The sequence below is a fragment of the Telmatherina bonti genome, assembly GCF_933228915.1.
Source record: "Telmatherina bonti genome assembly, chromosome: 6".
NCBI lineage: Eukaryota > Metazoa > Chordata > Actinopteri > Atheriniformes > Telmatherinidae > Telmatherina > Telmatherina bonti.
The window spans coordinates 7,261,214-7,405,392 of NC_136624.1; the positions used below are offsets into that span (position 1 = coordinate 7,261,214).

General features: G+C 41.5%; 4 protein-coding genes across 4 annotated transcripts; 3 read left to right on the forward strand and 1 right to left on the reverse strand.

The window, feature by feature from the left end:
• Window positions 1-7,945: 7,945 nt before the first annotated feature.
• LOC306757401 (metabotropic glutamate receptor 6-like) lies at window positions 7,946-23,269 on the forward strand (the record flags this gene model as incomplete). Its single annotated transcript, XM_079242443.1, has 9 exons — window positions 7,946-8,171; window positions 9,872-10,007; window positions 10,112-10,266; window positions 10,578-10,718; window positions 10,805-11,005; window positions 11,562-11,701; window positions 16,336-16,959; window positions 17,025-17,336; window positions 23,030-23,269. The coding sequence occupies 9 exons, from the start codon at window positions 7,946-7,948 to the stop codon at window positions 23,267-23,269; spliced, it is 2,175 nt and encodes a 724-aa protein (XP_079098569.1).
• Window positions 23,270-24,537: 1,268 nt separating this feature from the next.
• traip (TRAF-interacting protein) lies at window positions 24,538-31,334 on the reverse strand (the record flags this gene model as incomplete). Its single annotated transcript, XM_079242564.1, has 16 exons — window positions 31,201-31,334; window positions 28,666-28,784; window positions 28,515-28,572; window positions 28,359-28,439; window positions 28,236-28,275; window positions 28,030-28,157; window positions 27,861-27,955; window positions 27,657-27,770; window positions 26,085-26,172; window positions 25,924-26,013; window positions 25,764-25,852; window positions 25,533-25,688; window positions 25,372-25,417; window positions 25,196-25,294; window positions 25,050-25,100; window positions 24,538-24,645 (listed from the first exon to the last, which is right to left on the reverse strand). The coding sequence occupies exons 2-16, from the start codon at window positions 28,761-28,763 to the stop codon at window positions 24,538-24,540; spliced, it is 1,341 nt and encodes a 446-aa protein (XP_079098690.1). The 5' UTR covers window positions 28,764-28,784; window positions 31,201-31,334.
• Window positions 31,207-40,926, forward strand: mon1a (MON1 secretory trafficking family member A). The gene is made up of 5 exons (XM_079242563.1): window positions 31,207-31,431; window positions 34,684-35,070; window positions 35,150-35,915; window positions 37,182-37,329; window positions 40,333-40,926. The coding sequence occupies exons 1-5, from the start codon at window positions 31,308-31,310 to the stop codon at window positions 40,471-40,473; spliced, it is 1,566 nt and encodes a 521-aa protein (XP_079098689.1). The 5' UTR covers window positions 31,207-31,307; the 3' UTR covers window positions 40,474-40,926.
• A 6,491-nt stretch (window positions 40,927-47,417) lies between these two features.
• Window positions 47,418-68,437, forward strand: mst1rb (macrophage stimulating 1 receptor b; the record flags this gene model as incomplete). The annotated part of the gene is made up of 20 exons (XM_079242848.1): window positions 47,418-48,623; window positions 52,049-52,225; window positions 52,304-52,426; window positions 53,830-54,000; window positions 54,105-54,265; window positions 55,927-56,062; window positions 57,415-57,551; window positions 59,807-59,986; window positions 62,476-62,575; window positions 62,713-62,931; window positions 63,014-63,160; window positions 65,466-65,619; window positions 65,751-65,840; window positions 65,929-66,144; window positions 66,229-66,309; window positions 66,388-66,569; window positions 66,665-66,774; window positions 66,854-67,019; window positions 67,113-67,249; window positions 68,206-68,437. 20 exons carry the CDS (start codon window positions 47,418-47,420, stop codon window positions 68,435-68,437), a joined length of 4,125 nt encoding a protein of 1,374 aa, XP_079098974.1.
• Window positions 68,438-144,179: the final 75,742 nt, after the last annotated feature.

A 144,179-nucleotide genomic window follows, 5' to 3' on the forward strand; every position in this document is an offset into this window, starting at 1 on the left:
TTTGATTCTCGAATGTTTGGTTTCATTTCTGACACAAACCTTTCATGGGCGGGCTCTTTTCAGGGGCACATTCTGATTGGCTGGTAAGTTTTGAGTGACACAGCTGTAGCCCAGTGAGATGTACAAACACTTTCTTAAGAAGTTTAAAGGTGGAGTATGTAAGATTTTCAATATTTTCAAAATAAATTAACTAAGAAAATAACTACAAACATAATTAGATCGTTTTTTGAACATGTAGGATCCAGTCTGTCCATATTTGATGCATTATTAAATTACAAGTTTAATTAATGACAAATAACAAAAAGTACTTTTTTTTTTACTGGTAGGCAGACATTTAAGAAGGGTCTTTGTCATTAATTAAACTTGTAATTTAATCATCAAATATGGACAGAATGGAACCTACATGTTTTAAAAAAATATCTAATTATGATTGCAGTTTTTTTTTTTTTTTAGTTAATTTGTTTTGGAAAATATTGAAAATCTTACGTACTCCACCTTTAAGGAGTTGAAAATCAAAACTACTTCTGATTCTCTGACCAAGAATTTGAAACTGTGAAATTGTTATTGTTTAATGGTCATTTCTTTAATAATCAGCATTTATCTGTGCTGCTTAACCATAACAATGTAAACATCCTTAAAACCATTAAAAGATGAGTTAACTGTTTACTTCTGAATCCTCATGAACTCAGCCACTTTCACTTTTCAGCACACAGTAGTTAAAACACTTCCCCATAAAAGTATACTCTAGACTTGTATCTAGAAACTGATGCAAACTGCACACTTAGTGATAAAACAGACATGGGTGCAAACATAACTCAAAGCTGAATTTCATTGGAACACTGGTTTAAACAACGTCCGGGCTACAGCTGTGTCACTCCAAAACTCACCAGCCAATCAGAATGTGCCCCTGAAAAGAGCCCGCCCATGAAAGGTTTGTGTCAGAAATGAAACCAAACATTCGAGAATCAAAACCAAAGACTGTGAAGCGCAACCACAATAGAGAGAAGAGAGAAAGAGGAAACTACAAACAAAACTATTCAATTTAACCAAATAAAAGCCTAATAGTTTTCATGATGATTGAGATCATTCATTTTACTTAAGTTTTAGAAAGTTTTGGTATTAATTGTTGTTTTTTGCTCAAGTTTGAAAAAGTTTTGCTTGGGGATTTTGAAACAAATCTGATTCCATAGACCTCCAGCTGCAGCCAAAGCGGGACGTAATCAAGATATTTTTTTAAATGCATCATCCAGTGGTGTAGTCTAGTGTATACGCAGGTATACAGAGTGTACCCACTTATTGTTCAGTCAGGTTAGAGTATACACACTTCTAAACCACCTGTGATGCTGATTTTACTATTGCAAAGGTCTCCATACATGTACCTACATCAGCTAAGGTTACCAGTATGCTACACTGGTGTAGTTAGTCATCAGCTGCTTTAACTTCAGCCTGAACATAGACATAATAAAGATAAATGTATATATGTCTATGAGCCTACCTCTCACTAGTGTGTGTGCCAGTCTTTTCATAACTCTCCCTCCCTAAAACCAAAGAGCAGAAATAATGTGACAAATATACAGATCAATTTTTGGGGTGAATGTAATAGAGGGGTCTTACATGTCATTTTTTCTGAAACCGTGTTTTTTAGGGCTACTTTTCTGTTTATTAAAAAAAAGGGGTGAAAAATTGAGACGATACCGACTTCTGGAGGGACCACGACACCACTGGCATCATGGTTTTTAAGCCTGAAACTTGTCGAACATTTGAAAAGGTCTTCAAACTTTTTGTGTGCACTGTAATCATCAAAGATGCATGCTGTATTTAAATATTTACCATTTTTAAGGACACATTTGCGTGCATGTGGAAGATTCAGAGAAAACATAAAAACCAAGCGGAAGCTGCTTCGTTTGAGCCTTAAAACTCTGTTTCCATCATGCAAACTGACTATGACGTCATAATAACCACGGTTTTGTGATTGTCCTCAGGTGTGGAAGGTAGAGGGCGTGGCCTGTCAGTACCGCTGCTGGTCATCATCATGACATCAGAAGCCGGTTCATCACATCCGTTCTGCTTCATCAACATATTATTAAGCTTCCAGACATGGATTCACCTGCTCTGGGTTCTGCTGGCCGGTATCGGTCCGGTCTCACGAGCCCAGCAGGGCACGCAACCTCAGTCCATCAAAATCGAGGGAGACATCACCCTGGGGGGGCTGTTTCCAGTACACTCCCGGGGCCCTGTTGGGGTCCCCTGTGGCGAGATCAAGAGAGAAAAGGGGATCCACCGACTGGAAGCCATGCTGTACGCCTTAGACCAGATCAACAGTGACCCCGACCTGCTGCCGAACATCACCCTCGGCGCCCGGATCCTGGACACCTGTTCCAGAGACACCTACGCCCTGGAGCAGTCGCTCACCTTTGTCCAGGCCCTCATCCAGAAGGACAACTCAGATGTGCGCTGCTCGAACGGAGAGCCCCCCATAATTCCCAAACCAGAGCGGGTGGTCGGGGTGATCGGGGCGTCAGGCAGCTCGGTGTCCATCATGGTGGCCAACGTCCTCAGACTCTTCGCTGTAAGTTGTCTTTGCTTCCTCTAACCAGGGACAGGGCAGAGTACCTGGACCAGTTCTGGGATGCTGCTGGGAGACAGTAACTGTCCACACGAGGGACACAGATGCTCCTGTTGGAGATAACCGGGGTGCGTTACAGATGTTAACCGCGGTGCGTTACAGATGTTAACCGGGGTGCGTTACAGATGTGAACTGCGGTGCGTTACAGATGTTAACCGGGGTGCGTTACAGATGTTAACCGCGGTGCGTTACAGATTTTAAACGGGGTGCGTTACAGATGTTAACCGCGGTGCGTTACAGATGTTAACCGGGGTGCGTTACAGATGTTAACCGCGGTGCGTTACAGATTTTAAACGGGGTGCGTTACAGATGTGAACTGCGGTGTGTTACAGATGTTAACCGGGGTGCGTTACAGATGTTAACCGCGGTGCGTTACAGATTTTAAACGGGGTGCGTTACAGATGTTAACCGCGGTGCGTTACAGATGTTAACCGGGGTGCGTTACAGATGTTAACCGCGGTGCGTTACAGATTTTAAACGGGGTGCGTTACAGATGTTAACCGCGGTGCGTTACAGATGTTAACCGGGGTGCGTTACAGATGTTAACCGCGGTGCGTTACAGATTTTAAACGGGGTGCGTTACAGATGTTAACCGGGGTGTGTTACAGATGTTAACCGCGGTGCGTTACAGATGTTAACCGGGGTGCGTTACAGATGTTAACCGCGGTGCGTTACAGATGTTAACCGCGGTGCGTTACAGATTTTAAACGGGGTGCGTTACAGATGTTAACCGCGGTGCGTTACAGATGTTAACCGGGGTGCGTTACAGATGTTAACCGGGGTGCGTTACAGATGTTAACCGCGGTGTGTTACAGATGTTAACCGGGGTGCGTTACAGATGTTAACCGCGGTGCGTTACAGATGTTAACCGGGGTGCGTTACAGATGTTAACCGCGGTGTGTTACAGATGTTAACCGCGGTGTGTTACAGATGTTAACCGCGGTGCGTTACAGATGTTAACCGCGGTGCGTTACAGATGTTAACCAGGGTGCGTTACAGATGTTAACCGTGGTACGTTACAGATGTTAACCGGGGTGCGTTACAGATGTTAACCGGGCTGCGTTACAGATGTTAACTGCGGTGCGTTACAGATGTTAACTGGGATGCGTTACAGATGTTAACCGGGGTGCGTTACAGATGTTAACTGTGGTGCGTTACAGATGTTAACTGGGGTGCGTTACAGATGTTAACCGCAGTGCGTTACAGATGTTAACCGGGGTGCGTTACAGATGTCAACTGGGGTGCCTTACAGATGTTAACCACGGTGCGTTACAGATGTTAACCGGGGTGCGTTACAGATGTTAACCGGGGTGCGTTACAGATGTTAACTGCGGTGCGTTACAGATGTTAACTGGGGTGCGTTACAGATGTTAACCGCGGTGCGTTACAGATGTCAACCGGGGTGCGTTACAGATGTTAACCGGGGTGCGTTACAGATGTTAACCCCTTCAAATGATGTGAAGTCAGTGGTTTAGACGCGTCTCCCGAACAGCAACCTCACGGTGAACACAGAAAGTCCTCTTCAAGCCTCGCAAATGTATTATTAAAGGAAATATGTTAGATTAAAAACGCTGCTTCAGTTTGCATGACAGGCAGAGGAGCAACGTATTTAACCCTCGAGGCACCTTCAAACACCAAATATGTACTTTCTGCTTATTACATGTTTTTTATTCTTAATATCTGCTTCAGCTTAATGATTGATTGTATGAAACTTTTATTATAATGTCTAAAATTCCATAATGCACTTTACTGATGTTTTTATGAAACTTAGTAAAGTTTTATTAACATAATATTCATTACCTGCTATCTATCTATCTATCTATCTATCTATCTATCTTTCTATCTATCTATCTATCTATCTATCTATCTATCTATCTATCTATCTATCTATCTATCTATCTATCTATCAGGTTATATCTATGATCAGGTCTGAAGTTATTTCTATGGGACGTACCTTTTAAGGGTAAAATTCTAAGTTTATTTTAAAGGTTCCTTCTTATTTATATATGAAATGTATTTACTGAAGCAGAGTTCACGATAAAAGTTTGTTAACGGCTCTGGCAGCTGAAGATCTGCCCATGTCTCCTAGTTCACCTCAGGTCTGGTTAAAAAAACGTGCAGATATGCTTTTTTTTTTTTTTTTTTTTTTTTTTTTTTTATTGTGAACATAACTTTGCTCAGCCGTGTTAGTCATCTCTAAGAATCATCTGTTTTGCACAGAATAATGAGAACATTCAAGTTAAATAAATCTCTGTGGGACCCTTCATGCTACACAATTACCAAATCCGAGCTGACATGATGACAGCGGCGTAACAAGGTGTGTAATCTGAATCTCTGTTTCACGAGGCTTTGAGTTGTCGTCAGTGTCCTTTCTGGGCTAATCCATGTTATGTGTGCAGTGTTTATTATTTCTTTTTCCAGATGACCAACCTGCACAATGAATTTGATATTACACTGATTACACACGGCCTATAAACAGGGCCGGATTAAAAATGCACAGGCTCCTGGGCCCAGAGTGTTCCAGGGCCGCCTTCCCTATCGCAACCATAGACCGTAAATAAAAGATGGGCGGAGCCTTCCACGGTAAAAAGTGAAGCCTATGCAGAAGTGCATGAAACTGCAGTTCCGCCTTCATCCACTAGGGGGCTGCAAAACAGACAGAATCCCCATAGACTCCCATGTTCAAAAGACCAACTTCACAGCAGGAATAAACATGTTTACAGCAGAAATAAACATGTTTACAGCCTGGTTCAAAAATCCATTTTAGGTTTAATAGGTCAGGTTTACCTTCATGACAACACTGGGGGAGTGAATTCTCGCTCGTTAATTTGAAACTTGCCCGTTTCAAATTAATTTAATCTCGAAATTTGGTATATTTAGGGGCGTTTTCTTTTGATTGACAGGTACCCGATCTCCCGCTTCAAGTAAGAACGTAGAACAACTGCGGTTTTTAGCTGGTTAATGACGTGACATAGCTTTAGCCCGCTTACCTCCGTTAGCCAGTTAGCTCCTGTTATCTCCAGGTTAGCTCAGGAAGCTCTTAGCTACAGGCAGCTCAGAGTTCGCTCGATGTCAGTCATCCACCATGACACTCACAGCCCCCCTCTCAACTCCACCTCTTTGCCTATATTTGTATTTTCCGGGTGAGATGTCTTGCATGCCCCTGCCAAGATGGTGATGGTAGGAGCCTCCCACCGAGCTTCAATTCAGCTCTTCAGAAACCTACGGGTGATGTCACGGAGGCTCCGTCCATCTTTTTATATACAGTCTATGATCGCAACATTGTGAAAATTGTGAACGATACGCTGTGAAATGACATTTCTAACATCTCTCAGCCAATGGTACCAATAGCAACACACTGGAGACAGTGGTGTAACTATCTGGCTTTCATGTACATTTTGTTAGCCTCAAGTAGGCCTGTGCCCATAATGCCCATTGGATAAACCAGCCTATAAAGCAACAGTCCAGAAACTGTTTTTATTTTCGTGCAACTTGTTGCAGCACTCCTGATCCGAGAGCCAAGGAGCGGCAGCTTGCATACAAGGCAGATGTTAACTACAGAATTATAGATCCCAACCTCCACTAAGCCCCTCTCAGCAGCTCTGGACCCTGGGCTGAAAATAGAGCATCAGGGTAGCAGGATGACGTTGCTTCTCGGATAACAGAAACTTGTGACCTAGGCCGGGCAGATTTAGCTAAATGGTGCGTTTCCTCCCTGCATCCATATGCGCCGCTCTCTGAACCGCGGATGCTTCCAGGCTGATGTTGGCTATAGACTGAGCGTCAGCTCCTAGCCAGAGTGATGTTTCAACTTTTAATATGGATTTATTTTATAGCTAAGCACTGTAAACCCAGGTAAGGTATTTTAGACACTCACAATTGAACTAATCTCCCAAAACACATGCATCTTTTTACATAAAGCTTTCATAAAGACTCCAGGAATTATTTGGTCGTACAAGGTCATGACTGACAGACAAATGAAATGTTTGGATTTGCTTTTTGTCCCGCATCAACGCTGCCGCACTATCACCGGGTTTGGGTAAATAAAATAAGCAAATCTAAAATCCACTTTGTGTCTCGGAAACCACAACAGACCCGTTAGTCCGGTTCAGATTAAATGAGTGGGTTTTGAAATAGTCTAAAAAAAAGCACTAAGTGAATGAACTGAGGCTGAAAATAATCGGTTGTGACCTTTTCCCCAATAACACCAATGTCCTGCATGTAATCACAGAAAACCTAACAACTCAAGACTGATGTTGGGCCGCAATTCCCCCCTTCTCAAGCCCATCTTTTTGTGGATTTTAATGCATGCAGCCATGTTTGCTGCAGGCGCTTCATCTTCTGAAAGCTTTAAGTCCAGACTAGATTACAAAAGCATATTTATGTTACACATACAGCCAATTGATTTTAGCAAGTGAATGGGAACAGATGCCTCTGTGGGATTAATTTACAGAGGATTATGTGTTGTCTTGTTCATTATTAATTTGTGTGCAAACATGTGAGTCCGTTCTGGTTCTGAGAAAGACTCCTATAAGATGCTACGGGACGCTTCGCTCCATGGACCGAGCGCTCTCACTGTTTGGCCGAAATCACCCCCGGTTGGGGATGTGGACTGGAATATGGAGGCTGAGTAGGAAAACTCAGCATGATGGGGTTGAAACAGAGAAGCATTTTTAAGCTGCGTGTCGCCATCAGAATTAAATATATTGTATGGCTTACAGCTGAGAAATGCTAACCTTTTTCTAGTCTCTTGATCTCTGTCTCTCCCGCTGTGCTTAACATAATTTGCCTAAAACCCCTATAATCCACACAGATAATCTGTGAAATGGTTCTCGCTCCTCTCTCCTTTCCCTTCACCACCCCTTGTGTCTACCTTTTTTCTCTTCGTCCCCACCAGAGAGCCCGACGTTAAGCCATGCTGGGCACCAGCTTTAGCAGGTTCAGGGTTGACACTGTGTCATAAAAGAAGCAGCACACTCGTAAATTAATCTCCTCAGCATTTTTACCTCCTAAACAAATGCTTTTACAGATGCGGCTTGCTGCGCTTTTTCACTTCACTGTGTCCTCTTCCCTGTTTCAGTTCAAGAGTTGAGCACAGTCCAAGTTTGCCAGTTTAATGCACAAGGCAGCGTAAATGTGGAAAGCCTCCATTTAGACTGTTAAGGGTTTGTCTGAGTAAGTGGTGCATCATCCTCTGACATGCTTCATTGCCTCCTCCTGTCATGCCTTTTACCTTTTCATTCTCATATTGGCCTAATAATCAGAGCTGCTCATGTTTTCCACTTGACCCGATCCTTTCGTCACCACTGACCCATCCGCATGTCTCAGATCCCCCAGATCAGCTATGCCTCCACTGCCCCAGAGCTGAGCGACAAGAGCCGCTATGAGTTCTTCTCCCGTGTGGTGCCTCCTGACTCCTACCAGGCCCAGGCCATGGTGGACATAGTCAAAGCCATGGGCTGGAACTACGTCTCCACGCTGGCCTCTGAGGGAAACTATGGCGAGAGCGGCGTGGACGCCTTCCTACAGATATCCAGAGAAGCAGGTTGGATCTCCAGCTGTATGAATGTAAATTCGCTGCTGCGACAATGAGGGATTACTCATCAAGCTGCACTGTTCTCGCTCATTAAAAGACTAAAATAGCAAAGAGCAATCCTTTAATACTTAAAGACTAACGAGGCAGCCCATCATATAGGTTTAAAAGCACAAATGCTGCAACTATAATTTAGATTTAATATCATCAAAACTCATCAATGATTGGCGATACAGGACGTCACATTGAATCACTTGCAAAGGCCATTCCTCTGCTTTCGTATAGATTCATTTAAATCAAATTCAAAGAACTTTATTTATTCCTGATGGGCAGTTTTCTTTGCAATCGCTCCATACAAAAGATGAAATGATAAAAATATTCAGGATGTGTTCGCAGCTAAAAAAAAAAAAAAAAGGAGACAATCAGGGAGTTTTTCATCTCATCAATGCACTGAATAAAAATAAACACATAGATTAAAAGCTAAATGGATCATTTGGATGATAATATATTATTTACAGACATTTGTCATCTCAAGTTAATCAATCTGAAAACGTCACCATGAGGTTTACTTTTGTATTTTTTTAAAAAAAGGAAACATCTTTGATTAAATGGTTGAAAAAAGTAATTAAACTGGGCGCAGCTTCAGTCGTACTGGGTTTAAATCTGTTGGATCCAAAGCATTGTACTTACAGAACAGTAGCATGTTAGCAAAGCCATAGTGAGCGTGTTAGCATGAGTCTCAAAGCTCCTTCTGTGACTATTTTCTCTTTGTCTTGAATTTTTAATTCACACTACACAGTGTAAGATCTTGTTATGCACAGTTTAACAGCCATGCTTTTCACTCAGTGACTGTAGATAGACACTTTACATGAAATATGTCCATGCCGTGTCATTTACCATCTGCATCGTCATAGCTAGCACATTAGCATTCTGAAATTAAGCTAATAATCCTGAAGAAGAACATGCTTTCACGATGACACTGTAAAAGTATGTCATAAGAATGATTTTATCCTTGTTTTAAACAGTTTTTAAGGTTTCTATAACATAAAAAATAAGTGTTTTTATGCAGTGGTGAATGATAATTGAAATGTGCTTTACTACCAATATATGTAGATGGGTGCTTCAATACTCTGGACTTGACACTTTGATATCTGCTAGTCAAAATATCGGATTTGATACTTTTTGAAAGAATAAATACCGTTCTGATGATACAAAACATGACACTTGTTTTCTGTGAGTTTAAGGCAAATCCCAGAAATCCCAGTAACTCTGGTTCCTTTGAGTTATATGATCATTTTAGCCACTCAGATGATACTGGTGCTTTTGTTTTGATATTCAATTGGTTTAAAACGTATTACATTTGATTAAATTAATCATATTACTACTGTATATCCTAAATTGTTATTTTCCATTAAATGAATGTAATAATTTTAAACAGAAGTTTGGTTATTTTAACATTTTAAAAAGATTTATTTTAGCTTATTTTTGTTTAATGTACTCATCAGTATAATTTACTATTGTTTTAAAAGTTTCTTTCAAGTATTGATTTGTTTTTATATTCCACATTTCTCTTGCATTAACGATATTAATGCACACTGTCAGGGACACAAAGTATCAACATCTGTGTCGATATGAACTAAAAAGTATCACAAACTCATGGTATCGACAGAAAACTTTTGGCATCTGTCCCTGACATGATGTGTTTCTCACAGGAGGACTGTGCATTGCGCAGTCCATTAGGATCCCCAGAGAGCCCAGACCAGGAGAGTTTGACAAAGTAATCAAGAGACTGATGGAGACCTCTAATGCTCGGGGGGTCATTATCTTTGCCAACGAGGACGATATAAAGTGAGTTCAGCTCTACAGCATGACACATATGAAAATAAAGAAAAGCAAACACTGCACAAAGATTTGGTTTATATTCAAAAGTTTTGTTTCATGTGTTGTTTCAGACGGGTGTTGCAGGCTGCAAAAAAAGCCAACCTGACAGGGCACTTCCTGTTTGTTGGATCTGACAGTTGGGGGGCTAAAAACTCCCCCATTGAAGACCAGGAAGACGTGGCTGAGGGTGCTGTGACTATCCTTCCCAAAAGAGCCTCCATCGATGGTAGAACATTGTTTTAAATCTCTTTATTACATCTCGGAGTGCAGCAGGAATGTTTTTAAAAAGCATGCAACACACAATGACAGACCAGTCAAATAATAAATCAATAAAAATTAATGATTAATATGTCTGATAAACCTCTGATTTGATGTATAAATTAAGCCATCACTGTATTTTCTTGTGTAAAAAATATGTTTTTTTACATTTTAGTACATGGCTACTCCCAATATGTCGAACCCTCATGTTTTATCAGATATGCATCATGACTATCGTCCACATTGTCAGCCTGACGTGAATGTGAAATGTTTATTTAGGGTTCGATCAGTACTTCACTTCGAGGTCTCTAGAAAACAACAGAAGAAACATCTGGTTTGCAGAATTCTGGGAGGACGACTTCAAGTGCAAACTGACTCGACCCGGCATCAAATACGAGCCCGGTAGAAGGAAATGTACAGGTGGGGGAACTTCGCCATAACCGATTGGTTTGCTCTGAGTTTGTCTTCCTCCCCATCAGCTTGTATGGCATTTCTCCCTTTTCCAGGTGAGGAGAGGATTAGTCGGGACTCTCAGTACGAGCAGGAGGGCAAGGTGCAGTTTGTGATCGATGCAGTGTATGCCATGGCCCACGCCTTGCACAGCATGCACATAGACCTCTGTCCCGGTTCCATGGGAGTCTGTGAGAAAATGGACCCTGTGGAAGGACGGATGCTCCTCAAGTACATTCACTCTGTGAACTTCAACGGTGAGATTAAACTGCTCTACCTTCCTCATCTAACACACGATAACGTGGCTAAAATAAGGGACTTTCATATTGTTTGAGAAAAGCTTATTTAAAAGAGAAAAAGGCAGAAAAGGGAGGGCAGCTTGAAGATCTTTCTGGTAATGTACCGAACTGGAGAAAACAGCACATCCTCTCCCTAGGGCTGCCTCCTCGTTCTTCTCTGTAAAGAAAGTTCCTGCTTTTCAACCTTGCCTTTCATAAAAAGGTTTGAAAAAGGGTTTTATGAAAGCATCCTATTTACTGCTCTCCTCCTGCTGGATGACCTTGGCTTGTATGGAAGATTTTCTGATTGAGCGCCTGCAGGGACCTGAGAGGAACATTCAATCATGTTAGGGCAGCAGAGCAGAGTGCACATGTGCAGGAGAGCCCTGACTAAAGAGCATCCTGCACTCAGCTTTCACATGATTGCACAAGACTGAAGTAAGCAAGGGGCAGTCAACAGCGTAGGCGAACACGGTCTCGTCTGTCTCGCTTTCTGTTGGGTGCAGACTGTTTTAATATGGTTTCCATTAAACAGGAAGCGCAGGCACTGGGGTGATGTTTAATGAGAACGGAGATGCACCTGGCCGGTACGACATCTTCCAGTACCAAATGTCCAACGTCAGCAACCCCGGCTACAGGGTCATCGGTCAATGGACAAATCACCTGCGACTCAATGTAAATATCTGCATGTGAAAAAAAAAATCACTTTATTTGGTCTTTTAAACTCTAAACCTGAATTTTTCTGCACATAGACCAACAAAGTTTTTGTTTTTTTTTGTTTTTTTTTTAAATAAAAGCACCGACTTCAAGGCTTTTCTCCTCACCCACTCAGCAATTCAGTTGCAAAGTTGTGACAAAACAACTTAACTGGAATCTGGATTTAGTGTAAAGACTGAAGGTTAAAAGCTGCTTTTACAGCTGCAGCTTCTATCAACAAACATCTTATCTATGTGGAAGTTTTGTGTGTTAAGAAAAGGTCTTTCTAGACGACAACTGGCAAAATAATGCAACATATTCAGCGTCTTCAAAAAAGACATGTTTAATGTTTCTGGTTAAATCGTGTTCTCTATAAAAATTTAATGTAAAATAGCCGGACAAGCTTCTTTGACAGTCTTTTGTCAGAGGTTTCCTTCCTTTGTTTCAACGTATTAGCTAGCATCCTGCTAAATTAGCCTTCTTCTAAGGCTGAAAGGACGATGCGCAGATATTGTTCACGACTTCATGAGAAAAACAAATGCTCACAAATTGTTTTACAATTATTATTTAACAAAAGACAAATAAATTCTTAATGCAGATGACAGTAATATCAAGTGTCACAAAGTGAATATTAATTCAAATGCTCACAAATGTAATAATCTTTATTTTTCAAAAAGAAAAAACATTTCTCTATTTTAGTCAGTGTGTTTTTTCAAGGCTTTGCTTGGAAGGTAGCTGAAGACGAGTCTGATGGATTGATTATGAACCTGTAAGTGTTTTGGGGATAAAGACGTCTTTTTTTGTAGAGAGCGTAACAGGACAACCAAACAGCATTGTGGGAAAGTGAATCAGGATTAGTCCACCATAAAACACAATTTAGTGTCACAATATTTCTTCTAGTTTCCCAACTGATTTATCAAAAGTTTGCCATGTTTACTCCTGATACAAGCAGCACCTATAAAAGTTCAAACGCGATGTTCTGTGACAGAACAAAAGAAATGAGTTCTATCCATCTTTTTCAAGTGAACTGAAAGTATTTGTACATGTTTTTTTATTTATTTATTATAATCAATATGTAAACATATTTCATATTTCTATATTAGTAAACCCTCCCGTGGGCTCACCATCTGCGGGAGGAGCCGTAGGGGTCGGGTGCAATGTGAGCTGGGCGGCAGCAAGGGGCGGGGACCCTGGCGGTCCGATCCCCGGCTGCAGAAGCTGGCTCTAGGGACGTGGAACGTCACCTCTCTGGTGGGGAAGGAGCCTGAGCTGGTGCGCGAGGTTGAGCGGTTCCGACTAGATATAGTTGGACTCACCTCGACGCATGGCTTGGGCTCTGGAACCAGTACCCTCGAGAGGGGCTGGACCTTCTTCCACTCTGGAGTTGCTCATGGTGAGAGGCGCCGAGCAGGTGTGGGCATTCTCATCAGCCCCCAGCTTGGTGCCTGCACGTTGGGGTTTACCCCGGTGGATGAAAGGGTAGTTTCCCTCCGCCTCCGGGTGGGGGGACGGGTCCTGACTGTTGTCTGTGCTTATGCACCGAACAGCAGTTCAGAGTACCCACCCTTTCTGGGGTCCTTGGAGGGAGTGCTGGAGGGTGCTCCTTCTGGAGACTCCATTGTTCTGCTGGGGGACTTCAATGCTCACGTGGGCAATGACAGTGAGACCTGGAGGGGAGTGATTGGGAGGCATGGTCCCCCCCCTCTGAACCCAAATGGTGTTTTGTTATTGGACTTCTGTGCTCGTCATGGATTGTCTATAACGAACACCATGTTCCAGCATAAGAGTGTCCATATGTACACCTGGCATCAGGATTCCCTGGGCCGCAGTTCAATGATCGACTTTGTAGTCGTATCGTCGGACCTGCGGCCACATGCCTTGGACACTCGGGTGAAGAGGGGGGCGGAGCTGTCAACTGATCACCACCTGGTGGTGAGTTGGCTCAGATGGTGGGGGAGGAAGCCGGTCAGAGCTGGCAGGCCCAAACGTGTTGTGAGGGTCTGCTGGGAACGTCTGGCTGAGTCCCCTGTCAGAGCGAGCTTCAACTCCCACCTTCAGCAGAGCTTCGAACATGTCCCGGGTGAGGCGGGGGACATTGAGTCCGAATGGGCTGTGTTCCGTGCCTCTATTGCTGAGGCGGCCAGCCGGAGCTGTGGCTGCAAGGTCGTTGGTGCCTGTCGTGGCGGTAATCCCAGGACTCGTTGGTGGACACCAGCAGTGAGGGATGCCGTCAAGCTGAAGAAGGAGTCCTATCGGGCCTTCTTGGCCTGTGGGACTCTGGAGGCAGCTGATGGGTACCGGCGGGCTAAGCGGCATGCGGCTTCGGCCGTTGCCGAGGCAAAAACTCGGGCATGGGAGGAGTTCGGCGAGGCCATGGAGAAAGACTTCCGGACGGCTTCGAGGCGGTTCTGGTCCACCATCCGGCGGCTCAGGGGGGGGAAGCAGTGCTCCATCAATACTGTGTACAGTGGAGATGGGGTGCTGCTGACCTCAACTTGGGACGTTGTGGGTCGGTGGAGGGAATACTTCGAAGACCTCCTCAATCCTACCAACACGTCTTCCCATGAGGGAGCAGAGCTGGTGGACTCTCCTATCTCTGGGGCTGAAGTCGCTGAGGTGGTCAAAAAGCTCCTTGGCGGCAAGGCCCCAGGGGTGGATGAGATCCGCCCGGAGTTCCTTAAGGCTCTGGATGCTATGGGGCTGTCCTGGCTGACACGCCTCTGCGGCATCGCGTGGACATCGGGGGCAGTACCGCTGGATTGGCAGACTGGGGTGGTGGTCCCCCTTTTTAAGAAGGGGGACCGGAGGGTGTGTTCCAATTACAGGGGAATCACACTCCTCAGCCTCCCTGGTAAGGTCTATTCAGGGGTCCTGGAGAGGAGGGTCCGCCGGATAGTCGAATCCCGGATTGAGGAGGAGCAGTGTGGTTTTCGTCCTGGTCGCGGAACAGTGGACCAGCTCTATACCCTCTCTGGGGTCCTGGGGGGGGCATGGGAGTTTGCCCAACCAGTCTACATGTGCTTTGTGGACCTGGAGAAGGCATTCGACCGTGTCCCCCGGGGGCTCCTGTGGGGGGTACTCCGGGAGTATGGGGTACCGGACCCCCTTGTACGAGCTGTCCGGTCCCTGTACGACAGGTGTCAGAGCTTGGTCCGCATTGCCGGTAGTAAGTCGGATTCGTTTCCGGTGAGGGTTGGACTCCGCCAAGGCTGCCCTTTATCACCGATTCTGTTCATAACTTATATGGACAGAATTTCTAGGCGCAGCCGAGGGGTTGAGGGGATCCGACTTGGTGGCCTCAGGATTGGGTCCCTGCTTTTTGCGGATGATGTGGTCCTGTTGGCTTCATCTGGTCGTGATCTCCAGCTCTCGCTTGAGCGATTCGCGGCCGAGTGTGAAGCGGCTGGGATGAGAATCAGCACCTCAAAATCTGAGACCATGGTCCTCAGCCGGAATAGGGTGGATTGCCCTCTCCAGGTCGGGAGTCAGGTCCTGCCTCAAGTGGAGGAGTTTAAATATCTCGGGGTCTTGTTCACGAGTGAGGGAAGGATGGAGCGTGAGATCGACAGACGGATCGGTGCGGCGTCTGCAGTAATGCGGGCTCTGCGCCGGTCTGTCGTGGTGAAGAAGGAGCTGAGCCAGAAGGCGAAGCTCTCGATTTATCAGTCGATCTACGTTCCTACCCTCACCTATGGTCATGAGCTGTGGGTCGTGACCGAAAGAACGAGATCTCGTATACAGGCAGCTGAAATGAGTTTCCTCCGCAGGGTGGCCGGGCTCTCCCTTAGAGATAGGGTGAGGAGCTCGGTCATCCGGGAGGGGCTCAGAGTAGAGCCGCTGCTCCTTCGCATCGAGAGGAACCAGTTGAGGTGGCTCGGGCATCTGGTCAGGATGCCTCCTGGACGCCTCCCTGGTGAGGTGTTCCAGGCACGTCCCTCGGGGAGGAGTCCCGGGGAAGACCCAGGACACGCTGGAGGGATTACATCTCTCGGCTGGCCTGGGAACGCCTCGGGATCCCCCCCGCAGAGTTGGCAAATGTGGCTGGGGAGAGGGAAGTCTGGGGTTCCCTGCTTAGGCTGCTGCCCCCGCGACCCGACCCCGGATAAGCGGCAGAAGATGGATGGATGGATGGATATATTAGTAAACTAACATTTTTTGGCTATAAATATAGATTTTTATAAAATAACTGAGCAGTTTTCTGTTTTTCTTTTAAGGCTGTGAGCATTTGTTGTGTGAACAAATATAGAAGCGAAAAGGATACATCTAGCTAGCGTACATTATCATGCTAATGTAAGCTAGTAATGTCATTACAAATTTAAAAATGATTGAACGAATGAAAGAATGAATGAATGTTGTAACTTTTAAAAGTTAAATATATTGTTTTAAAAGTTATCCCAATTTTAAAAGTTAGCCCAGATGTTTTTTCCCATCCTCTTTATACTAAGTTAACTAATTTTAGCAAAGTTGTTAGCATTCATGTTGGTATAACTTTCCAAAAAAGTGACCTTATTGCATATAAATTCACATTTGTGTCATGCTTTCATTAGAGCCATTTTTTTAAAGATATTTGTCAACTAGCAATCGCATGCTAAGCTAATGTGTGTCAATCCCAGGTGGAAGAGATGCAGTGGTCAGGAGGTGACCGCATGATCCCAGAGTCGGTGTGCAGCTTCCCCTGTGAGCCTGGCGAGAGAAAGAAGATGGTGAAAGGTGTTCCCTGCTGCTGGCACTGTGAGCTTTGTGATGGTTACCAGTACCAGCTGGATGAATTCACTTGTGACATGTGCCCTTTCGACATGAGGCCCTTTAAGAACCGAACGGGCTGTCGGCCCACACCCATCATCAAGCTGGAGTGGAGCTCTCCTTGGGCCATCATCCCCGTCTTCCTGGCTATACTGGGCATCCTGGCCACCACCGGAGTCATTGCCACATTCATCCGATTCAATGACACACCCATTGTTCGGGCCTCTGGCAGAGAGCTCAGCTATGTCTTACTGACGGGCATCTTCCTCATCTACCTCATCACCTTCCTCATGATTGCAGAGCCCAGTGTGGCCGTGTGCGCCTTCCGCAGATTGCTGTTGGGGCTTGGCATGTGCATCAGCTACGCCGCCATGCTCACCAAGACTAACCGCATCTACCGCATCTTCGAACAGGGCAAAAAGTCCGTCACACCTCCCAAGTTCATCAGCCCCACTTCCCAGCTGATTATTACCTTCATTCTCATCTCAGTGCAGGTAGGCTTGTGAATGCATCACTTCGAAGGTTACTCTTTAGTGGCCTAAAGCTCTTTCCTCTACAGGTACTAGCGGTGTTCATCTGGTTTGCCGTGGTGCCCCCTCACACCATCATCGACTATGAGGAGCAGAAGCCTCCAAACCCAGAGTTCGCTCGAGGAATCCTCAAGTGCGACATGTCCGACCTGTCCCTCATATTGTGTCTGAGCTACAGTATTGTGTTGATGATCACATGCACGGTGTACGCAATAAAAAGCAGAGGAGTTCCTGAGAACTTCAACGAGGCCAAGCCGATCGGCTTCACCATGTACACCACCTGCATCATCTGGCTGGCCTTCGTGCCCATCTTCTTTGGGACGGCGCAGTCTACGGAGAAGGTAGGAAATCCAACGGTTACACAGGTTTTACTCGTCACCAGAGCCAAAGTGGCCACAGATATGGCCTGTACCAAGAGCTGGCTCTGTTGGTCACCACCAAGCTTCCGATTAGCCGATTTACAACAGAACTTATTATTTTAACTTCAATATTGAGATTGCTTTCAGGCTTACATGAAGAACACATATAGACCTCGACAATGGAAGGTTTTATACCTTTTGGGTCTATTTGGGATGTATTTTTTATACTTTGGGGTTTTGATTTGATTTAGCAAAACACTTAAATCAACAACTGTTACAGAAATGAAGAAATAGGCCGATGCTAATATACTAGCATCTGAAATACTCGCGAAATCCTGTCAAAAGGAAAGGCATCGGGATTATTCTCAGATATTTCTGTCTAAACACGGAGCCTCTGTGACCTGTAGGTTTCTGAAGAGCTGATTCCCATCCCATCGTTCCCATCGTCGCCCACTTGGCGGCGTCACGCAGGCCGTCTCTCTCGGAAAATACAAAAACGGACAAAGAGGTCGAGCTGAGAGGGGGGCTTTGAGCGTGGGGGTGGATGATTGCCGTTTATTGAACTTTGACCTGTTTGCAGAGAGCTAACCAGCTAGCGGAAGTAGATAGAAGAGATAGAAGTAGATTTGTCATTTTCAAAATGCACAAAAAAAAGTTTATGATTAAAAACAAAAAGTCAAATAAAAATTCAGGAGCAACAAACAGACAACCCATATTTACTAAATTAGACTAAAATAGAAGTTCTATGTGAAATTAAGAATCAACTCTTCTAAAGAAGCAAAGTGAAAATAACCAAATGTTTAAAAAGAGCTGAATTTCCATCAATACATATGATGCATTTCAGCTGTCTTTGGAACTCAGAAGTCTTACGTGACCCCAAAATTCCAGATTTCAACATGGTGCTCCCAGTTCCACCCTGGAGTCCATCGCTGTCCCTATTTCAGACTCATTTTCATCGTTTTGTGTGTGTTAAGTTTCTGGTGTGAACAGCAGTGAGTTGTTATTGATAAGAAGGCTGTTCATGAAAAAACAACTCATGCTGTGGTCTATTAATCATAATCAACTAAATTGTTTGGAGTTGTCATGGTGCACATTATAACTACGGGTTTGATTTTCTTCTTTTAAACTCTGATTTGGTGCAACTGGAGCACAAACTGCCTCAAAATGTTGTCAGAAAATCTCAACTGTTATAAGACAATTCAGCGCACCATTACAACTTCAAAAATAAAAGTTAAAAGTCTGCCCTACAGCATCTGGTTTGTCCCTTCTGAGCTACTATAGTAACACAGGGGAGAGGAGGTGACCGTGATAAATTCCTCTGAGTTTTTATGGCATTCTTTGCAGTTTATTACAATAGATTAGCTTAAATGTTGCACTGTTGTACAGTAAAACAAACTACTACATTTCAGTAGAAAATTATCTGTTTTGTGTTTTACTCCACAACAGGATGGTGTTAAGTCTGGTTAGTATAAAGCAAATATTTCATTTGCACAACAGTACAGAGTAATAATAATAATAATTCACTGTGGTACTTAAGTCTAGCTTTTATATCATTCTTGTAAAACCTGATGCAAAATAAGAGCAATAAATGGAAAACACTGTTAAAACAGAAAGAAATTGTGCAAGATATCTTTATTAATTTCTGACTTAGTTTGCAGATTATAATGAAAACTTGATCATATTACTAAAATGGAAAGAAACCACGTCAAAGAACCACAAAGCTTTGCATTTCTACGGTGGCCCTGAAGTGCAAACTACATCTACGAATTAAAAAAAGAAATTACAAATTTTTTTTTTTTTTAATTTAATGTTAAAATTACCTTAAAAAAATAAATTATTTAAAATAAAAATAATCTAAAAATAAACATAACATAAAAAATAAACATAAAAAAAGGAAAGCCAGACTAATTAAATAAAATAATAATAAATTAAAGCCGCAAGCGGCATCCATCGGGTCCTCACCTCATGCCGAACCCTCCACCCGAACTCGTCACAAAGCTTCCGGGTGGATGTGAAGTCAAAGGTACAAATCCCACACTAGTTTGTTAAAAAATAATGCACACACAGTGCTAAATGGGCGTACACGCCAAGATGGCGGACACCCCGTTGCCATGGTAACAGGTGGTCAATGCACTTTTTTACCCGCCTTGGGTTGTTACACATGTGTGTCGAATTTCGTAGCCCTACGTTAAAGTAGACGATCGGGCCCCAAGGGCCCCCCCCCGAAAATGTGCCACCCTCACAATACATATTAAAATATGTGAAGGACCTACCAAATATGAATGCTTTCCACTTTGGTGCAGATCGGATGCATTTCTGCGAAGATATGAGTAAACCGTGTTTCATGGCGAGGAGGATTTTTTTTCAAGATGGCGGACACACCGTAGCCATAACAGGTGCTTAATTGAGTTTTATACTTGTCTAGGGTTTATACACGTGTGCCGAATTTTGTAGCCCTAGCTCAAAGTAGACGATCGGGCCCCTAGGAGCCCCCCCAAAATGTGCCCCCCCCCCCAATACATATTACAATGCGTGAAGGACCTACCAAATATAAATTATTTTAATTTTGGTTCCGATCGGATGTATTTCTGCAAAGATATGAGTGAACCATGTTTCATGGCGAGAACGCATTTTTCCATGGGTTGCCACGGTAACACGCTTTCGCCTATCAGAAAGATTTGAATAACTTTTTGTCCCCATCTTGTCACGAAGCTCCATGGCGAATGTGGAGCCAATAGCATGAATCCCCTCAGACTAGTTCGTTCAAATGCGATGCGCCCAAATTGAAAAAACGGGTAAAAAAATGGCTGCAAACGTCAAGAAGGCGGACAGCCCGCTGAATTTCGTCGACCTACGTCAAACTAAACTTTTTTGACCCCATTCTAGGTGCCATTTTTGGCGTTTCTAGGGGGCGCTGTCGAGGAATTTTTGCATTGGCGTGCATACAAACGCCAGATTATTGCAATTTTCGCCGGACGTGAGATGTGTGCCAAGTTTCGCAACTTTTCACGGGGTCTAAGGAGGTCAAAATTGAGTGAGTTGTGCTTAGAACACGAATAATATAGAAGAATAAACATTACAATAACAATAGGGCCCTGCCATACTTCGGACCCTAAAAAAGACACCCTGCAGTCCAATCAGCAGCTCCTCGTATCGGTAGCAACATCTTCTGTTTTAAACTGCTGCGTCCTTCAGTTCTTCGTTGTTTTGCAGTTCAGCCCCACTGATCATATCAGAGACAGATCAGTACTTTTCAGCTCTGAAATAGATTTGATCAGGGAGTAAATCAAAAATAATAAATAAATCCATCAACACAACATTTCTATCAGTCGTTGAGTAATAAGAGCTGCTGCTGCTCTGTCCGTGTGCAGGAGGGCAGTAAAACCGAGACGACTCGCATGACGCAGACACGAAAACACGCGAGTAAAAGCAACCCTGCAGATGTTATAAGTGAAATCTGTCATGTCATATTTGCTTCCTGCTGTACTCGCCGGACATCCTGTTTCCACTGTTTTTCTCTGTGTTTCCACGGAGACTTTCATGTAGCTTGTGGGCGACTTTCTGCTGTCACAAAGTACGAGACCGTATGGGGGGGGGGGTGAAGAATACAGATAGGCTTTGACTAATAGAGTGTTGCATTATGACTCAGTCAGGCTGAAACAATTAAAGCCCGAGGTGCTTTTAGAGTCTTTTAACCTCTGAATGGAAATGAAGTGAATTAAAGGTCAGAAGAGCTGAGGGGGCGAAAAAGGACCCCCCCACAGAACAATTTGACTATCCCATTCAATTAATCATCACTTAGGAATTCAGCTAAAAATAGACGGGAACTTTTGTCTGGCTGGTGAAAGCCGAGGCTGTTTGTGCAGAGTGTGTGTGAGGAGGTGGTCTACCTGTAAGGAGGCAGCTGCTGCTTGGGACGCTCACACTCAGCCCCCCCTTCACCCCCCCCTTCACCCCCACATCATCACAGAGAAATCAGACAGCATGTGGCTTTCTGTTTTACAGGTTCTGTGTTCAATGTTGGATCTGGATCTTTTTTGGGAGATTTAGTTGTTGCGATAAGAGCAGCGAGCTGGAGATGTGGTCAAAAGCCATAAATAGAAGCTTCTCTTCTGACTACATAAACCAAGGGATAAATCATTCATGGGGGGAAAAACACTGCCGTCTGTGCTTTTATGAAAAGTGTGACAGCCTATTTTCTCCCACCTTGATCACCAGCTGCCTGCTGATTTGCTCCCAGTGCATCAGCGGGTAAATTATAGCAAAGAGTAAAGTAATTTTAGCAAAGACTACAGTAACTTTAGCAAAGAGTAAAGTAATTTTAGCAAAGACTACAGTAATTTTAGCAAAGACTATAGTAATTTTACCAAGTACTAAAGTAATTTTAGCAAAAAGTAATACTAGCAAAGACTACAGTAATTTTAGCAAAAACTACAGTAACTTTAGCAAAGAGTAAAGTAATTTTAGCAAAGATTACAGTAATTTTAGCAAAAACTACAGTAATTTTAGCAAAAACTACAGTAATTTTAGCAAAAACTACAGTAACTTTAGCAGAGTAAAGTAATTTTAGCAAAAACTACAGTAACTTTAGCAAAGAGTAAAGTAATTTTAGCAAAGAGTAAAGTAATACTAGCAAAGACTACAGTAATTTTAGCAAAAACTACAGTAATTTTAGCAAAAACTACAGTAACTTTAGCAAAGAGTAAAGTAATTCTAGCAAAGATTACAGTAATTTTAGCAAAGATTACAGTAATTTTAGCAAAAACTACAGTAACTTTAGCAAAGAGTAAAGTAATTTTAGCAAGTACTAAAGTAATTTTAGCAGAGCGTAAAGTTATACTAGCAAAGACTAAAGTAATTTTAGCAAAGCGTGAAGTAATACTAGAAAAGAGTAAAGTAATTTTAGCAAAGCGTAAAGTAATACTAAAAAAGACTACAGTAATTTTAGCAAGGAGTAAAATAATTTTAGCAAAGAGTAATACTAGCAAAAACTACAGTAATTTTAGCAAAGAGTAAAACAATTATAGCAAAGACTAAAGTAATTTTAGCAAAGCGTAAAGTAATACTAGAAAAGAGTAAAGTAATTTTAGCAAAGCGTAAAGTAATACTAAAAAAGACTACAGTAATTTTAGCAAGGAGTAAAGTAATTTTAGCAAAGAGTAATACTAGCAAAAACTACAGTAATTTTAGCAAAGAGTAAAACAATTATAGCAAAGACTAAAGTAATTTTAGCAAAGCGTAAAGTAATACTAGAAAAGAGTAAAGTAATTTTAGCAAAGCGTAAAGTAATACTAAAAAAGACTACAGTAATTTTAGCAAGGAGTAAAATAATTTTAGCAAAGAGTAATACTAGCAAAAACTACAGTAATTTTAGCAAAGAGTAAAACAATTATAGCAAAGACTAAAGTAATTTTAGCAAAGCGTAAAGTAATACTAGAAAAGAGTAAAGTAATTTTAGCAAAGCGTAAAGTAATACTAAAAAAGACTACAGTAATTTTAGCAAGGAGTAAAGTAATTTTAGCAAAGAGTAATACTAGCAAAAACTACAGTAATTTTAGCAAGGAGTAAAGTAATCCTAGCAAAGAGTAAAGCAATCATAGCAAAGAGTAAAGTAGTACTAGCAAAGACTAAAGTAATTTTTAGCAAAGCTCTGACTCTCCGCGTCTCTCTTGCAGATGTTCATCCAGACCACCACCCTGACGGTGTCCATGAGCCTGAGCGCCACCGTCTCCTTGGGGATGCTCTACATCCCCAAGGTCTACATCATCATCTTCCACCCGGAGCAGAATGTCCAGAAGAGGAAGCGCAGCTTCAAAGCCGTGGCGCAGGCGGCCACCGTGTCCACACACCTGTCCCAGAAGTCCAACGACAAGCAGAACGGCGAGTCCAAGATGGAGCCCGACAGGTCTCAGTGAAGCAGGCTGAAAAATGAGCCACAAATCTGCTTTTAGGTCGTTTCTCACTGGAATCTGCTTCTGAACTGGAACCATGGACCGAAACACCAGCAACAGAGACACTTTAGATAACTCTACACAAAGGAATGACAACTTTGTAGCACACACACACACACACACACACACACGGACTGAGGATGCTGAGCTGACCTCAGGTTGAGTTTTTTTCTTCGTGTAAACGTCCACATAAACACCTCAAACTGACAGAGGTATTGTTAGAGCCAGCAGGGAAACGGTAAAATGCAAACGGCGACCTCTGACCTCCAGGAAAATCAACCAATCACAGGCTCCACAGGCACTGCATGGATTATGTGTTCAATGTAAACATGAATGTTATGAGTTATGGTGTGTAAAGAGGTTGTTGCTACAGTTTGTTTTCATTGCACCGACAGGAGAAACGCACCATGGGGGGGGGGGGGGGTTAGTGATGCATCACAGATCTATAATCTGTCAGGGATCCAACGCTGAATTTAATGGCTGCGAACAGGAAGCAGGCGATTGCGAACAGGATGTTTATTCTCTACCTGGTACTTTTATTCCTCCTCGGTGGAAAACAATGTTTGGCATTTCCCCATATTGTTTGTCAAATTCTCCAAGCGGTCAGATTTATGGGCAACACGTCAGAAATAAAAGCTTTTATCCTCTCGCACGGGAACCTGAGCTCCACGTCTCAGGGTGCTTTTCATTTGGTGCCAGAAAAAAGAAAAGATTAGAGACAAATTCTCCTTTTAGGAAGCATTAAAATTCACTGTAGTGATGCTAGAAAAGGTGACTGGATGAGCAGCGCTGTGCTCTTTGTTATCTGGTCTCAGGTTTAACAGTTTCAACAGGATTTTCGAGGATTTCCTCCAGTTTGTCATTAGGAATGCACTCAGCCTGCAGTGCACGTTTCCCGTCTGCCAGACAGCCGTCCAGGCGATGCTGCCCTCTGCTGGACACTCCGCCTCACACGTCCTCGTAAATAATAAAAACATGAATGAATCGTCTCACAGACCTTATAAAAATACCTTTTTTTTATTATAGTTAGCTCACATCTGAATACCTGCGTTAGGTTACCATGGAGATGTGGGGAAAAAAATCATTACAGGAGGAAATCTGCTGAAACAAATGTTCATGTCGAGATAAAAATAAAAAGCACGTCTGGTTTGTCCAAAGCAAAGTCCGATACTGGTTTTAAATAAAAGTCCTGTGGCTGAACTGGCCAGTTCAGCACCAACCAACTGGAAACGTTACTCCAGGAAGCTGTCCAGAGTCAGGCAGTGGGAAACCTTGGAGGGGGGACGGCTCACTTTTTTTCTTTTAGCCTTCATCAGCGGGCGAATCTCTGACAGAGGAGACTGGAGGCGAGCGTGTGGTTAAGGAGCGATGCAACCCGTTTAACTCACACAGTTCTTGGCTTTAATAACTGATTAAATGCTCACTTTGCTGCTGGACTCTCAGACACACGGGAACGGTAAATGATGCATTTTTAGGTTTTTAGCTTAATGTTTGGATTTGCAAAAGTCCTGTAACGAGTATCCGACGTGAAACTACGCATGAGAGAAATCCTGCGAGTCTGCAGCGACAATCCGAGCTGAGAAAACACACAGATTTTCTAATGTAAAACTGGATTTTAAATCAACTGAGCAGCAGCTTTAAGCAGCTTGTTTGGGTTTACGTTTCTCTGAAAAGTTTTCATGAACGAGTTAAAAACATGTAGCTCTGAAAGACTCGCTCCGATGGGAAGCGTCAGGAAGGATACGGGCTGGATGAACTTAGTTCGTCCTCCTAATCCGTCATAACCGCTTCGGACCTGAAAAACAAAACATTTCCAACTCATAATTTGAATCAAAAAGCATTTAAAAAGGTAAAAAAAAAAAAAAAAATCAGGATAAAAGCTGTAATTACAGCTCCGGGCTTCTGCTGAGGGTCCAACATGCTGCCCAGCGTCTTCTTCCTGAAGAGCAGCGAGTTCCTCAGAAACGGGACCGGATCTTCACCCTGAGGCTGAAATAAACAGATGAGTGAAAAACATTCCCTAAACACCAGAATGTGAAGCCGCTGGCAGGTAGAGGCGAGCCCACCTTGTGAAAAAACGAGGCTTTTTCACCCCGTTTGGACGCAGAAGTCCTGGAAAAGAGCGATAAAACCATCAGAAACGATAGCAGGAAGATTATTTATACTTTAAAAGCACAAAAACCAGCTTCCACGGAGTGTTCACGTTCCGCTTCAACGTGTGACTCACGCAGGAGCGTCGAGACGCATCTTCTTAGCCGCGAGCGGCGGCGGTCTCTTGGCCACGTCGTCGGGGGTTTGGACGTCGTAGGTCATGTTCAGATCTATGTCGTCCAGATCTGCGGGCTGGTGGAGGCGAGGCTGCTGCAGCTCCAGTGGAGCGGGGCTGAAACGCAGAGCAGCCGTTTTCACCGACGTCGTGTGTGTGTGTGTGTGTGTGTGTGTGCGGGACGGGACGCACCTTTCAAAGACGAGCCTGCTGAGGGCTTCGTTGGTGCGTGTTGGCGTGCTCAGAGTCTTCTGGAGGAACTCCACCTTCTTCTTTAGACTCTGTGAGGAGGTTCAGACATCAGCGCCGCCTGCGGCGAGGAGAGAAAACGTTTTGGCGTGCGGGGACTTACAGAGATCTCCTTGTCGGCGTTGGCGAGGTCGTTCTGCAGGGACTTCATGTCCTCTCTGGCCTGGTTCGCCTCCATGGCAGCTTTCTGCAGCTGGAAGGACAGGAGAGACGTTTACTGCGGGAGCTGGAGACGAGACCCTGCGGTCTGCGACGCGAAGCTACCTTGTTGTTGGAGGAGAGAACTTCCCTTCTCAGTTTCTCACACATCTCGTTTGAAGACTTCAGGCTCCCTTTCAGGTTGTCGTACTCTCTGTGAGAGAAGAAGCAGCAACACGCGTGATGAGAAAAGAAACAACGAAGGATATTCATCATCATCTGCAAGTTTCTGCGTTGCATCGCCGCTCTACATAGATCTGCCATCCTAACGGCCACCTGAGGAGGTCGGGTTTCTGCCTCTCGCAGGGAAAGTACACCTAAAATACACGTCTGTATGTATAATCCTGGTCTCCACAGTAAGCTGAGACACATTACTGCAGGCGTGTCAGAATATACATACATGTTCCCATGTCAGAGCTAAGTCACCTGGATGGAACACGGTAGGACGTGGAAGTGTTTCTTCTCATAAAGGAAATACTTCTTTACTGTCAGTAAACACTGAGACTGCAACCAAATTCATGTAAGAGAGAGTACTTTTCTTCCAGCAGCAAGTACAGTAATACTAGCAGAGAGTACAGTAATTTTAACAAAAGGTAATACTAGCAAAGCGTAAAGTAATAGTATCAAAGACTACAGTAATTTTAGCAAAGTGTAAAGTAATACTAGAAAAGAGTAAAGTAATCCAAGCAAATACCAAAGTAATTTTGGCAAAGCGTAAAGTAATCCTAGCAAAGAGTAATACTAGCAAAGTGTAAAGTAATACTAGCAAAGCATAAAGTAATACTAGCGAAGCGTAAAGTAATACTAGCGAAGCGTAAAGTAATACTAGCGAAGACTGCAGTAATTTTAGCAAAGAGTAAAGTCATTATAGCAAAGAGTAAAATAATTTTAGTAAAGAGTGAAGTAATACTAGCAAATACTACAGCAATTTTAGCAAAGCTAAAGTAATTTTTGCAAGTACTATAGTATATTTAGCAAAGAGTAAAGTAATCCTAGCAAAGAGTAACACGAGCAAAGTGTAAAGTAATACGAGCAAATACCAAAGTAATTTTAGCAAAGCGTAATCATAGCAAAAAGTAAAGTAATCATAGCTAAGAGTCAAATCATTTTTAGCAAAATTAATACTAGCAAAGACTAGTACTTTTAGCAAAGCGTAAAGTAATCCTAGCAAAGAGTAATTAAGTAAAAGCGTAAAGTAATCCTAGCAAAGAGTAAAATAATATTTAGCAGAGAGTAAAGTATTCCCAGGAGCGAGTACAGTAACGTGGTGAGGAAGTGTCTACAGATAAAAAGTGAAACTGAGTGGTTTTGCAGGATCTAATTGAGCCGATATGCAGGTAAATATTTCAGGAAGCCATGAGCCGATGATGATGATGATGATGATGATGGACACCTTCATCAATGGACCATATTCTCTCTCCAGATTTTATGATTTATGCTGCATAAACACTTGTGTGTGTGTGTAAGTGTGTCTGTCACCACTAGAACCAGTAAAAACTTAAAGACCCAGTTCTCAGCGATGGCTGTCGGCTAATTCTGCTCCCAGCACGTGGCGACCCCCCCCCCAGCACGGAGCTGGACGCCGCATCAGACCCGGCGTGCAGGACGTCACACACCCAGTGTGTGGAAGCGACTTACTTCTTCAGAGAGACGCAGTAGATGGAGAGCTGCTCCACCGCCGCGTGGCTGACACCCATGTCCGTCATCATGGACTCCACCTCTGCTCTCTGTCCCTGCAGCAACACATCCAGGCTGGGGGGGCAAAACAGGAGTCTGCATCACTGTTTCATCACCAGAACCCCCCCTCCCCCCGATCAGGTGTCCTCCTACGCCTGAAGTCACCTCTCAAACGTTTTCAGCCTGGTCTTCAGTCTCCGAAGCTCCTCTTTCGCAGCGTGGACGTCGTTCTGCTGCGTCTCCAGATACGTCATCTGTTTCTGGGAGGTCGTATCGTTCTGTCAGCGCAGTCTGGAAAGTTAATGTGTTAAAAGAACCGCGAAGAGAGCCTTACTCTGAGAGCGGAACACAGCATCTCTTTATCCATCACTTCCTTCCGCACGCCGTCCAGCTCTCTCCTCTGCTTGTCCAGCGTCTCCTTCAAGTTATCCATCGTCTTCTGTTTGTCCCGCCAGTCTCGCTCTGCAAATCCACGAGACAGAAGATTCAGTCATCACCTCCACACAGCCACAAAACTCACGGCTTGGTTTGCTCGCTCACCTTTGGAGCTCATAAGCACCTTCATCCGATCGAGCTCATTCTGAGGGAAAAATAAAATAAATATAGGTACACAAAAACACCTCAAATGTCCAAAACTGGGACATGTTTCTGCAGGTTTAGTACCTGCAGGCTCTCTGGATCTGCTTCGCTCTTCTCTCCATCAACATCAAAGAAGAGCTTGTTGATGATGTGCCTCGTGCTGACCTGCAGACAAGAGGAAAAGTCACTCATCTGTAATCATTCCAGCTGAAAAGCAGCTTCCGGGTGGAGTCAACCAACCTGTTTGCGACACTGCGGGCAGGTTTTTGTTGGGGCCGTCTGGAACCACTGAAGAAGACTGAATAATGAGGAACAGAAGAGCAATCACACGTGAAAAGTTGGCATGAAACCGACACGGACACTCTGGATTTGCTGTGTGAAGTGACGTTACCATTCGTAGTGAAAAGTGTGCCCGCAGTGAATGGCAGCAACATCTCTGGCGTGATCGAAGAAATCCGAGCAAATGGTGCAGTACGCTCGGATAGGCATCGTTCTGCCACAAGGTTAATCCTGTTATTAAATAAGGAGATGCATTAAGGTATAAAAAGTATATTTATAGGTCCTTTCTCATATTGATTAGTCAGTCAGATGTTTGTGAGCAATAATAACAGAGCATTTCAGGAGATCTTTTATTTAGAGTACATAATAAAACCTCCTGAATTGTACCCCCACATGTACATGCATCTACTAGGGAGAGTGGCACATTGAGAGTGACGTATGTTGTTTTTATTGTGATTTTAACCATGTCTGTCTGATCAATTATTTATTTTTAATATGCACTTGAAGATTGAGTGTTTTTATTGAGTTGCCGGACAATTTGAATTTCCCTTTTAGGGATGAATAAAGTCCTATCTCTCTCTCTCTCTCTATATCTCTATTTATACCTATCTCTCTATAGTCCTATCTATCTCTCTATCTCTCTATAGTCCTATCTATCTCTCTATCTCTCTATAGTCCTATCTATCTCTCTATCTATAGTCCTATCTATCTCTCTATCTATAGTCCTATCTATCTCTCTATCTATAGTCCTATCTATCTCTCTATCTATAGTCCTATCTATCTCTCTATCTATAGTCCTATCTATCTCTCTATCTATAGTCCTATCTATCTCTCTATCTATAGTCCTATCTATCTCTCTATCTATAGTCCTATCTATCTCTCTATCTATCTATAGTCCTATCTATCTCTCTATCTATCTATAGTCCTATCTATCCATCTATCTATCTAAAGTCCTATCTATCTACGGTATCTATCTATATTGTCAGATCTTGTGCTGCTGTTGTCAGACATTGTACTGATGCAAAGTACTTGTGCTTAGGTATATACTACTTATTTTCATCTGCAGAGGTCTAAAACTGTGGAGTGATATAGTACAAGCTCAGGTGTGTCCTAGGATCAGCTCTGTCAGGTTCACATCTAATAATATCTGGAAAAACTGACGCTCCTGTCTATATTTGTTCATTTCTTCTTGCATTGCACTTCTTCTTTTGTTGTATCTACCATTATTTTTTATTTTTCTATTTCTATGGACCTGGATTCTGTGTCCTGAACAAAGCTTGAACTGAACTGAATTGAATGAACTCTACATATTTGCAACACCGAAGTAGCTAAAACAGCTACTTGGCTAAGCTTGAGCTAGCTCTCTGCCGAATAATCGATGTTCAGACTTACCATACAAAGACGTTAAGTGAATGTTTGTCCCTCGTAGCGACATCAAAAATTCTTAATCTTATCTATAACGTTTATTTTATCCATGTTAACGTGAAACCATTAGCGAGAGTTTGACTTGCAAATACAAACACGATGCTGTGTTTCCGCGCTGCACGTTCAAACGCAAGCCCCGCCCCTATATGGTGCGTCCAGGGCCGCTCGTTTTTCTGCTTCCCAGTTTTCACACATTAGCGCATCTTAAACGTCTAAAACACAGGTGTCAAACTCCAGTCCTCGAGGGCGGGCATCCTACAGGTTTTAGTTGTCTCCATGCTCCAATACACCTGACCGACATTCATAAATAGGTTGACAAGAATCTGCTGTATCCATTTGATTTGTAACAACTGTGTTGGTAGAGGGAAACAACATAAACCTGCCGGATACTGGCCCTCGAGGACAGGAGTTTGACACCCCTGACCTAAAATATATCACATCCTATTTTACAAATAAACAAATATTTAAGAGCCCTATAAATGTTTAATATCTAATCTAGCAAATAATTTAAACTCGAGAATCATCGATGTAGCAATTAATTTTTTGATGCCCGAAGTTCTATGAATGCACCACGAACATTTATATAAATAGCTCTAGCTAAATACGATAAATAAAACGTACTCTAGGTCTACTAAATTGTACACTTTTTTCTATATATGTTGTTTGGTTTTTTTTCCAAATAAATATTTAATTACATTTTATGCTTTTCAATGTGTCCTGATGTATTTTCCATGTTTCTGTCTTTTCCCCTAAATAAAAACTACATATCCCAGAATTCCTACTTCCGCCATATAGCTCGGCAACATCTGTTTAGCTTAACCTAGCTGGTGCATCTGTCACACGCGAGTTGTGGAGTGTATTTATCCCACGCAGACAAATGTGGAGATGAAAGGTAACAGTTTGGGGGGAATATATAACTTTGGACTGATTTAAGCTAATGCAAGCGGGTCTAGATAGCTTTAGATTCAGTTTATGTTAGGTTGAAGCCAGGAATCAAAGTGGCCTTTGAAGTTCAGCTTTAGCTTCTTTAAGATCGACTGGAGGAAATCAAAGATCATTTGGTTGTTTAAAAGATTAGTAAATACTCTGACAAAACCCACATTTCTGCTCTAGTTTAGTTTTATTTTAACCTGGCCCCAACTTTAGCTCTTTAGAAACCAGAAGTGTCACTATCAGGCCGTTACATTCCTACCAAAGAAGCGATTAAATCCAGTTTGTTCACCATTAACAGCTTGATCAGCTGTTCTAGCCTCAGTCACGAGCTCCCGACCTTTGGTCCAGCCTGAGCTGTTTGTCCTTCCAGGTGTGTTGGTGCCATAAGCAGCCGTGATGGATGGAGAAGCCCAAAGGGCCACTGTGTCCGTGGAAAATGGGACACTTGCTCCTGCAGATCGCCTCCGCTCGGAGAGAGCTGACAGCCCGACACCTGGTCTGGTGGAGGGAACCGAACCAGGTGAGCTCAGGTCTGATGGCCAGAGGCCTCATATGGGGGGTAAAATAAGCTGAAATTGACTAAAGTAATAATAAATAAAAATTTTATGAAAATCATTACATTATTTTCTAATTCTGTTTCAATAGAAATATTTTTTTAAAGCAAACAAATAAGATAATTTAGTACATATTAAATGAGTCATAAAGTAATATTTAGTTGAACAATCCTTTAATGTTTCCGCTCCAGTCAGGTGTTTTCTGTTCCTCTCAGTCAGACTTCTGCACCTGTTGACAGGTATTTTGTCCCACTGTTCAACAGAAAAGGGCTCTAATTTGTCCAGGACCAATTTGTTTGGTTTTTTTTCTTTCTTCAACTCAATTAAATGAAATTATATATTATATATTACTAAGTTATATTTTTGCTAATTTTTAGTTTTTGTTCCTTTTTTAACCCCTTAACAGTCACCCCCCAAAATGCCAAATGCGCCTGAAAAGACATACCCAAATTAAAGTAGCTGCTGTTCTCGAACCCTTTGGAGTGCAATCAAAAGCATGGTCTCTTTTTAAAGAAAACACTCTAAAGTTTTACCCTGAGCTTTCAAATTTATTGTAACTGTAACCAGCTTGAAGTTATTGAAGTTGGAACACAAGGAAATTTCTGTTTTTTTCCCTCGTCTGAATTTCTCTTCTACTTTGTCAACATGCTGCACATGGAGAGATGGAGATATGGACTGGAAAATGAGCTGGAGCCGTAGCATGAAGCCTTTCCTATGACAAGTTAAAATTTGGTGACAATAGCAGCCACAATTATTATTCTATGAGGACTTCACTGTAAGTATGTTCATGCGCTCCCCAAAGTGGCCATTTGGAGTCTCCAAATGGCCACTTTGGATGCTCCAACTTCAATAAGCTATAACTCCAGAACACTTCAACATACAGTCATCAATGAGACTCTAATGAAAGGTGGAATCAAGAGGAATCTTGTTGTATATCCATATTTACTATCAGTATTATTGAAATTCACCAGGTGATGCATAAACACACTAAAAGGTTATTTTTTCTATTGTGCATTATAATAAAAGAGTCAGAATAAGTTTTACAGTCATCATGTTTATATATGTAAACAATATCATGCCATGTTATGTAATGGAAACAAAATGTAATAATAAAAACACCATAACACAATACAATTGACATATTTACATTAGATTTGAACTATTATCTGATAAAGAGCGTTTGTAAAAGTAAAGTAAAAAAGCAGGAGAGCAGAATATGTAGCTGTTATGATGAGCAGGGGTCCTGGTGGTCTGAAGGGCAGGAATGTAGTCTTCCTCTGGAAGGAGCTGGTCCTTCTTCATCTGAAGAGCTGCTGGGTTTCCATCACAATCAGATGACAGACTAATAAAGACAAGAAGTTTTTATCCCACATTAGTCCTGCGACTGTAATGAGTTTATGTTCTAACACACACACATCGCTGCACGCACACAGAGTATGGAAGCGGTCCACACACACGCAGATAAATCAGCAGCAGCTCATTTTTTTCTTTCTATGATTTTGTATCTATGAACAAATGTTTACAACTGGAGGGAAATAGAGGTGTTGAACCGCTGCGTCTCTTTCATCGCTGCTCTTTTTGCTTCACGCACACTCGGACTGAACGACACCCGCATGAACGGTTCCCCCGATCCGGGGTCTGACTTCCCCCCGATCCGGGGTCTGACTTCCCCCGATCCGGGGTCTGACTTCCCCCGATCCGGGGTCTGACTTCCCCCCGATCCGGGGTCTGACTTACCCCGGTCCGGGGTCTGACGTTTTAGAGCCGAGACCCGAAAGTTTTCTAACAAACCAGGTCCCACGTCTTTACAAACAGAACCACTGGAAATACGGCAACAGTAAGAAAACAATGCAGGCGCCCCCACCCCTCCTCCCCCATCCCGACGCACAAAGTAAACAAGCCCGTTCCCAGACTGCAGGCTTACTTGTGGTTCCGAGAGTCTCAAAGAGCCGAGCAGGAGGCAGAGCCTTTGGTTATCAGGCCCCTCTCTTATGGAATAAGCTCCCAGTTAGTGTTAGGGAAGCAGACACCCTCCCCACCTTTAAGACTAGGCTGAAGACTTATCTTTTTGATAAGTCCTATAGCTAGGGATGGTTAGCATCCCTTAGTTATGCTGCTATAGGTTTAGACTGCTGAGGGACATTTCCTGATACACTGAGCTTCTTTCTTTTTCTCTTTATTTCTCTCTTTTATCCCCCCCCCATAACAGTGTTGCATCATTAACATGTCTCCCGTCTCAGCAGGTCTCCCTGGCCGGGAGTAGCAGTTCCTGTTGTCTGTTGTCTTTCTGTCCTCTTCCCCCCACACAGCAGAGGCAGATGGCTGCCTGTCCTGAGCCGGGTTCTGCCGGAGGTTTCCTTCCTGTTAAAAGGGAGTTTTTTCCTTCCCACTGTCGCCGTGTGCTTGCTCAGGGTGGGGGATTGAGTTGGACTCAACTCAATCTGTTGGTTTCCTTATATAGGCTGTTATGAATTGGCTTTCATTATGTTTTCCCCTCTGTCTGTAAAGCGTCTTGAGATGGCATTGCCGTGATTTGACGCTATATAAATAAAGTTGAATTGAATTGAATTGAACTGATTTACAAACAAAACTTTACAACTTGTAACCAAATGTTTTTAACTGTAAAGAGAAGAGGACTCAATTTTATGCGCAATGGTTGTAGTTTCTGACGTACAAACATTGGTTTTGATTGAAGTTGGAGAAGTATGCTTTCTATATTTTCTTTTCATTGGAACCTAGTTTATTTCTATCTCTACAAAAATAATTTAAATCCTCACTTTTTTTTTTTTTGCTCTCAAAAATAATTTTTTGTTTCAAATTGAACTTATTTGATTGGATAATAAAGAAACAATTTTCTTTCCATACATAAATGTGATTCGCACATTAGATGTAGCTGTGTTTAAAAAAGAACTTAATATTTTCCATTTTCACATGTGAACACAGAAGAATATGCAAAGGTCTTGTTTAGAGATAATTACTAAAGGCATTTTGTCATTTAAAAGAATAATAATGCAGCTTGTGCACGTTTTATATAGTTAATTTTAATCCATTGATTTAAGCAAAACTGCTTTTTAAGCCCTTGTATTTTTGTTTTGTGGTTTTAAGATTCACCTCTGACTCAAAACATTGTGTACGAGACACAATCCAGTTGGTTTGCATTGTTATCAAGCTGCAAATGAGACTCACTGTCCTCATTTCTCCTCTCCAAACGACTGCAGGTGCTGGTCAGAAGAGTGCCATGTTTGTTCACGCACAGTCCTTCGAAGATCTGACCGCTGAGGCGGCGGCAGAGACGCAGACGGAGGCCGAGCTGGATAAGTCGGGAGGCGACAACGAGGAGGAGTTTAAGGTCCTCGTTGGGGAGAAAACCATGGAGAAGCAGCAAAACAGGGAGTTTTCATCAGATAGCAGGACTAAAGAGGAAGACGTTTGTAGCGAAGCGTGGCGGAGCCATAAAAAACACGTCTTTGTATTGAGCGAGGCGGGAAAGCCGATCTACACCCGCTACGGCACCGAGGAGGCTTTGTCCAGCACCATGGGGGTGATGATGGCACTCGTATCCTTCGTGGAGGCTGAGAAGAACATCATCCGCTCCATCCATGCAGGTCAGCGTCTCTGTGATGTTTGGTCAGATGAAATGTGTTTATCGTTTATTCACCGCGGTGAAACCTCTGTTTGCATCAGATGGCTGTAAAGTGGTCTTCCTCACCAAGAGTCCGCTGGTCCTGGTGGGCGTGTCCCGGACCTGTCAGTCAGACAAAGAGCTCCTGAGGGAGCTGCAGTACATCTACTACCAGATCGTCAGTCTCCTCACGCTCACCCAGCTCAACCACATCTTCAAGCACAAGCAGAACTATGACCTGCGGCGCTTGCTAGCCGGCTCCGAGTACCTCACCGACAACCTGCTGCAGCGCCTGGAGCGAGACCCCGGCCTGCTGCTCAGCGCCGTCACCTGCCTGCCTCTGGCCAGCTCGGCCCGGGATGTCGTCTCGTCCAGCCTGCAGGCCGCCAAAGCCAAAAACCTGGTGTTCTCCATCCTGCTGGCCGGGGACCGCCTGGTCACGCTGGTCAGGAAAAAGGACCAGTTCCTGCACCACATAGACTTGCACTTGGTCTTCAACCTCGTCGGCTCTTCTTCGTCCTTCCGAGAAGGCGAGGGTTGGACGCCTATCTGTCTGCCAAAGTTCAACACAGCCGGATTCTTCCACGCTCACATTTCCTACCTGGAGCCTGGATCCGAGCTCTGCCTGATCCTGGTCTCCACCGACCGAGAGGACTTCTTTAACATGTCCGACTGCAAGCAGCGTTTCATGGAGAGGCTGAGTAAGCGCAGCGCCTACCAGGTTCTGAAGGAGGCGCTGAAATGTCCCAACTACGCGGTGGCGCAGGTGGGCATCCCGGAGCTCAGGCACTTCCTGTACAAGTCAAAGAGCTCGGGGTTGTACACCAGGTGAGAAGATCAAACACGTCACATTTACTTGTTTTTGAGTTTAAATCATAGATTGTAAATGACAGATGGACAGAGCCTCTGGTGGTTAAAAGTGCGGAAATGCATAAATATGCAGTTCCCTCTTCATCCACTAGGGGTTGTAAAACAGAGCAAATCCCCATAGACTCCCATGTTAAAAAGACCAACTTCACAGCAGAAATAAACATGTTTAAAGCCTGATACATGAACATTTTCGGTTTAATAGGTAAGATTTACCTTCATGACAACTGTGGAGGGAGTTGTTCTCCATGGCTTCGCCAAAATTCTCCCATGCCTAAATTTTTGCCTTGGCAGCAGCCAAGGCTGCATCCTGCTTAGCCTGTTGGTACCATAGACTGTATGTAGAAAGATGGACAGAGCCTCCAGTGGTCAAAAGTGAAGCCTATGCGGAAGTGCATAAAACTGCAGTTCCCCCTTCATCCACTAGGGGCTCCAAACAGAGCAAATCCCCATAGACTCCCATGTTAAAAAGACCAACTTCACAGCAGAAATAAACATGTTTACAGCCTGGTACAAAAATCCATTTTAGGTTTAATAGGTCAGGTTTACCTTCATGACAACTATGGGGGAGTGAATTTTTTTCTAACTTGCCCATTTAAGTAATCTCAAAGTTCGGCATATTTAGTGGCATGTCCTTTTGATTGACAGGTGCCCGATCTCCTGCTTAAAGCAAGAAGAACATAGAACAACCGCGGTTTTTAGCCAGTTAACAACGTGACTTAGTTTTAGCCTGCTTACCTCCGTTAGCCGGTTAGCTCCTGTTATCTCCGGGTTAGCTCGGTTAGCTCTTAGCTACAGAAAGTTCGGAGTTCGCTCGACGTCAATCATCCACCATGACGCTCACAGCCCCCCTCTCAGCTCCACCTCTTTGCCCATATTTGTATTTTCCGGGCGAGACGACACGCATGGCCCTGCCAAGATCTGGATGGTAGGAACCGCCCACCGAGCTTCAATTCAGCTCTTTAGAAACCTACAGGTGACGTCACGGAGGCTCCGTCCATCTTTTTATATACAGTCTATGGTTTAAATCCTTAAATGGGTGACTCTAAATTGTCCCGAGAAATGAGTGAATGGTTGTCTCTCTGCATGGACTGTCCAGGTGTACCTTGCCTCTCACCCAGGGATTACTGGGAAAGGCTCCAGCTTCCCCTTGACCCTTAATCTGAACAAGCGGTTAAGAAAACAGCTGGATGAATTCCTTATTTGTGCGATTTTTGCCTTTTTCAGCCCAGAGTTTCCAGCAGTATACCAGTCTGATGAGGAACAGGAGCGACTGATGGGCCTGTACCAGGACCTTCACAGCTGTTTACACCACCCGACCAGACCTCTCCGCTCCTTCTACCGCTGCAGTGAAACAGAAAACCTGCTGGCTTGGGTAAGCCGTTTCTAGACTGATGATTTTATCTTACGACGGTCTCCAAAACTCGCTCTGAACTTAAAGGCCTTAAAGTCCTCGGCAGCTGCAGCCTGGAACAGCTTCCAGACTGACTTAAAACTGCAGCAGCTGTTGAAAATGACCATTGCTTTTCCAGCTAGTTGTGCTTTCTCTGGTCTTTTTCCATCTTAGATTTATATTTTACATGTTTATACTCCATGTTTAAGGTCGTTTTAACCATTATCATTGCTTGTAATAGAAATTGGGTGGCTGCTGTCTTGATCAGGGCTTCCTTGAAAAATAAATTTTGTCATCTCAACAGGACTCAACAGGTAAAATAAAGGTTAAATAAAATCAAATAAAATAATCCCTTGTGGTGTCTAGGTTACTCAACAAAAATAGGGGGAAAAAGCAGATTTTTTACTTTATGTCTTTCAGGTCTGGTTTGAAATTAGAAAATAAAAAAAAAAAAAACGGAGGGAAAATTTAGAAAATACGAAATTACTCAGATTTAAAAATGGTTTTAAGTGTGTCAGTTTTTTATGTTTGTTATTGTGATGCAAAATAACAAAACAGTCTGTTAAACAACTTTACATGAATTGCCTTGTAGACCATCCTCAGTTACATGACGTCACATGCAAAAACTAAATATCGCAATAAAATAAAACGTTAATTTTTAAAAAGTTTTTACGTTCTCATGAGGTGGTTTTTCAGAAGTTTTGATATCAAAAGATATCGCAAAAGTGTCATGGAAACACTTTTTTCACATTTATGTGTCCTCGGATGTGACGTAGCGGGTCATGTGACCATTTCTGGTAAATATGGCGCGGTGTGGAACAAACAACAGTGAATTTCAGAGTTTTAGGAAATAAAATGAGGGAGAAAAGCTTACAAAAGCTATAGCAAATTCTCCGCAGCGAGTAGAAAACCCTAAAATAATGCTATGACGCGACCGTAAGCTGCACTTATGGTCACCCAAAACAAGATTTTACGAGAACTGAGGCTAATGCACGAAACACTGTTCAATGGAAACACATGCAAATCATAATAGTTGTTTGTCAAATCTCAAATATCGTTTTTTTGCTAAAAAAAAAAAAAAAAATTTAATGGAAACACAGCTATTGTCTTTTACGCCACCATGTTGGGTGGCTAAAAGCTAGCTGCTAAGTTGCTATTAACTGTTTCATAACAAGAATGGTGCGAGCAAACATCACTCTTTCCAAACCAGTTCAGGTCAGATGGTGATATTTAACAAAGAGTGTACTTCCTGATTTACAAACTTCTAAAACCTCCAGCTAACGGAGATTTAGCTACCAGATGTAGCTTCCCACCACATTTACGACGACCTGGTCAGTTTCACAGGAGCAGAATTAAAAGCTTACAAGTCGTTAGAGGTTTATTCGTGTTTGGTGGCAGGATGGGTATCAGAAACAAAGTATTTCCTCTTCATGTCAAAGTAAAAACCAGCAGACACAGAAAATGTTAGCATGATGTAAACATGAGGGATGTCTCCGTGTCGTATGTAGGAGTTAACCTTACTCTGAGAAAACGTTGATATTTTACAACTGTTTGACATCATGAAAGAAAAACGAAGCCCATAATGTTTTCTGTTTTTCTGTGTCAAATGATGGATAGTTAAACTTCGTGAAAATGGACCAAATTATGTGTCTAACCGATGCAGGAGATGGACAAAACTGTCCGTCCGTCTGTCTGCGTACCCATCTTCTGCATCCAGCATAAACGCGCCTTTAGATATCCGTCACTTTTCGCAGAAAACGGAGCAATATCACTGAAAATTACAGGGGCAGTGTTGAGTTGTAGAGCTCACATACAACTAGAGAAAGAAACAAACCAGAGAAGAAGAAGCTGACGCAGAAACCGCTAAATAAAAAGCCCCCAAAGAAGAAAATAACGGCAAACAGCTTTGTGGGTTTCTTCTTCTGGTGTTTTTGAATGGTTATAAACAACTTTATATGTCACCGCTAGCAACCGGTGTCAGAACCATAGACTGTATATAGAAAGATGGACGGAGCCTCCGTGACGTCAGCCGTAGGTTTCTGAAGAGCTGAATTGAAGCTCGGTAGGCGGTTCCTACCATCACCATCTTGGCAGGGGCATCTCGCCCGGAAAATACAAATATGGGCAAAGAGGTGGAGCTGAGCGGGGGGCTGTGAGCGTCATGGTGGATGATTGACATCGAGCGAACTCCGAGCTTTCTGTAGCTAAGAGCTAACCGAGCTAACCCGGAGATAACAGGAGTTAACCAGCTAACGGAGGTAAGCGGGCTAAAGCTAAGTAACATTGTTAACCAGCTAAAAACCGCGGTTGTTCTATGTTCTTCTTACTTTAAGCAGGAGATCGGGTACCTGTCAATCAAAAGGACACGCCCCTAAATATGCCGAACTTCGAGATTAAATTACTTTTAAACTGGCGAGTTAGAAAAAAATTCACTCCCCCCACAGTTGTCATGAAGGTAAACCTGACCTATGGAACCTAAAATGGATTTTTGAACCAGGCTGTAAACATGTTTATTTCTGCCGTGAAGTTGGTCTTTTTAACATGGGAGTCTATGGGGATTTGCTCTGTTTTGCAGCCCCTAATGGATGAAGGGGGAGCTGTAGTTTTATGCACTTCCGCATAGGCTTCACCTTTAACCGCCTGAGCATATACGGTCTATGGTCAGAACGTGGAGGTGAACTCTGAACTCGGCACTGCCCACTAGTGGATGAACTGTTTAACAATCGCGGCAACATGGAAGTCTGAATGTGGTGACGTATGACAACAGACGTCCTCCTTTACGTACGTAAGGGAGCAGAAATGGACCTTTACAGTCCTCTGAAAGTGGAATTTTCCTTCGTCATCAGCGTTGTATTAATGATGCCTATGGAAGAGGCTTCATGTATCGTGCGTTAATAAACGCGCAGCATCGTGTTTATCGGTCAGTTTGCACGTTGAAACCAGACCAAAGCTGCTTCCCTTCATGCTCTGCTTTCCTTCCCGCAGGTGACGAGCGGCTTCGAGCTCTACCTCTGCTTCAGCCCGCTGGCGACCAAGGCCTTGGCTGTCTCCGCTGTCAACAAACTGCTGAAGTGGATCAGGAAGGAGGAAGATCGCCTCTTCATCCTGAGTCCTCTCACATACTGAGCCATCGCTGCTTACCGCCTGGATTCCAGTCAGGAAGCAGCAACCATCTCAGAGGAGACCAATGATTGTCAGAGCTATGCATATCTTCATCCTGGGATCTGATTTAGAGCTAAAGGACTGATGAAGTGTTTTATCTGGCTAGCTTTTTATCATTTTAACCTGAATCGCTGGAGATGGACGCATCATCAGCACCGCTGTAGTTTCACCGCCGCCACGTCTCGCTGTTGCTCTTTTTAACTCCATGTTCTTTGCTAGAAACGTAAAATAAAAACTGGAAACTCCGCAGCTGCACTAGAATGTATTCAGTCGTACAACATGCTGGCAAAACGTGCTCTCCACATTCCCAGTGTGTTTTTAGGATTCCCAGAAACATTCCTGTTTTACCTCTTTCTGAAAGAGACACTCCATGACGGCGACGGGAAGTTGCTCGTGTTAACGTGTTATTCTAAGTGACTCCAGATGTAATCCCAGCTCTCTGAAGGACATTTGTTTTGTTTTTCTTGGTCTTTAACCATTAAATGATGTGTTTAATCATGGAGAATTTCTTTTACTTTAGCAATACAGCCTTCTGCCTCTGCTAATCATGCCTTAACTAACAGCTATTGTGACAAGCGACAGGAAGCATTTATGGCAGAGATCTTATATTGAAATAAAGGACAAGCTAAGAGACCAGTTTCTGTGTCGTCCTTTAATCATACAGGACACACCAGCATCGCTCTGTTGCATAAACAGTAAGTAAACTGCAAGCTGTGGAAGAATCTATGGGGACAACACCCGTCAAGGGACTATTTTCATTTAACTTTTCCTTTTTTTGAGAATAAACAAAATGCAGATAAATATTCTAAAGTGCAAATTATTTTGTTACTCATATAGTTGGCACTTGATTACAGGAAAAGTTTCCATTTTTCTCTGAAATACAGACAGACTGGAACATTTTCTGACTGGCGGAGGTAAAGTTTTCCGTAACAAGCCGGCGTGTGTTCTCTGAACACCTTCCTAGTTGTTTAGCAAATGGTAAGGATGATGGTTAATAACTCACTTAATTTTCACATTTCACACCCAAACCACGTCTTAGTGATGGCTCTGGTTTATTTTCACAATTAAAAAAAAAGAAAATAAATTTTATATATATATATATATATATATATATATATATATAATATATATATATATATATATATATATAAAGTATATGTGGGATGGGACCAGTACGGGTTTCGGGCCCACCAGTGTGAGAAATGCTGCTGTAAAATAGAGCTTGTTAGTTTCTACTGAAAGAGACTTTTTAAGTTTTCACAAGAGGCTTTTGACATCAGTGATATGTCGTTCATGAATGAGCTGGCTCAAAAAGACAATTCTTTATCATGAACCAGAAGAACTGTGTAAAAGAATGACTTTTTTATTATTATTATTATTATTTTTTTTTTTGCAAGGCGCAGGGTTAATTTGATGGGCTCACCATGCGGGGAATGACATGGACCATACGGGTGGCCAGATGTCACACTTTGTGTGGGCTAGTCCCGCATTACTATTACTTTTCACACGTCCCACAAAACGGGGCGCTGTCCCGCATTTTTACGACCAGTCTTCACTTTTATGAAGAAAAAAAACAAAAAAACAAAACTGGCTTTTACTAATTGTGTGTGGCTGTCACATCCCACCGCCTGCTTATTTGAGTTACACTTATGTCAATCAAACTAGGAGGCGGGACTTAATGCACATCTAGGATGCACCGGTGCACCCACTGACAAAAATAAATAAATAAATACACCAATCGATCATGGAAGACAGGGAGATGACTGCTGCGAAGAAGAAAATAAAGTGTTGTTACAACAAAGACTGAGAAAGCATATATTCCCGGGTTAAACCTGTTCGAGGAGACTTTGAGAGGGTTTGTCAAAGTAATTTTTCCGTGTCACACGGTGGGGAATATGACTTGAAACGGCACAAAAAATCTGAGTCACGAAAAACGCGCTACTCAGAGGGAGGCTTTATAATAACAGATTTGTTATGTTTGGATAGTAATAATAATATCAAAGAGCAGAATATAAAGTTTCCTTTTTTTAAAGCTTTGTCATGGCAGAGTGGAATCTCACATTGTCCTATGTTTTCAGTCTTTGTGAGAGAAGATCTGGTCACCCTAACCTTACTACTATATAGAGAAGAAAGGACCTCTTAGAGGACTAGGGGTGTAGTTGTACAGAACCGGTAGTCAGGTTTGAATGTTTTGAGTGTTGCAGGGGAAAAAAAAGAAACAAGCAAATTGAAAGTTTCATAATGTTCAGACTTTGAACTGTATTCAGTTAATTTGCTCAGTATAGTTCTACATTCAGTTGTATCACATGATTTAGTTTTTTTTTTTTTCTAATTAAAGAAAATCATGGTGGAAAAGAGGATTAAATTAAAATATCAAACATAAAAAAATTGTCTAAAACAAAAAAAACAATGTTATTATGATGAAAATGAATAAAAATCCTGACTAACAAATAAACCACTAAATTAAATTAAAACAGAAGCCTGGAATTAGACTAAAAGAAGAACCCTTTGGGAACCGAAAGAGCCGACTCTTTAAAAAAAAAAAAAAAAACCGATTCTTTGAAATGAGCCGAACTTCCTACCACTATTACACATGTATTAATAAGAAGCGTGCAGGCTGGAAGCGGCTCCTTCTCGGTTGAAACTGCGGGGAGGAGCGACCTGGAGCCCAGCGGAGGCGCAGCTGATTCATACCCAAACCTTCAGATTCCAGCTGGACGTCCAGGCAGATGACAATAACATCTTATCATCAAACTAAACCAGGATCAGACCCATCACAGCGAACTTCTCTGCGTCAGGAGGACAGGACCCAACCTGCTCAGGTAAGTTTTAATACCCGTCAGAGAGACTCAGCGAACACGCAGCCATTATTTACCAGCAGTGCAGTCAGAAGAAGAAGACCCCAGAAACAGCTGGACACTTACAAGTCGTTGTGTTTGTAACGTAACTTTACTTTTCCACCTGCGTGTGTGGAGCTGTGGAACATGTTTAACACGCATCACTGTAAGCTGTTGTCCCCGGCCAACCTTTCAGGTTTGTGCTCATGCATGCATCTTTCTGGTGGCCTGAAGCCAGCTCGTGTTGGCACGTTTCACTGCACTAAAATGAGGAACAGCAGCGTTAATATGAAGCAGAAAATCAGACCTGCACAAACCTTCAAGATGAACATTAAACCTAAGTAATAAGTAGAATCTTCATGAAATAATGTAAAAGCACATGTAATTTTCATTATTTGTGTTTCTGTACTGGTTTGGAAGTAATTTGCTACCAGTAAATGTCTCCTCTGGGTACATTATGTGCTGCATATTGACTGTTGCCCAGCAGCTTCCCTTTGCAAATCCCTCTGGAAAGCTCTGTATTGATAAATGAAAGAGTCCTTCTCCCTTTCTGCTCTGATCTGACGTAAAGGAGCTGTGGTACATTTAAACTTGCGTACCACAGGATGGTGGTGTCATGACGGGATCTGAGAGCCTTCAGCTAAAATCTGCAAATAGCACAACGAGTGGAAACTCTCTTTTTCAGCCATTTGCTTTACTAACCATGAAGAAGAAGAAAGTCAATCAGTGTCATTACTATGTACAGCCATGTCCTGAGACCTTAACCTCAGCTCCACTCAGAGCTGAAGATGTTAAAATGTAACACAGCATCGGTGGCATCCAATGAATAATTGATGATTTATTTTTTACTTTAGATTTTCCCTGCAAGTTTTCCTTAAATATGCTACGTCTGCTCCGAATGAAACTTTAAAACTAAACAATCAGAGTTTGTTTAAGTCATTGGCATGAGCAGGAAAGTGTTTTCCTCTTCATCAAGGTCTTTTTAAAGGTACATGTTGTCTTATGACCATCAGTCCGTGCACATCTTTTCCTCCTGAAAGGCACGTAGTGGTTGTGACAGGAATCCAAAGCAGAGAGGCCGGTTTCTTGAATGCAGCCTTACTGTAATGTGTTTAGTTAATGATCCACCCAATGACTTCTGTTTGGGAGGAAGAGGAGACTTCAGAGTCTCTTTTGTTCGCACAAATATTGATTAGGATGAACCATAGAAACATTTAGACTCGTTTAAACTAAAATTGTGGGAATGAACTTCATTGTTAGCTTCTCTCATGGAGAAAACAAGACTTGATCTCCTCTTTTGTTCAGCCATTATTGTTCAGCCAGAGCAATAATGGCTAGACAGATATTAATGACCTTAGTCACAGGAAAAACACTGTTATCCTCGTCTACTATCTCCTGCAGCTGTCTAAATGAATGTGGTGAGTCTTCATCAGGAAAGCTTTATCAGGCTTTTATAATCTGTCTCAACCATGTTGATGTTTGTTGCATCAGATCTGCTTGGAATCAGTCCAGAATATTATTAATGAGGTTCATACGAGAACTATTTTATCTTAACATTAAAAGAGAAGTTGCTTCTTTATCTGTACAGAAATGATGATCATATGTATATGTCAGGGTTATTTCCCAGGTGTTTCTTTTGGCCTGAAGCAGCAGCTTCTTGGATTTGTTGCTGGTTTCCTGGGATCCTCACGTTGATGGCACTGGTTGTCAGAAGTTACTGGCTCAGGATCTGAAGGGTAGATTTTTGTATACTGGGAAAAGCCTATGCTAAGCATCTGGGTTTTCCACTCTTGTTTCAAGTCTGTTGCCAAGATCTCCTGGCTCAGGCATCATAAACAGACATGTTGTTATCTAACTTTTAATCAGCCCATACATGCATGTTAAAATATCTTTTACGTGAGGTTAGAAATGTTTTAATTATTGAGTCAAAGTTGGACAAATACACAAAGACAATACTGAAAGATTAAAGTAGGTCTTGTATGGTATATGCTAAACCGTCTGTAGCTTTGACCTGTAGTAAAAGAAGGAGCCGGTAACCAGATGGCACAGTGTTCACATTATTTGTGCAGCACTTGTATGAAAAGTACAAAGGTGTAAAACTGTCCCGTTCACCACTTGACATGGTGCCAGTTTGCTGCTAGCTTTAAAGCTAAAAAGCTTGCCAGTTGATTTTGTGTCTGAGGTCATCAGTTAGCTAGAATAAGCACAACACCAGTTAGCGGAGCTAAAAGGTGTCAGCAGAACGACAGGAATATTCAGTTTACAGATCATTTACTAATCAATTCAGCAGTTCACAATGGTTCAGTTACATAGCCTTGTTGTGCTACTGAAAAACCACAGCAGTTCTTACTCTGAAACTACGTCTGCACATGTGAACCACGTTTTTCACATGTGGATGCATATGTGTAACACACATTCACATGTGCTTCATATATTTTTCACATGTACATGAATGTGGGCTTCACATGTTTGTCCACATGTACATGGACATAATCTTCACATGTGGACCACTTAAATGTTCAAAAACCATGTTTGGCCATGTGAACGACATGTTCACATGAACATGTCATTTACACGTACATCACATGTTTCTTACATATACATTAATATATGAATGACATGCAGTTCAAATGTTGCTTAGTCTTCTTCACATCTGAATCAAATGATAACTTTCCAAAACCACAAGAGATTCACATGTACACATACACGTACAACAGAAATGGGAGTCAAAGACAAAGATCGTCCACACAATCCACCTTTGTAAGATATGAGAAATGCTAAAGTAAATCGTCTTTGGTGGTTACATATCTTGTTCCTCATTTGAGTTTTATTTTTAAATTTTAATGTGGTTTAATCTCATATCAGCTGAGATCCACATTTTCAAATTTCCTGTTTCCGTAACTGATCACACTCGTTGACTGAATGCTGTGAATCAATAAGGAACTTCGGTCACTTCTAATCCAGGATCTGGTTACAATTCCACTCATACTGGATTTAAAAGCGATCATAGTCCATGAAAAGTCTTGAATGAATAAAATATGTTAAAATGTAGAATACTGTATTTCTGAAGAATAAGCAATGAATAATGGGAAACAGTTTCTTTTTTTTATTACTTATCTTTAAATGAGGTTGCACATTGGCGTAGTGGTTAGCATGATGGCATAGTGGTTAGCACTGTGGCATAGTCATTAGCATTTTGGAGTAGTGGTTAGCACGTTGGCATGGTGCTTAGCACGTTGGCATAGTACTTAGCACGGTGCGTAGTGGTTAGTATGTTGGCGTAGTGGTTAGCACGTTGGCGTAGTGGTTAGTACATTGGCATAGTGGTTAGCATGTTGGCATAGTGGTTAGCACTGTGGCTGACAGCAAGATTGCAGATTCAAGCCTTGGCTGAAGGAGGTGTAAAAAGTGGCCTTTCTGAGTGGGGTTTCCATGTTCTCCCCACTGGTGTAGTGGTCCTTCAAGAAGTGGGTATGCTCTCAATTTTTCTCCCTTGTTTTAAAAATCAAAAAAAGTAAAAAACCCAAAAAAATGCTGTTTCAGGAAAAATGACATGCCATTTTACGTGCGTATATTTATATACCCACATATACCTTGGACTACACCAGTGTTTCTCCCCATGTATACATTGGTTTACTCTGGGGACTCCGGCTTCCTCCCACCATCCACAGACATCCATGTTATGGTTAGGTATCTTATGTTAGGTATCTTATTCCAACCATGCTGGAGCAGTATGGTTGTTTGTCTCTCTCTCTGGCCAGGGTGTACCCTGCTTCTTGCTCAATGAGTGCTGTGATAGGCTCCAACTTCCTTATGACCCTTAATTGGAATGGTTAGGAAAATGGATGGATGGATTTGTAGACATATCCATATGTATTTGAATGTTTCAGGTGTAAATGTGGGTGTATGTGCTTCTAACTGATGAATGATGTAATTATTTAATATACATCATGTTTACACAGGTATCATCAGCAGGAGCTCAGGATGCTTTTGTTGCAACATCAGACCTGGAGGTAATCCTCCCCACCTCATCGCCTGTACTGCTGCTTCTCCTTGCACCCTGGAGAGGAGATGGTCTTCTGGACCACACAGTGGGGGACATGCATTTGGCTCCAGCCTCTGCTAGCCTTTGCCCTGGCCAACTGTCCCTCACTGGCCCCCAGCCCACTGAACTTCTCCGTGGTCTACACCATGCCCTTCTTCCAAGCACGGGGGCCAATCCAGAACATAGTAAACAACTCGTTTTACCAGGAAGTGTATGTGGCTTCTCAGAACGTGATTGAAGCTGTCAACAGGAGCTTGGAGAAGGTCTGGGAGCTCAAAACTGGGCCAGTTGGGAGTCCGGAGTGTCAGATATGTGATTTATGTGACATCGATAAGGATTACGACTTTCCGGAGAACACAAACAATCAGGTCCTGCTGTTGGATACTCTCTTCATGTACTTGTATTCTTGTGGAAGCTCTCAGTATGGAGTATGCTACTTCCACCAGCTGAACTCTAACGGTGAGCCGCCTTCTTATTCCAAGTGTTTGTTCAGGAAGGAATGGAACTCTGCAGCCTACTGTCCGGACTGCGTGGCCAGCCCACTTGGTACTAAAGTCTCCATGGTGGAGGAGGGTCAGACCGTATACTTCTTTGTTGCTGCTTCTGTCAACGACAGCGTGACCCAGCGTTATGGAAGGAAGTCGATCTCGGTTCGCAGACCTCTGGCCACGGAGGATGGTTTCTACAGCGATGTGCGAGGCCTGACTGTGCTGCCCAGCTTGAGGAGGACATATCACATTGATTATGTCTACAGTTTTTACAGTCAGGAGTACGTTTACTTCCTTTCCGTGCAAAGAGAGAGCCCAGATCTGAACTCGTCCCCGTTTCAGACTCGTCTGGGGCGTCTTCCACGCAGTGAATGGGAAATGAAGAGGTATCGTGAGTTGATCCTGGAGTGTCGCTTTGAGCCAAAGCGCAGAAGGAGAAACGTTCCCAGTGAACCCTATAAGGATGTGGTCTACAATGTGGTCCAGGCAGCCTACTATGGCAAGGCGGGCAAAGATCTGGCAGAGGAGCTGGGGGCGGAGGAGGAGGACGACATCCTCTACGGGGTGTTTGCTGTCACCAATGACAACGGGGTGACGGAAAATGATTCAGCCCTGTGCGCCTTCCCAATGGACAATGTGAATAAAGCCATCACTGATGGGGTGGATGTCTGCTGCGAATCCGGACCAGAGCAGCTCTCCAGGGGGCTTTGCCACTTTCAGCCCTGTGAAAGTTGTCCGCATGAGGTGGGTCCATTAGTCCACAAACACATAGGTGGTGACAGAAAGACAGTATGTGTAGACAAGAGTGAGTTGTAATACAGTGGCTATAGGATTTATCCTGCGATATCACCAAGTGGGATAAATGACAACTTTCTAATCATATGTCATCTGTTTTATGACCTGAAAACAAGTTTAGTGTTAGTTTTCCAGTTTAAAGACTTGAGGATATAACACTGACATGTTATATCCTGTGCAAACAGGCTTTAACAAAGAATGTGGGATGTACGTCATGCACCAGTTGTCTTGAAAAGCAATTCTTGGAAACCAAACTTAATGTGGAGAGTGGATAAATGATAGAATTAGTAAAGATGGATGAGTGAAAACAGCTCAGCTAAACCAAAGCAAAAAGAAACAACAACAAAAAAAAAAACAGAACAGAAAGCGGGACCAGAAACCAGAGCCAGAAAAACTCTTTGGAAGGCCGGAACGTTTCCATGTTAAGACTCCTGGTTCTCTAAATGGTGTCAGCCAATCACAGCAGTCGGTTCTGCAACAGCTCGTCAGTAAAACTTTATTATCACATGAACAAGATCACAAAAGTTACATTTACATGGAAATCTTTCAGGTCCAGGTCCAGATCCAGATCCAGATCCAGCGGTAATTTGAAGTCAGGTGTGGTCTAGTTTCTGTGGTTTAGTGAGGTCAGTCCAGGTCTAGGACCAGGTCCAGGTCCAGCGGTATTGCGAAGTCAGCTCTGGTCCAGGTCCTGTGGTTTAGTGAGGTCGGTCAAGGTCCAGGTCCAGGTCCACATCCAGTTCCAGATCCAGCGGTAAAGTTGGCTCTGGTTCAGTTGCTGTGATGTAGTGAGGTCCAGATCCAGGTCAAGTGCCAGGTCCAGCTCTAGTGGTAATTTGAAGTCAGCTCTGGTCCAGGTCCTGTGGTTTAGTGAGATTGTTGTCCAGAGTTGTCCAAGTCCAGATTCAGGTCCAGGTCCTGTTCCAGGTCCAGGTTCAGGTTCCAGGTCAAGGTTCAGGTTTAGGTTTAGGTTCAGGTCCAGGTCCAGGTCCAGCAGTGGGTTTTTCCTGTATCATTTCATGCTTAATGATAAGAGGAATGGGAGAAACTTGGACGTAAACGGTAGTCTGGAATGGAAAATAAATCAGGAAAAGTTGAAGATCATTATTCAGGAGGAAGCTGTGGATCAAGAATTCCAGATGCCAGATGGGATTTACTAGTTTCCACATCTGTTGAGAGAACGTCCCAGCAGGTTTCTGTAAGGAAACATCGTAGCTTTGTGCCTCTCAGTGTCAACGTAATCTGCCTTTCCAGTCATAGTCATACATGTCTTCAGACATGCTAGTTTATAGTCTTCTGTTCATTCTCACGGGAAAAACAACTGGAATGATCCAGATACCACGCATATTTCTTCTTTTTATTTTAGTTTGCTGGCGGTGGGGGCAAGAGTTGTCAACATAGGCTTGTGGTGAGACTTCCTATTCCATGTATACTAATGTCAATAGTTGCTAGTATGAGAATTCCCAGGGCTCAGTTTGTATTTGCCACGGTGACGTTCAACTGTAAGTCAGAATTTTAAATGTTGATTTATAAAATAAACTGATTATTGATTCAGTTTTAGTCAGTTCAGTCTTACCAGATGACAGTTTAAGATGAAAAAGATTGAAGAAGCAACATCTTTTTCCAAATCTGAAATGTTCTTCACTTTGAAAAGAAAAAAAAAAAGTCAGTGTACCTCCTTCACTCACCTTTTCGACCAAATTTGTTTAAAACTTCTACTCATAAACCTACTTTTGAATATCTTGACTTGTTCATGGACCAGACTGCAGGAGGTTGGTCCTGATCACAGACTGCATTTAAAAGATGGACTTAGTCTCTGTGATGTCACCAGTAGGTTTCGTAAGATCTGAACTGAATCTCATGGGACGGTTCCTACAATCGCCATCTTGGCCGCATCATGCGTGCCTTCTCACCTGGAAAATACAAGAATGGACAAAGAAGTTGAGCTGAGAGGGGGATGTGAGCATGGGGGTGGTGATTGTCGTCTATCAAACTCCACCCTGCCTGTAGCTAAGAGCTAACCGAGCTAACTTGTATCTCACAGGAGCTAACCTGCTAATGGAAGTAGGTGTGCCAAAGCTAAATCACGCTGTTAGCCTGCTAAAAACTGTGGTTGCGCTATACTCTGCCTTCTTGCAACGGGATATCGGGTACCTGTCAGTCAAAAGAACACGCCCTGAAGTATGCCAAATCTATATGAAATTACTTCTAAACGGAAGAGTGAGAAAAAAATTTACTCCCCCCACAGTTGTCATGAAAGTAAACCTGACATATTAAATCTAAAATGTTTTGTTTTTTGTTTTTTTTTTTGTACCAGGCTGTAAATGTGTTTATTTCTGCTGTGAAGTTGGTCTTTTTAACATGGCAGTCTACAGGGATTTGCTCTGTTTTGGAGCCCTTAGTGGATGAGGGGGGGACTATAATCCTTGGTTGTTCGCATAGGCTTCCCGTTAACCACCAGAGGTTGCTGCTTGGTCCTGATGCATCCATGGACCAGACTGCAGGATTTCAGTCCTGGTTGGTTGTGTTCATGGAGAAATAAATATTTTCTTATCATAGTCATGGTGACTTTTTGACTTACGTCTCATTCATGAAAGGAAAACAGACTCCGTCTTGATGCATCTGTAAATTTCCTGAATTAAAATGATCTTCTAATGTTTATTAGACAACAACGGTTGTTTATTGTTATTGGTTAAACTATTTTTACATACCTGTAACTTGCTGCCATTATCACTACATTAAGCAGCAGATGGAGTTTGTTTGCTTAGCTGACAAGAACCTGGATTTGTTCCACATTGAGTAATTATTCCAGCCTTAAAGTTCATTGACAGCTAATATTATGGCTAGTGGACTTTATGATTAGCAGAATGTATTTGCAGATACTGTCCTTTATAGAGGTGGCATGTCTATTTATGCCATAATTTTTATTTATTTAGTAATATTTTATTGGAGAATTCACTGGAGGCACTTTTCTTTTTTGTTTCTGGTTTATTTTGAATGTCATTAAATATGTTCCTGTTGATATTATAGTTGAACAGTTTTATGTTTTGCATTTGTTCCTTTGCTTTAACAAAAAAGAACTGAAATAAAACTTCAAATTGAGGACATAGCAAACTATAATATAGGTTTACTGTTACAACCGTAGATATCTTAAGGATCTCCATAAGACTGTAGTGCAGGAACCCAACAAACATCCAGAAAAAAAAAAAAAAGATAAATAAATATATAAATAAGAAAAACAAGTATAAAGATACTAAAAAGTTTTTGAGTTTATAAAACAAACCGTAAAACCAGAGCAGAGAAAACTAAGTTGTGTTTAAAGTAAAGATGGTCATTTTTGACTTTCTGTCAATGTTTCTGCCCATGGCCATCAGAGCATGGGGAACAACGCAACGTGTCGGGATCATCCCACAATGGTGTCTAAGCCTTACTACAGAGTGGACCTCTTCAACAGGAAGATGACTAACGTCTTGCTCACCTCTCTACTGATCACAACCATAGAGAGCAAGACCGTTGCCCACATTGGAACCTCAACTGGACGTCTGCTTCAGGTATTCAGCTTTATTCTTGTATAATTAATGTAGGCAACTACTACAACTACTACAGCTTTATTGTGTCTGTGTTGGCAGCTTGTATTGACCCGATCCAGCCCTGTTATCTTTGCCAATTACTCCCTGGCAGAGAATCAGAGGGTGTCCTCTACTGCTGCTGTCTACTCTTCAGAGTATCTCCTTTTTGTAGTTGGTGACAAGGTAAAGTGACATTCCTGCAAAAGTCTATTTCTGTTCTCATGTACTTAAATGTGGATATCTGTTTCAACCGTCCTCATACTTCCATGTGTCTTTTATGTTTCCATGGTTGTTGAGTCAGTTCATCCACTACTGGGCAGTGCTCACCAGTTTAGAGTTTATTTCTGCGTTCTGACACGGGTTGGCAGCAGTAATGCACTGCTATAAAGTTACTTACAACCATCCAAAAACGCAGATCTAAGCTCTTTGAAAACGCACCAAATTACATACGTAAAACTGTCCGTCCATCTTCGTTCGTCTTCTGTGTTTGGCATAAAATGATCTTTACAGTGTATTTTAAATGAGATCATTTTTGTAATTTATGCATATATCACTCGTGCATGCTCGTAACTACCTAACCATATGAACATGAGAGGACAGTTGAGAGACAGCGGCCCAGAGTAAGAGGGTGTAGCGAGTCTATTGCCGGGACATTGAAAGGCCCAACCATGTTTACGACTGGTTTAGCCAACAAACATCTGACAATCTTGTCAGTCTTAAAGTGTTTAAGGTCCCACATTATGCAACATTCACTTTATTGAAGTTTTCTAACATTGATATATATCCTATATCCTGTTTGATGCCCAAAAATGAGAAATTTTTGTCTATTGCTTGTTTCACTTTTTAGCAACTGATCTGCTCAAAACAGGTGAGTGTGAGACTTTCCCTTTAGAGACCTCATGAAGAGAAATAACCACTCTCCCGTGGCAGTTCTGATCCTGATACTACCATTGACCCGTCACCTCAGCGAGCTGAGCCTGCCCTCTAAAATCCCAAAGCAGGCGCCAGCAAAAACTGCAATGTGGGATGTGGGATGGGCATGAACATTTAAAAGCTCCAACAGCCCATTCTCAGTAGAGACACTTGGCTGAAATCATGGCTGTATTTGGGGTAAAACTTTGAAAACAATGTTGTTTGACCTCTGACACATAAAATTGTTGAAAAAATTCTCTAATATGGGACATTTGAAGATGTTTAGAGACAGGATAGAATAACCTTTGACAATCTCATATATATTTTTTGATTTAGTTTCTTTATGTCTGCTTCTCTGTAAGATGTTTCGCCAGGATTTAAGAAATAATCCTTGCTCAATGAGAAATTACAAACTCTTCTCGCTGCCTGTGGTAGTTACGAGCATGCATGAGTGATTAGGAATTAGAAAATGGGTTAAAGGTAAGCGTGCAGTGTTGATGTGATGGTTGCTGCCGTTTATTGACATGCTTCTGACTAAAGTCAAGGAAAGTAAAAAAGAAAAAAAAGTTAGAAAAAGTAAAAGTAAGAAAGTTCTTACTTTCACCAACATGAAGCAAATTTACATTCAAGAGTGATTTTTCCAGAGAAAAAAGAAACTTGATGTTGCTGTTTAGATGTTCCAGGTTCCTCAAAGAGGCCCAGGATGCCAGCATTTCATGACCTGTGCAAGATGCCTGATGGCCCCGAAGTTCATGGGCTGTGGCTGGTGCTCTGGGGTGTGTTCATGGCAGAGTGAATGCCAAAGTCGTTGGAGAAACGAGTCCTGCCCACCTGGAATCACAGGGGTGAGGAAAGATCTTTCATCCAGGATACAAATGACTTTTCGTGCAGTTTTGAGAGACGTTCACTGTGTGTAGGTGAAGGTATTCTTTCTGTTATATTGATGCAGTTTTCTCCACGGACCGCACCCCCTGATGGCCAAACAGAGCTAACGCTGTGTGGATGGGAGTTCCAGTCACGCTTAAGACCACCTATCACCTCTAAAACCCACCAGGTTCGAGTAGGACATACGGCCTGCACTGTGATTCCACTTAAGAGCAACCACACACAGTAAGCAAACATCTGGATCTGCTGCTGTTTGTTCAGAATTCATTCTGTTTAAAATCTAAAAAATGCTCTAAAAACCATGAGAAAAACAATATTTCTTCCCTAAAATAATCACAGACAATAATAAAACAAGAAAGAACATCTTTGCTGCAGATTTGGGTTTTATTGTTGTTCTGTCCCAGATGCATTCAAACCATAGACTGTATATAAAAGATGGGCGGAGCCTCTGTGACGTCACATATAGGTTTCTGAAGAGCTGAATCATTGGGCAGTTCCTACAGTCGCCATCTTGCCAGCATCACATGTGTCATCTCTCCCAAAAAAATACAAAAATGGGCAAAAAGGTAGAGCTGAGAGCGAGGCTGGAAGCATGGGGGTGGATGATTGACATCTAGCAAACTCCTAATAATGGGAGCCAAGAGACTAAAGGAGGCAGGCGGGCTAATGTTAAGTCTCACTGTTCACCAGCTCCTGCAGCAGAGGTGATCACCTGCTGCTCAGACTGCAGCTTGATGCTGAATACAGCGACAACAACGCTTCTTTTTCTTCTTTTAGATGGGTGTACGCCGCTCCTGGTAACTGATTAGCTCAAACTACATGTTAGTTACTCACTTGTTTTTGTAAATTTGCATCACCAGTAGCTTGCAGCAGCTAACTGCTGCTATTCTTTCATTGGTCCTTTTCTTGAATACAGTTAAGATTTACATGTATTCATGTCCATGAAGCAATTATTGTTGGTACCTGCCTTTTCTTTAAATAGACTCAACAGGCGGCCTAAAAGTCAGTATATATCACCAAGGTGCTGTTAGTACAGGAAGTCTGCCGTGTGCATTGATGCAGTCGGCGTACCAGGAAATTATGCACTGACAAACGTTCAGCAATGAAATGCATAATCTTTTTAGGGCATTAATTTTCCTCTAATTAATGTTAATGTCCCACCCCCAAAAATATATGAACTTCCTTTAGAGGCTACCACTTAAAAGTGATGATTAGACAGAACCTTGTGGCGCTCCTGTAGGTAAAAAGACCAGCTGGAGAGAATATCCTCAACCTGAACTCCCTGAAGACGAAAAATATTTAATCCTTTGAGGTCCACAATCAAAAATATTTTTATTTTTGTCTTTCACTGTAATTTAGTGTTTTTTCCTCAAAGTTGTAGAGATTTTAACCATTTTATTATCAATTGTTTTCTCTGCCTGCGATATACTGGCGAGCTGTCCAGGGTGTACCCTGCCTTTCACCAAAAGACTGCTGGGATAGGCTCCAGCTTCCCCGCAACCCTTAATCGGATTAAGCTGTTAGGAAAATGAATGAATGAATTGATGTTTTCTCTGCTTTCATAACTTTTTAAATGTTTTTTATTTTATTTATTGATTAATATATTTCAATGGATGGATGATTATTTTCCTGACTATGTCCTGACTCCTTTGTAAGACAGAAAATTGGCCCTTTTAATGTAAAAGTGTCCCTTTAATTTTTAATATGCTCTGTCCCTGTCAGATAAACAGGTAAAAATAAAATAATAATGAAGGTAAAAGACTGAAACAAATGAAGTTTAGCTTCCTGTTGTTTTTAAACTATATAAATTTACTTGTGACAGATATTTATTGACCTGTATTTTCTGCATACATGCTAATAATTTTATTATTTTTGCTGTTCTTTAGCTTAGTGTGTAAGATTCGCTCTGGGGCCTCCGACCTGTCCAAACCCGTCAACATCACAGTGGAAGTGTACGAAGGCAAAGTGGACGGCCGCTACTTCATCGAAGGAAAAGCAGAAATGCCAGGCTTCATGTTTGTGGTAAATTAGCAAAATTCATGCTGATTACAGATGATTTTTTTTTTATCTTACTCTTATTAATGATATAAAAAAACTTGATTAATCCTTTAGGATAAATACGAAAATTAAAAATGTTTTAATACCCATAATGAGTGTCATAGCATTTGGCATAGTCTTTAAGTTTATATCTAACTTGAATGAATCTTAATCAATAGAAATATTACATGTTCAATCAACAATCTTTTTGTTTTATTTCCAAATCAACGACAGAGAGATCTGACTTGCGCCCTCTATTGGTCAGCCACCACTGGTGCTCCAGTTCCCCATTGTCTAGAAGTGGCAGATGTGATATCTATCCAGTTAAATTGTTCCCATTTTTCCACAAAACACAAAAATATTTTTAAAAAAAAAGAAAAAAAAAGAAAATAGAAAAACTTTGAAAATAGAAAAAAAAAATGGAGCCAGAAATGGTACTCTTTAAAAAAAAAAATGAAAAGAAATTGAAAACATGCAGAGGAGGCGCGTTCTACTCAGGCTGCTCGTGCACCTGTCCAGGTAATGCTAGCTTCAGACCTGTCTGATTAAATTCATCTGTCATTAAGTAAACCACAAGCTAATGCTGCAGCAGCCTGTGTCTGAAGGAGCTCTGAGGAAGGAGCTTAGACATCATCTTTTTTTCTCCCAGCACCTCAGCATCCCAGTACAGAGCTGGTATGTATCGGGATGCCTCAGTACAGTCAAGCCAGCAGCATCAGATACAGGAACATCTATCACTGATCAATACATCTGATCAATGCATCTGATTTTGGCTGTATTGATCCTTTGTCATGCGATGCTGACTAAGGCTGAAATTGTGACGCGTCTGACAGTAAAATTTTAACATCACCCATTCACAGAATTACACACATGACTGTAACGCCCCCTCTCCCAAAATAAAACAACAAAAAAAGCTCTCATAGAGTTTTAATCAATAAAGTTCAGGTGTAACACATTTACTTTTGAGCCTGCATTAAAACAAACAAGCTTGTTTTCTCAAGATAAATAATAAAATTAAACTAATACTCGAACACGGTTGCTCTGGAATTACGTATTATTTCCTCTTTCCTTGTATTAAACTAACTCATAAATTAATAAAGATAGACGTAATTACAGATGTGATTAAGGTCAATGACGATCAGAAAGATGTCTCTCTCAGACTACTTCTGCCCCAGGTTCTGAAAAGGTTACTTGGTTTTTACAGCCTGAAATGAACAATTTTATTAATAGTAATTGTAAAAAAAATTAAAAAAAAAGATAAAACAAAAACTGCACTCAGATAAGTTTGTACTTAATATGAATCGTTTGCTAAATGCTGAGAGCTGCTGTCGTTGCAGATTCCCAACATCACAGAAATCCAGCCCAACTACGGGCCTCGTGTTGGGGGTACGCTTATCACGGTGACTGGGCCTCATCTGGATGCTGGAAAAAGCAGAAAAGTCACTCTTAATGACGTTCCCTGCCCTATAAGAAGGTGATGTGATCCTCTGTCTGTTTTTATCATGTTTGGCCTTCTTTTTGTGGCTAAGACCAGGATCTACTCCCACATTTTTCTCTCTATGACCCAACAGGCAAACATGTTCATACTAGTTAGACTTCTTGTTTTGGAAACTGAGCTAATAAAGGGTGAAGGACCGAGTCAGCTCCAAACTATTCCGTACTGTACATCATACAGAACACAGATGATTAAAAGGCAAGAAGCCTTAATCTGCAGCCAGAAAAGTTTTTTTTAACAACTTTCTGACACTAAATAACAGTTCAGATGTCAACCAGTCATGTTTATGGTCACATCACAGCACGGCGACTGCTCTAGTTCGGGTCTTCCACTTGACCACAGATAGCAGCAACATCTCAGCTCTGCTTCCCCTGTGATTAACTGGTTTGAGTCCAGTCTATTTTATGTCTATTGGTAAGTATAAATCTGAGCTAAACTAACCTGTGGCGTTCCCCAAGGCCACTTCCTGGGGTCTCCGTTGCTCTACATCTTCATGCACCCACTCACCCAACTTATGAAAAACAACTAATTATGTTACCATAGTTATGCAGATTAGACTCAGATCTACTTACCATCTCACCAGGAGACCACAGTCTGATCCAAACTCTGGTCAAACGCATCAGTCAAGTTAAAGACTGAATGTTAATGAACTTCCTCCAGTCGAAGGAGGACTAAACTGAAATGAAAGTTTTTGGACTGAAAGTCATCTTCAGAGAACCAACAAAGTGAGAAATCTTGGTGTAGTCCTGGAATCAGACCTCGGTGATGCCTTCAGCATCACATTAACACACTCAGCGCATTTTGATGTGTGCACCTGGCCAAATCGGATTTTCCATATACAGAAAATGCAAAAAGACTTCTTTTTGCAGAGAATGTTCAGATTCAGAAAGACATCACAAGATGTCTTTGGCAGCCAATCAGTACAACATGGTCACCGTGCAAAGGTGCTAATATGACCTGATCACTGTCTGGTGTTTCTGGTTTCATTGTATGCGTGTCCCTGTCTGCCTCCGACACAACTCTGTGCAGGATGGACTCGTGAATTTTTCCCTCCAGCGACTAATCTGTGTCAGTGAGCTTCCTCCATGGTGCGCACATTCCTCCTGTGATCCAGAGGTGTATAAAGTAGAAGTAGAAGTAAAAATGAATTAGAAGTCCTGCAATGTTTTTGGATCTACATGTGCATTTAGAACAGGTGTTTTCACTAACAGGTTCATCTACCTGCAGTGGAGCTGAGCTGATTAAATTCAACTGGTTTAGTGAATTTAGTGACTGGTTGGAAAGAGCTGTCGGACTTTTTACTTCTACTTCTACTTATACACCTCTACTGTGATCTCAATCCCATGTTCCTAAAAATTCCCTTTTTTTTCCCCCTCTTTTCCCTGCTAACCACCGTCGAAATGCGTGGAATATTAATGAATATTTGTCACTTGACTTTCAATAGTGACTATATGGGCGGAGCAACAATACGGGGGGAGCCACGATGTAGGCGGAGCAATGCAGTGCCTCCCACACGCCAAATTTAGTGTTGGTTGTGAATAATAAACAGAAACAGGCGGGGGACGTGCACACTGTTTTGTAAATCAAAGTTTTTGTGTGCTGCATTCCTTGTTTTCCCTACGTACGGCACCTGTAGCCGTCTTTGCTATGCACGGTTTTAAAAATGAGACCCCAGGAACCTGGATCGTAGAAGTCCAGTCCTCCGATCTTCCCTCTGGCTTCTAAATCCTTCTGCTGATTTAAAAAGCACTGAATGCTTTACGCTTAAAGTCCAATCAGGATCTTTTGGTTGCTATGAACCAACCAGATCCCTCCAGACACCAAGGTCAGGTCTACTTCCTGGTCCCAGGGTCTGAACTAAACCTGGACAGGCACCGTTTAGCTTCTGAAAGAAGCTCCCAGAAACCTGCAGGTATGCTGGAACTTCGGGTTGAACACAGTTTAAGCTGCTTTAAATCACGTTAAAACATTTGATGTTTGCTGCCTTTGATGAAAATAACTGTTTATTCCTCTGGAGCTTTTAGTTCGTGTATTTCTTTTACTTTATTTTAGCTTTTCAGTCTTTAAATTCTTTGATTTTAGTTTGTTTTTTATGCTTTTTGGACATCTGCTGTAATACTTTTACTGCTTATAATAAAGCATGTGGAATTGTCTTGTCCATGAAATGTTCTCTGCAAATAAACCTGCCTTGCATTGAGACATGTCATTTAATCCACACCTCCCTCCTTCTGCAGGGTCACAAAGTCCATCGGCAATGTTTCGTCCATCATCTGTCTGTCTCAAGCCATCTCAGAGGTGAGGGATGTACCGCTAAGTGTTTTCATCGACAAGTCTCCCGTCCGAACAACAAAGGTTTTTTACTACAAAGAAAACCCGAAGATTTCAGCCGTTTTACCTGACTGCAGCTTCGACAGGTAGTCCCAACCGTTTTTACTTTGGTTTGTAGCAAATCATTAGAAAACACTTAAAAATCCGCCCTGCTGTGAAATTGTTGGTTATGATGAGGATATGTTTGACTACACATTTTTAGATTAAGAAGAAAATTTATCACAGCTTTTCTTTAATTTGATTAGATTCACAGTAGGGTATTTTGATATAGATTTAATTTTATTTTATATTTATTAATTTACAGCTAATTTGTAACATAACTTCTTGTTGTTGAATGCAGCAGTGCCTGTTGTCTTAAGGTTCATTTCTGCTCCCTTACATATGTAAATGTGGACATTCATTTTAAACCTTGTTGCGCGTCACCGCCGAGTGGTGTAGTCCAGGGTATAAGCAGGTGTACTGAGTATACACACTTCTTGTTCAGTCAGCATTGAGATTACCCACTTCTAAACCCCTTGTGATGCTGCTTTTACAATTACAGACGTCCCTACACGTGTACGTCTGTCACAAAGCAGCTCAGCTAAGTTTAGCTATGCTACACTGGTACAGTTAGCCATCAGCTGCGTTAACTTTAGCCTGAACATAGACATATTAAAGATAGATGTATATATATCTATGAGCCTGTCTCTCACCAGCCTAATTTCATAACCTCCCTCCCAAACCCAAAGAGCAGAAATTATGTGACAATGAGCAAATATACTGATGGATTTTTGTTGGAAACTAAATAGAGTCTTACATGTCACAGTTTCTGGGCTACTTTTTTTCTGTTTTTCAAACAAGGCCGCCACCCGTACACATCGACTCATCTTTAATGTTGCTACAGTCATTAAGTCCGAGTTCAGCGATTACTTCTGCGTTTAGTTGACACCAGTTTGTAGCAGTAATGCACCACATTAAAGTTGTTACAACCGTCCAAAAACTCTAGAAGAAGAACAAAAACACAAAGTTTTTTTTCACAGTTTTCAACTTCTTCTTTGCTTTTTACTTAGCGGTTTTTGTATCTTTGTCTTTCTGTTTCCTTTCTTCTTCTCTGGTTTGTTCCTTTATCTGGTTGGGTGTCAACTATACAACTCAACCCTGTGGTTTCCAGTCGTATCGCTCAGTTTTTAGCGTCAAGTGATGGATAGCTAAGCTCCTTGAAAGTAGATCAAATTACGTACGTAATGAAGGCAGGAGACGGACAAAACAATCCATCTGCAAATCCTTCTTTGGCGTCCAGCATAAACCTTCAGCATTACCTGCTCATGTAATTTACTGATAAATGTTTTACAGGTAAATATAATTCCCTCTTAAAACATTGACAGTATCTCAGGAAGAGAAGCCGATTTAGAAATGGAAGCGTTACTAGAAACTAGTTGAGTTTTTGTTGCTGAGGTCTCACAGAATCTCGGTAAGTTGTGCTAGAATAGGGTCATGATATCGGAACAAAGGACACAAAAGAATCAGTCTCCAAGTTTTATGGATTTAGATTGCACTAATAAATTTTTTATTGGTCGATCAATTTTTTAAACCAGCCCTACTTTTAGTTGATAAATAACAACTGGGGCGATATCCTTTCTTCTCGATTGAATTTTTAACTTTTTTTTTTGTTTTTGGTGCCGATTCGATTTAAATTGCGATTCCCAAGTATTGCCAAATTTTAGTTTGTTTATAAACAGCAGATCATGTGAAAAAGTTGCAATATGACAAAGTTTACAGACTATATCACTCGCCAGATTTCCCAAATGAAACATTAACTGTTTCAGTTTTTGAGATTTATTCAGCAACAATATTTCTAATCCAGCTGATTGAAACAAGCAGCAACCTCCAGCGGTTAAAAGAGAGCTTATGCGTCGGTGCCACAACTACAGTTCTCCCTTCATCCACTAGGGGCTCCAAAACAGAACAAACCTCCATAGACTCCCATGTTAAAAAGACCAACTTCACAAAATAAATAAACATGTTTACAGCCTGGTTCAAAAATCCATTTTAGGTTTAATATGTCAGGTTTATCTTCATGACAACTGTGGGGGGAGTGAATTTTTTTTTTTTTAATTTAATCTAGAAATTTGGCATATTTAGGGGCGTGTCCTTTTGATTGACAGGTACTCGATCTCCCGCTTCAAGTAAGAACGTAGAACAACCGCAGTTTTTAGCCGGTTAACAACGTGACTTAGCTTTAGCCTGCTTACCTATGTTAGCTGGTTAGCTCCTGTTATGTCCAGGTTAGTTCGGTTAGCTCTTAGCAACAGGAAGCTCAGAGTTTGCTCAATGTCAATCAGCCACCTTAACACTCACAGCCCTTCCTGGCAGGAACCGCCCACCGAGCTTCAATTCAGCTCTTCAGAAACCTACGGGTGACATCACGGAGGCTCCGTCCATATTTTTTTTCTTAACCCCTAATAAATAACTTCCCTAACTCCTCCCTCACACCATTGTTTACCTTATCTTGATTTATTCTCATGGTTTACAGACGAAGTAGGCTCATCCTGCTCAGAGTTAAACATACAAGTCTTTCTTTTGTCTCTGAATGTAGAGGTTCAAAGATTGTGATTGAAGGGGAGAACCTGGATTCTGTGTACCGGACCATCATCCGCTTTAAACCCAATGAGATCCACCTGAAACCTGTGATCAGGGTACTGTGCTCATCATAAGTCAAAGCAGATTCATTTTAATGAAGATTTTTCTACACAAACATTTATTTCTCCTCCAGATGATGAAGTTAATGCTCATTCCTCACAGTGTGTTTAAGAAGGATGGTGTTATGTTGCAGGACTGTGTCGGCAAGTCCCTGCCGAAAAGGATGGTGTGCATCACGCCTGCCTTCCACAGGGACGAGACTGAGGAAGGGCAGCTGTCTTTCGACATGGACGGTGCATTGGGCCTTTGGAATAAAGAGTTCTCCTACCACCCCTATGGCAAGCCCATACCTTTTGAAACAGAAGGACACATACTGAGTTTGTACCCTGGTTTTGATGAAGTGTCACTGCATGTAAGTTATATAAACGTAATCCATGTGAATTTCTGAGAAGCATAAATATTTTCTTTAAAATGTCTAAAATCTTTGTTTACAGCATCAAAAACTGAACCTGGTGAGCTCCTGCATGACCATAATTATGACGGTGGCAGATGTTGATTGTGATGCTAAAGTCTTGGACAATGAGATAACCTGCAGGATCCCCAAAAACATGAGCATTCCCAGTGAGGGGCTGCCAGTTAAGGTTGGTATTTCTGGGTGTTTAGGTGACTGACTCATCACCAGGTATTCTGCAGCCACCATCATGTGTCGGCCTCCTGTCTGGAAAGGGATTGCTAACAGTTGTTAACCTGCCACAAAGCCCGTAGCTTAAGACTGGGGACCAATTGTTTAATTTCATCTGTAGGTACCAGTTCTAAAGCAAATATTAGCATGCTTGTATGCTAATTTTTCACTTAATGGATGTAAATATTTTGGGAAATCATTTATTATCTTTAGCAGGTGTATAAAACATAAAATGTAAGTGATTATTTCAGTTTTTGGGATTGATTAAGTAGTTTTTATTTCATTTAATAACCTAAGCTAAATTAGCATAAAGGGTAGAACACAATAAATATTCTGACAAATTAAGATCTAAGCAAATTTTTGTTGCTGTTTATACTTCTGTGTGGATTAAACAAATCTAATATAGGGTGTTAAAAAGATTTGGTGATGGCTTCAGGCTGATCCTGTTATCTGGCGAGACAAGCAAACTTTCATTGTTTGTATGATTCATGTTAAGCTAGGCTAGCTAACTACTCGAGACGACAACAAGCATAATAACAACAAATAGAAGAACCAATTTCAAGCACCCACATGGGATTGATGGTAAAGTCCCTCTGACCAAGCATAGATTGCACATGCTCAGAAAGGTAGCGTCAAAGTTACCCCTCAAGTCATGTTCACAAGCAGATGCTAGCTTCGACAAGTGAATAATTAAGTTAAAAAAATGACAAATTTGTAACCAGGAACCCTGAAAAATTAAGTGCATTGTTTCTACAAGTGCAGCCTCCAGTTATATCCACAATCCCAGCTGCGTGGAGTCAAGTTACAGCCTATGAAGTGAAGATGGTCAAAAGAATCGAAGGACTATTAAGCTAGCTGGAAAATAAAATTTCTGATTGGCAGTTTGTGAACCAACAAGAAATGAGGTACATCGTCAAGTTTGCACAGCAGCTAAAAATATAAAGGCTTTTGCTTCCTTCAACAACATAACATGGCCGAAAAGCTTATAACATGCATGTGAGTGCCTTTAAGGGTCCTGGGTTCCATAGGCTCCGAGGTCTCGATGCCAGGTGTTGGTGCCTGGTGAGGCCTTTGGTCCCCTGCATCATATGTGCTCTCCTACTTGAATGGGATTGTATGGTGACACCGGTGCATTGCAACTTCTCTTCCGCTGGAATCATGTAATCACAAACCAACCAATCACAATGTAGTGCTTCTGCGTAACTGCTCTGCAAGCAGTGCACACTCAGGTCTGGAAGAGATGCACGTCAAGCTTCCACGGACTTAAGAAAATGCCAGAGAACTGACTTTTCATGCGCGTATAAATCCAGTTTTAACCTTTCCCAGATTCATGATTTGAAATTTAAGGTTAAAGAAATAAAACATAAAGATGGTAAAGTTTTGTTCTGTGACATAATTGTATCCTGCAAATTCAAGGTTCAATGAATGACTGATGGTCCATTTCTGCCCCCTTACATAAGTAAACAGGAATGTCCGTGTCAAATATTATCATGCATCGCAGTCCTTATACTTCCATGCATATTTTAGCTTGCCTTTGTTAAGGCAGTTCGTTCACCAGTGAGCAGTGGTGAGTTCAGTTCATTTCCACATTCTTTACATTGGTTGGTAGTGGTAATGCACTTCTGTAAAGTGATTTATGAAAGTCCTAAAACACCAGAAGAAGAAAAAAAGGATTTTTTGTTGCTCTCCTCAAGTTTGTCTTCTTCTTCTGACATTTTATGTGGCGGCGTCTTCTTCCTATTTCTCTTCTTCTTCTGTGGTCCAGACAGAGTGACTTTGATCTGTTTGTTGTCTTTTTTTAAAAGCCAGACAAAACTTTTTCGTAAAAAAAAAAAAAAAAAAAGGTTGATTATGTCGACTGCTCCACAGCAGATTTTTGCACTTTGGTAAAATTTGAGCCTCCAATGAAGACTTTAATGCACAGATACAAAGACTTATGCGACATAAAGTACTTTACAAACTAAAATTGAATAAATAAATAACATGACAGGAATCAAGTAAAATAAATAAAACAAGATAAAAAAAACCAAAAACAAATGGATAAATCAGATACGTCAAAACCGTGAAAAGGATTGAAAAGGATTTATTTGGAGAAGCAAATAAATCCTTTTCATTTATGTTGCATAATTTGAAAAGAATTTCTCAACACATAGTGAATACATTCCTTTCATTGAATCTGAGCTTCTCCAAGGTTTAGCTTTAGCATGAGCTAGTCCTTGTGTAGAACTATATAAATAACACATTAACTGCTGTATTTTCGTCAGATTTCCATCAATGGGCAGGTTCACAACGTTGGCACAGTGGTGCGGGTGAGCAACCACTACATGGTGGGAATCGTTCTGGGCATCCTGGCGGCTCTGGTTGCCGGAGCAGTGCTGGCTTTTGTTGTTATGAAACACTTGAGAAAGAAGAAGAAGGGTGAGTGCGTCTCTGCTGCCTGGACCTTGATCAGGAAGTGATATTACACAAGTCTTTCAACTAGAACATCTCAGGTTTTGTTCTTTTTGTTGGAGTTGATGATTAAAAACGAGGTTGTAAATGTTTTTCAGCTTTCATAGTGGAGGCGCATTTGACCCACAGTGCTGGCCGATCTGGCTCAAATGCTGCTGACATGTCGCCTGTCGGAGACTACAGAAGAGGTGAACATCTAGTTCAGCTCCGATATCATCCTTTCATACATGTTCTAATATTGACAGGCCCTCTTAAACTCTCTCTCAATTTATCTAGTGGTATCCTTGAGTCCTCCTACCCCCCTAGTGGGACCAGTGGTGTTCCCCAGCCTGGCTTATACTGCTGCCAACTTGGATCCGACCCTGACTCCCCTCATGCAAACAGAAAAAATCTCCATTTCCAGTTTTAGACCCGAGCTGTTGGAAGAAGTGAAGGACGTTCTTATCCCTGCTGAGATGCTGATAGTGCAGCGCCATCGGATCATAGGGAAGGGTAGGGAAACCTTACTCCTGTTGGAGTAATAAAACCTTGCTGTGGAACTGCAGATGTGTTGCATCATTGTTGTTTTTACTGTAGGCCACTTTGGAACCGTTTACCATGGATACTTCACAGACTCCAAAAACAGGGAAACCCACTGTGCTGTCAAGTCTTTAAACAGTTAAGTCTGCTTCTTTAGCATGTTTTTGTTATGAAAAGTCTCTCCATATGACTTGATCTTTACATGGGTGTCATCAGGAATAACAGATGTTGAGGAGGTGGAGCAGTTCCTGAAAGAAGGCATCATAATGAAGGGTTTCCACCACAGCAATGTGCTCTCACTGCTGGGCATCCTGCTGCCAGAGGAAGGGCTCCCTCTAGTGGTGCTGCCATATATGAAACACGGCGACCTGCGGCACTTCATACGCTGCGAGAAGAGGGTGTGATTTCCATTAAAACACGGCAATCTCATCACCTCATTTAGGGACAGATAATTCACTTGTTTAGTCATGTGTTTGTTGGATATTTTTCGTAGAACCCTACTGTTAAGGACCTCATCGGATTTGGACTGCAAGTTGCCAAGGGAATGGAATATTTGGCTCAGAAGAAGTTCGTGCACAGAGATCTCGCTGCTCGTAATTGCATGTGAGTTGCCAGGAAACCAAACAACTGCATTGATGGAGAAATTTGTTGGTCTAAACGTGACTTTGTTCGTGTGTTTTAGGCTGGATGAGTCGTACACAGTGAAAGTGGCAGATTTCGGCATGGCCAGAGATGTTTTTGATAAGGAATATTACAGCGTTCAGGATCACAGGAAAGCCAAACTGCCCGTCAAGTGGATGGCCATCGAGAGCCTGCAAACCCAGAAATTCACAGCCAAATCAGATGTGGTGTGTGCTTGAAAATAAGTCCTCACACCACCACAGAATTATGTTGAATTAAAAATGTCCCACGAGTGTAACCATTTGCTTCTCCTGACGCAGTGGTCCTTTGGTATCCTGATGTGGGAGATGCTGACCAGAGGCGCAAGTCCATACCCAGAAGTGGACCCGTATGACATAACACATTATTTAATGAAGGGCAGGAGGCTTCCCCAGCCACAGTACTGCCCTGACCCTCTGTAAGTAGCTGAATTTGTACGTTTATATTGAACTTATTGTTATACTTTAGAAACAGCAGCACAGCTACAAGGCAAAATGCCATGGTACAAAGTTCAAATAGTGGCAACAGGATGTACAAATGGTCAGTCAGTCAGGTGAAACTTGTAAATTGTCCACTACCTGCAACCAACATGGTTATATAGTGTAGTTCAGGAGTTAATGTGTATACCTACAGCACACTTTGGGGAGTTCTGCTTCTTTTACACACCAACTCATACATGTTAAGATCCTAACCCTTACAGCAGTTCTTCCTGAACTTTCTAGTCTCTACATGTGAAGTGAAATGAGATTATGTGCAAAACTATTTCCTGTCCAGGAACTTCCTGTGGTCTTAGATGTTTGGCAATGCTATAATCCTGCATATGGCTTCTGATCCAGCTGCTCTTAGCTTAACATATTGTAAATAAAGTTTTTTACTGAAGCCGATACTGATCCAGTTAGTCTGGATAAGAACACAAAGTGTGTAGGAGCCTTTTTATGTTTATGGGTATGCTGTTGTGTACACTGTTGATTGGCAATTGGGCGGCGCGTGTGCAAATCAGACATCACGTCCTTTGTTTTGTGCCATTTCCTTTCATACGCTGAGTAATATTCAAATGGAATATTCTGCTTTGTGACTTGGAAAAACACGACAAAGAAGTTGAGGGCATCATCAGTTATCGCATACGTGTAGCCTAGCATGGCTAATGGACAGTTTGCTGCATACAAGACGTATATTTGCAGTCTGTCTTACAAAGTCTCTGTATTCTGCTAATTTCTCACTTCAGATCCATATTTACTGTATGTAGCCATGAAACTAGTATTAATATTGAAGCATTATCTGTCCTCAACCTTCTCCCTTCTAAGGTATCCTTTGTGCCCAAAGGTTTGAGAACCACTGACATAGCGGACTAAGACAGCCTCCTTGTTTTTCCAGGTATTGCATTATGCTCCAGTGTTGGGACCCTGATCCAGACCTAAGGCCCAGCTTTGCTACCCTGGTGTTGGCTGTATCTACCATCTTGTCAGGCCTGGAAGGAGAACACTACATCAGTCTGAACGTCACTTATGTCAACCTGGACCAGCCACGGCCCTACCCCGCCCTCACAGAGTCTGCTGATGAATATGACTCCACAGATGCCGAAGACTCAGGATCTGTTTCCTGCTGATGGCTTTGTTGACTAAAAACAAGTTTTAAAGACTGTGTACAATGCAAACAGGAAGAACTCTCTGTGCCACAAGAGTGTCTTTTACCTCGAAGTTATTCCTTACCTAAACATTGTAAAGAAGTATCTTTATTCAACAGAAACAGGAAATAATAGATTGACCACAGACGCTACTATTGCTACGGATAAAATGTTACCTTATAGGCATTTCGCATCATTCTGAAATTAATTCAAAAACTTCTTTTTCAGATTACGGGTTGTAATGCAGCTCCTTCTGTAGGAAGATGCTTTCATGTTCATTTATATCAGTGTTTGTCAGTTCTGGTCCTCAGGACCCACCAATTCATGACCCTCCTCGTCAAGGTCTCTACAGCCTGTCAGCAGGCCATTCATTTCATTCAGGTGTGTTAGGAGGTCCTCCACTGCTTAGTCCAGTTCAGGATCACAAGAACCTGGAGCCAATCCCAGCAATGATTGGGTGAGAGACAGGGTACACCCTGGACAAGTCAGCAGGGGGTCCTGAGGACCGTAAATGACAAACACTGTGGTACTTCCTATCAGACAGATGTTGCTAATACATGACTTCTCCCCTCAATTAATACCATTGTAAACATTCTCAGAAATACAGTATAGAGCAGGTTATGTGTTAATGCACGCATAGTTTTTTTGACGTCCCAGTCCCACACACAGCCCAAAAAGCCGTCATCTGAACAGCCAAAATATCAAATCGGGGGATTCAAAACTATATAGCATTTTATATAAACCCCCCCCCCCCAACCATCCCCTTTGAGCCATCACTTGGTAACTGTGGGAAGGAAACTAGCTATGTAAATAAACTAGGATGATGGAGACAGAGAGAGAGAAACAAGCTGTTTTAGGTATTTAACGTTCCACTGACTTGCCAGATCGGCCTGCAGTTTGGTTAGCTAGTTAGCTAAAAGCAGGTTTACTTTGTGATCAGCTGAAATAAGGTGTTGAAAGGCACAGGCTGGAGCTAAATATGCAGATGTAGGTTCCAACGCGCTACTGAGAATAAATCATGTCCTTGTGTGCGTCTTTGTCTTACAGAACAAAGGAAATGCTAATTCTTCCAGACAAAGAGGCAGTTAGCTACAACATGGATGGCGTACTGCAAGGGTGTCCAAAGACTGCCGTAGAGGTTTTCAGTGTTTCCAACCTTTGAAATCCTGCACTTTGACTCATTAATTTGATTAAAGTGTGTTGAAGCACAGAAAACCTCGAGGACTGAAGCGTACCATTAGACATGTGCACATTTGTAGATTTGCTTTCCCAACACTTGCTTTGGACTGTTCAGTGTAACGACACTTTCTGTATATTTCGGAGAAAACTTCCAAAATCACATCATATTTCTGACAGGTGTTTGAGATGCTGTAATTAATATTTATTTGTTCATAGATTTGCTGTCATGTTGTGAAGTTCAAGTAAATACGAGAATGGAGATAAACTCATTTGCATTTTTTTCCCTGCTGAATGCCTTGTGTTGTAGTACTTACAGTTCGCCACTAGAGGTCAGTATTATATTCAACGTACCAGCTGCCACTGAGTTGATCCTTCCTGCAGCATCGATCCAGCAGTCACTATGTGTGGTGTGCTCATTATTTCCACAGCAGCATTGACTGATTCAGGTCTTTCATCCCGTCTCTGCAACGCAGCCATTAAGCCCACAAGATGCAGCATACAACACTGGGATTTACTTCCTCTTTGGCAGGAGCGAAAGGCTGCATTATCAATTCAAATGTGTTGAATAAAACAACTATCATAGTGAAACCATCCGCCAGCCTCACAAATGTCTCGGCAACATGCAGAAGCAGCTCCCCCACGCTGCAAACAGCACACCCCCATCTTCATAAAGCCATAACAACATAAAACCAGAGAGAAACGCACGTCTTTTTCATGCTGCTAGAACAGAAGTTGATCCCTGAACCGGTGGGGGCTTTGAAATCCAGACTGAAACCAGCTTAGATAGTCAAAATGAGTGTGTGTGTGTGTGTGTGTGTGTGTGAGGTCCCATTTTGCAGGGCAGAGCCCCCACATGATCCACAGTAAAGTAAAATCAAGATAACCATGATCCTCTCTTGTTCCCTCTTTGTTATATGAGCTATAAAAAGTAAAGAACCTGTGGAGGGAGCTGCAGCTTTCAGCCGTGTGACCATCTCCAGCCTCTGAAATGAGTTCACTATTAGGTCCCTCACAAAAAAGAGCTTTTTGATGTTTATCTGGCATATTAACATTCATAGTTGGACTCCAGTTTCTGATGACTTGAAAAGAAATGCATAGAGTGTAAAATGAGATGCTGAGCGATGCAGACTGATAAAGATGCCTTCCAAGAACTGCTGTTACTGTGCACGGTGTCAGTAAGAGATTGTGGTTATTCTAATTATATATGAAACTAATGGCTTATCAGATTCTGATTCTGAGAAATTTCTGACTGAACGTTTATAAGTTTGGTATCAGAGCAGCAATAATTATTTTCTTAGAAGTTCTTTTTACCAACTCGTTTCTGAGACTTTATGAGACCTTTATTTTTTATTTCACACACTGTAAAAAATGATGTGACAACCACACGTGTTCCTCATGTAAACCACATGTACAAATGTGTTTCATGAACATAATCATCTGGTCTACATGTGAAAAACACAATACACATGTAAATCACAGTCCCTGACATGAAAAACTTGAACACCACATATAAACTCATTTGGTTCACATGAGAACTAAATGTAATCCACATGTGATTCACATGTGGAAGACTAATGTGAGTCACTTGGAATAACATGAAAACCACATGGAAATAAAATGTGGTTAACATGCGAATGACATGTAATGAACATGTGACTCACAAGAGAAGATATCTCTGGCATGTTGATAAAATGTGGTTCATCTGTCAAATCATGTTTGACTCACCTGTGATTCATATGTCATATGTGAATGTGATTCACATGAGAACCACATATTGACATATTTTTCACATAAAATTTTATTCAGGTGGTTCACATGTATATACATATGAACCACATGTGTGACAAACATATGAATCACATGGGAATCTGTTGAGGTGGACACATGTGAATCACATGTAAAGATCCTGAAAATCACATGTGAATCACCTGTTTGACACGTGTCTAAAACACATAAAAATATGCATGTAAAAAATATGGTTCACACATGAATCAAGTGTAGAACAAGAAAACCATGTAAATAACGTGATTTATATGTGAAGAACATGAGAATCACATGAAGTTGGCGTTTGAATCATGTAAAGAACATGGAAATCCCATGAGAATCACGTGTTTGACAGATGTCTAACACATGATTTATTGTGAATTAGTATCATCATGATGAGAAAGCCAAAGGGGTTTTTCTTTAAAGTCAATGAACTGATTCCTCTCTCAAAGAACCGAATCTTCAGAAGGCGAGTCTTTCTTTAGATGGGCAAACAGGTGAAGGATCGTTCCAAAATGTAAATAAAGAAAGGCCTCTTAGAAGGCAGAGAGTGTGGTGGCACAGTCCAGGTACACAGACAGAGCTGGACGTCAGGTTTTAATGACATGTTTTGGCCAATTAAAAGCGTCATAATGTTTAGACTTTGGTTTTATTTTGTTGATTTACATGTGTAGTTCTGTGTTCAGTTCTTCTCATTTATTTTTTCTAAGATAATAAACAAAAACAAGCAAAAGTATGATTAAAATCTCCATCTATCCATTTTCTTTACCATTTAATCCATTTCAGGGTGGTGGGGGTAGCTGGAGCCCCTCCTAGCAATTAGCAGGTGAGAGGCAGAAACCCTGGACAGGTCACCCAGCCATCGCGCGGCCTTATTAAAATATTAAACATAAATATATTTTCTGATTAAAAAAAAGGCACAAAAATAAGGCTCTTTTGATAAAAATAGATAAAATCCTTCGCAACAAGCAAAACACTCTAATGCTAATACAGACTAAAATGAAGAATCATTTAGGAGCTAAAGGAGTCGACTCTTTTAAAGGAGTTGGGTCAAAATAGTCGACTCTTCAAAAAAGGGATGAACTTTCCAACATTTTGTGCAAATCACATGTGAAGAACATGAAAACCAGATGTAAACTTTTCATGTGATTTAGCTACACGTTTGACACATATGACTGACATGAAATCCACATGTAGCGTTCTTGGTTTATATGTTTTCCATGTGTTTGACAAATGATTCACATGTGAACCACCTGTATGTGATTCACATGTTCCTTATATGTAGGTGACATAAAAGCCCACCAAAGCCGGAAGTTTGCAAAAATGTGATTTACCCCATGCGGTTCACATGTGTAAATACATGTCAACATGTGAAACTCCGCGTGTTTTTTCTGTAAGTGTTGCCACAGGAGTGTCCGAGGATTACAGCCACTTGGTTCTGGTGTCCAACCTTGTCTCATGTGAAGAAAATTGTGTTAAAAAATCTAAACTATTCCACATTTAGAATAGAATAGAATAGAATAGAATAGAATAGAATAGAATAGAATAGAATAGAATAACTTTATTAATCCCAACTTGAGAAATTTAGGTAATAATGGTTTATTTTCATCACCAATACATGAATATGTTGTCTTTATCTTGAATTTATGTGCAAATCCTTCATGTCTGTTTTTATTTACATTTCAGCTTTCCAATTCTTTTATTTATCTATTTATTTATTTTGGAAACCGGGTTGCATGAGTCATGCCTTCATCCCGTGTGCCTTTCAGAGCAGAAATAACTCCTGCTTGAATCTGTGCTACTCTCCATGTGAGCGTGCCTTTTGTAAATAGATCTACTAATTATTTCTACGGGTTTGTGATGATGGCAGACTCACAAATAAACCTTTTTCCAGCATGATCTGATACAATGTAAAATCCTGTTGAGTTAGTCAAGCCAAGGTGGGGAAAGTATGGATAAATAACGAGGAAACTGGAATGCTTTTAGAGACATTGAGCAGTTTGCAGTCAAACAAGCCTAATTTGTGTGAATACAATCAGGAAAAGTTTTTAAATATGTTGTTTTTTTCATGTATTTATGTCACAATTTGTCCTAAATCCATCTTTCTTTCTAAATTCCTCATGTGATGTTATGGTTCGTAAAGTGAAGATTGCTTTTACAGTAACACAAATGTATTAATTTTGTTTTTATTTATTCACTCTTGGTCCTTCAACGTAGATGAGGTTGGACTGAGAAGTTCAGCTCTTTTTAAAGCTTCAGATCTTCTGAGTCGACTCCTTTAGAAGAGCTGACTGTTTCGGCTCTTAATTTAGTTTTACTGAGCTTTTATTTTGGTGTAATTTAACATTTATGAGCACTTTGTTATACACAGATAAACACTCATACATACATACATACATACATACATACATACATACATACATACATACATACATGTACCCCTGCATACCTACAAAAATGAAATAAGGTGGATAATACATCATCCGTCTGTTTACTTTCCCCATCCCTTTACCATCCTGCCCCGCTCTTACTCACCCTCTCAACCTCCCTGAAAACAATTAAATATAAAATTTGTTGATAAAAATTTTAGAAGAGAAAAAAACCCAAAAGTGACCAGTAGTAAATGACATATTTATGTTCTTAACTTTACCAGGATGAATTAGTCACACAAGTGAGACCTAAGCGTGATTTGACTAAATAAATAAATATATAAATATAAGAAGTATAAATACTTACATGTACACACGTACAATACATTGGCCTGACACAGACCACACATTGAACACAAAATAATAGTAATGCACACACACACACACACACACACACACACACACACACACACACACACACACACACACACACACACACACACATGTATTCTCATGTTTGAGCAGAACAAGGGTGTGTCTGAATGACTTATCCAAGAATTCTGTTAACTTTGTCGTATAAAAACCTACAATCTGTCTCCATACCTTCTTCTACTAGTTTTTCTTTCTACTGGACATTATTTCTTCATGTGGGATACATGACTGTAACTCATGAAGCCATGCAGGTGGTTGTACATCCAGCGGTCACCAAAGCTGCTCTGATAAACTGGGTGAATCTGTCATCAAAAGGGCGATCCTCGGTAATGTTGACATCTTTATTCCAGTCACCTGGTTTATAGTTTTAGTATCATTATTCAGAACAACTTCCATTAAATATTCTTCCTAATGCAAATTTTCCTTTTTCAGCTTTTGGACTTTAGTGAAAACTGATTAAACAGGATGAAAAATGAACAAGTATTATGACTGGAGAAACCGTCCAGAAGTCGGACCGAGCAGAAGTCTGGAAGGGAACCTGAACCTGTTTTGAGCCTTAGTTGATCGTTCAGACTCTCTGGCAGCTCTCTGGTAAATAAACAACTTCTACCTGAGTAGTTTTTCATCGCTGAGTGCTCATCCCAAGTTACCACACCTTCTTCATGCCAAAGAATAAAAGCAGATAACTGTTAGACATAATGTCCAGTAACTAAGGTTGACCCAAACCCAGCTTAGTTAGAGAGAACTTTTTATCCTAGAGAGAGAAATGAAATGAAATATACTTTATTAATCCCAAAGGGAAATTCAATATTGTAGTATATAATAATAATTAACTTGAGGAGGTCTTGTTCCGGAGGCTGATGGCTGCTGGCAGGAATGATCTTCTGTATCTTTCAGTCTTACATCGGACCTGAAGAAGCCTCTCACTGAACACACTTTGTTGTTTTATTACTGTGTTGTGGAGAGGGTGTGAAGAATCCTCCATCATCTTCATCAGCTTGTGCAGCATTCTTCTTTGGACAATCAGCTCCAGGGGCTCCAGAGTTACTCCAAGCACAGAACCAGCTTTCTGGATCAGTTTGTTGATTCTCTTCAAGTCTCTGGTTCTGATGCTACTACCCCAGCAGATGCTGCAAAGCTGACTGCACTCTCCACAACAGACTTATAGAAGATATGCAACATCTTGGTGCAGACGTTAAACCATCTCAGCTTCCTTAAGAAGTACAGTCTGCTCTGACCTTTCTTGTAGATGTAGTCAGTGTTGCATTTCCAGTCCAGTTTGTTGTCCAGCTGAACTCCAAGATACTTGTATTCCTCCACCACCTCCACCTCCTCTCCCAGGATGGAAACAGTGCTTTGTTTATTTTTCTTCCTCCTGAAGTCAACAATCATCTCTTTTGTTTTGCTGCTATTTAATATAAGATGATTGTCACTGCACCATTTAACAAACTGACTGACCAGTTCTCTGTACTCTGCTTCTTGTCCATCCCTGATACACCCCACAACTGCAGAGTCATCAGAGTATTTCTGCAGATGACAGGACTCAGAGTTGTACTGGAAGTCTGAGGTGTACAGAGTGAAGAGGAATGGCCAGAGTACAGTTCCTTGTGGTGCACCAGTGCTGCTGACCTCCATCTCAGACACACAACCTTTCAGTCTCACAAACTGGGGTCTGTTTGTGAGGTAGTCATAGATCCAGGTGGTTGTGGAGGTATCCACCTGGAATTTATGGAGCTTCTCACATAACAAATCAGGCTGAATGGTATTAAAAGCACTTGAGAAATCAGAGAACATGACCCTCAGAGTGCTGCCTGAATGGTCCAGATGAGAGTGTGCTCTCTGGAGCAGGCATATGATGGCATCTTCAACCCCAAGTCCATTACGATATGCAAACTGTAATGGGTCCTGAAAGGTGTTTACTTGCTTGTTGAGGTGAGCCAGTAAGAGTCTCTCCAGGACTTTCATGATGTGAGATGTCAGGGCAACTGGTCTGTAGTCACTTGGTTCAGCTGGTTGTGTTTTTTTAGGCACTGGAACAAGGCAGGAGGTTTTCCACAGCACTGGGACTCTATTTTGTCTCAGACTGGTGTTGAAAAGGTGCTGGAGAATCGGACATAGTTGTTTTGAGCAGGTCTTGAGAACTCTGGGACTGACACCATCTGGACCTGCAGCCTTGTTCTGGTTCAGTTTCTCAAGTTGCTTCTTAACCTGATTGCAGGAGACAAACAAGGTGGAGGTCTCAGGATGTCCTGATGTGGAGGGAGATGAAGCTGTGTTCTGGTCCATGACTGAGCTGCAGGGTGACAGATTGGAGGCGTGACAGGAAAGCAGTGGGCTTATGGAGGGTGTGTGGTCTGTTGGGCTGGAGGTAGGGGGTGAACTGAACCTGTTGAAGAATATGTTCAGCTCATTAGCTCTGTCCAGACCTCCATCAGGCTGGTCCCCCTTTAACTTGAAGCCGGTGATCTTCTTCATTCCAGACCACACATCCCTCAGGTTATTCTGCTGGAGCTGACTTTCTAACTTCTTCCTGCAGTCCTCCTTGCACTTCTTAGTTTGTGTTTTAAGTTGTTTTTGTGTTGCCCTCAATAACTCCCTGTCTCCATCCCTGAAGGCTTTCTTTTTGATGTTCAGCAGCTTTTTCAGGTCACTGGTGATCCAGAGTTTGTTATTGGGGAAGCACCTCACTGTTCTTGTTGGGACGATGCTGTCCACACAGAAGTTTATGTAATCTGTCACACACTCAGTCATGGCGTTGATGTCGTCTCCATGAGGTTCACAGAGGACGTTCCAGTCTGTAGCCTCAAAGCCTCCTCTAAGAGCATCTTCAGCTTCAGCAGACCAGATTTTGATAGTCTTTGTGATGACTGGTTGCTGCTGAACGATGGGCTTGTAGGTGGAGGTGAGAAGAACCAGATTATGGTCAGATCTTCCTAAAGGAGGCGGGGCAGAACAACTGTATCCATTATTCATATTTGCATAAAATAAGTCCAACATCTTATTTTCTCTGGTGGAGCAGCTGACAAACTGCTGGAATGTTGGTAGAGTTGCAGAGAGGGAGACGTTGTTGAAGTCTCCGGAGATCACCATGAATGAGTTTGGATGCTGTGTTAGTAGTCGGGCGAAGACGGAGCTGATGACGTCACAGGCTGTGTCTGGTGTGGTGCCAGGTATTATATAAACCGCTACCAGAATAACACAGGTAAACTCTCTGGGTAAATAATATGGACGGATGCTCACAGCTAACAGTTCCATGTCCCTTGTGCATATCTTCTCCTTGACAGTAACATGTCCAGGATGAAACCAACGCTGGTTAACCAGCACTGCAATTCCACCACCCTTTAGCTTTCTGCTGTGTTGTCTACTGCGGTCTGCACGGACCGTTTTAAAGCCCGGTACAGACACATTACAGTCAGGGATGTGTTCATGCAGCCATGTCTCGGTGAAGCACATAATACTGCACTCTCTGTATTCTTTCTGAGACCTTGTTAGCATCTCAAGCTCATCCGTTTTGTTAGCTAGCGATCTCACATTACCTATGACGACGGTCGAGAGAAATGGTTTAAATCTCCATCGCCGTCTTCGTTCTCTGACTCCCGCTCTGCATCCTCTCCTCTTCTTTTCAACTCCATTGGGATTTGATGTGTTGTTTCGCTGATAATCCGCTGATTTGGGAAAGGTTAATCAGTTGATCCCGATTGTAAACAAGTCTTTCGTTGCCATGGAGACTCATCATGACAAGCCTTGAAAGAGCAAAAATATGCAGAAAAATCCTACTTGCAGCACACCCTCCGAACCGGCATGAAATCCTCATAAAAAAATACCTAATTTGAGGTAATTATCTATGCCAGAAGACTTTGTACTTTAAAAAAAAAACCAAGATAGCAAGTCAGAGCTACTACAATCTGCTGCCAACAGCATAATCTAGAATGTAAATCAATGCAGAAGGAATAACATTTCCATAATGAGTAACATATATGTGAATACATAGAGCATAAAATACCACATTAAGTCAGACATAGTATGAAATTTCCACATGGTGACTCTGTTGACCTGTTACTTGAGTTTTACTGTCTCTGGAAATTCCTCCTGCTGTGGTGTTACCTTGTTTGTTGTGTACGTGAACTTGTTACGTTGCCAACATATTTCTGAGCGGTGACGCCGTGCTGAGCTGCACCGAGATGCTGCAGATGAGGAAAAACAAATGGATGTGATGCCGAAAACACTTTATGCAAAGCAATTCAAGATTATTCTCTTCAGCCTGTGGATGGCACACGTGATGCACGCTTGTCTTACACTTGTGAAGATAAAAACTTTTAATTTGATCCATAATACTTGACTTATTTTACCCAGAAGGTCAAGGATAAAGCCATTATATTCTGTCCTGCCAGGGTTTACATGTGGAACAAAAGCACAAGATGAATTATTTTTATTGTTGTCATTACTTTAAAGCACCATTAAGCAGTTATACTTCATGGAACAAGCTCAACTTCAAGTCAACTTTATTTATTAAAACAACCAGAGTTGAAACAAAGTGCTGAAAACAGCCCAAACAACAAGTGAATAAAGCAGTTAGAAGAGAGATAAATAACACATTAAAAGAACTGATTTTATTACTAAAATAATTTAGAAACAATATACAATTCTAAGGAATAAGAAAAAAAGGTAAATATTACCATCAAAACTAGTAATTAAAACTGAACTATAGCACAGTGACCAGAAGTAGTCTCACACTGGGCTGAAAGCCAAGGAATAAAAAAGGCTTTTAAGAAAAGTCTCAAAAATGGACATGAAATGGTAACTTAGCACCTTTCAGAGCATCGCTTTCCTCTGTTTTTCATTCCAAAGCAATAACAGAACAATAAGAATGGATCATCCTCTGCTTCCTGGATCCAACGCATTGGTTCAGATTGAAAATGCTGGAGGGGATTAATGGTTTCCTGCGATCATTCATCTTTATCAAGCTGCAGCAGCAAACTGGGATGTTCTTAGAAGTAAACTGTAAACAGGGAAGTAAACAAGAGAGTCCTTGGCTCCATTTACACCTCATGTGAGGGTACAAAGTGCATTAAATCATGTATGTAAGAAGTCAGAGGTCGTCCTGCATGACGGGAAATCATAAAAAATCCATTTCTGCCACTAGATTAGAGAAGCAAAACCTCAGCATTTTTATCAGGCCAGAAATGTCCTGTTTCACTATCCTGCAGGTTTTAGATGCTTCCCTGCTCCAACACACCTTGTTTCAGTGAAATATTGAAATATTGAAACAGCATCAACTACACGACATGTTGACTGATTATCCCTCGTTATATTTCATTTCTACAAGTTTAGGATAATAAAATAATGCAGCTGTTGAAATGACACTGTCCTCCCAAATACGAGAACACGCAGGTGAGACTAAACCTGATCAACCTCACAGCTTTTCTCCCTTAAAACGTTGTTAAAGTGCTTGTGCATGCATAGGAGCAGCGTTTTCCTTGTGATGCCTGTACCTGTGGTAATAACTGATCTATTCCTTTGCTTTGTTTGGATTTTGCTGAACACATGGATGTAATGTTGAAGTTTCCTTGAACTACAAAAAAAATAAAAAAGTACTATTTAAACGTTGAAAACATTTCAAGGAAAACAGGAGCTCAGACTTGTACAACTTGTGTAATTTACACTTACATGTGTAATTATGTGTGTAAAAAGGCTAAATGAAAACATGCATGTAAATCTGGACTCGTGAAAATTTTATAAACTTACTAAGACTGAAAAATCAGCAGGTTGTTACTTAAAATTGGATATTACATAAATAATTGAAAGAGAAAACATATTGATTCTGAGCTTGAGAAGTGTCTCTTTTTCTCCATTAGATGCTTCATGTAATATTAAAAAAGGTTTTACAGCTGACTTTGTGGTACGAAACAGTGATTTGTGTGTATTTATATCCCGATAGAGGAAATCATGGTGCCCAGATCTGAGCTGAAAGGTTGTAGCTTTTGATAACCCATCAAAAATATTTCACGTGGAGGCTATAAATCCATCTTGTGTGAACAGACTGAACATCCATTCGATGGTCTCGAGCATCTTGCTGAGTCCAACGTTTCAATTATTTATAGTTCTCTAAAGCAAAAGAAGCTTCTATTCAGCACAGACCAGGTAAGTTAAGTGAACTGTGGTCAGAGCTGAAGCTACATGTTCCCATCCTGAGTTAAAAAGAAAATACTGCCGTCTTTGGGAAGGTTAATGAGCAGTTCAGTGTTCACGGTTTCCCAATGTTTCATCTTAGTGTCACAGCAACACAACAGCTACAAAATGTCACAATTAGCCACAGTACTTGACAGCAGCTGCACAGAAAGTTCCACAGATAATAGCTCATATTGAAATGAAGAAACATAATGCACCATCAGTTTTCTTTTCTATTCATTTACCAAGATTTTTGCAAAAATACTTTGTTTTTCATTCATTTGGTGAAAATTCAGAGCACAAAAAAGAGCATTGGAACTTGTGTTGCAGTGTTGCGTCATGTTGCGGTTAATAGTGAAAGGTTGTGGTTTTTGCATTCAAGTTGTCATGTTGTGTGGAGGTTTGGACCCAAATGTAGGAACGGGAGCCACGGATGCAGAATAAAGATGTTTTATTAACTAAATAGAAATCCAGAAGGCTAAACTCAGGCAGAATATGGATGAACTTGGTTTATGTTATCAGTTGCTGGTTGAGTAACACTCATACCCCTTGGTACTGAATTCATAAACCAAGGGGTATAAATACATGGAGGGAATATCTAGGAACAGGTGAAATGAATCAGAAAAATCAAAACCAGGTGAGCTAATGGACAGGAAACTGGAGATAAGGGAACTAAACAAGGAAAACTACAAAATAAAACAGGAAACTGAAACTAAAAAGACACAAAAAATCTAAACCATGACATTGTGTTGTGGCTTTTGTATATATGATACTTCAGGGCCAGCGTATTTTACACGTAGACCATATAAAAGACAGACGGAGCCTCCATGACGAGACCCCTTTCAGCCTAGTGGAACTCCTTGGGCAGTTCCCCTCGCTTCGAAGGTCTCAAGCAGGAACAGAGGTCACCTAACCCTCAACGCAGCACAGAGGAGCTCAGTTTTTCAGACTGAAATGTTTTCCTTATTACTTAATGCTTCGGGGAAGATACAAAGAAACATAAAGAACATATAGATGCACTGATGTTGCATATAGAGAATATAGCATTTAAGCTAATTCAGAACTTTTAAGTGAAAGAACAAGTTAATAAAAAAAAAAAAACAGGAGAAATATCAGATAATGTGAGATTACTGAAAATATCTTAACACACAAACATAAACACACACGAGTGAAAAAAACAGTATATGTAATTAAAATATGACATGATCAAGATCATTTAACATTTTTGAATACTACAATCGTACCGTTAAACAAACTACATATATACAACACGTAGTACGCAGCTGCTCCTCCCTTCCCAGTACCCCCTACAGGAGTTTCCGGGGGATACGGTCGCATGCCTTCTCCAAGTCCAAAAAGCACATGTAGACTGGTTGGGCAAACTCCCATGCCCGATTCAGGACCCCAAAGAGGGTACAGAGCTGGTCCTCTGTTCCGTGACCAAAACGAATACCACACCGCTCCTCCTCAATCCAAGATTCGACTATCTGATGAACCCTCCTCTCCAGGATCCCTGAATACACCTTACTGGGGAGGCTGAGGAGTGTGATTCCCCAATAGTTGGAGCACACCCTCCGGTCCTACTGTACACAGTATTGATGGAGCACTGCTTCCCCCTCCTGAGTCGCTGGATGGTGGACCAGAATTGCCTAAAAAGCCATCTGGAAGTTGTTCTCCATGGCTTCACCAAATTTCTACCATGCCCAAGTTTTTGCCTTGGCGAAAGTCAAAGCCGCATCCCGCTTCGCCTGTTGGTACCATAGACTGTATATAGAAAGATGGACGGCGCCTCTGGCGGTCAAAAGTGAAGCCTATGTGGAAGTGCATAAAACTGCTGTGCCTGCCTCATGAACTAGGGGCTGCAAAACAGAGCAAATCCCCATAGACTCCCAAAAGACCAAATTCATGGAAAAAAAAAACATGTTTACAGCCTGGTACAAAAATCCATTTTTGGTTTCATAGGTCAGGTTTACCTTCATGACAACTGTGGGGGGAGTGAATTTTTTTCTAACTTGCCCATTTAAAAGTAATTTAAACTTGAAGTTTGGCATATTTAGGGGCGTGTCCTTTTGATTGACAGGTACCCGATCTCCCGCTTCAAGTATGAAGAACGTAGAACAACGGTAGTTTAAAAAAAAAAAAAAACAACGGTGGTTTTTAGTCAGTTAACAACGTGATTTAGCTTTAGCCCACTTACCTCCGTTAGCTGGTTAGCTCCTTTTATCGCCTGGTTAGCTCAGTTAGCTGTTAGCTACAGGCAGCTCGGAGTCGGCTCAATGTCAGTCATCCACCCCCACATTCACAGCGCCCCTCTCAGCTCCAGCTCTTTGCCTATATTTGTATTTTCTGGGCGAGACGACACGCATGCCGCTGCCAAGATGGCGATGGTAGGAACCGCTCACTGAGCTTCAATTCAGCTCTTCAGAAACCTACGGGTGACGTCACAGAGGCCATCTTTCTATATACATTCTATGGCTGGTACTTATCCTCTGCCTCCAGAGTCCCACAGGCCAATGCCATTTCTTCACACTGCTTTACATTATATATTTCTCTTCATTTCATTTGGTAAATGTTCCAGATAAAACGGTATTTCATAGCAAAAGATGATTGACCAGAACTGCTTAATGATAAACCTTTAGAGGAGAAAATGTCCCCCACTGTCCCCTTCAGTCAACCATTATGTTCATTATCCAGTTTAACCTGTAAGGGTGTTTTCGTTAGTTTAACCACCAAATGCTCTTTGGTTGCAACACGTATGATGGAAAGTTTTTCCTTTCCCAAAAATAAATGATCAGTATTCATCCAGCAGAGTTTCAGTCACTCCCGAAACTGTCCATTCTGCCATTTACTAACATATTCTCCGTTTTTTGCCCATTAAAATAGAAATGAGTCACCCAGAATAGCCTCCAATGGGACAATAGGCTGGTACCAGTAACTGGAGGCTCCACAATGGCTGCCTTTGTGTGAGTCCTATTCCTTCAGTTATTCATTGTAATTTTCCAGCCGTGTTGCAAAATGAAGGACAAACATGTCTTTTCATGACATGTGTTACATTGATTTGTGCTTAGGGGTGCAGAGGGTGATAACACCGGGACACAATAGCAAGTGAGATAGCAAATATTCATCTCATCGGTCATTCCAGGAATTTCCTTTTCAGTTTCCATCCTTCATTTTTATAAAGTTCTCCGTTTTCCAAAAGTGTCATTTAATTCAGATGTGTTGGGTGAAGCTTCAGAGCCTAAATAATTTCACCTCTTGATAAGAACTTTTGCCTCACGCTAAAAAGCTGAGGAATAAAACAAATTCAGTCAGCATGTAAAACTTTAACCCTTTTACATTCACACCAACAAAAAGACCAGAGAAAAGTGTTTCTCTGTGGTTTTTTGTTTGTTTTGGACATGAATAAACCGAATAAATGTTTTTTAGCACATGGCTGAGATGTTAAACAAAAGAAATTAATAATGATGTGACAACAATTACATTGCAGTAGCATTATAACAGTTTGGGTTTTACATAAACCAGTTGGTAGAGATGCTCAAGCAGGTTTATTTCCACAATGTTTTTAAAAAAATTAATCAAAGCCACTGCAGATTTACCTCTACCAGATGGTAGAGCAGGACTTTAAAGGGTTAACAGTTGTCACTGCTGTTGCTGGATGGTGGAGATTTACACTGTATGGCTAAAGCATGTTCAGGGACACCATGGATGAGGAGGATTGGTTGTTTTACCCTTTATGGTCAACAGGAGCACCAGCGTGAATACGAAACTTACGACAGTTTACCAACCAATTTTTTGGATGCCAATTTGATTTAAATTGTGGTTCTCACAATTCTTGGATATTAGTGATTTTTGAACGTTAAAAACAAAAAAAAATTTCTGCTCATCATTTTACTTGATTTCAATTTGGAAAAAACAACACAGTAGCCAGAACATTATTCTGCTGCTATAACGCCCAAGAAGACAAGTAAAAAGATAAATAAAAACAATAAAAATGAAAGGGGTCATCCATCGGGTCTGAGCTTCATGCCGAAGACCGCCCCTCCCTACATTGTGGACTCTGTTCAGGACCAAACACTTTTATATGCCTTTGTCTTTGGTGCAGATCCATTGTATTTTTATGAAGATATACAATGCGCTTTAAGTAAAGAAAATGGGCATAAACGCCAAGATGGTGGACATCCTGATGCCATGGCAACAGGTGTATTATTGAATTTCTTTGTTGTCTTGGGGTGTTACACATGTGTGGCAAATTTTGTTGCCCTCTGTCAAAGTAGACAATTGGGACCCTCAGGACACCCTCCCCAAAAAGCCCCCCCACCCCCCCTCTCCACTGCCAAATATGAATGCTTTCAATTTTGGTGCGGATCGCATGTATTTCTGGGAAAATATAAGCAAACCATGTTTCATGGCGAGTAAGCAATTTTTGAACGGTTGCCATGGTAACACACTTTGTCCTATTGGAAAGATTTCAATAGCTTTTGGTCCCCGTGTTGCATGAAACTTTCTGCTGAATATTGAGTCAATTGCATAAAAACCCTCAGACTAGTTTGTTCAAATACAATGCACTCAAAGTGATAAAAAGGGCATGGTGACAGCCCGTTGCCATGGCAACATGTGTTTCATTGATTTTTTTGCTCTGGATTGATTTTCAAATCTTTTCTAGATTGTTTGGTACAGAATGAAGATTTGAAGGAACAGTTTATCGTTGGACATCAAGTTTACCCAAAGACTTTGATGGATCTTTGTAAATTCTTTGAGAAATTTTGCATTTCACAAGAATAATCAAAGATTTTTACAGATTTTTGGGCACCATTTCAAGAAACATCAATTGTTTGAATCCAAGCAAAGCAGAAATGGACGTAAACAAGAGCCAGACATCAAGGCTTTGGGGCGATATTGTAGAGGAAGAACTGGGCGCCCCTGACGAGGTCGATCTAGAGTCATTTGTTTTCACTTTTGGCAACACTAGTGAAGGAAATGAAATGGAGCCCATCACCCTCCTAATGACCCCATATCATGACGGAGAAAATGTCGCCCTGAATGAGGAGTAAACTCCATCTGAAACCTCTGTTGAGGAAAAACTGTGGAGTAGCGATGATGAGCTGGACTTCCCTGAAGACGACATTCAGGAGACATTTATCTTCAGTTTTGGCAACAGTGATGAGGAAACAGAAATGGAGAACATCACCCGGCTAAAACCCTTAAATTGCAACATGGAAAATGTTGCTTTTAAAGAGGAGCAGTGCGACAACCTGACTGCACCATCCACTTCTTCAAAGGACACGCTGGTTGGTGACCAGTTCTATGAAGAAACACAAGATCTTCCACGTTCCCAGGACACCACTGAGAAAGCTGGCTGTGTCCAGAGGGAGCAGTCCCATCCAGCGACTCCTGGTAACCCTGCAAAACCCCGTGCAGAAGAAACCGGGAATGACGGGACACAATCCAAGACAGCTGACTGTGCAGCCGACATCCCACAGAGAGAATGTAGGCTCCCAGATCCTGCAGACAGCGTTCAGAGATCACAAGGCCACCAAAACCATCTGGCCAAACTGAGAAATGAGGTGGAGGATCTCAGAGCAAGACTGCAGAAGAAAAACCAGTTTCTCACCATGGAGAAAGAGAAGAGAATTAAAGCAGAACAAGAATCTCAGTCCACCAAAAACCAGCTGCACTACATGACAACTCAGGTGGATGTTCTGAGAGCCAAGCCGCAGAAGAAAAACCAGTTTCTCACCGCGGAGAAAGAGAAGAGGATTAAAGCGGAGCAAGAATCTCAGTCCACCCAGAACCAGCCGTACTACCAAACCAATGAGGTGGAAGATCTGAAGCTCAAGCTGCAGAAGAAAAACCAACTTCTCTCTCTGGAAAAGGAAAAGCGAATTAAAGCTGAAAAGGAATCCGAGAGCTGCTGGAAAATGTTTGCAGAGGCGGACCAGCAACGAGAAAAAGAATGCCGTCTCAGGAAGCATTTTGAGCAGGAGCTGTAGAAGCACAAGAACATCATGGAGGAACTGCAGCAGTCCTCCAATGCATCAAACCCAGAAGGGCAGAGTGAACCCAGACTGGTAGAGCCCAGATCCAGAACCTGGAGCTGGAAAATGTAAAACAACGTTTGGAAAAGGAGATTGAATCCAACCAAGAATTGACATCCAAGATGACGAATCAAGAGGAGACGATAAAAGATCTGGAGTGGAAGGTAGCAGAGTTTACCGTCCAACTCAAGCTGGCAGGCAGCAGCTGCTCTGACATCCTGGATCTGGTGTCTGAATCAGGTCTTCCTGCTCTGGCAACAGGGCCACAAGCGGGCTCAGAATCACAGGCAGTCTTAGAGCAAATGGGCTTCCATCCTCAGGAAGTCTCTGGACCAGAAGAGGACTTCACATCAGATGTGAAGTCTAAAAGACCAAAGACACCATGCCAGTGGAGATGTCTTAAAGAATCCAAAACACCAGTACATCTCCACCAACACGGTCGCAAAGACCACACCCCAAAAACTGGTGAAGGTCCTGCAAAACGGTCTCACTAACAAGTATCCCAGGCCAGAGGGGACCAAAGCAATAAATAAATAAATAAATTAATTAATTAAATTAATTAATTTAAATTAATTTATTATTTATTATTAAATTATGAACAAATTAAATTATGAAATTATTAAATTTTGTTTCATTTAATCATTTTAATATTCATCAAAGATCCAATCTGTGGTCAAACATTATGTTTGACAACATTATGTTTTTTTTTTTTTTTAAACATTTAATCTATTTTATCCATTGCTTTTAGCAATGATTAGTTATTTCTTTTTATGGTATCCATTTATTATTATTATTATTTTTTCTTTATAATTTGATCAATATCAGTTACTTTAAAGTTTTCATTAGTATTTATTATTAGTTACTATTATTTACTAATTTCTTATTTATTCTATTTCATTCATTAATTATTGTTATGATCAATTTTTTGTTATTTTACCTATTTATTTGTTTACTGTAGGTTATTAGTTTTTAGTTATAATTTAATTAGTCCAGATGAAAACTTTCCCCTAATCCTGAACACAAAATGGACACTTAATATAAATCCAGCAATAAAAAAAACCCCCAAAAACATTCCAGCTAGGGCTGGCAGAGGAAGCAGATTGGATCTATCTTAAAAAAAAAAAAAAAAAAAAAAAAAAAAAAATATATATATATATATATATATATATATATATATATATATATATATATATATATATATATATATATATATATATATATATATATATATATATATATATATATATATATATATATATATATATATGTTCAAATTTTCATTGATTCTCTGTACAGGATTATGTAAGATCTTAAAATTATATACTATTTGAGCTGAAATTTTTCTTGCAATTTTTTTGACTTTTAGCAGGTTTAACTCCTTTTGTTTATCAAAACAATAAATATCAAAGTAAAGATATTGTTAAAGATGTTAGGGAGTGGTAAGAGCTCATTTTCTTACTATTAATGTCAGTGTGGGACAGATGTAACACACACACATACACACACACACAGAGGACAGTGAAAGTTGTAAATATGAACATAGACCTTTCTCATGAATTGTTACAATAGAGGTCACAAGATGGTCACTGATGCCATTGGATCAATGAGATTGATAATGGGACTAGAAGACCTTAAAGGGTTAAAGCACTTTTGTGCTTTATTACTCACTGTATTTTCTTCTCTTTGACAACTTTAGGTCAAGACTAAATGCTCATCTTGAAGACTAAAATAAATCAAAGAAATCTGAAAAACTTAATATTTTGGCCTGATGGGGCATCAGAAACAAAAACTAATCATCGCTTTATGTATTTTACATCATGCTAATTTTATTAATTCATTTACTTATTTAATTAATACAGTTAAAGAACTTTTATTTAATTATGTATTTAATATATTTAAAATACGTTAATTAAATATCAATAATGAAAATAAATTTGTAAAAAACATTCATTACATGTGGTTTGACTCAGCCTCAGTCACTTTTATCATGTTTTACTTTGACTGAAGAAGAAAACTAAACTAAAAGTAAGAAAACTACACAAAAAAGGTCATTTTGCCAGAGTGTCTCTTTTGGGTCACTTTGCCGGTCCCAAGTCCCAAGGATAAAGGAGGAGGGTCACTTTTAAAAAAAAAAGTACGAATACATACCTTCCTGATGAAATTACGCCAACATCAGACTACATGATGATCACAGCGTTAGATGAAAATGATCCTAACTGCCATGTGGTGGTGGGGAGAGGAAAGCGACTTCCATCACTGTGACCACACAACCATCATGAAAACTGTACTTACTGTGTGGTAGCAGGCATGAAGAACAAGAGAAGTCTTTTACAAACATTTACGCGGCAGAGCACAAGATAAATATAAAAAACAAAACAAAACACAGGGCTCATTTGTAGACAGCAGGAGGTTAAACCTTTAGGCTTGTCCTGTTAGCATTAGCATTAGCATTATATGAATCAAGTTAAGTCACGTCTCAGTCACGGCAAAAAATAACTTTAGATGAGTAGTTAAACCGACTGCAGTGATGATGAGCCGCTTAAAGTTGCAAATGCCCCTCTTTCCAGCGGCAGCAGGGTTGATGCCGTCTTTAGTCAAGCAGGCAGTCAGCAGAGACGCAGATAAATTATCAGCAAAAAAAAAAAAAAGTAATGCATCTGTCCCTGGTACTTTTGGGCCGCTGATGAGGGTAGAGAAAAAAACATTCTGATGTTGGTTTTGGCAACAGACATCTGAGCACAGAACATAGAATCGCTGTTTCCACATCTTCTCACAGCTTGTTGATAACGGCGACTGTGGTAGGCCCGGCAGGTGTGTTTAGACGTGGGGTGGGTTTAGGACTAGAACAGGGGTGGGTTTAGGCCTAGAACAGGGGTGGGTTTAGGCCTAGAACAGGGGTGGGTTTAGGCCTAGAACAGGAGTGGGTTTAGGCCTAGAACAGGGGTGTGTTTAGGCCTAGAACAGGGGTGGGTTTAGGCCTAGAACAGGGGTGTGTTTAGGCCTAGAAAAGGTGTGGGTTTAGGCCTAGAACAGGGGTGTGTTTAGGCCTAGAACAGGGGTGGGTTTAGGCCTAGAACAGGGGTGGGTCTAGGCCTAGAACAGGGGTGTGTTTAGGCCTAGAACAGGGGTGGGTTTAGGCCTAGAACAGGGGTGGGTTTAGGCCTAGAACAGGGGTGTGTTTAGGCCTAGAACAGGGGTGTGTTTAGCCTAGAACAGGGGTGGGTTTAGGCCTAGAACAGGGGTGGGTTTAGGCCTAGAACAGGGGTGTGTTTAGGCCTAGAACAGGGGTGGGTTTAGGCCTAGAACAGGGGTGGGTTTAGGCCTAGAAAAGGGGTGGGTTTAGGCCTAGAACAGGGGTGTGTTTAGGCCTAGAACAGGGGTGGGTTTAGGCCTAGAACAGGGGTGTGTTTAGGCCTAGAAAAGGGGTGGGTTTAGGCCTAGAACAGGGGTGGGTCTAGGCCTAGAACAGGCGTGGGTTTAGGCCTAGAACAGGGGTGGGTTTAGGCCTAGAACAGGGGTGGGTTTAGGCCTAGAACAGGTGTGGGTTTAGGCCTAGAACAGGGGTGTGTTTAGGCCTAGAAAAGGTGTGGGTTTAGGCCTAGAAAAGGGGTGGGTTTAGGCCTAGAACAGGGGTGGGTTTAGGCCTAGAACAGGGGTGGGTCTAGGCCTAGAACAGGGGTGGGTTTAGGCCTAGAACAGGGGTGGGTTTAGGCCTAGAACAGGGGTGTGTTTAGGCCTAGAACAGGGGTGTGTTTGGCCTAGAACAGGGGTGGGTTTAGGCCTAGAACAGGGGTGGGTTTAGGCCTAGAACAGGGGTGGGTTTAGGCCTAGAACAGGGGTGTGTTTAGGCCTAGAACAGGGGTGGGTTTAGGCCTAGAACAGGGGTGGGTTTAGGCCTAGAAAAGGGGTGGGTTTAGGCCTAGAACAGGGGTGGGTTTAGGCCTAGAACAGGGGTGGGTCTAGGCCTAGAACAGGGGTGTGTTTAGGCCTAGAACAGGGGTGGGTTTAGGCCTAGAAAAGGGGTGGGTTTAGGCCTAGAACAGGGGTGGGTTTAGGCCTAGAACAGGGGTGGGTTTAGGCCTAGAACAGGGGTGTGTTTGGCCTAGAACAGGGGTGGGTTTAGGCCTAGAACAGGGGTGGGTTTAGGCCTAGAACAGGGGTGGGTTTAGGACTGGAACAGGGGTGGCTTTAGGTCTAGAACAGGGGTGGGTTTAGGCCTAGAACAGGGGTGGGTTTAGGCCTAGAAAAGGGGTGGGTTTAGGCCTAGAACAGGGGTGTGTTTAGGCCTAGAACAGGGGTGGGTTTAGGCCTAGAAAAGGGGTGGGTTTAGACCTAGAACAGGGGTGGGTTTAGGCCTAGAACAGGGGTGGGTTTAGGCCTAGAACAGGGGTGGGTTTAGGCCTAGAACAGGGGTGGGTTTAGGCCTAGAACAGGGGTGGGTTTAGGCCTAGAAAAGGGGTGGGTTTAGGCCTAGAACAGGGGTGGGTTTAGGACTGGAACAGGGGTGGGTTTAGGTCTAGAACAGGGGTGGGTTTAGGCCTAGAACAGGGGTGGGTTTAGGCCTAGAAAAGGGGTGGGTTTAGGCCTAGAACAGGGGTGTGTTTAGGCCTAGAACAGGGGTGTGTTTAGGCCTAGAACAGGGGTGGGCTTAGGCCTAGAAAAGGGGTGGGTTTAGGCCTAGAACAGGGGTGGGTTTAGGCCTAGAACAGGGGTGGGTTTAGGCCTAGAACAGGGGTGGGTCTAGGCCTAGAACAGGGGTGGGTTTAGGCCTAGAACAGGGGTGGGTTTAGGCCTAGAAAAGGGGTGGGTTTAGACCTAGAACAGGGGTGGGTTTAGGCCTAGAACAGGGGTGGGTTTAGGCCTAGAACAGGGGTGGGTTTAGGCCTAGAACAGGGGTGGGTTTAGGCCTAGAACAGGGGTGGGTTTAGGCCTAGAAAAGGGGTGAGTTTAGGCCTAGAACAGGGGTGGGTTTAGGACTGGAACAGGGGTGGGTTTAGGTCTAGAACAGGGGTGGGTTTAGGCCTAGAACAGGGGTGGGTTTAGGCCTAGAAAAGGGGTGGGTTTAGGCCTAGAACAGGGGTGTGTTTAGGCCTAGAACAGGGGTGTGTTTAGGCCTAGAACAGGGGTGGGTCTAGGCCTAGAACAGGGGTGGGTTTAGGCCTAGAACAGGGGTGGGTTTAGGCCTAGAACAGGGGTGGGTTTAGGCCTAGAACAGGGGTGGGTCTAGGCCTAGAACAGGGGTGGGTTTAGGCCTAGAACAGGGGTGGGTTTAGGCCTAGAAAAGGGGTGGGTTTAGGCCTAGAACAGGGGTGTGTTTAGGCCTAGAACAGGGGTGTGTTTAGGCCTAGAACAGGGGTGGGTTTAGGACTAGAACAGGGGTGGGTTTAGGCCTAGAACAGGGGTGGGTTTAGGACTAGAACGGGGTGGGTTTAGATCTAGAACAAGGGTGGGTTTAGGCCTAGAACAGGGGTGGGTTTAGATCTAGAACAGGGGTGGGTTTAGGCCTAGAACAGGGGTGTGTTTGGCCTAGAACAGGGGTGGGTTTAGGCCTAGAACAGGGGTGGGTTTAGGCCTAGAACAGGGGTGGGTTTAGGACTAGAACAGGGGTGGGTTTAGATCTAGAACAGGGGTGGGTTTAGGCCTAGAACAGGGGTGTGTTTAGCCTAGAACAGGGGTGGGTTTAGGCCTAGAACAGGGGTGGGTTTAGGCCTAGAACAGGGGTGTGTTTAGCCTAGAACAGGGGTGGGTTTAGGCCTAGAACAGGGGTGGGTTTAGGCCTAGAAAAGGGGTGGGTTTAGACCTAGAACAGGGGTGGGTTTAGGCCTAGAACAGGGGTGGGTTTAGGCCTAGAACAGGGGTGGGTTTAGGCCTAGAACAGGGGTGGGTTTAGGCCTAGAACAGGGGTGGGTTTAGGCCTAGAAAAGGGGTGGGTTTAGGCCTAGAACAGGGGTGGGTTTAGGACTGGAACAGGGGTGGGTTTAGGTCTAGAACAGGGGTGGGTTTAGGCCTAGAACAGGGGTGGGTTTAGGCCTAGAAAAGGGGTGGGTTTAGGCCTAGAACAGGGGTGTGTTTAGGCCTAGAACAGGGGTGTGTTTAGGCCTAGAACAGGGGTGGGCTTAGGCCTAGAAAAGGGGTGGGTTTAGGCCTAGAACAGGGGTGGGTTTAGGCCTAGAACAGGGGTGGGTTTAGGCCTAGAACAGGGGTGGGTCTAGGCCTAGAACAGGGGTGGGTTTAGGCCTAGAACAGGGGTGGGTTTAGGCCTAGAAAAGGGGTGGGTTTAGGCCTAGAACAGGGGTGTGTTTAGGCCTAGAACAGGGGTGTGTTTAGGCCTAGAACAGGGGTGGGTTTAGGACTAGAACAGGGGTGGGTTTAGGCCTAGAACAGGGGTGGGTTTAGGACTAGAACGGGGTGGGTTTAGATCTAGAACAAGGGTGGGTTTAGGCCTAGAACAGGGGTGGGTTTAGATCTAGAACAGGGGTGGGTTTAGGCCTAGAACAGGGGTGTGTTTGGCCTAGAACAGGGGTGGGTTTAGGCCTAGAACAGGGGTGGGTTTAGGCCTAGAACAGGGGTGGGTTTAGGACTAGAACAGGGGTGGGTTTAGATCTAGAACAGGGGTGGGTTTAGGCCTAGAACAGGGGTGTGTTTAGCCTAGAACAGGGGTGGGTTTAGGCCTAGAACAGGGGTGGGTTTAGGCCTAGAACAGGGGTGTGTTTAGCCTAGAACAGGGGTGGGTTTAGGCCTAGAACAGGGGTGGGTTTAGGCCTAGAACAGGGGTGGGTTTAGGACTAGAACAGGGGTGGGTTTAGGCCTAGAACAGGGGTGGGTTTAGGCCTAGAACAGGGGTGGGTTTAGGACTGGAACAGGGGTGGGTTTAGGTCTAGTCAGGGGTGGGTTTAGGCCTAGAACAGGGGTGGGTTTAGGCCTAGAAAAGGGGTGGGTTTAGGCCTCGAACAGGGGTGTGTTTAGGCCTAGAACAGGGGTGTGTTTAGGCCTAGAACAGGGGTGGGTTTAGGACTAGAACAGGGGTGGGTTTAGGACTAGAACAGGGGTGGGTTTAGATCTAGAACAGGGGTGGGTTTAGGCCTAGAACAGGGGTGGGTTTAGATCTAGAACAGGGGTGGGTTTAGGCCTAGAACAGGGGTGTGTTTGGCCTAGAACAGGGGTGGGTTTAGGCCTAGAACAGGGGTGGGTTTAGGCCTAGAACAGGGGTGGGTTTAGGACTAGAACAGGGGTGGGTTTAGATCTAGAACAGGGGTGGGTTTAGGCCTAGAACAGGGGTGTGTTTAGCCTAGAACAGGGGTGGGTTTAGGCCTAGAACAGGGGTGGGTTTAGGCCTAGAACAGGGGTGTGTTTAGCCTAGAACAGGGGTGGGTTTAGGCCTAGAACAGGGGTGGGTTTAGGCCTAGAACAGGAGTGGGTTTAGGACTAGAACAGGGGTGGGTTTAGGCCTAGAAAAGGGGTGGGTTTAGGCCTAGAACAGGGGTGTGTTTAGGCCTAGAAAAGGGGTGGGTTTAGGCCTAGAACAGGGGTGGGTTTCTGCTTAGTGGGTTTAAGGATGGGTCTGACATCATACATGAGCAGTTTTGTGCAGATAACTGCTTTAATGTGAATGTTTTAACAGCTTTCTCCTTCATGGCGAAACATTGAGCGGCTGACTCAACACGCCCTTAAGAAGGAAAAGTTCTTTTGACAACTGCAGCCAGACATGCCTCCTGAGCACTCTGTTTAAATTTGGAGGCAATTCTTTGAAATCTCTCGGAGGAGTTTGTTTAAACGTAACATCAAGAAAACTCCAAAATGGCAACTTTGACCTGCTTTTGGGTTTCAGCCATTACTCTAAGAGGCTTTTAAGTCATTCTGGAATGCAGAATATATGGACCAATTTTCATAAAGATTGGTGAGCTGCAGTGAGGCTTCCATAAGAACTGGCAGGCACTTGGCCCCACCATTTTACTGGACCCCAACCATAGAGATATTCAGACATTTTCTTGAGTTTTGAGGCACATGCAGGTCCCTACAAAAGTAATCCATTTGGGGGAAGAAGGGAGGAGAAAGAAAAACATGAAAAATAATATCAAACTTCAGCTGAAGTTTGTTATTATAAATATGATAAATATAATAAAAACGAACTAAATTAATAAATAATAATAAATATGAATAAATAAATTAATACAAATGAATAAATAAATAAATAAATAAATAAATAAATAAAGGCTGAGATGGACTGGCTAACTGTCCAGGGTGTACCTTGATTCGTGCTCCAAGGCTGCTGTGATGGGCTCTAGCTCCCCCGTGACCCTCAATTGGATTAAGCGGTTTCAAAAAATGAATAAAGAAATAAATAAATAATAAATCTAATATATATTATCCTCAAACTTCAGGAGTTCAGCTGGACAACAAACTGGACTGGAAATGCAACACTGACTACATCTACAAGAAAGGTCAGAGCAGACTGTACTTCTTAAGGAAGCTGAGATGGTTTAACGTCTGCACCAAGATGTTGCATATCTTCTATAAGTCTGTTGTGGAGAGTGCAGTCAGCTTTGCAGCATCTGCTGGGGTAGTAGCATCAGAACCAGAGACTTGAAGAGAATCAACAAACTGATCCAGAAAGCTGCTTCTGTGCTTGGAGTAACTCTGGAGCCGCTGGAGCTGATTGTCCAAAGAAGAATGCTGCACAAGCTGATGAATATGATGGAGGATTCTTCACACCCTCTCCACAACACAGTGATGAAACAACAAAGTGTGTTCAGTGAGAGGCTTCTTCAGGTCCGATGTAAGACTGAAAGATACAGAAGATCATTCCTGCCAGCAGCCATCAGCCTCCGGAACAAGACCTCCTCAAGTTAATTATTATTATATACTACAATATTGAATTTCCCTTTGGGGATTAATAAAGTATTTTTCATTTAATTTCATTTTTCATTTCATTCTTTTAATTTAATTTAATTTAATTTAATTTGTATTCCATTAAAAAAACACTTGCATTACAATAGGCCTTTGCAACACCTTTGGTGCTAAGTCCTCATTATAAGAAACACAGGGAAAACAGTTGTTATATCTGTCAACACAAAGAGGCAAAGCCAGCTAGCTGGAAACTAAAACTGCCCTCTCAAACCTCACATTTGGAAACATTTCATAATGAGGGAATATTTCCAACTCTACAGGTTTTCAATATTTTGTCTCATCTCAACAAGTTGCTGTTCATCATCAGGTACAGTGTGTCTTTTTTTCTGCTGAGTTGATCCAGAAGATGGAAACCTTGTAAAGAATGCATCAGCCATGGCAATCTCCTGCGACTCCTGCGACTGATTAGCACACTCTGCTCACTCGCCATAATCAGTAACCAATCAAAGATCGCTACAGCCAGAGATGGGAGCCTGCCTGAATTTTTTTATAGGTGTGTTATGGCAGCATCATGCTGACACTCTCTCACTTTCTCTCGCATCAGCATCCATTTTTAATCATGCTATCTGGCCTCACTGCTGCTCGTCAAGTGCCTCAGCCTCCTGTCAGAGTGTGGGCTTGCAGAGAGGCATGAGAGCTCTCACTGCTGCTCTGTGGAAATAGATGTGCTGGTGCAACTGCCTACCTCTCCTGGACAATCTGTGGAGTGGCAGCACTGGGTGACTATTACATAAGGAATGCACATCACAACAGGCTTTTGCCTTCACACTTTATGCAAACAGAAGCTTCATTTTATTTCGATTTCTGTCTCAAAATGTCTTAATTTCTGCTTTGTTTTTCAACCTCTAACTTGAAATTATTTTTGGTTGATTTCTATAGGATGAAGATTTTCCTGGTAGAGTTCAGTTCAACTGAGTTTTACCTGCCACACAGTTATAAAACTTGAGTATTTTTGCATTGTTTAGCTGTTCTATTACTTCTTTACAGTGAATATGTTGTGCCTTAAAAAGGGTGATAAGGGGAAGAGTGAAAAATACACCACGCAGTTCTCTCATTCACTCGTCTGTAATGAATAGCTTTTTCTTTTAACACAACAACGCATAATATTATATGCATACAAGGTAATACTGGATAATACATCATATTTTGTGCTTTGAATACTTCATACATGTGAAAACAGACTGAACATTGAATACCTATACTCTAATGCATTTTTAACACTCTTTTTTTAGCAACAAACAACAACTTCCTGTAGCACAAAAACATGGCATGAATGTTAGGGCTGCTAATAACCCGACTATCGGACCCTACAAATGGACCACGAGGTCTCCAGCTTGTTTACCGATCAGGTTAGCTAAACAATAGTTTTCCAAACAGAATGATGCAACACATTTTTATTGGATACATACAATAAATTACATTGATGAAACAAAGTCACAAATAAAATACACACTGTTTTCCACACTTTCTTTTGAGGTAATTACCTTAAAAAGGGTGATAAGGGCAAGAGTGAAAAATACACCACGCAGTTCTCTCATTCACTCGTCTGTAATGAATGAGGGGAAAAGAGCGTGACTCCCCCTACTGGAGCCCTGAGGTAATGCCCTAAAGAAAAAAAATACAGGAGCCTCTGATTTATGTGTGTCACAAATACACAAGGTTTCAGGATTTCTTCCAACTAATTTTATCGTGAAGTGTGATATAATTCACAATCCCAATTTAAAAATCTTATGTAATTTGATCAGTTTTTGGTTAATGTTACTTTTAAACAACATGTTGCATTACAAAACCAAGAAGTAAATGGTTTCCTAAAAGTGTTAATTAATGAATCATTAAGGCCGTCATATGCATTCTTACCAGTGACACTTCCGTGTTCTCCAGTCTGATACTTTAGATATAGAATCTCTTCTAGCAGAAGAACATTGAAGTAACACATTTAACCATACTAAATTTCAGCTGTTTGCTGTGGTGGAGTTGTTGTAACATCACTTCAGTCAAATTGAAATGAATGTAAATACATATGAATAAATGTAGGAAGATCACATTTATGGTGGTTTTACCGTTCAGGTTGATAATAGTAAAGCTATTAGTGTTATAGTGAAATCAGGTTTCTGTTGTTTTTTTGTTTTTTTTTTTGTTTTTTTTTAAATAAGCCCTCTGATTGCCACAATCACGCTGAGCTGAATTTATCAATCTTGTAATTCTGGAATTAAGACTGAATGCAGCATTCTAACACTCGCTAGCATCTGCTAGCACTCACTAGAACTTATTCCCACTCGCTAGTACTCAGAAATACTCACTAGCACTTACTAACACACACTAGCACTTGCTAACACATGTTAGGACTCACTTTGGGCATTCACAAACAACTCCTAGCATTTCTTGACACTCACAAACACATGCTAGCACTTGCTAACACACACTAGCACTTACTAACGCTAGCACTTACTATCATTAGCACTTACTAACACAATAGCACTCACTAACACATGCTAGCACTTGCTAACACACACTAGCACTTGCTAACACATGTTAGGACTCACTATAGTCATTTGCTGACAACTTACACTTCTGCACACTCACGAGCATATGCTAGCACTTACTAACACACACAAGCACATGCTAACACACGTTTGCACTCAGTAGTACTCGCTAACACTAGTGCTCACACTTTTAGCTCATCTTTGACATTTTAAAACTTTTCAAAGCTTCCCGTTGAGTAAAGATCTCAAACTAGACTTGAAATCATATCAAAGTTTGTTTTTTTTAAATATTTGTATCCAAACTACAACAATGGGTTCAACTTTATTGACTTTGTGTTTCACATTAATTAATTCTGCTGGAAAAATATTGATTCATTATTAATATATGGAATATCATTATAGTTACAGTTGCAGTCAGTGTTTGTTTACTGTAGATGGAGACAATAAAATGCTGAGAAATGATGGGTTGATCCAGATTCATATGATTTTTTTTGTTGTGTTATATACATAACAGTGAAAGGTGGGGCCTTATCAGTTCTGTCGGGTTTTATTTTCTCACACCTTTTTCCAGACATCCCAGCTGTGCATGATCAGTCCCTTACCTGTGTCCAGGTAGCTAAATTCTCCACTCGTCCCTCTCCTAATGCAGATCCACTAAGAAGCCTTTTTTTTTTAGCTGTTTCCAAAATGTGGTTGCTTGTTGTCTCTGCTGTCCAGCTTGCTAAGAGTCCAGGGATCCTATGTAGATGTGATCTTCCGAACCCCCTGCAGCTTATTCCAACAGGTTAGTAATAATTAATAATCAAGTTAATAATTAAGTGTGAAAAAAGATGCTTACTGATGACAAATGGAGGAACACTGCAAAATCATGGAGCAGACACTGAAGGAACAAAGCTTCTATCTATTCTTCATAGGAAGGTGGGTTCTGTCCATTTTTATTGACCCAGATTATATGATCTCAGGGACCTGCAGAGAAAATGAGAATTTTCTTGTGAAATTTTCTTGGGTCAAGCTTTAAAGGGGTGAGTGATACCAGATTACCCACATGGTATCATCAACATCACCGAGAGTATTCCTAACAATTTTGGGGCTAAGTAGAGCTCAATATGTCATTGAAGTTGGCATAATAATCTTAAAAAGCCATTATTCATGTGTGCATGTATCTGTGCATGCTCCTACATACAGAAAGCTCACACTTATGGTGATCTCACCAGCCCACGTCTACTGCCAACTGTTGAGCATGGCAATGTATCTGTAATGATGTTGGAAGCCATCTAGTGAGTCATTTTAACTGATAATTGCTGTGCACAGTTGCATTGCAGCCAAGAAATATTAGGCCATCCTCCACAACGAGGAACATGATGCAGAGGAAACATTGCTTCTGCATGATGGTCCAATCTTTGTAATGATCTTGGCCTGATGCAACCAGTCAAACTGGAACATATCTGCCAACAAACTCTGGCCCTTATTGGTCAAGTTTGACATTTATTTTGCTCCAACAAAAACTTAAAATGATTATGTTTAAATGATTTAGTTATTATTTAAAGGTAACAATTTCTGTTGTTTAAAGGTCAAAATCGATATCTGCAAGTATTTATGTGTTATCACTGGTCTACTATAATCTCCGTTAATGAGCTGACACATTCTCGTAGGGGAAGTTTAAATTTGTTCATACATGTGTGTCATCTAGAAACTACAGCTTTAGGAAAAGGAACAACAGCACCAACATGGACAAACACAGCTCCTTTTACTGGTACAATGCTACAGATGTGTTCCACTTGTTTCGGCTGTTAATGATCAATCCATTATAAACTGAAGATTAAGCTCTTTCAGAGTCTGTTATATGTGTGCTGTGAAAGATATGAGTATGATGGTATGTGGGTATGTGCGAATTAGAGCAATCAGGTGTGTGCTATTGATCTGTTATGTTTCATACTGAAACATGTAAAATGTTTTATACATATTCAGAACTTGATTTTATTACGTAAAGCACTCTGGGCTACATTTTGTATGAAATGTTCTTTATAAATAAAGCTTCATTTGATTAGCTTTATACATACACACACACATACATACACACACACATACACACACACACACACACACACACACACACACACACACACACACACATCTATCTATCTATCTATCTATCTATCTATCTATCTATCTATCTATCTATCTATCTATCTATCTATCTATATATATATATATATATATCCCACTGTGGCTGATACACAGTCATGATAGGATGCAGTTTGCAGTAATAATGAAATCACAAACCTCTCCACCTGAGTGAACCCTCCACAAACTGTTGAATGACATCTTTGGTTTAAGGGTGTTCAGCTCTGGTCCTTGAGGGTCACAATCATGCAAGTTTTTCATGTTTCCCTGCTCCAACACACCTGACTCAAACTAATCCGTCATTGTGCAAAACTTCAATGGCTGTTGGATCCATTTAATGGAAGTCAGGTGTGTTGGAGCAGGGACACATGGAAAACATGCAGGATTGTGGCACTGGAAGACAGACTTTGGACACCCCTGCTTTAGTTGATGTTGGGTTCATTCACATCAGGATAGTCCACTAGACTCGGTCCGACTGAAGACTTGGCTCAGTTGTAGGGCGGTGTATTCAGGTGAACCAAGATCATGTTCACGCTTCACTTTGGTCAAATGCGCCAAACCCTACAGGGGTGTCAAACTCCAGTCCTGGAGGGCCGGTATCCGGCCGGTTTTTGTTGTTTCCCTTTACCAACACAGCTGATTCAAATCAAATAGATCCAGCAGCTTCTTGTCAACCAATTTTTGAGTTTCAGTCAGGTGGGTTGGAGCATGGAGACAACAAAAACCTGCAGGATACCGGCCCTCCAGGACTGGAGTTTGAAACCTGTGCCTTAGAATAATATATCCCCATTCTCACCAAAGGTGGCACTGCACTAGTATTTAGCAAAAGAGAGGACAAGGTCAGCATGAAGAAGAAAACTCTGTTTCCTCCACCTGCGAGTTAAACATGGAGACCAAACTATGGCTGTTTTGGGTTTTTATCGTGTCTTGTGCAAGTATTCTGCAGAAATACACTGCAACAATGGACGCAGTATGAACACCAGACGAGGCAGAGGACCCTTAACGCCATCGCTATGGATGCACAATACAATGCTACGCCACATGCAGGAAGGGACTTTTATTGTAGTCTGCTTCTTGTATTTGGTCTGCTTGAAACGGGCCGAGTCCGCTTCTTTGGTCCGAATCAGAATTCGTTTGGGGTGTTCAAAGTCTGATTCGTTCCCCAAACGAATCAGACTTTCCAAACAAACGGACTCGATCAAAAAGGCTGATGTGAACGTGCTCGTTGAGCCTTTTTAATACTCTGTTGTTCCAATAACAACCATTGTTGCAATATATGTTTGAGAAAGTGAAGTGCCAGAACACACTGAACGTTAGAATTTGATACATGATGTCACTGTTAGATGGCCGTAATTCTTACACAGTGTCTCTTTAAATAATCCTCTGTACTTAACAATGAAACCTCCATTGGGTCTGTCTACATTAAGAGAATGGTTACAGGGAATGTAAAACAAGGCTGAAAGAATCCAACCAGTGTGTAATCAGCAGCACCGTTCACATCAACAGATACTTAGACACATTCAGAATAGCTTTAAACACATTCGCCTGCAGCTCTCCGTCTCTGGCAGGTTTCCAACAAGTCATCTGGGACAGAAGATAGTCACAAAACAGAGACAGCAATTAAAAAGAGTGTCTTTCAAGCAGACGTGCAAACCGATGGGAGTCATGGTAACACCTGATGGATGGCGAGGGGGTAGCGACGGAGGGGATACAGAGACGATGTCCTGTCAAAATGCCCAGCATGTTTGTTCTCTCACAAACTCCAGTTAAAGAAGATTTCAGCGTTTACAACCACAGTTCCTTAATGCTGGACCGGACAAGCTAACAAAAAAAAACAAAAAAAAAAATCCTTTGTCATGTAAACTTCTGCGTTAATTCCAAATAATTAATTCCAAATTAAAAAAAACATCATGTAGTGTCGCCATTCTCACACAAGCCAGATGAAAATACAGGCATCATTAACCTTTTCCTTCCTCTTCGAACCAAAGCTCATTTAAAAGTGAGTGGGGTGTAGAGGAAATTCTTTCTGTGTCAGTTTCCTCTGAGAGGAAATGATGGACGCCACATCCTGCAGACCACACAGGTGCAGGCCTGGCAGGCATGTTCACAGCACATGGTGCATTTACATCTATGTACCTGGCAACCTGCTCATCTCTGATATTAAAAAGTAAATGCAGGTTTGGAGCAGAAAGACAATGCGAACTAATCGATTACAGCAGCGTGTTTCATAGTGATTTATTTGCTAAGACTTTCTGACTGTTTTCATCTCATGCAGCATCCCAACTCTTTAGCTGTTGCTGTTCTACATTAAAACAATTTTACACATGTTGACATAATCTTATTAATGTGCATCATGTCCCTTTGCAACTCTGCTTTATCCTCTGACATTACAAACAACCTGCTGCATCTTTCAGACGTAAAGACAAAAAGCCAAGTTTAAAGCTGCTTACAATCTGTCGACAAACAGGATTAGATGTAGAAGACTTTCTCTCCTTGAAATTAGAACTCATTGCCAAAACTAATGAAAACCTCCTCAGTCTCTCAGTGGCAGTGAGTATAATAATTACAACTAAGAAGAGACAGTGGGGGAGGACAGCAAAACAAACCCCTGCCAGCTGAAGATGCACTGTAAAAATAGCTGTAGCTCCCTCCGAACACAGCCAGGCTTCCATATTTTGTCTACATACTTGATTACGGCTGTTTTTAACAAATGTCTGGAGGGATGTCTGTTTATTATTGCACTCAGTTTTATCTCTGGTCGAGTTTTAGGTTGAAAGATCTTTGAATTTTCTTTCCATAATGCAGTTTAATCATAGTTAAAACCTCAAATATGTATTTTATATTAAGTAGTTGTCAGAAATAGTTTCCTTGGTACCAAAGTTTCCTCTTATAGGACAGCATTTACACTCTATGAAACATCCTACAGGAAATCCAATCATATGAACATCGTTGTCATCCATCATATGAACAAATATATGCAAATTTTTTGCGTGTACTGTTAAAGTGTGTAAACATCTTACTGACGTGATGCAAAACATTTCAGACGTGTCTGACAAAAAAGATGTATCGCACCGTATTGCAGTGCATCACAGCACATCGTATCTTACATCGTATCGCAGCACATCGTATCGCAGCACATCGTATCACATCACATCGTATCGCAGCACATCGTATCGCAGCACATCGTATCGCAGCACATCGTATCGCAGCACATCGTATCGCAGCACATCGTATCGCATCACATCGTATCGCAGCACATCGTATCGCAGCACATCGTATCGCATCACATCGTATCGCATCACATCGTATCGCAGCACATCGTATCGCAGCACATCGTATCTTACATCGTATCGCAGCACATCGTATCGCAGCACATCGTATCGCAGCACATCGTATCTTACATCGTATCGCAGCACATCGTATCGCAGCACATCGTATCTTACATCGTATCGCAGCACATCGTATCGCAGCACATCGTATCGCAGCACATCGTATCGCATCACATCGTATCGCAGCACATCGTATCGCAGCACATCGTATCGCAGCACATCGTATCTTACATCGTATCGCAGCACATCGTATCGCAGCACATCGTATCGCAGCACATCGTATCTTACATCGTATCACATCACATCGTATCGCAGCACATCGTATCGCAGCACATCGTATCTTACATCGTATCACATCACATCGTATCGCAGCACATCGTATCGCAGCACATCGTATCGCAGCACATCGTATCTTACATCGTATCGCAGCACATCGTATCGCAGCACATCGTATCGCAGCACATCGTATCTTACATCGTATCGCAGCACATCGTATCGCAGCACATCGTATTGCAGCACATCGTATCGCAGCACATCGTATCGCAGCACATCGTATCTTACATCGTATCGCAGCACATCGTATCGCAGCACATCGTATCACATCACATCGTATCGCAGCACATCGTATCGCAGCACATCGTATCGCAGCACATCGTATCTTACATCGTATCGCAGCACATCGTATCGCAGCACATCGTATCGCAGCACATCGTATCTTACATCGTATCGCAGCACATCGTATCGCAGCACATCGTATCGCAGCACATCGTATCGCAGCACATCGTATCGCAGCACATCGTATCGCAGCACATTGTATCACAGCACATCGCATCACATCGTATCGCATCACATCGTATCGCAGCACATCGTGTCGCAGCACATCGTATCACAGCACATCGTATCGCAGCACATCGTATCGCAGCACATCGTGTCACAGCACATCGTATCGCAGCACATCGTATCTTACATCGTATCGCAGCACATTGTATCACAGCACATCGTATCGCAGCACATCGTGTCGCAGCACATCGTATCGCAGCACATCGTATCGCAGCACATCGTATCTTACATCGTATCGCAGCACATCGTATCGCAGCACATCGTATCACAGCACATTGTATCACAGCACATCGTATCGCAGCACATCGTGTCGCAGCACATCGTATCGCAGCACATCGTATCGCAGCACATCGTATCGCAGCACATCGTGTCACAGCACATCGTATCACAGCACATTGTATCACAGCTGCAACCTCCAGTGGTTAAAAGTGAAGCCAAAGTGCTGTGAGCTGCAGTTCCCCCCTCATCCACTAGGGGCTCCAAAACAGAGCGAATCCCCATAGACTCCCATTGCAACGAAGGACTCCTCAAGACAGTTTAGATTTAGAACAACTTTATTCACAAACAGGATGATGAGGATCTCACCAAGCTGATGGAGGTGGAGCTTAAAGGGGTTATCCTGGAGGAGGCAAGAGGTCAAAGAGGGGGGCTGGGGGTGGAGGAGGGGGGACAGAGCATCCGTGAACATGTCTTCTTCCGTTCTCGGGGGGGTTACGCCGGCCCAAGGCTGCTGGGAAGCCGAATCTAGATATGATTGTTGTTTGGGTTCCAGGCGAGGAAAACAATTTGCCCATGGCCTTGAGGTCCATAGTCAATCTCAGACAGGCAGCTTCAGACAGCCGAATGGGGGGGTCAATTTCCACAGATTCTAGCAGACATCTTTTCCATGTTTGTATCGATTTTGCGAACCAGCTCCGGGACCGCGGCCAGATGCCCAGTTTGGGCAGACTGGTATCCTGCTTACGGTCGAGTCCGGTCAACGCAAGAGTCTGTGCACTGCTAGCCCGGCACATACCGTTGCAGAATTCTGGCAGCCTGCCAGTTGTTGCCAGAATCTCACGAGTCTTGAGGATAGTTCAGGACTCCACTAGCGCCAATCAGCAGAATCCCGATCACCAATAATCCAAAGATGTAAACATCCTCCACATCCTCAGAGGACAGAACCGACAGACACATAGGTCTCCATCTGGCCCATGAGTCCTGAACGTATCCAACCGAAAGCGTCCCCTCAGGACATGCTGACTCCCCTCTGCCCGATCTTTGGGTTGAGAAAATTTGATCAATTGCGTTGAGAGACCAGCCGATCAAATCCATGATGTAGTTTGAGTGGAAGTAGAGAGATGTAAAAAGAGGCTCAGAGTCAGACAGGATGAAGTAGCAGGGCAGAGTGGGAGAGATGGGAGGAAACAGGAGCAAAGAGAAAAAATGTCCGTCTTCGCTGAGAGCAGGAGTGGAAAGACCAACTTAAAAACTTAAAAAGACCAACTTCACAGCAGAAATAAACATGTTTACAGCCTGGTACAAAAATCATTTTATGTTTAATAGGTCAGGTTTACCTTCATGACAACTGTGGGAGGAGTGACTTTTCATCAAACTTCACTGTTTAGAAGTAATTTCATCTTCAGCATAATTAGGGGCGTGTCCTTTTGATTGACAGGTACCCAATATCCCGCTGCAAGAAGGCATAATGACCACCTTGCCCAACTGAGGCTTATGTGCTAAACAATATTCAGTGGAAACACCTGCAAATAGCAATTGTTGTTTGTCGAACCTTAGAAATTTCGCTTTTATAAAACTGTAATAGAAACACAGCTTGTGATCGTATCACATTACATCTAATTTCATCGCATCATACAGCATCGCATTGCATTACATCACATTTTATCGAACGTGTCATGTTGTACGTATCGGATTGTATCATATCCTAGCTTATAGTATCACACGTATGTCATCGTATCGTACATGTTGTTTGAACTGCATTGTATTGCATTAGACTGCACATATACCTTATCGGAGCATCATATTGTATCATACTGTATGTATTTTGTTGCATTTTATCTCACTGGTTCATATGGCTTGACTGTGATCTGGTGACATTTTGTTGACAATTAAAACTAGACTTGTTTTAAGTCTTTTAAATAAAAATGAAATGAAATACAAAAAAAGACCTAACATTCTGACCTTAAAACTTCACATTCTGGACTTGCTCTATGTCACAGTGACATCTATCATCTATCGAGAGTTGCTGCTACTCAGCAGTGTCCAGGTTGAGAAACTGCTCTGCACAATTTCTACCTCCGAGACATGACGTTGTGGCAGACTTTCGCTTCGTGGTAACTGGATGTTTTGAACACACAACACAACAGCAAAGAAACGCAAGAAGATTAAAAAACAAAAACAAAACAAGTCATCGTGGGGGGGGCAACTGCACCGCTGAATGTAGCAGATTCCGATACGTTTATACATCTTTAATCAACAATGATCCTTCACACACAGACCGTGACAATCAAATCATCGTTCAGTCTGAGTCAGCTGAACTTGAAGCTGCACACGACACCAGCTGGCTTCACAGGAACCAGCGGTGAACATCACAGATTTAACTGCACAGCAGGACAGATGCGGCATTTTCTTTCTGGTGCCGTCTCGCCTCTGTTTGTTCCCTTGGACTCCATGTTCCACCTCCACTGACACCTTCCTTCACACATTCTCATCTCTTACCTCCCACTAAAAAAACTTCCTGTCAATCATCAAGAGCAGACGGTGCGAAACAAAATCTGTCAAGTGGGACCATTGAAAGTGCTTTTTTAGCTGGTTTACCTCCACCTGTTCTTGTTGAATGATTACTTTTTAATTCCCCAAAGGAAATAGCAGTGGTTAATCATTTAAAACTAATATAAATAATTTGACTAAAATAAAGCAATCACCTGGGTTTAACAGGCTGGAGTCTCCTTGTGGATCCTTCCTGCAGGCAGACAGGAACGAAACGCAACGAGCAGCTTCTTATTTCTTAACCAGCATGTGGAAAGACACATAAAAATGTGTTGGTGTGTTTCAGAAGGGTCAGATCATCGACATCAAGCAGAGAAAACATGGAAGGAGATGCAGAAACTATAAAACTGGGTTCAGAACTGTCCAAGGCATCGTGAAAAACTGGAAGGATGGAGGGAAACCATCGTTTTCCAGGTGGAAAACATCCTGAATGATAGTGAAACCAATGGAAGAAAAACAACAGTAGAACTCAGGACCATGTTTAATAGTGAAAGTTAGAACATTTCCACATGAACAATGTGAAGTAAAAGAAGGGACTGAATGGAGCCAGAAGAAAACCACTGATCAGTGACGAGAACCAGAGAAAACCTTCAGTTTACTGGAGAGGATCAACACCAGACTCTGCATCTCTCATCTGTTTTCACCAGGAGTTTTGTTATGTAAGATTTTATGCATTTCATAGTTCAGATTTTACTCTTACCCCTTTCTCGTTCTCTTACGCTGCCGTAACGCTGACATTTCCCAGTCAGGGATTTATAAAGTCTGGTTCTGATTGTGAACTGAGGCACGTGAAGTGATGCAGACATCATGTCCTAGTGCCTCCTCTACAAGCCTCTGGGGGAAGTCTATGATCTAGGATGGTCGCAGACGGTCAGGTCTACATTCTGGTCTAGGTTCAGCAACATTCTGTGTCACATGTGAATCACATATGTTTGACATGTGATGTATGTGTGAATCACATGTGGTTCACAAGTAAACCAAATGTGCCAACCAGGTGTGATGCACATGTGTAAACTACATGTGATTCTCATCTTCTTCACATGTAGAAATCCTTTCAACACAATGTTTCCATATGTGTTTCACATGTGTTTAACGTGTGATTTATGGGCTCAGAGTGTGAAAGTGTGGTTCAGGGAACAGAAGACAGACCAGACCTGAACCCCATGGAGGACCTCTGGGATGGTCTGGAGAAGGCTTTGTGCAGTGGTCAGTGGACTGAATGCAACACAGGATGGAATTAAATCTGCTGACGTTGCAGAAGCTTCTGATGAGACAGAGAACGATCCTGCAGTAAGAGATAAAGGAGGACCAACCAGAAGTTTGCTGTGGTGTTTATGAAATGATGAAGAAACATGATGTCAGGTTGCTGTTGTGAGCAGAAAGCCTCTGAACAAACCGCTATGTTGTGTAGAAGGTGTGACATTTGTGCCAACTGAGATTTGTTACTCTAATGATGTATTTTTTATGCAGAACTGTCACTTTAATAATAATAATTAAAAAAAAGACCGCTTAGCACCTGAGTGACGGGAATCAAATTAGCAGTGGGGCAAGCAGGGTACATTTCCCCTGAGCACGAGTCTAGCGGCAGTGAGCCAGAGGTAGCAGGACAGCGGAGACAGATTAACACTTAGTCTGCAGTTCTTCTGCTCCATAACTGTCTGTTAAACCTTCACTAAAGCCGCAGTGTGCAGCATTCAGTGACACACCACATCATTGGATTTTGAAGTTGAAGTCCCAGTTCTGTCAGTAAAGCGCGGATGTGTGCTCAGGCTCAGCCAGAAAAGGAGCCGGGTAGATGTGGAGATAGCACTTTTAACTGATCACTGCTTCTTTTTCCTTCTTTTATGCAGTTCACACACCTGTGTGCTCTCATTATCTGGCATCCGCATGCTCTGCCCCACAAGCTGAAGCCAAGAAAAATGTGCAATATGGAGAAAAATATGCCTCAAATATGCTTTGTGGGTCATAAGACGTAAAAGAGGTTCATCTTTAGAAGATTTTCTTTCCTCTTCTTCTTTCATTTCATCACATTTTGTTTAATCTGCCTCCGGATTAGATAATCAGAGTCAGAAGATTGAGCTTCAACATTTTCAGCAGATTTAAGGACTGGTCAGGTTTCACAGTATGAGGAAGTGATGAAATAGTCCGGTAATAAGCTGCTTCTCGCTGAAGCGGTTACTCTTTCATTAACTATGCATTAGTCTCCTCAGCTCTACATATCACTGAAAGACAGATGCATGTTTTCCCCTCCACCTACAAACAACCTCCCTGCGGTAAGTCACACACACATCTGTTGTGGGTCGACAGGGCGACTCTCAAGCTTTACATGTAAGCACTAGATGTCACAAAGTTGTCTGCAGCCAAACCTTAATTCCCTCCAGCATCTTGGAGGCATCAGATCAGCGCCTCAGCGTGTTTCTGCTGGGTGGGAAGGACAGGCGTGTAATGCACGAGTGCACGACAACTCGGCTTTAACGCAGACATAATTCATACGGCAATGGTCACGCTGAAGCAGAGGAAAGTCACCGTGCTTGTGAGTTTTTCAACTGAACTTTTGTCATAGTCAGATGGACTTTGTCGGACATCAGTTGCAGTCGGCTGCATCTCAGAAAACGTGTCTTTCTTCTGAGAGAAAACATTTCGTCTCACTGGGGCCTGAGGATTCTGCTTCCGGCAACTCGCTATCAAAGATCTGGGAAGCAGAGGCTGCCTTCAAAAAGCTGCCTGTAGTTGTTCTCTGCTTTGCCTCATGTTAAGGCTGCGATGCGTGCAGCAGCTCTGTGTGGAAGCAACATTTGGTCACTTGGTCTATTTTTCCAGCAAACTTTTTCCACTTGATGTGACTTTTTGTTTTCTGTCATTTCACCAAATCGTACGTGCAAACACGGAAACAAAACACAGAATTTCTGCAACTTATGTTCAGTTTGTTGTGCTGCTTAAAAGCTGTTTTCATGCACGACATACCCCCAAAACTAAACTGAGAAAACAAACAGCTTCTTCCTTCAGCATAGTGTCTGTCATTATGGAAAATATGGAAAGTTGCTTCACAGCGAATCTCCAAAGATGCTCCTGGACTAGAAAGAAAAGCTGTCCCTAAATTATCATGCATGTTTCACCTTGAAGACATGCCGCTCATCTCTCAGGGATTCTAACAGACAAACTGAGTCTGACTTGCATAATTAGGCTTGCAGGAATAAATCACGCACCAGACTGGAAAAGCGGAGCTTCATCTGTGCAGCGCTTCTATAAATGACTGAAAGCCTCTCGGTTGTCTTTGCGAACTGTTCCTGATGCTTTGTGCTGTTTTTAAGATCATCGTGTGTTAGTAAAGCACTCTGAATCTTACCTTATCTTTGTGTAACCTTGCATGGTGACACTCATCAGGCATATTACTGCACGACAGGGAAGTGTGTCTCCGTCCTGCATGGACAAATGCACACGTGGTTGCTAAGTGCTGGTTAATGTCTAGAAATCATGCTTCATTAAGTACAGACATAAACAAGCTGCCAGAGTCTTATCATGAAATGTTATTCTTATTTAGAAAGATTTCACCATGATGTGACGTCTCATGTGTCTTTAGTTCTGGTTTCCTGTTTTATTTTGAAGTTTTCCCTGTTTAGTTCCCTAGTGTCTAGTTTCCAGGTTAGCCTTGTTCTATGTTCATTAGTTAACCTGTGTCTCGTTGTGTTCTGTGTATTTATATCCCTCACTTGTGGTTTTACTTTGCTGGTTCATTGTGTTTGCTCTTCGTTTAACCCAATAAACTTGATTCCTGGAGCCTACTATTCTGCCTCCGCCCCTGCATTTGGGTTCACACCTCCACTGATTATTTTTAAGAATAATCAATGAAAAATCTCTTCTAAAAGCTCTTCTTGAGGTTCTTCACTCTGAGAATTCAGCATGGAAGGACAGATGACCGCAGAAATCCTGCGTGGGGGAAAGTTCCTCAACAACTTTACACATCTGGGCCCACACTCAACCAGTCCAGGTTGAAAACTACCAGCTGGTCTCACTGGTGCTGTCCTTATCAAAACTACTAGAGCGTACCGTCTTCAGTCAAGTCTCAGTTCCTCCATGATGAAAACATATTTGATTCACATCAGTCTGGCTTCAGGCAGGAGCATTCCACTGAAACTCCTCTCCTGTCTGTTACTGGTTCCCTACGACTTGCCAGATCCACTGGTCAATCCTCAGTCCTGACACTGCTGGACCCATCCGCTTTCTTCGACAGTCAACGACCAGATTCTCCTTTTCACATTCTCTGAGTTTGGCATCTCCGGATCTGTCCTGTCGTGGTTCACGTCCTACTTTGCACTGCTTCAGAACAGTGGTCCTCAAACCTGGTCCTCGAGGGCCGGTGTCCTGCAGATTTTCCAAGTGTCCCAGCTGTAACACACTTGATTCAAATCAATGTGTATTTTCACATATGTGCAGAGCTTGTCTGAGTCTGAGACATGAATTTTCTATCAGGGTCACATGGAAAACCTGAAGGACACCGGTCCTTGAGGACCAGGATTTAGGAGCCCTGCTTTAGAGTATCCTGGCGAGGAGAAGTGTACAGATCACCTGGTTTGAAAACAGGGGTGTCTCAGAGATCAGTGCCCTCTTCCCCTCTCACTATACACCTCCTCCCTGCAGCTCTCATAGCTTCTCCTACCACTGTTAAGCTGATGACACTCAGCTGTTCTTTCCTTCCCACCAGATGACACAATGGTTTAACTGAGAATCAATCTGTCCAAGACAGAGCTCATTGTCTGTCCAGCCAATCCTTCCTTACCTCCTAAAAAAATAAGTATGAAGCTCGACTCTCACACTTGTTCCTACACCTGCTGTCAGGAATCTGAATGTCACAGTGGATGACCAGTTGACCTTTAAGGTCCATGCTGCCTCTGTTGTCCGTACTAGCCAATTTGCTCTCTACAACATCAAGAGAATCAGACCATACTTGACAGAACATACAACACAGCTTTTGGTTCCGGTTTTGGTCATTTCACACATCAATTACTGCAATTCCCTACTGACAGGTCTGCCTGCATGCTCTGTTAAACCTCTGCAGATGATCCAGAACGCCACAGCATGTCTGGTCTTCAACCAGTTCAAACGGGCTCATGTCACTCTGCTGCTAATCCCACTTCACTGGCTTCCGGTCGAAGCCCACATCAAATTCAATGCTTTGCTTCTGGCTTACAAAACAATAACTCAAACAGATTTTGACTACATTCACCCGTTCTCAGACCTACCCTTCCTCTCCACAGTTACACTGTACCAATGAAAGACGCCTCGTGTTACCACCACTACATTGGTCTAAATCATGAGCCCAGGGGTGGGCAACTCCGGTCCTCGAGGGGCACAGTACCTACAAGTGTTGAGAGTTTCCCTGCTGCAACACAGCTGACTCACATCAGACTTAATTAGACTGCTGCATAGCTTGACATCCAACTGCACTAGTCTGCTAATTACCCACTGATTTGCAGCAGCTGAGTTGCAGCAAGGAAACTCCTCTCCAGGTCTCACTGTCATTGCCCATGTGAGCAAGTCCCCCAGCAGAACAAGGGAGTTACTTGGAGGAGCACCCTCCAACACTCCCTCCAAGGACTCCAGAAAGGGTGGGCACTCTGAACTGTTGTTTGGTGCTTAAGCACAGACAACAGTCAGAAGCCATCCTTCCACCTGAAGGCACAGGGAAACTACTACCCTACATCCACCAGGGTAAACCCCAACATGCAGGCACCAGGCTCGGCGCCTCTCATCCTGAGCCACTCCATAGTGGAAGAAGGTCCAGCCCCCCTCGAGGGTACTGGTTCCAGAGCCCAAGCCATGCGTCGAGGTGAGTCCAACTATATCTTGCCAGAACCGCTCAACCTCGCACACAAGGTCAGGCTCCTTCCCCACCAGAGAGGTGACATTCCACGTCCTTATAGCCAGTTTCTGCAGTCGAGGATCAGACCGCCAGCTCACATTGCTGCTGCCCAGCTCACATTGCACCCGACCCCACGGCTACTCTCGCAGATGGTGAGCCCACGGGAGGTGGGGCCCATGTAACCCTTTTGGGCTAAGCCCAACCGGGCCCCATGGGCAAAGGCCCGGCCACCAGACGGTCCCTCTCGTGCCCCACCCCCAGGCCTGTTTCCACAAAGGGGCCCCAGTGACCTGCGTCCGGGCAAGGGAACATTTCTGCCAATGGTTGTTGTCATCATAAGGGTCTTTGAAGACCCCTATGAGGAGGAAATCCATGTTTGATAAATATGTCCCCTGGATCTTTGGAAACAAAATATAAAGAATTGAGATATTTGGGCTGTATTTTTCCTCTTAATAATGTTCCACTTTATTTTTTAAAAGTGCTAAATATACCACACAGTTTAAACATTTTTTTTTTTTTATTGTTTTATGTTTATTATAAGAAAGAAAATTGACAAGAAAATATAATTTATATCTCTACATTCAGTCTAATAATAGTTATACTATCAACAAAACAAAATGCTGAACACATGCCGTCAAAGTCTTCCAGTTCTATTTCTAAAACACGTCTGTTGCTTTTACTTCTGCTTGCAGTCTGTGTGTGTTTCCATATTTATTGCATGTTATAAATATTCAGAGGATATGTGGTCATGTAGATGCTCACTGAAGCCAAACGCAGCAAGCTTTTCTGTTACTGTATTTTGAGCTGCTCAGGTGACCGTTTAGTGTTTGTTTATCTGAGCTACATTCATTCATTTCTTGCTTTTGGCAGTGTGCAGTTGGCTAATGAATAAAACAGAGAAAAGCTCATAATGAGCAGCTGGAACCAGAGACAGAGGATATTTCTCGAACAGGGTCTTGGACTGGTACTACTATGCTTTATCTCTCAGCTAATTATCTGAAAATATTCAGGGAGGAAAAAGACTATGCATGGGTTCCTATAAAGCTAGAACTTGTAGCACTTCTAACGTTTGAAGCCTTTATATTGGAAACAACTCTGATGAAACTCCATTTAGGAACACAAGAGAAACTTGGAAAATAACCCATCAGACTTTACCAGTCATGTATTCAACATAATAGTTTATTGAAGGTGAATACAAAAAAATAATCTTGGATCAGAGGACACCTCTGATGGTTAAAGGTGAAGCATATGCAGAAGTTTAAACAATTGCCGCCCCCCCCCCCCCCCCCCCCCCCATCCAGTAGGGTGTGTGTGTGTGTGTGTGTGTGTGTGTGTGTGTGTGTGTGTGTGGTGTTACACACCAACAGCATGATTTAAGGTGTGTGAATGACAGCGCTGAATTACTGTCATCCATTATAAAACAATAAAAACTGGGCATTGTTCATTAAATTTATCCCGTTCGTCTCTGACCACATGACCTGCATGTCAGGCACATTTCTGGTGGTTGAAAGGTAAACAAAGCAGGCATACTGCTAGCGGCTTAGCCGCTACAGCTAGCTTTTCCTGTGTCTTTGGATGTTCCCAATGATGGATTTAATTTTCCATACTGCCTGTTGACCATGAATGATGGGATAAATGTGTTGCTGCCATCAAACCAGATAACTGGAAACCTCTCAGCTGTGTTACCAGCACTTTATTGCTGTTAAACAGCAAATGAACCAAAAGAATAAAAAGTTTCTCTCAGTGTAAACATGACTGCCATTAAATTGGTTGGATATTTGGCCTTTTCAACCTTCATCATGTTGTAAAAGTCAGATATGAGATGCAAGTTTAGTTGAAAACTTATACTTTTTCTTCCTTCATGGTGTCAATAAACGTAAAATATTGTAAAATATCAATGTAAAATATCAATGTTATCTCAGAGTAACGTTAACTCCTACATATGACACAGAGACATTCCTCATGCTTACATCATGTTAACGTTTTCTGTGTCTGCTGGTTTTTACTTTGACATGAAAAGGAAATACTTTGTTTCCACAGCTGGAGGTCTGATACCCATTCCACCAAACATGAATAAACCTCTAATGACTTGTAAGCTTTTAACTCTGGTCCGGTGAAACTGACCAGGTCGTTGTAAATGTGGTGGGAGGCTACATTTGGTAGCTAAATCTCCATTAGTTGGCAGTATAGAAAGTTTGTAAACTATCTATTCTGTCTGGCATGAACTCATAAAATCTGAACAGATCTGGAAACTGTGATGTTCATTAGCACCATCCTGATTAAGGCACCGTTAATAGCTAATTGTAGGCAACTAGCTTTTAGCCACCCAATATGGCGAAGTAACAAACAATGGCACGTCACTGAGAATGGTATATATTAGGCTACTTTATACCATGGTCAGTGATAATTCTAATGACCACTGGCGTGCATTGTTTTTGTTTAAATGCACTTGGCGAGTTAAATCACTGGAATATCTCTCCATCACCATAGCAACGCGTTAATTCAGATGAGCTGTTTTTTAACAGGTGAATGAGAAAAACACGCAGTGGCATGGATTGTGAGGTGGATTTCAATATTTATAGCCGAAATAAAACATTTGAATGAGAAGTGGAGTGGCGAGCGCCCCTCCGTTACAGGGCGTCACCAAAGCAACGCGTTAATCAGCTGATTCAGATCCGCTGCTTTTTAACAGGTTTAATGAGAGAAATGTGCCGTAGCTTGACAACGCTTGTTTTGCACAAAAAGTACATCGAGGCCAACATGAAGTAGTTCCTATGCTTTTGCATATTTGGCAAATGTTATAAAAAATAAATGGGTATAAGCAAATTAAACAACTCGGATCCGTGCATTAGATGGTTATAATGCACGGCTCCTCGTTCTTTAATCCTTATGTGTTGGGGGATGTGTGTGCGCGATTCCAATCTTACACACACAACAGGCCTGATTGTTGCTATGACATTAGTGACTTTTTGTAACTGCCAATTTGAAAAATTGAAAAAATTTCACACATTTGGTTTGGTTTGGGTTCAAACAGCACTTTAAGACCAGCAGACCAAACCACTGGGCAACATCATATACTGAAAACAACTGCTAGTTACAGGGCGACATTCCCAAAAAAACACAGTTTTGCAAGTAAAAATGAAATAAATTAAATATCACGGAGACGGATTTAGTGTAAGCAGATTGTGATATTTTTTAAAAAATTTCTAACATTTTCATATTTTTGTGGTTATGATGAGTTTTTTCTTTAATGGATCTGGCACTCAGATCGCCTTTATTGTGAAACCTTGCAGAAGTGTTTCCAAAGCTTGCGCTTTCACAGAACCCCACTTAGCGCTGCCACTGAGATACCTTTCTGATGCTGAATCTGTATATCAGGATTGGAGAACACATACAGCTTTAACCATAATGGTGGATGATACCTGGTTTACGCAGCATTCTCTCATCACATGAATAAAGTCTCTAAGTAGCAAAATGATAGACAATAGGGAGGTGGTCTAGTGGCTCAGAGTGAGATCATACAACTTAAAAATATAATCTAAACATCAAGATCTGCTTAAAATAAACTTGAAAATACATTTACTGTGTTGATATCTTTTCCTTTTTCATTGTACAGGAAAATGATTAAACTTCATTCATGTTAGATATAAGAATGAATAAATAAAAGAAAAGTAATGAAGGAGAGATGGGCTGTATTTACAATTATCCTATTATGTGTTAATGTGTGGGTTGGGTCGTGGGTTATACATAAATGGGTCGGGTCCGGATTTCAGATGGTTTCAATGGGTCGGGTTTGGCTGTTGTAATACATTTGGAGAGGTTCAGGTCAGTAAAACTGGACCCGTGAAGGACTCTGGTCTTGGGGTTCAAGATTTCACTATGGTGTGTTGAACATCTGTTTTCTGGACACATGCAATTGGTTTTGTTTTTCCTCATACCTAAACAATAAGCTGCATACCTTCCTTCTTCTTCTTGATTGGTTATTGTTGTTGGCAGACATCACTTTCTTTTCAGTTGTTGGATAGTCTGTTTGCAAGCCAACCGAGACCCCCAAGCAGGCCAGATTTTGGCTCATTTCAGCCAAATCCCATTCATTTCAATGGGACTAAAAGTCACAATTTTCCATATACACAGACTTTTGTACAGAAAAAAACTCTAAGCACAATATTCCCAATCAAGATGCATGTGGAGAAATATAAGTTATTAATGTTTGGTAATTATCAAAAAAAAAAAAAAGAATGGTCAGAATAGGGTGGTTTACCCTCTCCGGGTCAGGAGTGAGGTCCTGCCTCAAGTGGAGGAGTTTAAATATCTCGGGGTCTTGTTCACAAGTGAGGGAAGGATGGAGCGTGAGATCGACAGACGGATCGGTGCGGCGTCTGCAGTAATGCGGACTCTGCACCGGTTTGTCGTGGTGAAGAAGGACCTTTACCAGTCCATCTACGTTCCTACGTTCCCTCAGATGGTAACCCCACATCTGACACATGATAAACAAGGAAAAACATTGTCATAATAAATTAAACAACTCTTAGATTATAATTCACTCCATATCTTCTATCGCTCATTACTTCTATATTTCACACACTCTTTACGCCATAGTAGTTAAAAAGTGATGCTATTTCACATATTTGTATTACATGCATTATCATCATCAGTGAGTACAGAACAGTGTTGTTCCACTGTTGGTGATATTATTGTTGTACTCATTACTCTTGTGATTGATCCATACTATATTCTTTTATTATGAAATACATATAATTAGTTAATGGTTTGTGCAGAAGGGTGGGATTGAGCGCTGGCTTCTTGTCACTCCTCTAGTATTTTCCTTCAGTTTTGGTTTCTCCTGCTTTGTCTTTATGTTCCAATATACTTTCAGTTCATTTCCATTAAGGACTCCATGTTCAGGTTAAAAGTTCATTTAATGCTCCCATCTGTTCTTTTTCTTAACCAATTAAAACAGGATTTTATAACTTCCATATTCACTCAACAGCTCCTGGATCTACTTGTACATTTACTGTGTGGACTAGATGGTTTGTGTTTCTGCTATAAATGTAACTTTAAGGGTATCGATGTGTTGAGTTAGATTCAGAGAGACACTGTTGGGAAGAATATATTGCAGTGGGGGAAAATAATCCTGAAACATGGCCACAGCAGTGAAAATAATGCTGATTTATATTCTTCCAGACACTGTATAAACACACAGTAGTACGTTCATTCAGACATTTCACTAACCTAAAAGTACAAATACGTCCTGCTTTTAAAGATATGGCCGTCTAGATGAGTTAAGTTTGATTACGTCAGCGTGTTACTAACGGCGTCCAATCAGATTACGCCAAAGCTAACTTTACAAACCAGCCGCTACATGTAGTATGGTACGTTCAGCTCGGCTCCCCTTCAGGGTTTTGGGAGAGTACAGGTCCTCTTCAGTATCTTAGCTGTTTCTATGACTGGATGGAGATGTCAGATGTTTGTCCAGGCATAAGTTGGAGCCACTTCTCCAGTGTGGGGGACATGGCCCCCACTGCTCCGATGACTATGGGTACTACTGTTGTTTTCACCTTCCAGTCCTTCTCGCTTGCATAGCCTGCATCTGGGATCCTTTTCGGTGTGGTAGACCTAGGATCCTATCTGGTGTGGTAGACCTGGGATCCTGCCTGGTATGGTAGACCAGGGATCCTATCTTGTGTGGTAGACCTGGGATCCTGCCTGGTATGGTAGACCAGGGATCCTATCTTGTGTGGTAGACCTGGGATCCTATCTGGTGTGGTAGACCTGGGATCCTGCCTGGTATGGTAGACCAGGGATCCTATCTGGTGTGGTAGACCTGGGATCCTGCCTGGTATGGTAGACCAGGGATCCTGCCTGGTATGGTAGACCAGGGATCCTATCTTGTGTGGTAGACCTGGGATCCTGCCTGGTATGGTAGACCAGGGATCCTGCCTGGTATGGTAGACCAGGGATCCTATCTGGTGTGGTAGACCTGGGATCCTGCCTGGTATGGTAGACCAGGGATCCTGCCTGGTATGGTAGACCAGGGATCCTATCTTGTGTGGTAGACCTGGGATCCTGCCTGGTATGGTAGACCAGGGATCCTATCTTGTGTGGTAGACCTGGGATCCTATCTGGTGTGGTAGACCTGGGATCCTGCCTGGTATGGTAGACCAGGGATCCTATCTGGTGTGGTAGACCTGGGATCCTGCCTGGTATGGTAGACCAGGGATCCTGCCTGGTATGGTAGACCAGGGATCCTATCTTGTGTGGTAGACCTGGGATCCTGCCTGGTATGGTAGACCAGGGATCCTGCCTGCTATGGTAGACCAGGGATCCTATCTGGTGTGGTAGACCTGGGATCCTGCCTGGTATGGTAGACCAGGGATCCTGCCTGGTATGGTAGACCAGGGATCCTATCTTGTGTGGTAGACCTGGGATCCTATCATGTGTGGTAGGCCTGGGATCCTATCTGGTATAGTCGACCTAGGGTCCTGCTTGGTGTGGTAGACCTGGGATCCTATCTTGTGTGGTAGGTCTGGGATCCTATCTGGTATAGTCGACCTAGGGTCCTGCTTGGTGTGGTAGACCTGGGATCCTATCTGGTATAGTCGACCTAGGGTCCTGCTTGGTGTGGTAGACCTGGGATCCTATCATGTGTGGTAGGCCTGGGATCCTATCTGGTATAGTCGACCTAGGGTCCTGCTTGGTGTGGTAGACCTGGGATCCTATCTTGTGTGGTAGGTCTGGGATCCTATCTGGTATAGTAGACCCGGGGTCCTGCATGGTATGGTAGACCTGGGATCCAGCTTAGTGTGATAGACCTAGGATCCAAGCTGGTGCAGTACACCAGGTTTCCCACAAGATGGTCAACCTGATATCCTTTAGTCCAGTCCTGTCTTGCCAGTGGAAGAACCTGTTCAAACGACTCCAGCTGTCTGTGGTCTGCCTCATGCAGGGTTTTTCCTCCCTACAGGGAAACATCTGCTGGTTTAAGTGAACAAAAGCATCCACTTACCCCATCAAGATGGCCCCCGGGGCATCTAAGCACGAGCAGGATGCTGATGCACGGTGACACTGCAGAGGAAACTTTGTCACAACATGTTCGGGTCAGTCCTCTCAATCCATCCTTTCACTTGCTAAACTGTGGAAAGTTTCCAGGGAATGCCAGCTGTCCTGTTTAATGAGAACGAGATGCCTGTGAGCTAACTGGTGAAAGGCGCGGGGGGGGGGGGGTCGCATTCATATATGTGTTGCTATGGAGATTTTCAAGATCACGTCTGTACAGTAAACATTCTTGATTACATAAATCCATCACACGGTTTCTGCCTCCATGGCGCAGCACGGTTTGTTTGTCTCCTAAGATGCCCTTATTGTGGTGTGCTTGTTGTCAAGGCAACTGCTGTTTTCACAATGAGAATGTGTAGGATGCCAGAAGCGATGCCAAAGCATTCAGTTCAAAACAGATAACCCAGGCTTTACTTGCACGCTGCCACAGAATGTTTAGGAAAAATACTACAGATGTCTCTGGTTGAAGTAAGAACTCGCAGCCAAGTCAGGTTTTTATTTTCTTTTTCGTTTTTAAAACAGAGCAAAATATCTGTTCTCGTGGCTTCTGAGAGAGGAAGAAGGGTTGTGAATAATGGATCAGGATCAGAGATGCAGTGTATGCACTATGTGCATTTTACAATCTGAACTGCATTTCTCCTGAAATGTTACATAAGCTCCGTATTTTCCCCGACTTGTTGAGACTAAATGACTAAACTGAGGCTTGAACTGAATCCACCTCCGAGGACTGGAGATCAGCCCAACTCTGATTCTATTGATTTGAGACATTTTATCACAATCAAAACCATTAATTTGCTTTTTCCTTACTTTTATCATCTAAATAAGGTCACATGAGAGACCTTAACACCAAGACAAGCAAGGTGTGATGCAGGGGAAGAACAAATATTTAGTCATCCTCATCATCTCTTTCAGTTTATCCCGTTTTTGCTCCAAGGAAAGTGTTTTTTTCTGGGTGATCATTTTGTCTGCGTCGTGGTTGTATCCAGGAATTGTTTTAATTATTTATGTTTGGACAAATGCTTAAAAAGCAAAGTCTTTTTCTGATTAAAAACTCTTTTGAAGCATTTAGTACCTCCTATTTATCATAGTGGCCAAAAGCGTCCCTGCACTGCCCAATGATACCAAATAGTCAATCGTTTTTTTCAACTTTTAACCCTTTAAATTAAATCTTAATTATATTAAAAATGATTAATATAACAATAATTTCTTACGGAAGTTATTAACAAATGATTCGTGATAAAAGAAGCAGAAATAATGTGTTGTTAAAAATGTAGTTCACATGTGAATCCATTGCTCCACATACAGTTCACATGTAAATCAGTCATGGTTTATAAAATGTGGTAACATTTGTAAAACAGTCAGAAAGTACAGCAGCAGCATCAACATATCTTTGTCCCATCCATATTTAAACACACACAAAGTCCCTGCAAGCCTGCAATCGGTTCTGCATTTGCATTTTGTGCTTTTGGGAAAAGACATGTATGAGAGAAGAGGAGTTAGGCATTCATAAACCTTAGCTAAGGGACTTAAGCTCAGCTCTGTTGGCTTTGAAATCTTTAAAGAAGTGAAAAAAAAATATCCATCCAGCTGTTTCAATGCATACTGCATCCAGTTAAGGGTTGCAGGGGTTGCAGTTAAGGGTTGCAGTTAAGGGCTGCTGGTATGATGGGAGAGGGAGGGTACATCCTGGATACCAGGGTCCACCTGGTTAAAGTCAGGTTGTATAATGCAGATGATTAGAGGCAGAAACAATACCTGGCTTGGTTTAAGAGAGCGGCTTATTTTCCAGGAAACAAGATGACAAGTACAAGCAGTTGCATTTGACAGGAAAACAAAAGAAAAGCTTCATGCCTCATTATGTAGCAAACACAAAACATGCACGTATATATATATATGTATACATTCGAGGACACTGGAAGAGATTTTACATTTATTCCTGCTGGTTTCTCCAGGTTTGCAGCGACACAGCAGCTGCAGGCTGAACCGAAGCCGATGCAGCTGCACGTTTGGCCAGAGGACCGAAGCCACAAGTAGGAACCTTCTTCGGAGAGGACGACTGGTTCGGTGAATAATTCAGCTCAATCAGGCCATTTTAAACATTAATGGGTGAGTGGGGGTGGGAGGGGGTCTTCCTGGCACCTCCCTGGGGACAAACAGTAGTTGAGGAGACACTAATTGCTAACTCTTGTCCCCCAGAAGTCTTTAATTAATCTGAGTTCAGCTTCAGGACCTTTGGCGAGTGGCAGAGGGTGACAAACTGTTCCCATGTTTCTCAAACCACACGGAGGGAAACGAGTCTTGACTGAAATCAGTTGTTTTAGCTCAGTAATTCCTCCAGCGCCTTAATGACGGGACATTTTCCCAAGACATGCTCCAGTTTTCTTACAGAAATCATATTAATGATGTCCAATTCTTTCAGCACCTCTTCGTAATAAATCACAGCATAGAAAAATAGGTTCTATCTGCAGAAACGCAACAAATGCAAATGGGAAGGAGCTGTTCTGTGGAAGAGAAATGGGATGTAAGACAGTTTGAGATGAATCTGGAATAAAAAGCTTTAAGCTGCACAGACAGACCTTCAGCTAAAGCAGAAAGGAAGACGTGTTGCTCAGTAAATACGCCAGAAAACTTCCAAACCAGTTTGCAGCTCTTAAAAACACGGTAACATGGCTAACTGCTGGTCATAAATAACGCTGCCTTCAAAGGGAAACAAAGCAAGCTGTGATTGTTGCTGTGGAATGATGGCGTTCACGGGAAACCACCCAATCCTCAGTAAGACTGAAATGGTTTCATTTACTGGGAAATACAGCTGGGAGGTGCAGAAAAGTATGAGGGGAAAAAGACCTGATGGCTGTACATGTGAACCACATGTGGTTCACATGTACATATGAAGCATTTCTAGATCATGTGTTTGTGGTCCACATGTTCACACAACATGTGGTTCACATGTTCACGAGCAGCATGTGGTTCACATGTTCACACAACATGTGGTTCACATGTTCACGCGCAACATGTGGTTCACATGTTCACACAACATGTGGTTCACATGTTCACGCGCAACATGTGGTTCACATGTTCACACAACATGTGGTTCACATGTTCACGCGCAACATATGGTTCACATGTTCACACAACATGTGGTTCACATGTTCACGAGCAGCATGTGGTTCACATGTTCACGAGCAGCATGTGGTTCACATGTTCACGCGCAACATGTGGTTCACATGTTCACGCGCAACATGTGGTTCACATGTTCACGCGCAACATGTGGTTCACATGTTCACACAACATGTGGTTCACATGTTCACGCGCAACATGTGGTTCACATGTTCACGCGCAACATGTGGTTCACATGTTCACGCGCAACATGTGGTTCACATGTTCACACAACATGTGGTTCACATGTTCACGAGCAGCATGTGGTTCACATGTTCACGCGCAACATGTGGTTCACATGTTCACGCGCAACATGTGGTTCACATGTTCACGCGCAACATGTGGTTCATATGTGAAAACATGTGTTTCTTAAAAAATTTTCATGTGATTAACAGGCCAATCACATGTGATTCACATGTGATTCACATGTGATGAACAGGCCAATCACATGTGAATCACAAGGCATTACTTATGTTTCACATATTCACATTTTACATATTTTGGTTCATATGTGAAATAAATGTTTTACATATAATATGCAGCCGTGTCACATTTTTCATATGTTTTACATGTGAATCGCACATGGTTGACACATGGCTAATATGAGGTTCACATGTAAAACACAAAATTTACATGTGAACTTCATATTACCATGTAGTTATGGTTCCCATGTGAATGAACATTTTTACATATAGTTCGCATGTCGCAAGTCATAAATATTTGACACATTTGGTTTGCATGAAAATGAAACACTTCATATTTCATTCCCATGTGTTTTACATGTGAATCAAACGTTTCACATATACTGTGTTTTTACTTCATCTACTGTTTGCATCGTTTTACTGGCAACATGAATTTATGAATTTTGCAAACCAATTAATTTCCTTTAATCTAAGTTCAGATGAATTAAAAAAAGTCAGATTAATGATAAATGCCGTTAGGAGTTTCATCACTCGTGGACACACGCTGAACCAGACAAAGCTGTTTTTATTTACTAATAATAAATAAAAAATAATAAATAAATAACAAAATGAATGAATAACAAAACAAAATACCAAAGTCACTGTTTAACTAGCTGGACTTCAAAGTAACAGGATGAATAAATGAAGGATTCGGACCAGAGAGGAGCTTTATGTAATTCCGTAAATAACCTGAGTAATCATGCTGTGGAGTCATTAAACCATCACAAGAGCCCTCACACCAGCCCTTGCCCCACCAGAAAAACCATTAAAACCACAATCTCTGCCTACGCGCCACTGGTCTGCCTACAAGCAAAATGCACAGCCCACCTACTGCCCCCCCCAACTACATTTTGCCCTTTTGACCCTGCTGACGTCAGCACATAATCAATTCAGATTCATTGTTGGTGAATCTGTTGGTCCTGAGGTTTCTTCATCCTCACGGCCGTCATCATTACCACCATCATCATCATCATTACCACCATCATCATCATCATTACCACCATCATCATCTCTGCTTTTGTTCTGTGTGTGGGCTAAAAAAGACACTCATCTCCTGCTGCCGTGGAGTAGCCACTCTGTTACACGGCTGATCTGAGAGCCTCTTGTGAGCTGAGAAAATAATCACAGAAAAGTGATGCTCAGGAGACGCTGTAGAGCTCTTCATTACAGGTGCAGAAGAGGCAACTTGGAAATGTCAAAAGGGTACCAATACATCCATACACACACACACAGACACACACATCTATATATACATACATATATATATATATATATATATATATATATATATATGTATGTGTGTGTGTGTGTGTGTGTGTGTGTGTGTGTGTGTGTGTATATAGATAGATAGATGTTTGCTGTTTTATGCCAAACAGGAGCTTTGTGCATAAAAGGCTCCTGTTTATACACACAATCTATTTTTATTCTGAATGAGTTTTTGCTGACTTTGCATCTGACTGCTGAACCTGATGGAGGTGAAAGTAAGAAAGCAAAGTAAAAGAGCAAAGAAAGAAGAGAAAAAAAGAACCACAAACACAATGAATGTATAAACTTGTTTTCCAGCTCCATCATATTGAGACCCTGCAGTTCCAAAACAACAACGAGATGCTGGTTGTTTCCGTCCAACAATGGGTTGGGTTGATGCTATATGATACAGCAGCATGGGAACCCTGGAACATGGCAGAGTTCGTGGAGGTTAAACAAGATGCAGGAACGAGATTTTATCCAAAATAATTGACAGAACAGAAGACAGGACAGAAGACAGGACGGAAGACAGAAGACATTGAGTACAAACAGAAAGCAAGCGGAAACACCGAGACACAGGCGTGACTGATAAGCTGAGTGAATCCATGTGGCTGTAGCTCAGCAGGAAGAGCAGTTGTCTTTCAACTGGAAAGTTGGGAGATCAATTCCAGGCTGACTATGTGCCGAAGTGTCCTTGGGCAAGACACTAAAAACCCCAAGTTGCCCACCTATCGATATGCCGATTGGGATGTGAGTGTTTATGTAAGTCGCTTTGGATAAAAGCTTCTGCTAAATGACTGCAGAATAGAACTAATGAACAGGAAAGAAGGCAGAAATCACTTCTACAAATAAAACAAAAGGTACACAAAAAGTCTAAACCTTGATGGATCAGTAAAACCAGGAAGAATGCATTTAATATGACCACATCCAGCTTTTCATGTATTCACCTCCTAACAGATAACTACTTGTTTAACACAGAGCTCCAGTGAGCCACACTGATTAAACATTATTACCTTCACCAAGCAGGTTGTTTGTTTATCTGTTTGTTTGTTTGTCTGTTTGTGTTCAAGATGACTCAAAAAGTTATGACTGAATTTAATAAAATGTTCAGGAGTAGTTAGAAATATGAAAAGGAAGAACGGATTTTATTTTGGTGGTGATCCAGATCACCGTTTGGATCCAGGAACTTTTTGAAGGATTCTTTAAAACTGTGATATTCGGTCATTTTCAACATTTCTGCTCGTAGCTGATGATCCGGATACTACCAGATACTATCAGATACTATGATCCAGATACTACCAGATACTATGATCCAGATATTACCAGATACTATCAGATACTATGATTCAGATACTATGATCCAGATACTACCAGATACTATGATCCAGATACTACCAGATACTATGATCCAGATACTTCCAGATACTATCAGATACTATGATCCAGATACTACCAGACAGTATGCTCCAGATACTACCAGATACTATCAGATACTATGATCCAGATACTACCAGATACTATGGTCCAGATACTACCAGATACTACCAGATACTATGATCCAGATACTACCAGATACTATGATCCAGATACTACCAGATACTATAATCCAGATACTAACAGATACTACCATTATACTATGATCCAGATACTACCAGATATTATGATCCAGATACTACCAGATTCTATCCAGATACTATAATCCAGATACTACCAGATACTACCAGATACTATGATCCAGATACTACCAGATACTACCAGATATTATCCAGATACTATGAGCCAGATACTACCAGATACTACCATTATACTATGATCCAGATACTACCAGATACTATGATCCGGATACTACCAGATACTATGATCTGGATACTACCAGATGCTATCAGATACTATGATCCAGATACTACCAGATACTACTAGATACTATGATCCAGATACTACCAGATACTATCAGATACTATGATCCAGATACTACCAGATACTATGATCCAGATACTACAGATACTACCAGATACTATGATCCAGATACTACAGATACTACCATATACTATGATCCAGATACTACCAGATACTATGATCCAGATACTATCAGATACTATGATCCAGATACTACCAGCTACTATGATCCAAATACTACCAGATACTATGAGATACTATGATCCAGATAATACCAGACACTATGCTCCAGATACTACCAGACACTATGATCCAGATACTACCAGATACTATGATCCAGATACTACCAGATACTATCCAGATACTATAATCCAGACACTACCAGATACTACCAGATACTAAGATCCAGATACTACCAAATACTATCAGATACTGTGATCCAGATACTACCAGATACTATAATCCGGATACTACCAGATACTACCATTATACTATGATCCAGATACTACCAGATATTATCCAGATACTATGATCCAGATGCTACGAGATACTATCAGATACTGTGATCCAGATACTACCAGATACTACCATTATACTATGATCCAGATACTACCAGATACTATCCAGATACTATGATCCGGATACTACCAGATACTATGATCTGGAGACTACCAGATGCTACCAGATACTATGATCCAGATACTACCAGATACTATGATCCAGATACCATCAGATACTATGATCCAGATACTACCAGACACTATGCTCCAGATACTACCAGATACTATGATCCAGATGCTACCAGATACTATGATCCAGATGCTACCAGATACTATCAGATACTATGATCCCGATACTACCAGATACTATCAGATACTATGACCCAGATACTACCAGATACTATGATCCAGATATTAACAGATACTATGATCCAGATACTATCTAATACTATGATCCAGATACTACCAGATACTATCAGATACAATGATCCCGATACTACCAGACACTATGCTCCAGATACTACCAGATACTATCAGATACTGTGATCCAGACACTACCAGATACTATGATCCAGATACTACCAGATAGTACCAGATACTATGATCCAGATACTACCAGATACTATGATCCAGATACTACCAGATACTATGATCCGGATACTATCAGATACTATCAGATACTGTGATCCAGATACTACCAGATACTATAATCCGGATACTAACAGATACTACCATTATACTATGATCCAGATACTACCAGATAATATGATCCAGATACTACCAGATACTACTAGATACTATGATCCAGATACTACCAGATACTACCAGATACTATGATCCAGATACTACCAGATACTACCAGATATTATGATCCAGATACTACAGATACTACCAGATACTATGATCCAGATACTACAGATGCTACCAGATACTATGATCCAGATACTACAGATACTACCATATACTATGATCCAGATACTACCAGATACTATCAAGATACTATGATATGGATACTACCAGATACTATGATCCAGATACTACCAGACACTATGATCCAGATACTACCAGATACTATGATCCAGATACTACCAGATACTATAATCCAGTTACTACCAGATACTATCCAGATACTATAATCCAGATACTACCAGATACTACCAGATACTATGATCCAGATACTACCAGATACTATCAGATACTATGATCCGGATACTACCAGATACTACCAGATACTGTGATCCAGATACTACCAGATACTACCATTATACTATGATCCAGATACTACCACATACTATGATCCGGATACTACCAGATACTATGATCCAGATACTACCAGATACTACCAGATACTATGATCCAGATAGTACCAGATACTATCAGATACTATGATCCAGATACTACCAGACACTATGCTCCAGATACTACCAGATATTATGATCCAGATACTACCAGACACTATGATCCAGATACTACCAGATACTATCCAGATACTATGATCTGGATACTACCAGATACTATGATCCAGATACTAACAGATACTATGATCCAGATACCATCAGATACTATGATCCAGATACTACCAGACACTATGCTCCAGATACTACCAGATACTATCAGATACTATGATCCAGATACTACCAGATACTATCAGATACTATGATCCAGATACTACCAGATACTATGATCCAGATATTAACAAATACTATGATCCAGATACTATCAGATACTATGATCCAGATACTACCAGATACTATCAGATACTATGATCCAGATACTACCAGACACTATGCTCCAGATACTACCAGATACTATTAGATACTGTGATCCAGATACTACCATATACTATGATCCAGATACTACCAGATACTACCAGATACTATGATCCAGATACTACCAGATACTATGATCCAGATAATACCAGACACTATGCTCCAGATACTACCAGACACTATGATCCAGATACTACCAGATATTATGATCCAGATACTACCAGATACTATCCAGATACTATAATCCAGATACTACCAGATACTATTATCCAGATACTACCAGATACTATGATGCAGATACTACCAGATACTATGATCCAGATACTATCAGATACGATCAGATATTGTGATCCAGATACTACCAGATACTATAATCTGGATACTACCAGATACTACCATTATACTATGATCCAGATACTACCAGATATTATCCAGATACTATGATCCAGATATTACCAGATACTATCAGATACTATGATCCGGATACTACCAGATACTACCAGATACTGTGATCCAGATACTACCAGATACTACCATTATACTATGATCCAGATACTACAAGATACTATCCAGATACTATGATCCAGATACTACCAGACACTATGTTCCAGATACTACCAGATACTATGATCTAGATACTACCAGATACTATGATCCAGATACTACCAGATACTACCAGATAATGTGATCCAGACACTACCAGATACTATGATCCAGATACTACCAGATACTATCCAGATACTATGATCTGGATACTACCAGATACTATGATCCAGATACTACCAGATATTATGATCCAGATACCATCAGATACTATGATCCAGATACTACCAGATACTATCAGATACTATGATCCTGATACTACCAGACACTATGCTCCAGATACCACCAGATATTATGATCCAGATACTACCAGACACTATGATCCAGACACTACCAGATACTATCCAGATACTATGATCTGGATACTACCAGATACTATGATCCAGATACTACCAGATATTATGATCCAGATACCATCAGATACTATGATCCAGATACTACCAGATACTATCAGATACTATGATCCAGATACTACCAGACACTATGCTCAAGATACTACCAGATACTTTGATCTAGATACTACCAGATACTATGATCCAGATACTACCAGATACTGTGATCCAGACACTACCAGATACTATGATCCAGATACTACCCGATACTACGTTATACTATGTTCCAGATACTACCAGACACTATGCTCCAGATACTACCAGATATTATGATCCAGATACTACCAGACACTATGATCCAGATACTACCAGATACTATCCAGATACTATGATCTGGATACTACCAGATACTATGATCCAGATACTACCAGATACTATGATCCAGATACCATCAGATACTATGATCCAGATACTACCAGATACTATGATCCAGATACTATCAGATACTATGATCCAGATATTACCAGATACTATCAGATACTATGATCCAGATACTACCAGACACTATGCTCCAGATACAACCAGATACTATTAGATACTGTGATCCAGATACTACCATATACTATGATCCAGATACTACCAGATACTACCAGATAGTATTATCCAGATACTACCAGATACTATGATCCAGATACTACCAGATACTATGCTCCAGATACTACCAGATACTATCAGATACTGTGATCCAGACACTACCAGATACTATGATCCAGATACTACCAGATACTATCAGATACTATGATCCAGATACTACCAGACACTATGCTCCAGATACTACCAGATACTATCAGATACTGTGATCCAGACACTACCAGATACTATGATCCAGATACTACCAGATACTATGATCCAGATACTACCAGATACTATGATCCAGATGCTATCAGATACTACCGTTATATTATGATCCAGATACTACCAGATACTACTAGATACTATGATCCAGATACTACCAGATACTATCAGATACTATGATCCTGATACTACAGATACTACCAGATACTATGATCCAGATACTACAGATACTACCAGATACTATGATCCAGATACTACAGATACTACCATATACTATGATCCAGATGCTACCAGATACTATCCAGATACTATGATCTGGATACTACCAGATACTATGATCCAGATACTACCAGATACTATGATCCAGATACTACCAGATACTATCAGATACTATGATCCAGATACTACCAGACACTATGCTCCAGATACTACCAGATACTATGATCCAGATGCTACCAGATACTATGATCCAGATGCTACCAGTTACTATCAGATACTATGATCCAGATACTACCAGATACTATCAGATACTATGACCCAGACACTACCAGATACTATGATCCAGATATTAACAGATACTATGATCCAGATACTATCAGATACTATGACCCAGATACTACCAGATACTATCAGATACTATGATCCAGATACTACCAGACACTATGCTCCAGATACTACCAGATACTATCAGATACTGTGATCCAGACACTACCAGATACTATGATCCAGATACTACGAGATACTACCAGATACTATGATCCAGATACTACCAGATACTATGATCCAGATACTACCAGATACTATGATCCAGATACTATCAGATACTATCAGATACTGTGATCCAGATACTACCAGATACTATAATCTGGATACTAACAGATACTGCCATTATACTATGATCCAGATCCTACCAGATACTATCCAGATACTATGATCCGGATACTACCAGATACTATGATCTGGATACTACCAGATGCTACCAGATACTATGATCCAGATACTACCAGATACTATCCAGATACTATGATCTGGATACTACCAGATACTATCCAGATACTATGATCCGGATACTACCAGATATTATGATTCGGATATTTCCAGATACTACCAGACACTATGATCTAGATACTACCAGATACTACCAGATACTATGATCCAGATACTACCAGATACTATGATCCAGATACTACCAGATACTACCAGATACTATGATCCAGATACTACCAGATACTACAAGATACTATGATCCGGATACTACCAGATACTATGATCTGGATACTACCAGATGCTATCAGATACTATGATTCAGATACTACAGATATTACCATATACTATGATCCAGATACTACCAGATACTATCCAGATACTATGATCTGGATACTACCAGATACTATCCAGATACTATGATCCGGATACTACCAGACTCTATGATCCGGATACTACCAGATACTATGATTCGGATACTTCCAGATACTATGATCCAGATACTATCAGATACTATGATCCAGACATTACAAGATACTATCAGATACTATGATCCGGATACTACCAGACTCTATGATCCGGATACTACCAGATACTATGATCCGGATACTACCAGATACTATGATCCAGATACTATCAGATACTATGATCCAGACATTACAAGATACTATCAGATACTATGATCCAGATACTACCAGATACTATGATCCAGATACTACCAGATAATATCATCCAGATACTACCAGATACTATCAGATACTATGATCCAGATACTACCAGACACTATGCTCCAGATACTACGAGATACTATCAGATACTATGATCCAGATACTAACAGATACTATGATCCAGATACTACCAGATACTATGATCCAGATACTACCAGATACTATCAGATACTATGATCCAGATACTACCAGATACTATGATCCAGATACTACAAGATACTATGATCCAGATACTACCAGATACTATGATCCAGATACTATCAGATACTATCAGATACTGTGATCCAGATACTACCAGATACTATAATCTGGATACTAACAGATACTGCCATTATACTATGATCCAGATCCTACCAGATACTATCCAGATACTATGATCCGGATACTACCAGATACTATGATCTGGATACTACCAGATGCTACCAGATACTATGATCCAGATACTACCAGATACTATCCAGATACTATGATCTAGATACTCTCAGATACTATAATCCACATACTACCAGACACTATGATCCAGATACTATCAGATACTATGATCCAGACATTACAAGATACTGTCAGATACTATGATCCAGATACTACCAGACACTATACTCCAGACACTACCAGATACTATCAGATACTATGATCCAGATACTACCAGATACTATGATCCAGATGCTACCAGATACTATGATCCAGATACTATGATCCAGATACTACCAGATACTATGCTCCAGATACTACCAGATACTATAATCCAGATACTACCATTATACTATGATCCAGATACTACCAGATATTATGATCCAGATACTACCAGATTTTATCTAGATACTATGATCCAGATACTACCAGATGCTACCAGATACTATGATCCAGATACTACCAGATACTATGATCCAAATACTACCAGATACTATCAGATACTGTGATCCAAATACTACCAGATACTATAATCCGGATACTACCAGATACTACCAATATACTATGATTCAGATACTACCAGATACTACCAGATACTATCCAGATACTATGATCCAGATACTATCAGATACTATGATCCGGATACTACCAGATACTACCAGATACTATGATCCAGATACTACCAGATACTACCAATCATACTATGATCCAGATACTACCAGATAGCATCAGATACTATGATCCAGATACTAACAGATACTACCAGATACTATGATCCAGATACTACCAGATACTACAGATACTACTAGATACTATGATCCGGATACTACCAGATACTATCAGATACTATGATCCAGATACTACCAGATACTATGATCCAGATACTACCAGATAATATCATCCAGATACTACCAGACACTACCAGATACTATGATCCAGATACTACCAGATACTATGATCCAGATACTACAGATACTACCAGATACTATGATCCAGATACTACAGATACTACCAGATACTATGATCCAGATACTACCAGATACTATGATCCAGATGCTACCAGATACTATGATCCAGATACTACCAGATACTATCAGATACTATGATCCAGATACTACCAGATACTACCAGATACTATGATCCAGACACTACCAGATACTATCAGATACTATGATCCAGATACTACCAGATACTATGATCCAGATACTACCAGATACTACCATTATACTATGATCCAGATATTAACAGATACTATGATCCAGATACTATCAGATACTATGACCCAGATACTACCAGATACTATCAGATACTATGATCCAGATACTACCAGACACTATGCTCCAGATACTACCAGATACAATCAGATACTATGACCCAGACACTACCAGATACTATGATCCAGATATTAACAGATACAATGATCCAGATACTATCAGATACTATGACCCAGATACTACCAGATACTATCAGATACTATGATCCAGATACTACCAGACACTATGCTACAGATACTACCAGATACTATCAGATACTGTGATCCAGACACTACCAGATACTATGATCCAGATACTACGAGATACTACCAGATACTATGATCCAGATACTACCAGATACTATGATCCAGATACTACCAGATACTATGATCCAGATACTATCAGATACTATCAGATACTGTGATCCAGATACTACCAGATACTATAATCTGGATACTAACAGATACTGCCATTATACTATGATCCAGATCCTACCAGATACTATCCAGATACTATGATCCGGATACTACCAGATACTATGATCTGGATACTACCAGATGCTACCAGATACTATGATCCAGATACTACCAGATACTATCCAGATACTATGATCTGGATACTACCAGATACTATCCAGATACTATGATCCGGATACTACCAGATATTATGATTCGGATATTTCCAGATACTACCAGACACTATGATCTAGATACTACCAGATACTACCAGATACTATGATCCAGATACTACCAGATACTATGATCCAGATACTACCACATACTACCAGATACTATGATCCAGATACTACCAGATACTACAAGATACTATGATCCGGATACTACCAGATACTATGATCTGGATACTACCAGATGCTATCAGATACTATGATCCAGATACTACCAGATACTAATTGATACTATGATCCAGATACTACCAGATACTATGATTCAGATACTACAGATATTACCATATACTATGATCCAGATACTACCAGATACTATCCAGATACTATGATCTGGATACTACCAGATACTATCCAGATACTATGATCCGGATACTACCAGACTCTATGATCCGGATACTACCAGATACTATGATTCGGATACTTCCAGATACTACCAGATACTATGATGTAGATACTACCAGATTCTACCAGATACTTTGATCCAGACACTATCAGATACTATGATCCACATACTACCAGATACTATCAGATACTATGATCCAGATACTACCAGATACTATGATCCAGATACTACCAGATAATTTCATCCAGATACTACCAGATACTATCAGATACTATGATCCAGATACTACCAGACACTATGCTCCAGATACTACAAGATACTATCAGATACTATGATCCAGATACTAACAGATACTATGATCCAGATACTACCAGATACTATGATCCAGATACTACCAGATACTATCAGATACTATGATCCAGATACTACCATATACTATGATCCAGATACTACCAGATACTATCAGATACTATGATCTAGATACTCTCAGATACTATAATCCAGATACTACCAGATACTATGATCCAGATACTATCAGATACTATGATCCAGACATTACAAGATACTATCAGATACTATGATCCAGATACTACCAGACACTATACTCCAGATACTACCAGATACTATCAGATACTATGATCCAGATACTACCAGATACTATGATCCAGATGCTACCAGATACTATGATCCAGATACTATGATCCAGATACTACCAGATACTATGCTCCAGATACTACCAGATACTATAATCCAGATACTACCATTATACTATGATCCAGATACTACCAGATATTATGATCCAGATACTACCAGAATTTATCTAGATACTATGATCCAGATACTACCAGATGCTACCAGATACTATGATCCAGATACTACCAGATACTATGATCCAAATACTACCAGATACTATCAGATACTGTGATCCAAATACTACCAGATACTATAATCCGGATACTACCAGATACTACCAATATACTATGATTCAGATACTACCAGATACTACCAGATACTATCCAGATACTATGATCCAGATACTACCAGATACTATCAGATACTATGATCCAGATACTACCAGATACTACCAGATACTACCAGATACTATGATCCAGATACTACCAGATACTACCATTATACTATGATCCAGATACTACCAGATAGCATCAGATACTATGATCCAGATACTACAGATACTACTAGATACTATGATCCTTATACTACCAGATACTATCAGATACTATGATCCAGATACTACCAGATACTATGATCCAGATACTACCAGATAATATCATCCAGATACTACCAGACACTACCAGATACTATGATCCAGATACTACCAGATACTATGATCCAGATACTACAGATACTACCAGATACTATGATCCAGATACTACAGATACTACCAGATACTATGATCCAGATACTACCAGATACTATGATCCAGATGCTACCAGATACTATGATCCAGATACTACCAGATACTATCAGATACTATGATCCAGATACTACCAGATACTACCAGATACTATGATCCAGACACTACCAGATACTATCAGATACTATGATCCAGATACTACCAGATACTATGATCCAGATACTACCAGATACCACCATTATACTATGATCCAGATACTACCAGATACTATCAGATACTATGATCCAGATACTACCAGATACTACCAGATACTATGATCCAGATACTACCAGATACTACCATTATACTATGATCCAGATACTACCAGATAGCATCAGATACTATGATCCAGATACTACAGATACTACTAGATACTATGATCCTTATACTACCAGATACTATCAGATACTATGATCCAGATACTACCAGATACTATGATCCAGATACTACCAGATAATATCATCCAGATACTACCAGACACTACCAGATACTATGATCCAGATACTACCAGATACTATGATCCAGATACTACAGATACTACCAGATACTATGATCCAGATACTACAGATACTACCAGATACTATGATCCAGATACTACCAGATACTATGATCCAGATGCTACCAGATACTATGATCCAGATACTACCAGATACTATCAGATACTATGATCCAGATACTACCAGATACTACCAGATACTATGATCCAGACACTACCAGATACTATCAGATACTATGATCCAGATACTACCAGATACTATGATCCAGATACTACCAGATACCACCATTATACTATGATCCAGATACTACCAGATACTATCAGATACTATGATCCAGATACTACCAGATACTACCAGATACTATGATCCAGATACTACCAGATACTATGATCCAGATACTACAGATACTACCAGATACTATGATTCAGATACTACAGATACTACCATATACTATGATCAAGATACTACCAGATACTATCCAGATACTATGATCTGGATACTACCAGATACTATCCAGATACTATGATTCGGCTACTACCAGATTCTATGATCCGGATACTACCAGATACTATGATTCGTATACTTCCAGATACTACCAGATACTATGATCTAGATACTACCAGATTCTACCAGATACTTTGATCCAGATACTATCAGATACTATCATCCAGATACTACCAGATACTAATAGATACTATGATCCAGATACTACCAGATACTATCAGATACTATGATCCACATACTACCAGATACTATGATCCAGATACCACCAGATAATATCATCCAGATTCTACCAGATACTATCAGATACTATGATCGAGATACTACCAGACACTATGCTCCAGATACTACCAGATACTATCAGATACTATGATCCAGATACTACCAGACACTATGATCCAGATACTGCCAGATACTATCAGATACTATGATCCAGATACTACCAGATACTATCAGATACTATGATCCAGATACTATCAGATACTATGATCCAGATACTACCAGATACTATGATCCAGATACTACCAGATACTATGATCCAGATACTACAGATACTACCAGATACTATGATTCAGATACTACAGATACTACCATATACTATGATCCAGATACTACCAGATACTATCCAGATACTATGATCTGGATACTACCAGATACTATCCAGATACTATGATCCGGATACTACCAGATACTATGATTCGGATACTTCCAGATACTACCAGATAGTATGATCTAGATACTACCAGATTCTACCAGATACTTTGATCCAGATACTATCAGATACTATGATCCAGATACTACCAGATACTATCAGATACTATGATCCAGATACTACCAGATACTATGATCCAGATACTACCAGATAATATCATCCAGATACTACCAGATACTATCAGAAACTATGATCCAGATACTACCAGACACTATGCTCCAGATACTACCAGACACTATCAGATACTATGATCCAGATACTACCAGACACTATGCTCCAGATACTACCAGACACTATCAGATACTAAGATCCAGATACTACCAGATACTATGATCCAGATACTACCAGATACTATGATCCAGATACTACCAGATACTATCAGATACAATGAACAAGATACTACCAGATACTATCAGATACTATGATCCAGATACTACCAGATACTACCATTATACTATGATCCAGATACTACTAGATACTATCAGATACTATGATCCAGATACTACCAGATACTACCAGATACTATGATCCAGAAATTACCAGATACTATGATCCAGATACTACAGATACTACCAGATACTATGATTCAGATACTACAGATACTACCAGATACTATGATCCAGATACTACCAGATACTATGATCCAGATACTACCAGATACTATGATCCAGATACTACCAGATACTATCATCCAGATACTACCAAATACTATGATCTAGATACTACCAGATACTATGATCCAGATACTACCAGATACTATCAGATACTATGATCCAGATACTACCAGATACTATGATCCAGATACTACCAGATACTATGATCCAGATACTACCAGATACTATCAGATACTATGATCCAGATACTACCAGATACTATGATCCAGATACTACCAGATACTATGATCCAGATACTACAGATACTACCAGATACTATGACTCAGATACTACATATACTACCATATACTATGATCCAGATACTACCAGACACTATCCAGAAACTATGATCTGGATACTACCAGATACTATCCAGATACTATGATCCGGATACTACCAGATTCTATGATCCGGATATTACCAGATACTATGATACGGATACTTCCAGATACTACCAGATACTATGATCTAGATACTACCAGATTCTACCAGATACTATGATCCAGATACTATCAGATACTATCAGATACTATGATCCAGAAACTACCAGATACTATGATCCAGATACTACCAGATACTATGATCCAGATACTACCAGATGCTATCAGATACTATGATCCAGATACTACCAGATACTATGATCCAGATACTACCAGATACTATGATTCAGATACTACCAGATACTATGATCCAGATACTACCAGATACTATGATCCAGATGCTACCAGATACTATGATCAAGATACTATGATCCAGATACTACCAGATATTATGATCCAGATACTACCAGATACTACCATATACTATGATCCAGATACTACCAGATACTGTGATCCAAATACTACCAGATACTATAATCCGGATACTACCAGATACTACCATTATACTATGATCCAGATACTACCAGATACTACCAGATACTATCCAGATACTATGATCCAGATACTACCAGATACTATCAGACACTATGATCCAGATACTACCAGATACTACCAGATACTATGATCCAGATACTACCAGATACTACCATTATCCTATGATCTAGATACTACCAGATACTATCAGATACTATGATCTGGATACTACCAGATACTATCCAGATACTATGATCCAGATACTACCAGATACTATGATCCAGATACTACAGATACTACTAAATACTATGATCCAGATACTACCAGATACTACCAGATACTACCAGATACTATGATCCAGATACTACCAGATACTACCAGATACTATGATCCAGATACTACCAGATACTATGATCCAGATACTACAGATACTACCAGATACTATGATCCAGATACTACCAGATACTATCCAGATACTATGATCTGGATACTACCAGATTCTATCCAGATACTATGATCCGGATACTACCAGATTCTATGATCCGGATACTACCAGATACTATGATTCGGATACTTCCAGATACTACCAGATACTATGATCTAGATACTACCAGATACTACCAGATACTATGATCCAGATACTACCAGATACTATCAAATACTATGATCCAGAAACTACCAGATACTACCTGATACTATGATTCAGATACTACCAGATACTACCAGATACTATGATCCAGATACTACCAGATACTACCATTACACTATGATCCGGATACTACCAGATACTATGATCTGGATACTACCAGATGCTACCAGATACTATGATTCAGATACTACCAGATACTACCAGAAACTATGATCCAGATACTACCAGATACTATGATCCAGATACTACAGATACTACCAGATACTATGATCCAGATACTACAGATACTACCAGATACTATGATCCAGATACTACCAGATACTATCCAGATACTATGATCTGGATACTACCAGATACTATCCAGATACTATGATCCGGACACTACCAGATTCTATAATTCGGATACTTCCAGATACTACCAGATACTATGATCTAGATACTACCAGATACTTCCAGATACTATGATCCAGATACTACCAGATACTATGATCCAGATACTACCAGATACTATCAAATACTATGATCCAGATACTACCAGGTACTACCTGATACTATGATTCAGATACTATCAGATATTACCAGATACTACGATCCAGATACTACCAGATACTACCATTATACTATGATCCAGATACTACCAGATACTATGATCCAGATACTACCACATACTACCAGATACTATGATCCAGATACTACCGGATACTACCAGATACTATGATCCAGATACTACCAGATACTACCAGATACTATGATCCAGATACTACCAGATACTACCAGATACTATGATCTAGATACTACCAGATACTACCAGATACTATGTTCCAGATACTACCAGATACTACCAAATACTATCAAATACTATGATCCAGATACTAACAGATACGACCTGATACTATGATGCAGATACTACCAGATACTACCAGATACTATGATCCAGATACTACCATTATACTATGATCCAGATACTACCAGATACTATCCAGATACTATGATCCGGATATTACCAGATACTATGATCTGGATACTACCAGATGCTACCAGATATTTTGATCCAGATACTACCAGATACTAATAGATACTATCATCCAGATACTACCAGATACTATCAGATACTATGATCCAGATACTACCAGATACTACCAGATACTATGATCCAGATACTACCAGATACTATCAGATACTACAGATACTACCAGATACTATGATCCAGATACTACAGATACTACCAGATACTATGATCCAGATACTACAGATACTACAAGATACTATGATCCAGATACTACCAGATACTATGATCCAGATACTACCAGATACTATCCAGATACTATGATCTGGATACTACCAGATACTATCCAGATACTATGATCCGGATACTACCAGATTCTATGATCCGGATACTACCAGATTCTATGATCCGGATACTACCAGATACTATGATCCAGATACTACCAGATACTATGATCCAGATACTACCAGATACTATCAAATACTATGATCCAGATACTACCAGATACTACCTGATACTATGATTCAGATACTACCACATACTACCAGATACTATGATCCAAATACTACCAGATACTACCATTATACTATGATCCGGATACTACCAGATACTATGATCTGGATACTACCAGATGCTACCAGATACTATGATTCAGATACTACCAGATACTACCAGAAACTATGATCCAGATACTACCAGATACTACCAGATACTATGATCCAGATACTACAGATACTACCAGATACTATGATCCTGATACTACAGATACTACCAGATACTATGATCCAGATATCACCAGATACTATCCAGATACTATGATCTGGATATTACCAGATACTATCCAGATACTATGATCCGGATACTACCAGATTCTATGATTCGGATACTTCCAGATACTACCAGATACTATGATCTAGATACTACCAGATACTACGAGATACTATGATCCAGATACTACCAGATACTATCATCCAGATACTACCAGATACTATCAAATACTATGATCCAAATACTACCAGGTACTACCTGATACTATGATTCAGATACTATCAGATATTACCAGAGACTACGATCCAGATACTACCAGATACTACCATTATACTATGATCCAGATACTACCAGATACTATGATCCAGATACTACCACATACTACCAGATACTATGATCCAGATACTACCGGATACTACCAGATACTATGATCCAGATACTACCAGATACTACCAGATACTATGATCCAGATACTACCAGATACTACCAGATACTATGATCCAGATACTACCTGATACTATGATGCAGATACTACCAGATACTAATAGATACTATGATCCACATACTACCAGATACTAATAGATACTATGATCCACATACTACCAGATACTACCAGAAACTATGATCTGGATACTACCAGATGCTACCAGATACTATGATTCAGATACTACCAGATACTACCAGAAACTATGATCCAGATACTACCAGATACTACCACATACTATGATCCAGATACTACAGATACTACCAGATACTATGATCCTGATACTACAGATACTACCAGATACTATGATCCAGATATCACCAGATACTATCCAGATACTATAATCTGGATACTACCAGATACTATCCAGATACTATGATCCGGAAACTACCAGATTCTATGATCCGGATACTACCAGATACTATGATTCGTATACTTCCAGATACTACCAGATACTATGATCTAGATACTACCAGATTCTACCAGATACTTTGATCCAGATACTATCAGATACTATCATATAGATACTACCAGACACTATGCTCCAGATACTACCAGACACTATCAGATACTATGATCCAGATACTACCAGATACTATGATCCAGATACTACCAGATACTACCAGATACTATGATCCAGATACTACCAGATACTATCAGATACTACAGATACTACCAGATACTATGATCCAGATACTACAGATACAACCAGATTCTATGATCCAGATACTACAGATACTACCAGATACTATGATCCAGATACTACCAGATACTATGATCCAGATACTACCAGATACTATGATCCAGATACTACCAGATACTATCCAGATACTATGATCTGGATACTACCAGATACTATCCAGATACTATGATCCGGATACTACCAGATTCTATGATCCGGATACTACGAGATACTATGATTCGGATACTTCCAGATACTACCAGATACTATGATCTAGATACTACCAGATACTACCAGATACTATGATCCAGATACTACCAGATACTATCAAATACTATGATCCAGATACTACCAGATACTACCTGATACTATGATTCAGATACTACCACATACTACCAGATACTATGATCCAAATACTACCAGATACTACCATTATACTATGATCCGGATACTACCAGATACTATGATCTGGATACTACCAGATGCTACCAGATACTATGATTCAGATACTACCAGATACTACCAGAAACGATGATCCAGATACTACAGATACTACCAGATACTATGATCCAGATACTACCAGATACTATCCAGATACTATGATCTGGATACTACCAGATACTATCCAGATACTATGATCCGGATACTACCAGATTCTATGATTCGGATACTTCCAGATACTACCAGATACTATGATGTAGATACTACCAGATACTTCCAGATACTATGATCCAGATACTACCAGATACTATCATCCAGATACTACCAGATACTATCAAATACTATGATCCAGATACTACCAGGTACTACCTGATACTATGATTAAGATACTATCAGATATTACCAGATACTACGATCCAGATACTACCAGATACTACCATTATACTATGATCCAGATACTACCAGATACTATGATCCAGATACTACCACATACTACCAGATACTATGATCCAGATACTACCGGATAC

Excerpts from the sequence above, each read along its gene's own strand:
- mon1a (XM_079242563.1), top strand. The coding sequence starts at position 31,308 with ATGGATGGAGAAGCCCAAAGGGCCACTGTGTCCGTGGAAAATGGGACA. Across the intron at positions 31,432-34,683 it reads GGTGGAGGGAACCGAACCAG|GTGCTGGTCAGAAGAGTGCC; the intron begins GTGAGCTCAGGT and ends AAACGACTGCAG. Across the intron at positions 35,071-35,149 it reads CATCCGCTCCATCCATGCAG|ATGGCTGTAAAGTGGTCTTC; the intron begins GTCAGCGTCTCT and ends TGTTTGCATCAG.